Source organism: Ambystoma mexicanum, chromosome 13, assembly GCF_040938575.1.
Source record: "Ambystoma mexicanum isolate Mex_15411 chromosome 13, UKY_AmexF1_1, whole genome shotgun sequence".
In the NCBI taxonomy this organism is placed as follows: domain Eukaryota; kingdom Metazoa; phylum Chordata; class Amphibia; order Caudata; family Ambystomatidae; genus Ambystoma; species Ambystoma mexicanum.
In genome coordinates this window covers 788,389,565-788,533,743 of record NC_090938.1, presented here as the reverse complement: position 1 = coordinate 788,533,743, position 144,179 = coordinate 788,389,565, and the positions used below count along the sequence as shown (strand labels likewise).

Sequence of the window (144,179 nt, the reverse complement as noted above, 5' to 3'; positions counted from 1 at the left end):
ATCCCACCCACTACCTCACCTAGCTGTGGCAAATGCCCACAAAAGCAGTATCCCACCCACAACCTCACCTAGCCATAGCAAATGCCCACAAAAGCAGTATCCCACCCACTACCTCACCTAGACATGGTGAATGCCCATGAAAGCAGTATCCCACCCACTGCCTCCCCTAGCCATGGCAAATGCCCACGAAAGCTGTATCCCACCCACAACCTCATCTAGCCTTGGCAAATTCCCACAAAAGCAGTATCCCACCCACGACCTCACCTAGCCGTGGCAAATGCCCACAAAAGCAGTATCCCACCCACGACCTCATCTAACCATGGCAAATGCCCACAAAAGCAGTATCCCACCCACGACCTCACCGAGCCGTGTCAAATGCCCACAAAAGCAGTATCCCACCCACGACCTCACCTAGCCATAGCAAAGCCCACAAAAGCAGTATCCCACCCACTACCTCACCTAGACATGGTGAATGCCCATGAAAGCAGAATCTCACCCACTGCCTCACCTAGCCATGGCAAATGCCAACGAAAGCAGTATCCCACCCACGACCTCACATAGCCTTGGCAAATTTCCACAAAAGCAGTATCCCACCCACTACCTCACCTAGCTGTCGCAAATGCCCTTGAAAGCAGTATCCAACCCACAACCTCACCTAGCCATGGCATATGCCCAGGAAAGCAGTATCCAACCCACTACCTCACCTAGCCATGGCAAATGCCCAGGAAAGCAGTATCCCACCCACTACCTCACCTGGCCATGGCACATGCCCACGAAAGCAGTATCCCACCCACTACCTCACCTAGCCATGACAAATGCTCACGAAAGCAGTATCCCACCCACTACCTCACCTAGCCGTGGCAAATGCCCACAAACCCAGTATCCCACCCACTACCTCACCTAGCCATGACAAATGCTCACGAAAGCAGTATCCAACCCACTACCTCACCTAGCCATGACAAATGCTCACGAAAGCAGTATCCCACCCACTACCTCACCTAGCCATGACAAATGCTCACGAAAGCAGTATCCCACCCACTACCTCACCTAGCCATGACAAATGCTCACGAAAGCAGTATCCAACCCACTACCTCACCTAGCCATGGCAAATGCCCACAAATGCAGTATTCCACCCACTACCTCACATAGCCATGACAAATGCTCACAAAAGCAGTATCCCACCCACTACCTCACCTAGCCGTGGCAAATGCCCACAAACCCAGTATCCCACCCATTACCTCACCTAGCCTGGGCCAATGCCCACGAAAGCAGTATCCCACCCACTACCTCACCTAGCCTTGGCCAATGCCCACGAAAGCAGTATCCCACCCACTGACTACCTCACCTAGCTGTGGCAAAAGCCCATGAAATAAGTATCCCACCCACTACCTCACCTAGCCGTGGCAAATGCCCACAAACGCAGTATCCCACCCACTACCTCACCTAGCCGTGGCAAATGCCCATGAAAGCAGTATCCCACCCACTACCTCACCTAGCCATGGCAAAAGCCCACGAACGCAGTATCCCACCCACTACCTCACCTAGCCGTGCCAAATGCACATGAAAGTAGTATCCCACCCACTACCTCACCTAGCCGTGGCAAATGTCCACGAAAGCAGTATCCCACCCACTGCCTCACCTAGTCATGGCAAATGCCCACGAAAGCAGAATCCCACCCACTACCTCACCTAGCTTCAGCAAATGCCCACGAAAGCAGTATCCCACCCACTACCTCACCTAGCCGTGGCAAATGGCTACAAAATCAGTATCCCACCCACTACCTTGCAAAAGCCGTGACAAATGCCCACAAAAGCAGTATCTCACCCACTACCTCACCTAGCCGTGGCAAATACCCACAAAAGCAGTATCCCACCCACTACCTCATCTAGCTTCAGCAAATGCCCATGAAAGCAGTATCCCACCCACTGCCTCACCTAGCCGTGGCAAATGCCCACAAAAGCAGTATCCCACCCAATACCTCACATAGCCGTGGTGAATGCCCACAAAAGGATTATCCCACCCGCTACCTCACCTAGCTGTGGCAAATGCCCACGAAAACAGTATCCCACCCACTACCTCACCTAGCCATGGCAAATGCCCACAAAAGCAGTATCCCACCCACTACCTCACCTAGCCATGGCAAATGCCCACGAAAGAAGTATCCCACCCACTACCTCACCTAGCCATGGTAAATGCCCACGAAAGCAGTATCCCACCCAAAACCTCACCTAGTCATGGCAAATGCCCAGGAAAGCAGTGTCCCACCCAATACCTCACCCTGCCTTGGCAAATGCTGACGAAAGCAGTATCCCACCCAATACCTCACCTAACCGTGGCAAATGCCCACAAAAGCAGTATCCACCCACTACCTCACATAGACGTGGCGAATGCCCATGAAAACAGTATCCCACCCATTGCCTCACCTAGCCATGGCAAAGGCCCAGGAAAGCAGTATCCCACCCACTACCTCACCTAGCCATGGCACATGCCCACAAAAGCAGTATCCCACCCACTACCTCACCTAGCCATGGCAAATGCCCACGAAAGCAGTATCCCACCTACTACCTCACCTAGCCGTGGCAAATGCCCACAAACCCAGTATCCCACCCATTACCTCACCTAGCCTTGGCCAATGCCCACGAAAGCAGCATCCCACCCACTACCTCACCTAGCCTTGGCCAATGCCCACGAAAGCAGTATCCCACCCACTACCTCACCTAGCCGTGGCAAATGCCCACAAATGCAGTATCCCACACACTATCTCACCTAGCCTTGGCCAATGCCCACGAAAGCAGTATCCCACCGGATACCTCACCTAGCCGTGGCAAATGCCCACAAACGCAGTATCCCACCCACTACCCCACCTAGCCATGGCAAATGCCCACAAAAGCAGTATCCCACCCACTACTTCACCTAGCCGTGGCAAATGCCCACGAAAGCAGTATCCCACCCACTACTTCACTTAGCCGTGGCAAATGCCCATGAAAGCAGTATCCCACCCACTACCTCACCTAGCCGTGGCAAATGCCCACAAACGCAGTATCCCACCCACTACCTCACCTAGCCATGGCAAATGCCCACAAAAGCAGTATCCCACCCACTACCTCACCTAGCCATGGCAAATGCCCACAAAAGCAGTATCCCACCCACTACCTCACCTAGCCGTGGCAAATGCCCACAAACGCAGTATCCCACCCACTGACTACCTCACCTAGCTGTGGCAAAAGCCCATGAAATAAGTATCCCACCCACTACCTCACCTAGCCGTGGCAAATGCCCATGAAAACAGTATCCCACCCACTGCCTCACCTAGCCATGGCAAATGCCCAGGAAAGCAGTATCCCACCCACGACCTCACCTAACCATGGCAAATGCCCACAAAAGCAGTATCCAACCCACGACCTCACCTAGCCGTGGCAAATGCCCACAAAAGCAGTATCCCACCCACAACCTCACCTAGCCATGGAAAATGCCTGCAAAAGCAGTATCCCACCCACTACCTCACCTAACCGTGGTAAATGCCCACGAAAGCAGTATCTCACCCAATACCTCACCTAGCCATGGCAAATGCCCACGAAAGCAGTATCCCACCCACTGACTACCTCACCTATCTGTGGCAAAAGACCATGAAACAAGTATCGCACCAACTACCTCAACCAAGCCGTAGCAAATGCCCAAAAACGCAGTATCCCACCCACTACCTCACCTAGCCATGGCCAATGCCCATGAAAGCAGTATCCCACCCACTGCCTCACCTAGCCATGGCAAATGCCCAGGAAAGCAGTATCCCACCCACTACCTCACCTAGCCATGGCAAATGCCCACGAACGCAGTATCCCACCCACTACCTCACCTTGCCGTGCCAAATGCACATTAAAGTAGTATCCCACTGTCATGCCTGCGCCATGGGCGCATACATTGGCGATCAATATGGACAAATTGTTATTCATTTATCTACAGAAAACTCTTGGATCAACCGCTATTCACTTTTTGGACTTTATTTCCCATTTGCGAGACTTTGGTGCTTTTTTATTTTTCCCAAAAAACTACACTTACCACAATGCACTTGGCTATAACCATCTATTCGGGGCTATTCCTATTTTCCTTCATCAGAACTACAATCCCCAGAAGCCCTAGGGATTTGCTCTGCTTCCACCAGCTCATGAACAGAGATGGAGGTGGCTGATTGTCTGCAGGTGTGCTGAGCCAGGTGCAACCAATTAGCCTGCCTCTGTGCTGGGCTGGGTGGTATAAAAGCTGCTTCCTGCAGGAGCTCAGTCTCTTGCATTGAGAGTCCTTCCTGCACCTTTTTGCTTCGAGCTACAAACTTTGTATGCTGTTTCCTGCTTACTCCTGCTTTTGTTCCAGTGCCCTGGCGGGCTCCAGCCTTGCAGCCGATCATCGCTCTGCTGCCTTCTACCTGCCGCCCTGGGCCTTTTGGACTCCCCGCCTCAGCCCTGCTCCTCTTGGCGTCCTGCCTTGCAGTCTGCTACACCCTGCTGCCTAAAGCCCTAGCCTTTTGGGCTCCCTGCCTCAGCCCTGCTCCTCTGGGCGTCCTGCCTTGCAGTCTGCTACACCCTGCTGCCTACAGCCCTAGCCTTTTGGGCTCCCTGCCTCAGCCCTGCTCCTCTGGGCGTCCTGCCTTGCAGTCAGCTACACCCTGCTGCCTACAGCCCTAGCCTTTTGGGCTCCCTGCCTCAGCCCTGCTCTTCCAGGCTCCTGTCTTGCAGCCGATCACGCTCCGCTGCTACCTTCCGCCATTGCCTCCCAGGCTTCTGCCTTACAGCAGATCACGCTCCACTGCCTTCAACCTATAGTCTTCGTCCGCTGGGTTTCCAGTCTAGCAGCCTTCTACAGTCCTCCTGCACCCTTCTACAGTCAGCAGCCTTACTCCTCTGGGCTCACTCCTTGCTGCCCGGCCCTTCTGGGCTCTTTGCCGTGTAGCCTACTTCACTCCGCTGCCCTAAACCCTATCCCTCGGGGCTTCCTTCCTTACAGCCCTGCTCCTTTTGGGCTTGCCCATTGCTTCCCTGCTTTTCTGAGCTTTCTACCTTGTACCCTACCGTCCTCTGCTATCCACATCAGTTTACCTTCATTATTTACTTTCAGTTATTACCGTTCCTCTGTTTCCTGACTGCTGCTCCCTTGCTTTCTTCCTTGTTTTCAACCCTCAGTTCTTTCTCCCTATCAAATCTTGTTATACGGCTTTCCCTTCATTTCCTTCTGCTAGTTTGCTATTCAACTTCCTTTTCCCTGGATTTATCTGTTAGTGTCTTCTTTTGTACTGTTTGTAAAACCCATGTACAGAGCTTGTCTGTTGGTTTCCGTCAGGCAACCTCTGCCCCTTCCCTTGTCTCGTTTCTGCGTTACAGACACCCTTAGCTGTTGTTCCAAGCTATGAGCAAACAGCGTGGGCCTCTGTTATAGCAAACTGTGCAGAAGGCTAGAGTTTTCCTAAGGTTCGTGGAATACTCTTTTCCTATATCTGCATACACCCCAAGAGGGAATTCATTCTGTACCCTTTTCCTTGCTACTCTTGCCTACTCTTTGTTCTCTTTCCTTTCAGCTCTGTGTGTACTTATCTGTCCACTTTACTTTGGCACCACCACCCAAACCCTTCCTGGGTGTCCTGTGCCACTCTTAATATACTGCCATCCTTGGCACCCACCCACTACCTCACCTATCCGTGGCAAATGTCCACAAATGCAGTATCCCACCCACTACCTCACCTAGTCATGGCAAATGCCCACGAAAGCAGTATCCCACCCACTGCCTCACCTAGTCATGGCAAATGCCCACGAAAGCAGTATCCCACCCACTACCTCACCTAGCTTCAGCAAATGCCCACGAAAGCAGTATCCCACCCACTACCTCACCTAGCTGTGGCAAATGCCCACGAAAGCAGTATCCCACCCAATACCTCACCTAACCGTGACAAATGCCCATGAAAGCAGTATCCCACCCATTGCCTCACCTAGCCATGGCACATGCCTACGAAAGCAGTATCCCAATCACTACCTCACCTATCCTTGGCAAATGCCCACAAAAGTAGTATCCCACCCACTATCTCATCTAGCCGTGCAAATGCCCACGAAAGCAGTATCCCACCCACAACCTTACCTAGCCATGGCAGATGCCCAGGAAAGCAGTATCCCACCCACTACCTCACCTAGATGTGGCAAATGCCCACGAAAGCAGTATCCCACCCACAACCTCACTTAGCTATTGCAAATGCCCAGGAAAGCAGTATCCCACCCACGACCTCACCTAACCATGGCAAATGCCCACAAAAGCAGTATCCCACCCACGACCTCACCTAGCCGTGTCAAATGCCCACAAAAGCAGTATCCCACCCACAACCTCACCTAGCCGTGGCAAATGGCCACAAAAGCAATATCCCACCCACAACCTCACCTAACTGTGGCAAATGCCCGCAAAAGCAGTATCCCACCCACAACCTCACCTAGCCGTGGCAAATGACCACAAAAGCAGTATCCCACCCACTACCTCACCTAGCCTTGGCAAATGCCACACAAAAGCACTATCCCACCCACTACCTCACCTAGCCTTGGCAAATGCCCACGAAAGCAGTATCCCACCCACTACCTCACCTAGATGTGGCAAATGCCCATGAAAGCAGTATCCCACACACAACCTCACCTAGCTATTGCAAATGCCCAGGAAAGCAGTATCCCACCCACTACCTCAACTAGCCTTGGCAAATGCTCAAAAAAGCAGTATCCCACCCACTACCTCACCTCGCCTTGGCAAATGCCCACGAAAGCAGTATCCCACCCACTACCGCACCTAGCCATGGCAAATGCCCACGAAACCAGTATCCCACCCACAACCTCACCTAACCATGGCAAATGCCCACAAAAGCAGTATCCCACCCACGACCTCACCTAGCCGTGGCAAATGCCCACAAAAGCAGTATCCCACCCACAACCTCACCTAGCCGTGGCAAATGCCCACAAAAGCAATATCCAACCCACGACCTCACCTAACCGTGGCAAATGCCCACAAAAGCAGTATCCCACCCACGACCTCACCTAGCCGTGGCAAATGACCACAAAAGCAGTATCCCACCCACAACCTCACCTAGCTATTGCAAATGCCCAAGAAAGCAGTATCCCACCCACTACCTCAACTAGCCTTGGCAAATGCTCAAAAAAGCAGTATCCCACCCACTACCTCACCTCGCCTTGGCAAATGCCCACGAATGCAGTATCCCACCCACTACCTCACCTAATGCCCACGAAACCAGTATCCCACCCACGACCTCACCTAACCATGGCAAATGCCCACAAAAGCAGTATCCCACCCACGACCTAACCTAGCCGTGGCAAATGCCCACAAAAGCAGTATCCCACCCACGACCTCACCTAGCCGTGGCAAATGCCCACAAAAGCAATATCCCACCCACGACCTCACCTAACCGTGGCAAATGCCCACAAAAGCAGTATCCCACCCACGACCTCACCTAGCTGTGGCAAATGACCACAAAAGCAGTATCCCACCCACTACCTCACCTCGCCTTGGCAAATGCCCACGAAAGCAGTATCCCACCCACTACCGCACCTAGCCATGGCAAATGCCCACGAAACCAGTATCCCACCCACAACCTCACCTAACCATGGCAAATGCCCACAAAAGCAGTATCCCACCCACGACCTCACCTAGCCGTAGCAAATGCCCACAAAAGCAGTATCCCACCCACAACCTCACCTAGCCGTGGCAAATGCCCACAAAAGCAATATCCCACCCACGACCTCACCTAACCGTGGCAAATGCCCACAAAAGCAGTATCCCACCCACGACCTCACCTAGCCGTGGCAAATGACCACAAAAGCAGTATCCCACCCACAACCTCACCTAGCTATTGCAAATGCCCAAGAAAGCAGTATCCCACCCACTACCTCAACTAGCCTTGGCAAATGCTCAAAAAAGCAGTATCCCACCCACTACCTCACCTCGCCTTGGCAAATGCCCACGAATGCAGTATCCCACCCACTACCTCACCTAATGCCCACGAAACCAGTATCCCACCCACGACCTCACCTAGCCTTGGCAAATGCCCACGAAAGCAGTATCCCACCCACTACCTCACCTAGCCATGGCAAATTCCCACAAAAGCAGTATCCCATCCACGACCTCACCTAGCCGTGTCAAATGCCCACAAAAGCAGTATCCCACCCACGACCTCACCTAGCCATAGCAAATGCCCACAAAAGCAGTATCCCACCCACTACCTCACCTAGACATGGTGAATGCCCATGAAAGCAGTATCCCCCCACTGCCTCACCTAGCCTTGGCAAATTCCCACAAAAGCAGTATCCCACCCACTACCTCACCTAGCCGTCGCAAATGCCCATGAAAGCAGTATCCAACCCACGACCTCACCTAACCATGGCATATGCCCAGGAAAGCAGTATCCCACCCACTACCTCACCTAGATGTGGCGAATGCTCACGAAAGCAGTATCTCACCCACGACCTCACCTAGCCATGGCAAATGCCTAGGAAAGCAGTATCCCACCCACTACCTCACCTAGCCATGGCAAATGCCCACAAACGCAGTATCCCACCCACTACCTCACCTAGCCTTGGCAAATGCCCACAAAAGCAGTATCCCACCCAGTACCTCACCTAGCTGTGGCAAATGCCCAGGAAAGCAGTATCCCACCCACAAACTCACCTAACCATGGCGAATTCCCACAAAAGGAGTATCCCACCCACGACCTCACCTAGCCATGGCAAATGCCCACAAAAGCAGTATCCCACCCACTACCTCACCTAGCTTCAGCAAATGCTCACGAAAGCAGTATCCCACCCACTACCTCACCTAGCCGTGGCAAATGCCCACAAATGCAGTATTCCACCCACTACCTCACCTAGCCGTGGCAAATGCCCACAAACGCAGTATCCTACCCACTGCCTCACCTAGCCATGGCAAATGCCCAGGAAAGCAGTATCCCACCCACTACCTCACCTAGCCATGGCAAATGCACATGAAAGTAGTATCCCACACACTACCTCACCTAGCCGTGGCAAATGTCCACAAATGCAGTATCCCACCCACTACCTCACCTAGCCATGGCATATGCCCATGTAAGCAGTATCCCACCCACGACCTCACCTAGCCGTGTCAAATGCCCACAAATGCAGTATCCCACCCACGACCTCACCTAGCCATAGCAAATGCCCACAAAAGCAGTATCCCACCCACTACTTCACCTAGACATGGCAAATGCCCACGAAAGCAGTATCCCACCCACAACCTCACCTAGCCTTGGCAAATTCCCACAAAAGCAGTATCCCACCCACTACCTCATCTAGCCGTTGCAAATGCCCACGAAAGCAGTATCCAACCCACAACCTCACCTAGCCATGGCATATGCCCAGGAAAGCAGTATCCCACCCACTGCCTCACCTAGTCATGGCAAATGCCCACAAAAGCAGTATCCCACCCACTACCTCACCTAGCTTCAGCAAATGCTCACGAAAGCAGTATCCCACCCACTACCTCACCTAGCCGTGGCAAATGCCCACAAAAGCAGTATCCCACCCACTACCTTGCATAGCCGTGACAAATGCCCACAAAAGCAGTATCTCACCCACTACCTCACCTAGCCGTGGCAAATACCCACAAAAGCAGTATCCCACCCACTACCTCATCTAGCTTCAGCAAATGCCCATGAAAGCAGTATCCCACCCACGACCTCACCTAACCATGGCAAATGCCCACGAAAGCAGTATCCCACCCACAACCTCATCTAGCCTTGGCAAATTCCCACAAAAGCAGTATCCCACCCACGACCTCACCTAGCCGTGGCAAATGCCCACAAAAGCAGTATCCCACCCACGACCTCATCTAACCATGGCAAATGCCCACAAAAGCAGTATCCCACCCACGACCTCACCGAGCCGTGTCAAATGCCCACAAAAGCAGTATCCCACCCACAACCTCACCTAGCCATAGCAAAGCCCACAAAAGCAGTATCCCACCCACTACCTCACCTAGACATGGTGAATGCCCATGAAAGCAGAATCTCACCCACTGCCTCACCTAGCCATGGCAAATGCCAACGAAAGCAGTATCCCACCCACGACCTCACATAGCCTTGGCAAATTTCCACAAAAGCAGTATCCCACCCACTACCTCACCTAGCTGTCGCAAATGCCCTTGAAAGCAGTATCCAACCCACAACCTCACCTAGCCATGGCATATGCCCAGGAAAGCAGTATCCAACCCACTACCTCACCTAGCCATGGCAAATGCCCAGGAAAGCAGTATCCCACCCACTACCTCACCTGGCCATGGCACATGCCCACGAAAGCAGTATCCCACCCACTACCTCACCTAGCCATGACAAATGCTCACGAAAGCAGTATCCCACCCACTACCTCACCTAGCCGTGGCAAATGCCCACAAACCCAGTATCCCACCCACTACCTCACCTAGCCATGACAAATGCTCACGAAAGCAGTATCCAACCCACTACCTCACCTAGCCATGACAAATGCTCACGAAAGCAGTATCCCACCCACTACCTCACCTAGCCATGACAAATGCTCACGAAAGCAGTATCCCACCCACTACCTCACCTAGCCATGACAAATGCTCACGAAAGCAGTATCCAACCCACTACCTCACCTAGCCATGGCAAATGCCCACAAATGCAGTATTCCACCCACTACCTCACATAGCCATGACAAATGCTCACAAAAGCAGTATCCCACCCACTACCTCACCTAGCCGTGGCAAATGCCCACAAACCCAGTATCCCACCCATTACCTCACCTAGCCTGGGCCAATGCCCACGAAAGCAGTATCCCACCCACTACCTCACCTAGCCTTGGCCAATGCCCACGAAAGCAGTATCCCACCCACTGACTACCTCACCTAGCTGTGGCAAAAGCCCATGAAATAAGTATCCCACCCACTACCTCACCTAGCCGTGGCAAATGCCCACAAACGCAGTATCCCACCCACTACCTCACCTAGCCGTGGCAAATGCCCATGAAAGCAGTATCCCACCCACTACCTCACCTAGCCATGGCAAAAGCCCACGAACGCAGTATCCCACCCACTACCTCACCTAGCCGTGCCAAATGCACATGAAAGTAGTATCCCACCCACTACCTCACCTAGCCGTGGCAAATGTCCACGAAAGCAGTATCCCACCCACTGCCTCACCTAGTCATGGCAAATGCCCACGAAAGCAGAATCCCACCCACTACCTCACCTAGCTTCAGCAAATGCCCACGAAAGCAGTATCCCACCCACTACCTCACCTAGCCGTGGCAAATGGCTACAAAATCAGTATCCCACCCACTACCTTGCAAAAGCCGTGACAAATGCCCACAAAAGCAGTATCTCACCCACTACCTCACCTAGCCGTGGCAAATACCCACAAAAGCAGTATCCCACCCACTACCTCATCTAGCTTCAGCAAATGCCCATGAAAGCAGTATCCCACCCACTGCCTCACCTAGCCGTGGCAAATGCCCACAAAAGCAGTATCCCACCCAATACCTCACATAGCCGTGGTGAATGCCCACAAAAGGATTATCCCACCCGCTACCTCACCTAGCTGTGGCAAATGCCCACGAAAACAGTATCCCACCCACTACCTCACCTAGCCATGGCAAATGCCCACAAAAGCAGTATCCCACCCACTACCTCACCTAGCCATGGCAAATGCCCACGAAAGAAGTATCCCACCCACTACCTCACCTAGCCATGGTAAATGCCCACGAAAGCAGTATCCCACCCAAAACCTCACCTAGTCATGGCAAATGCCCAGGAAAGCAGTGTCCCACCCAATACCTCACCCTGCCTTGGCAAATGCTGACGAAAGCAGTATCCCACCCAATACCTCACCTAACCGTGGCAAATGCCCACAAAAGCAGTATCCACCCACTACCTCACATAGACGTGGCGAATGCCCATGAAAACAGTATCCCACCCATTGCCTCACCTAGCCATGGCAAAGGCCCAGGAAAGCAGTATCCCACCCACTACCTCACCTAGCCATGGCACATGCCCACAAAAGCAGTATCCCACCCACTACCTCACCTAGCCATGGCAAATGCCCACGAAAGCAGTATCCCACCTACTACCTCACCTAGCCATGGCAAATGCCCACAAACCCAGTATCCCACCCATTACCTCACCTAGCCTTGGCCAATGCCCACGAAAGCAGCATCCCACCCATTACCTCACCTAGCCTTGGCCAATGCCCACGAAAGCAGTATCCCACCCACTACCTCACCTAGCCGTGGCAAATGCCCACAAATGCAGAATCCCACACACTATCTCACCTAGCCTTGGCCAATGCCCACGAAAGCAGTATCCCACCGGATACCTCACCTAGCCGTGGCAAATGCCCACAAACGCAGTATCCCACCCACTACCCCACCTAGCCATGGCAAATGCCCACAAAAGCAGTATCCCACCCACTACTTCACCTAGCCGTGGCAAATGCCCACGAAAGCAGTATCCCACCCACTACTTCACTTAGCCGTGGCAAATGCCCATGAAAGCAGTATCCCACCCACTACCTCACCTAGCTGTGGCAAATGCCCACAAACGCAGTATCCCACCCACTACCTCACCTAGCCATGGCAAATGCCCACAAAAGCAGTATCCCACCCACTACCTCACCTAGCCATGGCAAATGCCCACAAAAGCAGTATCCCACCCACTACCTCACCTAGCCGTGGCAAATGCCCACAAACGCAGTATCCCACCCACTGACTACCTCACCTAGCTGTGGCAAAAGCCCATGAAATAAGTATCCCACCCACTACCTCACCTAGCCGTGGCAAATGCCCATGAAAACAGTATCCCACCCACTGCCTCACCTAGCCATGGCAAATGCCCAGGAAAGCAGTATCCCACCCACGACCTCACCTAACCATGGCAAATGCCCACAAAAGCAGTATCCAACCCACGACCTCACCTAGCCGTGGCAAATGCCCACAAAAGCAGTATCCCACCCACAACCTCACCTAGCCATGGCAAATGCCTGCAAAAGCAGTATCCCACCCACTACCTCACCTAACCGTGGTAAATGCCCACGAAAGCAGTATCTCACCCAATACCTCACCTAGCCATGGCAAATGCCCACGAAAGCAGTATCCCACCCACTGACTACCTCACCTATCTGTGGCAAAAGACCATGAAACAAGTATCGCACCAACTACCTCAACCAAGCCGTGGCAAATGCCCAAAAACGCAGTATCCCACCCACTACCTCACCTAGCCATGGCCAATGCCCATGAAAGCAGTATCCCACCCACTGCCTCACCTAGCCATGGCAAATGCCCAGGAAAGCAGTATCCCACCCACTACCTCACCTAGCCATGGCAAATGCCCACGAACGCAGTATCCCACCCACTACCTCACCTTGCCGTGCCAAATGCACATTAAAGTAGTATCCCACTGTCATGCCTGCGCCATGGGCGCATACATTGGCGATCAATATGGACAAATTGTTATTCATTTATCTACAGAAAACTCTTGGATCAACCGCTATTCACTTTTTGGACTTTATTTCCCATTTGCGAGACTTTGGTGCTTTTTTATTTTTCCCAAAAAACTACACTTACCACAATGCACTTGGCTATAACCATCTATTCGGGGCTATTCCTATTTTCCTTCATCAGAACTACAATCCCCAGAAGCCCTATGGATTTGCTCTGCTTCCACCAGCTCAGGAACAGAGATGGAGGTGGCTGATTGTCTGCAGGTGTGCTGAGCCAGGTGCAACCAATTAGCCTGCCTCTGTGCTGGGCTGGGTGGTATAAAAGCTGCTTCCTGCAGGAGCTCAGTCTCTTGCATTGAGAGTCCTTCCTGCACCTTTTTGCTTCGAGCTACAAACTTTGTATGCTGTTTCCTGCTTACTCCTGCTTTTGTTCCAGTGCCCTGGCGGGCTCCAGCCTTGCAGCCGATCATCGCTCTGCTGCCTTCTACCTGCCGCCCTGGGCCTTTTGGACTCCCCGCCTCAGCCCTGCTCCTCTTGGCGTCCTGCCTTGCAGTCTGCTACACCCTGCTGCCTAAAGCCCTAGCCTTTTGGGCTCCCTGCCTCAGCCCTGCTCCTCTGGGCGTCCTGCCTTGCAGTCTGCTACACCCTGCTGCCTACAGCCCTAGCCTTTTGGGCTCCCTGCCTCAGCCCTGCTCCTCTGGGCGTCCTGCCTTGCAGTCAGCTACACCCTGCTGCCTACAGCCCTAGCCTTTTGGGCTCCCTGCCTCAGCCCTGCTCTTCCAGGCTCCTGTCTTGCAGCCGATCACGCTCCGCTGCTACCTTCCGCCATTGCCTCCCAGGCTTCTGCCTTACAGCAGATCACGCTCCACTGCCTTCAACCTATAGTCTTCGTCCGCTGGGTTTCCAGTCTAGCAGCCTTCTACAGTCCTCCTGCACCCTTCTACAGTCAGCAGCCTTACTCCTCTGGGCTCACTCCTTGCTGCCCGGCCCTTCTGGGCTCTTTGCCGTGTAGCCTACTTCACTCCGCTGCCCTAAACCCTATCCCTCGGGGCTTCCTTCCTTACAGCCCTGCTCCTTTTGGGCTTGCCCATTGCTTCCCTGCTTTTCTGAGCTTTCTACCTTGTACCCTACCGTCCTCTGCTATCCACATCAGTTTACCTTCATTATTTACTTTCAGTTATTACCGTTCCTCTGTTTCCTGACTGCTGCTCCCTTGCTTTCTTCCTTGTTTTCAACCCTCAGTTCTTTCTCCCTATCAAATCTTGTTATACGGCTTTCCCTTCATTTCCTTCTGCTAGTTTGCTATTCAACTTCCTTTTCCCTGGATTTATCTGTTAGTGTCTTCTTTTGTACTGTTTGTAAAACCCATGTACAGAGCTTGTCTGTTGGTTTCCGTCAGGCAACCTCTGCCCCTTCCCTTGTCTCGTTTCTGCGTTACAGACACCCTTAGCTGTTGTTCCAAGCTATGAGCAAACAGCGTGGGCCTCTGTTATAGCAAACTGTGCAGAAGGCTAGAGTTTTCCTAAGGTTCGTGGAATACTCTTTTCCTATATCTGCATACACCCCAAGAGGGAATTCATTCTGTACCCTTTTCCTTGCTACTCTTGCCTACTCTTTGTTCTCTTTCCTTTCAGCTCTGTGTGTACTTATCTGTCCACTTTACTTTGGCACCACCACCCAAACCCTTCCTGGGTGTCCTGTGCCACTCTTAATATACTGCCATCCTTGGCACCCACCCACTACCTCACCTATCCGTGGCAAATGTCCACAAATGCAGTATCCCACCCACTACCTCACCTAGTCATGGCAAATGCCCACGAAAGCAGTATCCCACCCACTGCCTCACCTAGTCATGGCAAATGCCCACGAAAGCAGTATCCCACCCACTACCTCACCTAGCTTCAGCAAATGCCCACGAAAGCAGTATCCCACCCACTACCTCACCTAGCTGTGGCAAATGCCCACGAAAGCAGTATCCCACCCAATACCTCACCTAACCGTGACAAATGCCCATGAAAGCAGTATCCCACCCATTGCCTCACCTAGCCATGGCACATGCCTACGAAAGCAGTATCCCAATCACTACCTCACCTATCCTTGGCAAATGCCCACAAAAGTAGTATCCCACCCACTATCTCATCTAGCCGTGCAAATGCCCACGAAAGCAGTATCCCACCCACAACCTTACCTAGCCATGGCAGATGCCCAGGAAAGCAGTATCCCACCCACTACCTCACCTAGATGTGGCAAATGCCCACGAAAGCAGTATCCCACCCACAACCTCACTTAGCTATTGCAAATGCCCAGGAAAGCAGTATCCCACCCACGACCTCACCTAACCATGGCAAATGCCCACAAAAGCAGTATCCCACCCACGACCTCACCTAGCCGTGTCAAATGCCCACAAAAGCAGTATCCCACCCACAACCTCACCTAGCCGTGGCAAATGGCCACAAAAGCAATATCCCACCCACAACCTCACCTAACTGTGGCAAATGCCCGCAAAAGCAGTATCCCACCCACAACCTCACCTAGCCGTGGCAAATGACCACAAAAGCAGTATCCCACCCACTACCTCACCTAGCCTTGGCAAATGCCACACAAAAGCACTATCCCACCCACTACCTCACCTAGCCTTGGCAAATGCCCACGAAAGCAGTATCCCACCCACTACCTCACCTAGATGTGGCAAATGCCCATGAAAGCAGTATCCCACACACAACCTCACCTAGCTATTGCAAATGCCCAGGAAAGCAGTATCCCACCCACTACCTCAACTAGCCTTGGCAAATGCTCAAAAAAGCAGTATCCCACCCACTACCTCACCTCGCCTTGGCAAATGCCCACGAAAGCAGTATCCCACCCACTACCGCACCTAGCCATGGCAAATGCCCACGAAACCAGTATCCCACCCACAACCTCACCTAACCATGGCAAATGCCCACAAAAGCAGTATCCCACCCACGACCTCACCTAGCCGTGGCAAATGCCCACAAAAGCAGTATCCCACCCACAACCTCACCTAGCCGTGGCAAATGCCCACAAAAGCAATATCCAACCCACGACCTCACCTAACCGTGGCAAATGCCCACAAAAGCAGTATCCCACCCACGACCTCACCTAGCCGTGGCAAATGACCACAAAAGCAGTATCCCACCCACAACCTCACCTAGCTATTGCAAATGCCCAAGAAAGCAGTATCCCACCCACTACCTCAACTAGCCTTGGCAAATGCTCAAAAAAGCAGTATCCCACCCACTACCTCACCTCGCCTTGGCAAATGCCCACGAATGCAGTATCCCACCCACTACCTCACCTAATGCCCACGAAACCAGTATCCCACCCACGACCTCACCTAACCATGGCAAATGCCCACAAAAGCAGTATCCCACCCACGACCTAACCTAGCCGTGGCAAATGCCCACAAAAGCAGTATCCCACCCACGACCTCACCTAGCCGTGGCAAATGCCCACAAAAGCAATATCCCACCCACGACCTCACCTAACCGTGGCAAATGCCCACAAAAGCAGTATCCCACCCACGACCTCACCTAGCTGTGGCAAATGACCACAAAAGCAGTATCCCACCCACTACCTCACCTCGCCTTGGCAAATGCCCACGAAAGCAGTATCCCACCCACTACCGCACCTAGCCATGGCAAATGCCCACGAAACCAGTATCCCACCCACAACCTCACCTAACCATGGCAAATGCCCACAAAAGCAGTATCCCACCCACGACCTCACCTAGCCGTAGCAAATGCCCACAAAAGCAGTATCCCACCCACAACCTCACCTAGCCGTGGCAAATGCCCACAAAAGCAATATCCCACCCACGACCTCACCTAACCGTGGCAAATGCCCACAAAAGCAGTATCCCACCCACGACCTCACCTAGCCGTGGCAAATGACCACAAAAGCAGTATCCCACCCACAACCTCACCTAGCTATTGCAAATGCCCAAGAAAGCAGTATCCCACCCACTACCTCAACTAGCCTTGGCAAATGCTCAAAAAAGCAGTATCCCACCCACTACCTCACCTCGCCTTGGCAAATGCCCACGAATGCAGTATCCCACCCACTACCTCACCTAATGCCCACGAAACCAGTATCCCACCCACGACCTCACCTAGCCTTGGCAAATGCCCACGAAAGCAGTATCCCACCCACTACCTCACCTAGCCATGGCAAATTCCCACAAAAGCAGTATCCCATCCACGACCTCACCTAGCCGTGTCAAATGCCCACAAAAGCAGTATCCCACCCACGACCTCACCTAGCCATAGCAAATGCCCACAAAAGCAGTATCCCACCCACTACCTCACCTAGACATGGTGAATGCCCATGAAAGCAGTATCCCCCCACTGCCTCACCTAGCCTTGGCAAATTCCCACAAAAGCAGTATCCCACCCACTACCTCACCTAGCCGTCGCAAATGCCCATGAAAGCAGTATCCAACCCACGACCTCACCTAACCATGGCATATGCCCAGGAAAGCAGTATCCCACCCACTACCTCACCTAGATGTGGCGAATGCTCACGAAAGCAGTATCTCACCCACGACCTCACCTAGCCATGGCAAATGCCTAGGAAAGCAGTATCCCACCCACTACCTCACCTAGCCATGGCAAATGCCCACAAACGCAGTATCCCACCCACTACCTCACCTAGCCTTGGCAAATGCCCACAAAAGCAGTATCCCACCCAGTACCTCACCTAGCTGTGGCAAATGCCCAGGAAAGCAGTATCCCACCCACAAACTCACCTAACCATGGCGAATTCCCACAAAAGGAGTATCCCACCCACGACCTCACCTAGCCATGGCAAATGCCCACAAAAGCAGTATCCCACCCACTACCTCACCTAGCTTCAGCAAATGCTCACGAAAGCAGTATCCCACCCACTACCTCACCTAGCCGTGGCAAATGCCCACAAATGCAGTATTCCACCCACTACCTCACCTAGCCGTGGCAAATGCCCACAAACGCAGTATCCTACCCACTGCCTCACCTAGCCATGGCAAATGCCCAGGAAAGCAGTATCCCACCCACTACCTCACCTAGCCATGGCAAATGCACATGAAAGTAGTATCCCACACACTACCTCACCTAGCCGTGGCAAATGTCCACAAATGCAGTATCCCACCCACTACCTCACCTAGCCATGGCATATGCCCATGTAAGCAGTATCCCACCCACGACCTCACCTAGCCGTGTCAAATGCCCACAAATGCAGTATCCCACCCACGACCTCACCTAGCCATAGCAAATGCCCACAAAAGCAGTATCCCACCCACTACTTCACCTAGACATGGCAAATGCCCACGAAAGCAGTATCCCACCCACAACCTCACCTAGCCTTGGCAAATTCCCACAAAAGCAGTATCCCACCCACTACCTCATCTAGCCGTTGCAAATGCCCACGAAAGCAGTATCCAACCCACAACCTCACCTAGCCATGGCATATGCCCAGGAAAGCAGTATCCCACCCACTACCTCACCTAGACGTGGCGAATGCTCACGAAAGCAGTATCTCACCCACGACCTCACCTAGCCATGGCAAATGCCCAGGAAAGCAGTATCCAACCCACTACCTCACCTGGCCATGGCAAATGCCCACACATGCAGTATCCCACCCACTACCTCACCTAGCTGTGGCGAATGCCCATGAAAGCAGTATCCCACCCACTGCCTCACCTAGCCATAGCAAATGCCCAGGAAAGCAGTATCCCACCCACTACCTCACCTAGCCATGGCATATGCCCACGAAAGCAGTATCCCACCCACTGCCTCACCTAGTCATGGCAAATGCCCACAAAAGCAGTATCCCACCCACTACCTCACCTAGCTTCAGCAAATGCTCACGAAAGCAGTATCCCACCCACTACCTCACCTAGCCGTGGCAAATGCCCACAAAAGCAGTATCCCACCCACTACCTTGCATAGCCGTGACAAATGCCCACAAAAGCAGTATCTCACCCACTACCTCACCTAGCCGTGGCAAATACCCACAAAAGCAGTATCCCACCCACTACCTCATCTAGCTTCAGCAAATGCCCATGAAAGCAGTATCCCACCCACGACCTCACCTAACCATGGCAAATGCCCACAAAAGCAGTATCCCATCCACGAACTCACCTAGCCATGGCAAATGCCCACAAATGCAGTATCCCACCCACTACCTCACCTAGCCATAGCAAATGCCCACAAAAGCAGTATCCCACCCACTACTTCACCTAGACATGGCAAATGCCCACGAAAGCAGTATCCCACCCACAACCTCACCTAGCCTTGGCAAATTCCCACAAAAGCAGTATCCCACCCACTACCTCATCTAGCCGTTGCAAATGCCCACGAAAGCAGTATCCAACCCACAACCTCACCTAGCCATGGCATATGCCCAGGAAAGCAGTATCCCACCCACTACCTCACCTAGACGTGGCGAATGCTCACGAAAGCAGTATCTCACCCACGACCTCACCTAGCCATGGCAAATGCCCAGGAAAGCAGTATCCCACCCACTACCTCACCTAGCCATGGCAAATGCCCACAAATGCAGTATCCCACCCACTACCTCACCTAGCTGTGGCGAATGCCCATGAAAGCAGTATCCCACCCAATGCCTCACCTAGCCATAGCAAATGCCCAGGAAAGCAGTATCCCACCCACTACCTCACCTAGCCATGGCATATGCCCACGAAAGCAGTATCCCACCCACTGCCTCACCTAGTCATGGCAAATGCCCACAAAAGCAGTATCCCACCCACTACCTCACCTAGCTTCAGCAAATGCTCACGAAAGCAGTATCCCACCCACTACCTCACCTAGCCGTGGCAAATGCCCACAAAAGCAGTATCCCACCCACTACCTTGCATAGCCGTGACAAATGCCCACAAAAGCAGTATCTCACCCACTACCTCACCTAGCCATGGCAAATACCCACAAAAGCAGTATCCCACCCACTACCTCATCTAGCTTCAGCAAATGCCCATGAAAGCAGTATCCCACCCAGTGCCTCACCTAGCTGTGGCAAATGCCCATGAAAGCAGTATCCCACACACTACCTCACCTAACCGTGGCAAATGTCCACAAATGCAGTATCCCACCCACTACCTCACCTAGCCATGGCATGTGCCCACGAAAGCAGTATCCCACCCACGACCTCACCTAACCATGGCAAATGCCCACAAAAGCAGTATCCCATCCACGACCTCACCTAGCCGTGTCAAATGCCCACAAATGCAGTATCCCACCCACGACCTCACCTAGCCATAGCAAATGCCCACAAAAGCAGTACCCCTCCCACTACCTCACCTAGACATGGCAAATACCCACGAAAGCAGTATCCCACCCACGACCTCACCTAGCCTTGGCAAATTCCCACAAAAGAAGTATCCCACCCACTACCTCATCTAGCCGTCGCAAATGCCCACGAAAGCAGTATCCAACCCACAACCTCACCTAGCCATGGCATATGCCCAGGAAAGCAGTATCCCACCCACTACCTCACCTAGCCGTGGCAAATGCCCACTAACGCAGTATCCCACCCAATACCTCACCCAGCCATGGCGAATGCCCACAAAAGCAGTATCCGACCCACTACCTTACCTAGCTGTGGCAAATGCCCAGGAACGCAGTATCCCACCCACTACCTCACCTAGCCTTGGCAAATGCCCAAAAAAGCAGAATTCCACCCACTACCTCACCTAGCTGTGGCAAATGCCCAGGAAAGCAGTATCCCACCCACGATCTCACCTAACCATGGCAAATGCCCACAAAAGCAGTATCCCACCCACGACCTCACCTAGCTGTGGCAAATGCCCACAAAAGCAGTATCCCACTGTGAGGATGTGAGGGTAGCGGCCGGAGAGCGGGACGCCGGCCAGAGGAGCCCCCTGTACCGCGGGCATGTGCGGCGCTGAGGGCGGGCGCCGGGGAGGTGTCCTGCCTTACGCTGAAATCAAAAAGGCAGTATTGGACCGGTTGGGACTTGACGAAGAAGCCTACAGAATGAGGCTGCGCGACACTAGACTCAAACTGGGGGAGAACCCCCGACAACTCTTCTACCGTGTTAAAGTCCTCACCGAGAAGTGGTTGCAAACACCGGGAACAGGCCTCCAAGATGTGTTAGATAAGGTCACCCTGGAGAAGTTCATCGAGGCCCTACCCCCTCCGATGCAAAGATGGGTCCGACAACATCACAGGCCCACCTTATCTGAGGCTGTGGACATAGCGTCAGCCTACCAAAAGGCCGGGGGGGCGGGTAAACCCTTTGGAGTCGGATCTCCCAATCGCAACCCGATGCCACCGTTGGAACCCCTCACAACCAAGAGCCTGCGAGTAGGGCCTCCCAAATGGAGAGCAATGGAAGGACGCCCTTCTGGATCCGAGGAGAAGAGGAGCGGTCCCGACCCGCGGTCCACCCCGTTGTCCACGGGATACCGGCAACCGCAATATTATGACTGTGGCGAGTGGGGCCATATAGCCCGATTTTGTCCCCAGAAGAGAGGCACCGAGCCGATGGAGATCGGATTCATGAGGACCGAGCAAGGACCACGATGCCAAGGGCTCTACGAGATGGACGTCCGGGTAGACGGGAACCCGGCCAGGGCCCTACTCGACAGTGGAAGTCGGCAGACGGCGGTACTACCAACCGTAAGTGATTCTCCTTACCTCACCAATGTTAGTATCCCAATTCGATGTATACATGGGGATTTGAGGACCTACCCCATGAAAACCATAACAGTAGAGGTGGGCCCTAACATTGCAGAGATGAGAGCTGCCGTCCTCCCCTCCTTACCCGCCCCAGAGGTGATTGGGACCGATCTGCCCCACTTCCACCAGACTATCAAAGCCCTAGACCAGGGATGGTGGGAAGAAGCACCCTTTGCCAGGGAACCCATCCCCCCGAACACCCAGGGACGGGAGGGACCCGCTAGGAAAAGAAGGGAAGCTCGCCTTGCTAAGTGCGCATCCATGTATGCCACCCAACGGATAGCCTGGAACCCGGAGGACCATGAGGATTCCATCCGGGGAGAAACCTTGACGGACCCTACCTTAACACTTGCCCGCGAAAGAGCCATCACAGATGGGGACCCAGACCTGACCAAGGGAGCCGGTTTTACATCTAGACAGGGCCTGCTCTATCGGGTCTACCAAGTGGAGGGAGGAGCACGAAGGGAACAACTACTCCTGCCCAAAACACACAGGGGCATTGTCCTCCAGTTGGCACATAATCACCCGTGTGGGGGCCACATGGCCTCCCTAAAGACACAGCAAAATATTCTAAAACGTTTCTACTGGCCAGGGGTCTATGGGGAGGTGGCGAAATTCTGTAAGGAATGCAAAACCTGCCAGTTGACGAGTGGGGAAAAGCCAGCCAAGGCACCTCTTCAGCGGATGCCCTTGATCACCATACCCTTTCAAAGGATAGGTATAGATCTGGTAGGCCCGCTCGAGCCAGTCAGTCGTGGATATCGATACCTGCTGGTCATTGTGGATTATGCCACCCGGTACCCCGAGGCCTTCCCCCTAAAGGGGACGTCGGCTAACCAGATATGTGACCAACTCATCCCCTACTTCGCACGGGTAGGCCTACCCACCGAAATCCTCACCGATCAGGGTACAAACTTCATGTCGGCTGTCATGCGACAAGTCTGTGAAAGACTACAGATCAGACGGCTGCGTACCTCGGTCTACCATCCCCAAACGGATGGGTTGGTGGAGAGGTACAACCAAACGATAAAGAAAATGATGAAGAGGGTAACAGGCCCGGAGGGGAAAGATTGGGATAGAGTCATACCCCTGATCCTAATGGTATTGAGGGACACCCCCCAATCCTCGACAGGATTCTCCCAGTTCGAGCTGCTGTTTGGAAGGCAGCCCAGAACAATCCTAGATCTGGTCAAGGAGGACTGGGAAAACACTAAGGAAACGTCCCTTACCGAGTACGCCGAGGACCTTAGGGAACATCTGTCTACTTTGAGGGGACTAGCAGAATCCCATCTAGGTATAGCCCAAGACTGGCAGGAGAGGACATACAACAAGGGCTGTCGCCTAAGAAAGCTAGAAACAGGGGATAAGGTACTGATGTTGCTACCCACCAGTACGAACAAAATGTTGGCTCGGTGGAGAGGTCCTTATGTGGTGAAGGACGTGGTGGGACCAGTGAATTACCGGATATACCAACCTGACCGAAGCCCATCACATAAGGTCTACCATATAAACCTACTGAAGAAATGGACCGAGCCTGCCCCGGTCGACATTCTGGCCACCCAGGGTACGGGGGTGATCTACGCAACCGGCCAATTGGATGCGGTGCAGTGGGGTGAAACACTCACGGAACACATGAAGAACGAGATCCAGGAGACGCTCAAACCCCACCGCAACACCTTCTCCCATTTACCTGGAAGGACCAACCTAATGGAGCATCGTATCGAAACCCTAAACGGACACATAGTCCGGCTGAGACCCTACAGGATCCCAGAGGCCCGAAGGTTGATCATTAAGAAAGAGATCGAAGAAATGATTAGGTTGGACATTATTGCACCATCAACCAGTGCGTGGTGTTCTCCAATCGTACTCGTACCCAAGCCAGACGGGGCTGTACGATTTTGTATGGACTTTAGGCAGCTCAACATGATATCCCACTACAAGGCCTATCCCATGGCCAGGATGGATGAACTGCTGGAAAGGCTGGGTGCTGCCCGTTACCTCAGTACCTTGGACCTCACCAAGGGATACTGGCAGATCCCACTACGGGAATCTGACAAAGAAAAAACGGCATTTGCTACGCCCCAGGGGCTCTTTCAGTATAAAGTACTACCATTCGGGTTGCATGGGGCTCCGGCCACCTTTCAGAGGCTGATGGACGTCCTTCTACAGCCCCACAACCAGTACGCTGCAGCCTACCTGGACGACATTGTGATATACAGCGCTTCATGGAGTGACCACCTAACCCATCTACGCGAGGTGGTCAGCACCCTGACCCAGGCCGGACTCCATATCAACCCAGAGAAATCGGTCCTAGGGACCCAGGAAACCAAGTACCTCGGACATATAGTCGGTGGCGGCGTGATTCAACCACAGGTGTCTAAAATCGAGGCTATTCAGGAGATCCCAGTACCAACCAACAGAAAACAAATTAGGGCCTTCTTGGGGTTTATAGGGTACTATAGACGCTTTATTCCCGGTTTTTCTTCCCTGGCTGCGCCGCTGACCGAGGCGTTAAAAATCGGGGGTTCCCCGGACCTGTCGACCAATCACGCAGCCATACTGGCCGTCGAGGGGCTGAAGCGCAGTATATCATCCCACCCGGTGTTGGTATGCCCTGACTTCCGTAAGCATTTCTTCCTGCAGACGGATGCCTCTGGCATGGGGTTGGGGGCGGTCCTGACGCAGGAGGTGGACGGGTTCCTACGACCGATCTGTTTTGTGAGCCGGAAGCTCCTTCCGCATGAGTTAGCGTATTCCACTATCGAAAAAGAATGTCTCACCATTAAGTGGGCGGTGGACTCCTTGCGATATTACCTACTGGGGAGGAAGTTTACGTTGTATACCGACCATGCACCGCTGCAGTGGTTGGCGAGACACAAGGACACCAACCAACGAGTTCTGCGATGGTTCCTGTCCCTCCAGCCCTTCGACTTCGTTACCTTACATATACCTGCCAGCTTCCAGCTGGTGGCGGATTACTTGTCCAGGAGTTCGGTCTGGCCCAACCGGCCTGGATCTGTGCTAGGGGTATGTGAGGATGTGAGGGTAGCCGCCGGAGAGCGGGACGCCCGGCCAGAGGAGCCCGCTGTACCGTGGGCGTGTGCGGCGCTGAGGGCGGGCGCAGAGGTGTCCCTGTCAAAGGGAGAGCCTTGTCGGCATCCCGCGACGGTGCCGGCGTTGCAGCCGCAGCGTTGCGTGTGCCCACGAGGACCCGGGCCACTAGCGCTGCAGCTGAGCGACCCGCGAACACGGCATACATCGGCGGCCTCCGCCGGCGAGCGGCGGCGGGGCTTGGGAAATAAAGAGCCCGGCTCGTGCCGACCGCTCGGCGTCGGAGGAGTGCCAGACACATGGTCAGGAACCAGACAGGGGGGACAAACCAGAACCCCCTCCTTACCTCGAGCAGGGCAGACCCCTAGCAGCAGCATGGGGCCTCGAGCAGGACGGGCCTCCGGGGAGCATACCTCAAGGGAGACACCATGTTGGGGGGGTGGGGCCTATGGAGAGGGTGTGTGTCAAACACGACCCAGGTGGGATAGCAACCAGGGAGTGGCTGACAACAGGGAGGGGGAGCCGGAACCAGGCAGCCAAGGGAAAGGAGGAGGAGGGGAGGGGGCAGCTCTACTCATAGAGGGTGGGTGCCTAGAGCCCCCACCAATCGGAAAGGGGGGGAGGGAAGTTGTCCCTGATTGGCCCTTTTTCCCTTCAAGCACCGGGTATAAAGGGGACTGTCCTAATGGCAGTTTTGTTGCTTTCTGCAGGGAGAAGGAGAGGAGAGTGAGAGCAACTGGTGGGCCTATCCGGGTCCGTGAGAATAGGAGACACTTCAAGGGAAGAGGAACTCCTGGTGCCTTTTACTCACAGTGAAGTAACTGTGGGGACAACCTGGAGTCCAACTACCGTGGTTAAGACATTACATTTAACCAGTGTGTAATAAAGGTCTACAAAAAACTCCACATCGGCTCCTGTCCTGATTTCCACACCCACCCACGACCTCACCTAGCCATGGCAAATGCCCACAAAAGCAGTATCCCACCCACTACCTCACCTAGCCGTGGTAAATGCCCACGAAAGCAGTACCCCACCCAATACCTCACGTAGCCATGGCAAATGCCCACGAAAGCAGTATCCCACCCACTGACTACCTCACCTAGCTGTGGCAAAAGCCCATGAAACAAGTATCCCACCCACTAGCTCACCTAGCCCTGGCAAATGCCCACAAACGCAGTATCCCACCCACTACCTCACCCAGCCATGGCGAATCCCCATGAAAGCAGTATCCCACCCACTGCCTCACCTAGCCATGGCAAATGCCCAGGAAAGCAGTATCCCACCCACTACCTCACCTAGCCCTGGCAAATGCCCACGAACGCAGTATCCCACCCACGTCCTCACCTAGCTGTGGCAAATGCCCACAAAATCAGTATCCCACCCAATACCTCACCTAGCCGTGGCGAATGCCCACAAAAGCAGTATCCCACCCACTACCTCACCTAGCTGTGGTAAATGCCCAGGAAAGCAGTATCCCACCCACTACCTCACCTAGCCTTGGCAAATGCCCACAAAAGCAGTATCCCACCCACTACCTCACCTAGCCGTGGTAAATGCAGGGACAAAAAGCGAGTCGACAGTGTTTACTTACACATCCAGTCTGAAACCATTAAATCTGCCTTAACCAAAGAATAAAACAAACTGAGAGCCCTAGGATACGACCTCACAGACTACATAAGCACCAAAGGACATAATCCCCACAAAGAAGAACCATCTAATCGCTCGGAGAGATGCTCTCGAGAAAGAAGGACGAGAGCCCACGGCACAAGTGATCCCACACAACGGAACGATCGGGCGTCGCCAGAGCCTAATAGACGCCATCCAAGACCTCTCATACGGAAACAGAACGAGAACCATCGCCAAAGCTCTTTAGAACTGGAAAGAGTGCCGCCGGGCCCCCAAAAAAACTGGAACATCACCATTGAACAAGATATCTCAGCAAAAGGAAAGGAGAAGCTAAATCCAGACAAGAAGCAACAAAATTCAATGGAAGAGGTCAACCGCTGGGATTGGTTGCCCAAAGCCTTATCAACAAAACACAATTTTAGCAATTAAACAAAAGCCAGATAAACAAGGAGCACTCTGGCCAGTCACCGACTACGGAACCGACCACCAATTTAACTCTGGGCTCTTTCTAACACCCGAGGTGTCTCCCACCTGACGAATTCCTCGGATGTCAACTTGGGATCTTCTGATATCTGGTGCTTCCAAGAAACTTGGATCCAAAACAAACCATCAATAGAGGGCTACGCAATCACCTTCTCATCAGCCTCGAGAGGAGCATTTGGCAGACCAAGAGCGGGACTACTGACAGCGTTGAGAATTGGATCCGACCTTCATTTCCTCAAAGTTATAAAGGCGGACCCACACATACTGGCAACCCTGATCCAACGGGATAACAATCAACAAGGCGTAAGCAAACAAAAGAAAACGACCTACTTGCTGGTAAATCTGTATTGGAACCCGATAGAATGTGCAACAGAGCACTTTCTATCGAAAATCGAAAACATCCTGAAGGATGCCCTATCAAATGAACTAGTGGACAGCATAGTCATTTGTGGTTACTTAAATGTTAGGATCAAGAGGAACGGACAAGAAAACTGCCAAACAAAACCAAACACGCTATATCTCCCAGAAAACTCTCGAGAAAGAGGAATGAAATTGGCTAACCTTATGGATAATTACGACCGGCGGAGTGTTTGGGAGTGTTCTATGTGGCTGGCCCTCTGCTGGATTGTGGTGCAGTAACTCTACTACTTCTACTCGTGAAAGGAGGAGCATTGTAATAAAAACCTCACTTCCACGCGGAGCGTCGTGGAGTGTTTGGGAGTGTTCTATGTGGCTGACGCTCTGCTGGATTGTGGTGCAGTTACTCTACTACCTCTACTCGTGAAAGGAGGAGCATTGTGATAAAAACCTCACTTCCACGCGGAGCGTCGCAGAGTGTTTGGGAGTGTTCGGGAGAGTTCGGTGAGAGTCCGGTGCATTTTCGTATTTTGCAGCAATGGACCTGGCAAAGCAGAAAACACCCTGCATTAGCCTACGGACCCCTGTTTCTAGAGCAAGGTTACGGAGGCTCCACTCTGCTCCCGCTCAATCAGACTGCCACACACTCAGTCATACAATACTATCAACATCAGCAGCAGCGGATCAGTGCGCCGATGTAATGGATTCCAGAGACTCCTTTGACGAAACGGTACGTGAACGTGCTGAGGGAGGGGAGGGGACAGCTTCTATTTTTTATGTTGAAAACTTGACTAATATTCACACTGCGCGTGACTGTGATAGCGACAGTGCTCACGTCCCGGTATCCCAACGGCATGCTGGCTCTACGAAGAGTTAGGCTGACTCTCAGACCGGGTACGGCACAGGACGTCACTTGTCCGTTTCGGACTCTCCAAATACAGATAATAATGCACCAGTACCTACCCCCCCTGTCTCACCGTATCAGTGTCCCCTGTGGGTGACGCCGTTCACGGCTCGGCTGGTCCTCCGCTTGCTCCGCCTGCTGTTACGGCTTCAGTGTCGTCGGGGAGCTGTTGTGGGTGGATCTGGGGAAGCTCGGGCGATCCCTGCAGGTGTCGGTGCGCGTGCGCACCTGGAGCGCTCAGAGACGTCTGCAGCTCGGCATTGCCGTCTGTCGGGAAGGCTGAGGGTGCGGAGAGACAAATGCCAGACTCTGGTGGGGCCCTGAACTTCCTGCCCGACAACTTTGATGATACCCCTCTTGAGCATATATGGAAGATAAATACTGCAATCACTAGGCAAACGACATTGTGCACACATCTCGCCCCATCTGTCAAAATCGACCGGCCGATTGCCAGTAATGACATTAATGATTTAAATAAGCTGTTGTCCAAGCCACTCACAGCCCCCACTCCCTCACTTAGAGTTTTAGCCTGGAGAGTCATCCAGAAAGGCAACAAAGATAAGAACAAAACTAATTCAGAAAAAAATAAAAAGGTTAATCAATCTTTGCGGGAAAATTGTCTAAGTTTAGAGAATTCAAATCTAGTTCCTGGAGTCACTGATTCTTGTCCAAGAAATGATGACTCAATTGACTCACTGAGGACTTCTCAAACTGAAAACCTAACATACGATAGCTGGAATCCTGAGCCTGAACTTTTTATAGTGGAAATAGATCTCCCGTCTCAGGAGCTTGTGCTTCCAGATCATAATCCCCAAAGTGAAATACGGCAAGAAAGGTGAAATTCGCTATTCCTGGCAGATAAGTTACTTGAAGACCTTAAAACTCTCAATGCAAGGATGACTCCTTCGCCATCCACGAAGATTGAAAAACAAATAAATTGTCACGTTGAAAATATAAAACCCTCCTCATGTCATAAAGAAAGTGACAGTGTAAATTGTGATAATCTAGAGGACATAAGAGCAGAGCCTCGAAGCTCGCAACAAAATATTTATCGCCCTAACTAAAGGCGAAGAGTAACGTCAAGCGCAGCACCTATTCCCACTTCACAGAAGCGATCAAAATTTGGCGATTGCATTCAAAGGAAACAATGCTCCACACATAGTAGAGTCATTGAACAGAAAATACAAGGAAACTTGAAATCGATTTCTATACCATCTGACTCAATTGATTCAAGTGATGATTCCTCTTCTGACTCGGAGTATAAAAGATCGACAAAAGGCCCTTACAAACGGAGACATCCAACTCATAGGAAAAACAGACTAAGCAGCGCAAACGAAAGAAGCGGCCTACAAACTGAATGTTATGATTTGGTCGAACAAGTGATAAATCAGTTGAGACCTAATATCATCTCTGCACTAACAATTACAGTTGCTCCACTAAAACTTTATGAGCATCTGAGCGAAAGTCTGAAAGATCAAAACTCGCTCCTGGGATCTGTAAACATAAAATTAATAAAAATGGATTTGGAGCAGAAATTAATGAAAAATAAAATGGTAAATAATACCAGAAACAATGATGCCTTTGTTGAGCAAATAAAAGAGCAACTAAAAAATAGTGCTGATGATAAACGCCTCTTAGCTGAACTAGCAAGGAAGGCCATACTGATTTTAAAAAATCAACAAACGACAAATGAAGAAAATTGTGTGCTACGTGCCATGGATGGAGTCACTATGGGTAACGTGGAAAGAAGAAATATTATCCATCGACCACAAAACCATAAAACACAAATGAGTCCAAGAGTGGAAATAACAGCCCACGAAATTGATCCAATTCTTGCAGCTTCAGTTAACACTGAGCTGTCATGTGTCGAGGCTGTAAATAGCAAGGCAAATAATCTTGAAAAACCCATAGTGACGCTACCAGAGGTGAATGTTATTGATCTGAAGTGATTGAGGACACGACTGACCCGATTGTGTCTGGTGCTTTCATAAGTGTCGAGCTCCAAATGGGAACGGCAGAACCTGATGATACAGCGATCAGCAACAAACGTACGAACACACTGAGATAAACGAAACATTTGCCATTTTTGATAAAACTAGAAGAGAAAGTTCAATCAAAGAAGGAGCAACCAAAACAATTACCACAAAACAGACCAAGAAATCAAAACACATGCCAAATAAAAGGAAAGCAAACAATAAAAACGTGAATAATTTTCTAAGAAACATTAAATCCTTGAATGTGACGATCAAAACCGATTCAAATAAATCACCATCTACGGATAAGATCCCTGAGCAGGGAATTCAGACAACAAAATTAAGAGGAGTGGAGATGAATGAAGAAACCCAAGTTTCGGTACATGAATGTGACGATGAGGACGACAATCGAATGATAGAAGAACTTGCCAATTTATCAACTTACGAATCAACTGACGATAACTTGGTTCTGAATCAAGAAAGTGAAAGTGAACAAAATCTGTTGACAGGGTCGCCTACCAGTAACGAAGATCAAAGCAATTCACTTGATAAAATAAAATCATCAATAATCTGTACAATCGAAGAGACACCAGAAAAAGAAAAAAACGTTCAATTCAGTTTCAGACTCCTGATGACATAACACATACAATAAAAAGGTGTATGACCCTAGATGAAAGATGGGCGCCAAAAAATCTACATTTTAATGAGAAATCTGCCTGTGCCCAGATTAAACAACAAAGTGTAAAAACAAATGCGCAAGATTTATGTCCTGAAAAAGAAGTGAGTATAAAATCGATACTATCAACGAAAGAACGGGATCAAACACGTTATGAAGAGGCACAAGACTTCTGGAGAAACGATAAAAGAGTATCGTTCAATAAACAAAAAAAGTTGATGAAAAAAAAGCAGGATATAACATCTAATTTCTGCATTCTTTTGGAAAGAAAGTTCTCATCGAACGATGGCCTGATCCTAAACAGATATAACGTGCTCCAACTCCTGAATCATCTTCCTCGACTTCGCTCTGTAACAACTAATGACATCAAAACGGTCGAATTAATTCATGAAGACATTACCGACCGTGTGTTATTGCACATTTATTCTCGTGCAATTAGAGATGTAATCGTTGAGCACTCATTGGACCTTGATGACCTGGGTTTTGCGATATCAGAGCCGTGGGGGGAGTTTCCCCATTCTAAAGCTAAAATCATTAAATCCGAAATATCTAAAAGATCTGCAGAACCTAGGGATCAAAGATTTACTAAATCTCCTCAAACCTTGAAAAATAAATTAAACGCTAAGGAACTAGAAGAAAAATCAGATGTGTCCCGGGAAGACGGGGACACTAGTCAATTTAAAAAACAAATTAAAATCACATTTGATTGTACCGAGAATGAAAATTACTCAGAAAGTTCGACTGAGAACAAGTCTGAGAGTAAAGCGGATGAAACCTGCTGGAATTGGGTAGCAAAGTCCCTAAATTCTAAAGTGTATCAATAATGCCAGCAAGAAATTGCATCTACGTCCTTACAGGTTGGTGTATGGAACACAAGAGGTTTTGTGCACCTGTTTAACAACAGTTTGGGAGGCCTCGAACCTCTACATATTATCTGCCTGCAAGAAACATGGCTTCTGAACGAACCAGTTGTGGGAGGTTATGAAATCACCTGGAATCCAGCGATTAGACAGCCAAAAGGAAGACCAATGGCAGGGCTTTTAACACTCGTAAAACAGAATCTAGGTCTTCGAATATTGAAGAGCTCAAATGTGACCCCTTATATCCAATATGTGTACGTTGTCACAAATTGGAACTTTGCGACTAAGGAATCATTCCATATAATAAACCTATATTGGCAACATGAAGCCTCTGACGAATGGGAGTACCTTGATGCAATAGCGGACCTGTTAGATTCTATTCTGTCAAAGGAAGAGAATGCTAGAATTATACTGTGCGGTGAACTCAACATGGAATTCCTCAAAAGTCCTAAACCGCAAAGACAAACAGCTCCACTATGGTCGAGGCCTCAACAAAAAACGTCTGTTTAATCCAAGCATGGGAAGAGGAGATGGAAGTAAGAGGCATGATAATGCTAAACGGCTGTACAAATGGTGACATACCCCTGAAGGCGACATGGAGAAATACCAATTCGGAATCAATCCTCGACTACTTCTATGTCTCAGAAAATTTAATCGCTGACACCGAATCACTGAAGGTAATTAATATGCAAAACAGTGATCACGACTTGGTAAGAATTACGCTCCGATGCATAAAAAAGAATTCACAAGAAACTTGGAGTCATGAAGTCACTGGTACTCCAGGCAGAAATCGGCTAAGAGTAAAATAACATCAGATTACCTCAATGACAAAAGCATTAACAAGAGATCCAACAACAAACCTGGATTAAATCGAATATCCAACCTTACTTCAGGTCTTTACTGAAACCTCTGGTAACAACAGATTAAATAACTTTAAGAGGTTACATGTCCACGACCAAGAGGTAGTGGCCAAAAAACATGAATTGAAGCAAAAAATTAGAAGGCTGCAAATACATTGTCATGCAAACTATCTCCATGATAAAAAAGAGCTGCAGAAAATATATAAAAACTGGTTACGAACACATAAGAATATGATGTTACAGAATGATGCTGAAAAAATGCTCCAAATACTTGGTAGCAATAATGGACGGATGTTCTGGGATGCGATAAACAACTTGGCTACACCTCAACAAGCTATTCAGATTAATATGGTGAACGAAGTGACATGGTTTGAACACTTTACAAACCTATTCACCAAAAATACGGATAGCCGCTACGTTGATCCAAAGCCATCAGAAGCATGGGAGATTACTATTGAGAAGGAGGACATTCTCGATAACATTAAACGGCTAAGTTCATCCAGAGCCCCCAGCCCTGATGGCCTCACAAATTATTCTTTGAAGTTACATCCTGATGCATGGGCTGAGTTCTGTTTTATCTTATTTAAAAATATCATTGAAGAAAAAAGAATCCCTACATCGTGGAAAAGTGCCATTATCATTCCCATTTTCAAGAAAGGTTTGAGAACAGATCCTAAAAATTATAGACCCATCGCCCTTATGGACGTTGTCGGAAAGATCTTTGCAACCCAACTATTAGCAAAATTGACACAGTGGATAAAGGTTGCAGGTCTAGCCGACTATCGCCAAACTGGCTTCTCAAAAGGAGTTGGTTGCGGGCTGAATATCATGATCATCAACCTAATGAAAATGGAGGCGATTCGAACAAAATCAAAAGTTTATATGGCCTTTGTGGATCTGGCGCATGCCTTTGATGGAATTGATCGAGAGCTATTATGGTCCAAACTTAGCAAATGGGGTTGCCCCTGGAGCTTGCTTGTTGCAATTAAACAACTATATACCGATACCACCATCACAGTTAGACTAGACGCACAAGGATCGCTAACTGATCAAATTAAAACATCACGAGGAGTTAAGCAGGGCTGTCCCCTTGGTGCAACCTTATTCAATGCCTTTCTCTCAGATATCGGAAGGGCGTTCGAAACAGTCAGATCCTTTGCACCAAAATTGAATGGTACAAAAATCGATTACATATTATATGCTGATGACATTGTTCTCATGGACCTTACTCCGATTGGGTTACAGAGGAAATTACTAGCCCTTAAAGAGTATACTGATGCAATTGGTCTTGAGATAAATCCAACTAAATCTGAGGTATTGATATTGCAAAATCTAGTTGGAGCAAATAACAAAGGAAAATTCAACTGGAAATTGGAGAATCAATCTATATTCCTTGTAAAGGAAATCCAATATCTCGGAGTAACCATAAATTCCAGTATACAAGATGCAAATATGATCATGAAAATGCGGCAGAAATGTAACTCATTAACAGCACAAGGAGTTGTACTAAATAAAAAGTACGGGAAGTTCACTTTGAAACCGGTCATCGCATTTTACAACTTAAAGGTCATCCCGGCCTTGATTTTTGGTGTAGAAGCTATGTTTGGATGTCCAGCAGAGACTTGGTCTTGGTGTGAGAACTCTTTCTGGGGAAAAGTACTATCATTGCCGAGGGGGACACCAATAGCTTGTATTTGTTATGAACTTGGATTAACCTCAATCAATGCGAAGGTAATGTGGAACATGCTGTCAATCTACAGGAAGGTTTTGGGAGCAGATGACTTGCCACAATATAGAATCCTCCGAAGTGATGATGGATCATCTAAAGCATCTGTTCTGCAAATGTGGAAACAATCTTGCAGGAACATCCTTACCCAGCTCCAAACTGATCAAGTTACACTTCTACAGAACCCGGACGCTGTTAAAAAAAAACTGTGAGAGCAAGATTGGTGTGAAAATCAAGACCAAAGAGCAACACACAGATGCATGAACGAAAATGCGATGAAGAAAGGGCTTTTAACACCTTGCCAAAACACCTTCAATCATTTCCATGCTTCAAAAGAAGATTCTATTATCTTAAATTTCGGATGAACCTGTACAAAACTAAAACAATTCTAAAGATACAAAGTAAAGTTAAAGATGCTGCAGAGGATTGTAGATTTTGTAAAAAAAAAGAAATAAACGCTGAAACATCTAGTCCTCTTCTGTGAAAATCTAAGAGGTCTAAGAACGGCTTTCTTGGGTCTTGAAATTCACAAGAGGCGGACCCTAGACGGTGAAGATTGGTGGAATGTGTTCTCTGTAGGCTCAGACCGCAAACTTGTTACTGCTTTAACATTCTTTCTAGAGAAATTAGAACTGTTAATGTTACAGTCACCTGTCACGGAGCATATTTAGGTATCAGAACAACTGGAAGGAATACAGCCTATCCTTGTAGAGTTATTCGTACAATTGAGTCACTAACTTAATGACAGTATGGGTCGTACAGAATATAATCTGGTGTCAAATGATTTACCCCACATGCCTGCTGTTCTTAATATGTTGTTTCCGCTTATCTTGTATCACGGTTCTAATGTTGTTTTGCTTCTCCCTTGTTTTGTTTTTTTCTTTTTTCCCGCTTCTTTTCTTTTCCTTTTGATTGATGTTTAAGGTCTGAGTTTGAAATGTATTCCTAAATTAGTTTATTTTTAAAAAGTTCGTAATGAACTAAATAAAAAAAATAATAATAATAATTACGACCTACATAATGCCCACTTCTTGGGCAAAGCTTCTCAGCCGGTTCTCCCGACTTATGAACTAGCAGGAAGGTGTGCCACCTTAGATCACGTCTACCTGTCTAGAAACCTCCTGCCGTTGGTCACAGGCTTCGACATCATCAGAACACGCAACAGCGACCATAACCTTTTGAAAATGACATGGTCAACTCCATGCCTCAAAGCCCACGAAAGTGCAAGAGCCTTGAGAACGACCAACATGGAGACCTACGCTAACTCCACCCGCCTAAGGTTGAAAACCTCAACTGTTACGACACTAATCTCTAATTACTGTCAAGCAAAAGCATTGGACAACTCAAAAGACGCCGGCCACCTCACGGATTACTGCCCACTACTTCAACTATACCAGATTAGAAAAACTGGCAACGGAAAAAAAGTAAAGACCCACCACCACAACAACGTAATCCTCCGAGAAAAAAGGCTGGTGATGAGACGAGCGTCAAAAATGGCCAGAAGGTTCCCCACACCCACCAACATTGAAACAGCCGGGACAGTTACCAAGGCCTATAAGAACTGGCTAAAAGGTTTTAAAGTCCAGTTATATCAAGATGATTCCAAACAAATGCTGCGAGTGTTGGCCGGCAAGCAAACAAAGTCATTCTGGTCACTAGTCAATTCTAAAAGCTCGTCAAGTGAGGACGCTTTAACATCCAGTGTCCCAGAAGAAGCCTGGATCACGCACTTTTCTGCCCTCTTTGGTTCATTGGGCAATGAGTCGAAACATGGGAAACATCGAAGCACCCGGTGGGCCATAGAGCCCGACCCAATCGGCATCGAAGCCAAAATTAAGAAACTCAAATCATCGTGAGCACCCGGCCCAGATGGCCTGTCAAACATGGACTTAAAATCTAACTCAAAAAGCTGGTCAATTCTGATAGCTGAAATCTTCGAATCATGTACGGCAACCAGATCCGTCTTGGAAAACAGCAAATGTTGTGCCTATTTACAAGTCAGGAGACAGAAGCGATCCGAACAACTATCGCCCGATAGCACTCCTTGACTGTATGGGTAAACTTTTCGGATCCTACCTACTGGACAACTTTAAAACCTGGGTGGCCTCTTCAAAAGGGTGGGACAACTTTCAAACAGGTTTCCGAAAAAACCTGAACACCATGGCAAACATATTTACCATCCACATTCTGAAGGCCAGAGTCCAGGAAGGGGCGCCTCCCCTATGCATGGCCTTCATTGATTTATCCAAAGCATTCGACAAAGTAAACAGAGAGAAACTTTGGATAAAACTTGCAAACTGGAATTGTGCCCCATCTCTGCTAGATCCAATACAAGAACTTTACTCTGAAACATCGATGAGAGTGAGACTTAACGGCACAGGGTTACTCTCGTCTGCAATTGGAACATCTAGCGGAGTAAAGCAGGGATGCCCTCTGGCACCGGCACTTTACAACGCCTATATCGGCGACTACCAACAGGCCGAAATGAACGTAAAAGCCTTCCCGCCCTCCTTAGGATCCGAAAAAGTCAGTAGATTGCTCTATGCTGACGATATCATCCTAATCGACCAAACAAAGATAGGGCTACAACGAAAACTAGACAACCTGAACGAATACCTCCACACCAACGATCTGGAAAGCAATGCAATGTAAACCAAAGTGATGCGACTGACAAAAGCAGCCAAACGAAAAACCTCAGAGGCATGGTTTTTCAACAACACCCGCCTTGAAGAGGTAGATGCTTTTAGATACCTGGGCACCATGTTCAGTAACAAACAGAATGAGCAATCCATGCTAGACCTCCTGACCAGCAAAAACAAAACCCTGTCAAACCAACTGATCATCATGGACAAAAAATGTGGCCGCTTTTCAATAAAAGCGGCGACAAACTTTTACAGGATGAAAGTAGTCCCAGCGCTCACTTATGGTATAGCGGCCATGTTCGGCATCCCAGACTCAACTTGGCCTAAATTGGAGGGCTCACTCTGGAAAAAAGTGCTCCGACTGGCCACTTCGATCCCAATTGCCTTGGTAAGAAGAGAACTTGGTCTCATCTCGCTCCAAGGAACAGTATCCATCAACAGTCTGATGTTCTACAGAGAAGTTAGATCATCCGTCGAGAAAATGTATACATTGAAGAGGAAATTGAGAAAGGATCAAACAAAACGCTCAAACTCTGGCTGGAAAAAAATCAAACTCTCCTGAAATCAATAGGTAGCTCAGAGGAGGAGCTCTTGACAAACCCGAAAAGAATGGCAAAAAAACTGAAAGACTCAGATTGGTGTGAGACTCAACAGATAGCAGCAAATTACAAATCTGTGGGCCACCTTCCGGCATTTGCCCAAAAACTAAACGAGCCCATTAACTACCTATTGCAATTTCCGAGCAAGACACACCGCTCGACTTTTCTGAGAGCAAGATTGAATATTTTAAAGACCAATGAGGTCCTGAAAATCCGTGGTAAATCTGCATCGGACGTCTGTCGATTCTGTCTGAACCCAGACTCAAAGGAAAGCCTGAAACACTTGATTATTCATTGCCCAGGAACCATTGGTAACAGAGAAACCCACTTGGGCCACCTTTATTCAAACTTTTCAAGAATGGACGAGGACTAATGGGCTAAGTCGAAGTCCGGTAATCGCAGTGGTAAACTTTCTTCATAGTTTGAAGCTGGACGCCATCTGCGAGGGATTTGAAAGCCCCCCCACCCTAAACGGACTTAGCCCCTTTGACAAGCATCTGGAACAAATGCACTCGGAAAAAGGACTTCTTTTCTTCTTTTGTAAAAACTGTTAACAACAGTTAAACACAATAAAAAAAATGTAACAAAATAAAAATAAAAAAATGTCCACGAAAGCAGTATCCCACCCAATACCTCACCTAGCCATGGCAAATGCCCACGAAAGCAGTATCCCACCCACTACCTCACCTTGCTGTGGCAAATGCCCACCAAAGCAGTATCCCACCCACTACCTCACCTAGACGTGGCCAATGCCCACGAAAGCAGTATCCCACCCACAACCTCACCTAGCTGTGGCAAATGCCCACGAAAGCAGTATCCCACCCACTGCCTCACCTAGCCATGGCAAATGCCCACGAAAGCAGTATCCCACCCACTACCTCACCTTGCTGTGGCAAATGCCCACCAAAGCAGTATCCCACCCACTACCTCACCTAGACGTGGCCAATGCCCACGAAAGCAGTACCCCACCCACTACCTCACTTAGCCGTGGCAAATGCCCACAAAAGCAGTATCCCACCCACGACCTCACCTAACCATGGCAAATGCCCACACAAGCAGTATCCCACCCACTACCTCACCTAGCAGTGGCTGTGCTGCTACTTTCAACAGGTGGAATTGTTGGACTTCGAGAAGGGGGTTGATGGTTGTTCGAAGGAGGACAATACACAGACATATATTTATTTAGGAATCATTGGACATACAGTAGCAGTGAACACCTATTCTTCCACCATTCACCCTTCGCACAGGCACATTATTCCTGCTGTCATTACTTCACCCCATTCACCCCATGCGGGGATGGGGGGGGCGGGTGTGAAGAAAGATGTGTGGGAGTCCGGGGTGGGGGTTTCCTCGAATAGCCATGTCATTGGATAGTCTAAGCACAGACTTTGGATTTAATTTCCCAAACAAGTGCATTCTGGGGCTTGTAGTGCTGGGCCATGGCATTTGAATAGCATGAACGAAAGGTGAACTGAATTACCAGTAAAGCCTGGGAGTGGAATGGAGTCTTCTGGATACGGAGACATGGAGGGAGGCGGAGAGGGGGGGGTATGTCGCATACTACCAGCAGGGGCAGGATCACGTGCCAATCTTGGGAACCCAGCACGCCAGGACATTATGCAGGGGCTGGCCTTAGAGGTCAGCTGCGCATTGATGCAATGCTTCTGTTTATGCTTGCTGGCCGGAGGACCCACTTGTGCCAGGGAAGGTGGGCAATGGTACAGTGCCAGAGTGTATAGGGGAAGACAGCAACGACATATAAATTGTACTTGACTGATGTCCAACTGTGTTGTGGCGAAGGAGATGTGGTGATGAATGTTGGGCAGCAAAGCACCCAAAGCCTGGCTAAACACCACACAGAGGGCTGGCTCGGGCATACCATGGAGCAGTCTCGTGGTGGAATGCCCTGGTGGCGCAGAAATGCAGAACTCCTGTTGAGAGAGTATGGCAGCCCGTATGTGGATGCAGCTTTGCTCGTCATCCCGAATGACCCAGACGGTTGTGGTGATGGTCTGCTTGTGCAACCTGGGCCACCATGTGCTCACTGTTAAGCTGCCAGGCATATGGTCGTGGCCTCCTCCTATGGGCCAGTTGCTTCCCCTCATCCTCCGTGTTGTCTGCCAGGGCTCCCTCGCCTTCTGCACCTGCATGTTGACTAGACCAGCTCCTTGCATGTTGCCCTCTGGTGTGTCACTGGGCATGTTGAAATTGGTGGGTCACTGTTGCCATGGCCGTGCATGTTGCTCTCTGGTGTGTCACTGGGGCCATGGGCTTGCATGTTGCCCTTTGGTGTGTCACTGGGGCCATGGCCTTGCACAGTTTTCTTTTGGTGTATCACTGGGACCATGGCCTTGCATGTTGCAATTGGTGGGTCACTGTTGCCAATGCCGTGCATGTTGCTCTCTGGTGTGTCACTGGGGTCATGGCCTTGCATGTTGCCCTTTGGTGTGTCACTGGGGCCATGGCCTTGCATGTTGCAATTGGTGGGTCACTGTTGCCATGGCCATGCATGTTGCTCTCTGGTGTGTCACTGGGGCCATGGTCTTGCATGTTGCCCTTTGGTGGGTCACTGTTGCCATGGCCTTGCATGTTGCCCTTTGATGTGTGACTGGGGCCAAGGCCTTGCACGTTGCCCTCTGGTGTGTCACTGGGGCCATGGCCATGCATGTTACGATTGGTGGGTCACTGTTGCCATGGCCGTGCATGTTGCCCTCTGGTGTGTCACTGGGGCCATGGTCTTGCATGTTGCCCTTTGGTGTGTCACTGGGGCCATGGCCTTGCATGTTGCCCTTTGATGTGTGACTGGGGCCAAGGCCTTGCACGTTGCCCTCTGGTGTGTCACTGGGGCCATGGCCTTGCATGTTGCAATTGGTGAGTCACTGTTGCCATGGCCGTGCATGTTGCTCTCTGGTGTGTCACTGGGACCATGGCCTTGCATGTTGCAATTGGTGGGTCACTGTTGCCATGGCCGTGCATGTTGCCCTTTGGTGTGTCACTGGGGCCATGGCCGTGCATGTTGCTCTCTGGTGTGTCACTGGGGCCATGGTCTTGCATGTTGCCCTTTGGTGTGTCACTGTGACCATGGCCTTGCACACCCTTTTCCCTATGATTGCGGGCCCATGGGCCTTATTTGGGTCACATGCAAGTCCTCAGCTTTAGATGTTGATGTGTCTGCCTTGCGTTGCTGTCTTGTAGCTGTGTCATATGTGGGTGTATCAAGGTGTCCCCAATTTGTGAGAGGCCATTGTGGGTGTCTTGTGTGGATGGGTGCTACTGGTTTCCGAGTTGCATTTTAATGCATCATCTGTATATGCGCTCGTGTTAGCCATGGGAGAAGGCTGCATCATGCCAAGCAATTACCAGCACCCCTTACTTGAATACATTTGGAGGTATTTTTTTGAGGCAGTTTTGCAATATATAATTAGGTGCTAAACACTGCAGATGGATTTCTATGAATATCTGAAGTCTGTTGTTTTGTCCATCTAAATACTGCATGCAAGTTGTACTAACCTTGTTTTTGGTAGGCGGTAATAACATGTGGCATTACAAACACTGCACGTTTTTTACAATACCTCCTAACTCGGTTGTTAGTCCATTTTGTGCATTTAAGACATGCTGATCATATTGAGTCGTCTGTACATTTACGGCATAAAGCGCAGTCAGAGCAATAAAGCATTGCGCCGCCACCAATGTATTCACCGCATTTAGCAGAGTTGGTGCTTCTAGCATATTTACGGCATATAGTGCATCGACTGCATCAACACAGAGCATTAACTAACGTATATTAGAACATTTAGCGCATTGTGAGTATATAAAAGGTATTTTGTATAGCGCACAGCTGCCATTGGTATAAGTTTGAAGAGCTGTACCCTTTTCCAGAAGGGCATTGAATCATTTATAACATTTTGCAAATCCAGCACATATCGATCATTTGCTAAGTAGGTCTTGCATTCAGAATATTTGTTCCGTTCAGCACGTGTATAGATTTTAGCTCATCGTGAGAATTCAGCACATTTCGATCATTTGGTGAGTAGGTCTTGCATTCAGAATATTTGGTCCGTTCAGCACGTGTATAGATTTGAGCTCATCGTGAGAATTCAGCACATTGAGTAGGTCTTCCATTCAGATTATTTGGTCTATTCAGCGCATGTATTTAGCACATTGAGTAGGTCTTCTATTCAGATTATTTGGTCCATTCACTGCATGTATAGATTTTAGCTCATCGTGAGAATTCAGCACATTTCAATCATTTGGTGAGTAGGTCTTGTATTCAGAATATTTGGTCCATTCAGCACGAGTATAGATTTGAGCTCATCGTGAGAATTCAGCACATTGAGTAGGTCTTCTATTCAGATTATTTGGTCTATTCAGAGCATGCATAGATTTGAGCTTATCGTGAGAATTCAGCATTTTTCGATCATTTGGTGAGAATGTCTTGTATTCAGAATATTTGGTCCATTCAGCGCATGTATGGATTTAAGATCATCATGAGAATTCAGCACATTTCGATAATTTGCTGAGTAGGTCTTCTATTCAGAATATTTGGCCCATTCAGCACGTGTATAGATTTTAGCTCATTGTGAGAATTCAGCACATTTCGATCATTTGCTGAGTAGGTCTTGTAATCAGAATATTTGGTCCATTCAGCACGTGTATAGATTTTAGCTCATCGTGAGAAATCAGCACATTTTGATCATTTGGTGAGAATGTCTTGTATTGAGAATATTTGGTCCATTCAGCACGTGTATAGATTTTAGCTCATCATGAGAAATCAGCACATTTTGATCATTTGGTGAGAATGTCTTGTATTGAGAATATTTGGTCCATTCAGCGCATGTATGGATTTTAGCTCATTTTGAGAATTCAGCACATTCCGTGCATGAAGTGTATTCTGGGCATATCAAGCCTTTTGTGTATTAAGCATTATAAGGATTTTTATTTTAAAATGGTTTGCAGTTTGTTAGCGGTGCAGATGGCTATCTCTCAGTGCTTTCAACAAAATTGTTCTTAGAAGCTTGTGGCTTAAATTCCGCACGTCCAAGGTGGGAGCTTTAGACATCAAGTTCCAGCATGCAGCACTTCATAAAGTACTCTTTTTTTCACTGTCTCTAGTGACCTCACACATCAAGTGCAAGAATAAAGCACTTCCTATTATACTCAGTTTTTCATTAGCTCAGGGAACCTTGGACATCAAGTTCCAGCGTGCAGAACTTTCTTCTCGCGGAACCGCTTAATTCAGGTTTATCCGCAGGTTTGGGTATTGCCCCTTCCCTCTGCTTCAGGCAGCTATGCCAGCTCTGTGTTAGATTCGGTGTACACAGGCATCTACCATTCTGTGAGGGTTTGCACATATTGATCTTGCCGACTCACCAGTAGTTTTTTTTACCGCTCTCAGGCAGATAAACTAATGATCATCAAACATAGCTGCAAAAGCCCAAACTTTGCCCCTGTGACCCCAGCTCCACAGGAGCTCCCAACCCACCTCTGCCTTTGTGCATTATCTTGCAATCAATAACAGCACAATTTTTTGTGGGTAGGTAAGGCGCAGCTGCTTTATTAGGCAGGAGATAACTTACAAGTGATTCATTTCTACCATGCATACTCAAGAGTTCTACACTGAGCATGGGGTCCTTACAATTACTGTACCCCCAGCCTAGGTTCCCTGCACTTCTGCATGGCTTGTACCCTTCCTCAGTTTCCAGGTCACACAACCTCTTACGCCCTTGCTAGTTTCCCAGATCTCCAACCCTAACAATCTTACTCAGTTTTCCCCTGTCTTAGACCCATTACGCCATCGTTCAGTACTCCCAGGGCTCCTGACCTGTTACACCATTCCCAGTTTCCTAAGCCTCTGACACCATTCTAGGTTTCCGAGGTCACTGGCCCTCTTATCTAAGTCCTTGCTTGCTGATATCCTGCACCCTTATCTATGATTTACTTAGTTTCCCAGGTCTTCTGACCTCTCACACCCTCGCTTGGTTTTCCAAATCTCATTGGTGGTCTAGTTGTTTCCCCCAACCGCTTTAAGTTGACCAATTTCGATTTTCCAAGCCCATTTGACCTTCTCCATCCACAACTTCTCTCCCCATACCCTTTTCGTTTGCTAGATTTCCTGCCCTGTTCTGCAATTTGTTTTACCTGGTGTCCACCTCAGGCCCAACTCCCCATAATCCTTGTTTCTCCCGTCTTTACTTGCCCCCACCCCGCTAGTGCTACTATCTTTCCCACCCCCTCCTTTTCTCCTTTCTGTATGCCCCATGGCTTCCCAGAGGTGGCGTCCCCCTGAGCCTTTGCCTCAACGTCATGACTGCTCAGTGACGTGTGGCCCCTGGCAGCACTTTCAGCCTGGACACACCATGTACCTCCACTGCAATGGCTCTGTAATACAAATGACAAAACACATCAGCATTATTGCAAAACATTATTACATCACATCAACTTCGTTCCTGGTGTGGGCGGGTTTACTTCCCCTCAGCCTCACCCCCAAGAAAGAGGATCAGTTGCTCCAGTGAACCCTACATAAACCCTACCTAGCCCTGCCCTTTCCGTGTTACCCACGCAACCCTCCAAACATCCCCTCCTCCCCCACCCTTTTTCTTTCATCTGATTCCTCTCTCCCCTCGCCTACTCCTCTCTCTCTCCCTTCCATTTTCCCTCGCCCTATCCATTTCCTACTCCCCCCCACCTTTTCCCACTCCCCTTTCCACCCCCCCTCAGTTAATTGCTCTTTGCACTGTTTTGTTGAATGATTCAAGATGTAAATTTTGCTCTCATTATTAATTGTTGTTGTTATTCTGTATTTTGTTGTTCCATTGTACAGTGCCTTGGTGTAAAGCGCTCTATAAATAAATAAATCAATCAATGGAACATTTCAATCTTGTTGTTATGCTGGCTCTGCGTCTTGTCTTCACCACTGCACTGGGCTTCTGTGCCAGACATGCGGGGTTAGCTCAGATCTTAGGGCAAGATACAGAGGCTGGGATTTTGCATTAAACTTCTTTACTGGTGTGCCAGAAACAAAGAACACAAATGAATTTACTTGGAAGAAAAAGAGAGAAAAGCACTCTGTAAGATGGCTCAGGTGAACATGCCCACAATAAGTAGTCCATAAATATGGACTGCTAGGAAGGAATGTCCTCTCTCTGCTGCTTCCAGCCAAACTAAGTACAACTATTTCTATGTAGTAATGTTCATTTCTCATTGAGACTATGCAATAATTATGTAGTGATGCATTGCTAGAACATTGTTGGTTTTATATACTAGAGGCAGTTACAACCTGCTTCCATTACCTGTTGCGGCAGCTCTAAGACTGTGCCTTAGCGGTTGCCTTTCAGTGGTGCAGCTTCCAACGATTCAGCAAAGAGAATCTGCCCGCTGTGTGACAGCAGGCAGGTGCGCTTGTCTGTTAGGTCCCCTTCTGTCTGTTATACCAAATCTTTATTACAGCTCTGTGCCTTGCAGGTGGTATTCCATGCCGGCTCGCGCTCAGTTGCAGTGCTGGCGCTCTAGGCTCCTCATGTCTATGTCTGTCCTCTTTCTATTTCTACATTGCGGACAAGCTGATTCTAGGTCCCCAGCGTAGGTTGCCTTCTGATAGGAGTTTCTTGGGCTTCATTGTTTGCTTTTTTTTGTTCAGAAGGATACTATGTTACATCGTTTACTTAAAAGAATGGCAGATTCCTGGGAGAACTCCAGTCCAGCTGAGGGACCCTCGGCCATTTCAAAAGCCCAAATTGAAGATTTTACTTAATTGCATTCCTCTCTTCTGGGGGCTGTCCAGTCACTGTCTTCAACTATGCCTTCTAATTTGTCAAAAATATCTCATGTGGATAAAAGGAAGAAAAGGGCCCGAGTTCACCCTGCAATACTCTTGATGACGAGGAACAATGTTGGTCTCTGGAATCCTCTGGACCCGAGGCATCACATGAAAGAGAGGGCATTTCATACACACAAGTCCTCTGTTGGTGCTAAATATAAAAAGCTGGTGTGTGTGCCTAGACATAAGAAACGTGGTCCAGAGGAAGGGCAAAGCCCCTATGCCAAAACAGGAGCAGTATGATAGAATAAAAAAAGGAAGCACAATGTTGCTTTTCCCTCCTCTGGGAGTGGAGCAGATGGTGAATCAGGTTGCTCTGACCAGATTTTGATTTTGGAGGGTCAAAATCGGTATTCATACAGTTCTCCACCACTTATAGGTGAAGAATACACATCCCCTTCTAATGAAGAATCCGAGGCCACACAGGGTACATTCTTTTGATGTCTCAGTCCAAAATAACAGCCCATCACCTACAGATCATAATATGCCAGCTTCAGGGCTTGAGGTTTGTTATCAATTGAGAAAAATCTCAAACTCAGCCGTGCCATGTAATAGATTTCTCAGGCTTCCTAATCGACACATTGCAAGCATCACTTCAGTTACCCACTCTAAGATCAGTGCCATCAAGGAGATCGTCGGTAATCTCAGAACAGACAGTATCCTTGAGGACATTGGCTTGGATTGTGGAACTATGTTCTGCATCGATACAAGCACTGTTTCCAGGCCCTCTCCATTATTGAGCCTTTGAGGTTGAAGCCCTTCATTTCAGACAGGGTTCGGGGTATGCAGACCTGATTGCAGTCTTCCAGGAAGCAAGAGTGGAGTTGCAATGGTGGCTGAATCACATGCAATCTTGCAATGGCAAAGCCATCTACGCAATGACTGCAGAGAGTCATCGAATCCGATGCCAGTCTACTAGGCTGGGGGCCACGATGCGGTTTGTTAACCATCTGAGGGAAATGGACACCCCATATCAATTATCTGTAGTTAATGGCGGGTTCTTTCGTGCTAAAATGTCCAGAAAAAGACACAGTAAATTGTTGCATCCTGCTGATAACGGACATTTAGGCAATCCAGTATGTCAACAAGATGCAATGTCCCAGATCCCGCATGTTGACGGAAATAGCAAACGATCTTTGGCATTTTTACCTAGACTGGGAGATTGTGATGCAAGCAGAATATCTTCCAGGACGACACAACACTGTAGCAGATTTTCCAGCTCTGGGGTCTGTTGGGGGAAGACTCCGTCCTGAACTTTCTTCGACATTGGGGTCATTTCTTTTTTTCTCTATATGCAAGTGGATTTGTGGAATTTACTTTGTATTATTATGCTAAATGTGTGTTTTAGCTTGCCTGGAAATGTTCCTTTTTATTTTTTATGTGCTGTGAAAGGTTAATTTACCATATGCGCTTAAATAAAAAATTAATTAAAAAATGGTCTGTTAGCAATATTTTTCAGTTGAAGACCGGACCCAGAGGCAACCGCACTGGATGCCGTTCCACCAGGATTTGTAAAAGAATCAAAGGGTAAGCCTTGCCTCCATTCATAATGATTCTGAGACGGAGTCGGCAGGTGAGGGTTCAGAGGTCCTTGTAAGCCCACTTTGGTGGGCTCATGCACGGTGTCCAGCCTTTCTAGAGCTAGCTGTATACTTTGGTGGGCTCATGCACGGTGTCCAGCCTTTCTAGAGCTAGCTGTATACTTTGGTGGGCTCATGCACGGTGTCCAGCCTTTCTAGAGCTAGCTGTATACTTTGGTGGGCTCATGCACGGTGTCCAGCCTTTCTAGAGCTAGCTGTATACTTTCCTCATCTTCTAACCATGTTTCCAGAGATTCTTTTGATTCGGAGGGGAAGCCCCATGATCTGGTGCTCCAGGGGTACCTTCAGCTGGTTTTGTGGAAGATTTCCGGGGTCCTGGGATGTCCAGGGCCTTTCGTTGATGTCTTCTTCCATCGTCAGGGAGTCTTGGGCTCCTAGAAGCTAGAAGGGTTATCTAACAGCTTGGCGAACTTGGGTTTGCTGGTGTAAGTGGAGAAACCTGGCTCCCTTTGCGGCTCCTCCAATAAATGCAGTACATTTCCTTTTCATGTTATTTGAGCAAGGCAAAGCTTCCCGGAACATCAGCTTATGGAGATCGCCCATTACAGCTGGCCATTTGTTGATTGACGGTTGCTGATAAGTAATCATTCTCTTATATGTCAAGGTGTGAAGTTATTAAAACCTGCAGGACCCAAATACAGAACATTATGGGATATTAACTTAATATGTTATTATTCTGATCAGATAATGAACAGCGGTAGCTACAATTGTCTGCAAAATTGATTACAGTACTACTTCCGGTTCGCCATTTCCGGGATCTGCTGCGACTGCCCCGCTCGTGGAATGAAAGCAAGACTCAGCAGGGCAGGCCCTGGTGCTAAGACCCACCCTGGATACACCAGCGGTTGGAGACCCGCCTCCCCCCGGCAACTCCCACAGCTCTAGTACACCGACCCCCCTTCAAGTACCGGTTCCAGGTGAGCACTTGCTTGTGCGTGGACACACTGGACAAATAAACCTACCCTCCTTCTTTCAGGACGAACACAGAGCTACCAGGTTTGGGGAGTAATAAACCCCCCGCCAGTCTGCGTATTCACAAAAGGAAACAAAGGTCTATAAGCACACCCGAGTTATTCAGCTGGAGTGACTCATAGGTGACGAGCCAAAGCCACAGGAGGGAGGAAGAACAGAGGGCATCCGTATCAGGTGGGTGTGAGGGGACTGGCATTGAGTGTCCTCATCTATGGGAAGGAAAGTGGGATGAGGCATGGAGAGTGACCACATAAAGGTGAGAGGGAGGCAGCATTGAATGCGACCACATAAAGGTGAGTGGCCAGGGAGAAGGCATTGATTGTGGTGACATAAAGGGGAATGAGAGCAGGCATTGAGTATATCCACATAAAGGTGAATGTGATTGGAAGGAGGCATTGGGCCTCACAAGTTTGGTGTTTTTTGGTGGTAAATATGCCAAAATGCCACCAAATGGATTTACTGTTACCGCCACTTGGTCTGGCGGGATTACCGCCAGATTACAAGTGGTGGTAAGTGGCGTTGTTCCCCCTTTATTTGAGTTCATTGGATTTCGACAGAATTTCCACCAGCAGTAATTCCCACTGTTTCTAGGCACCAAGGCGGAGGAATTACCTCCAGCATCCTGCTGGAGGTTTTTTCTCCACCTTACTACAAACCCATAGTGGCAGTAATGCAATTTTAATTCCATACCAGTGCATTACCACCGTTTTTGTGCACACTGCCAAACTTATAACGAGGTTGAGTGAGACCACCTAAAGATGGGTGGGAGTGGGAGAAGGCATTGAGTGTGAACGTGTGAAGGTAGGCAAGAGTGGGAGGAGGTATTCGGTGTGGCTAGCTGAAGGTAGGAGGAGACATTGGGTGTGAACATGTGAAGGTAGGTTAGAGTGAGAGGAGGCATTTGGTGTGGCTAGCTGAAGGTGGGACGAGACATTGGGTGTGAACGTGTGAAGGTAGGTGAGTGAGTGGAGGCATTTGGTGTGGCTATCTGAAGGTGGGAGGAGACATTGGGTGTGAACGTGTGAAGGTAGGTGAGTGGGTGTAGGCATTTGGTGTGGCTAGCTGAAGGTGGGAGGAGACATTGGGTGTGAACATGTGAAGGTAGGTGAGTGGGGGGAGGCATTTGATGTGGCTAGCAAAAGGTGGGAAGAGACATTGGGTGTGAACATGTGAAGGTAGGTGAGAGTGGGTGGAGGCATTTGATGTGGCTAGCTGAAGGTGGGAGGAGACATTGGGTGTGAACATGTGAAGGTAGGTGAGTGGGTGGAGGCATTTGATGTGGCTAGCTGAAGGTGGGAGGAGACATTGGGTGTGAACATGTGAAGGTAGGTGAGAGTCGGGTGGAGGCATTTGATGTGGCTAGCTGAAGGTGGGAGGAGACATTGGGGGTGAACATGTGAAGGTAGGTGAGAGTGGGTGGAGGCATTTGGTGTGGCTAGCTGAAGGTGGGAGGAGACATTGGGTGTGAACATGTGAAGGTAGGTGAGTGGGGGGAGGCATTTGATGTGGCTAGCTGAAGGTGGGAGGAGACATTGAGTGTGAACATGTGAAGGTAGGTGAGAGTGGGTGGAGGCATTTGATGTGGCTAGCTGAAGGTGGGAGGAGACATTGGGTGTGAACATGTGAAGATAGGTGAGAGTGGGTGGAGGCATTTGATGTGGCTAGCTGAAGGTGGGAGGAGACATTGTGTGTGAACATGTGAAGGTAGGTGAGAGTGGGTGGAGGCATTTGGTGTGGCTAACTGAAGGTGGGAGGAGACATTGGGTGCAACCGTCTAAAGGTGGTTGAGTATGGGACGAGATGTTGGCTATGACTGTCTCGAGGTGGGTGTCAGTGGGATGAGACAGTGGGTGCGAGAGGGACAAGGCAGTGGGTGCGACTCTCCCAAGGTCAGTGGGACGAGACGGTGGGTGTGAGTGGGACAAGAGCAGAGGTGTAGCCAGGATTGTCTAACAAGTGGGGCCTGAAGCTAATGTATTTGGGCCCACAGCAGTGACATTAACATCTGTTAACACCCACACAGCGCTGCTGAGTGGGTATTTACAGATTTTGGGTGGGCCTTGCCTGCTCAGGCCCTACCCTGTCTACACCTTTACGAGAAGATGGGTGTGACTTTCTCAAAGTGAGTGCGACAAGGCATTGGGCATGACCACTTCAAGGTGCGGGCAATGAGACAAGGTACACCTAGATTGGTGTGAGTATTTCTACAAAGAGGCATTTAGTGTGCCTCTGTGAGAGCAGGAATGGTTGTCCGCTAGCATACCATGCATATAATAAGCAGATATACTGCAGCATATGTTCTCCTGACTGTGATTTTCACAGACATACATGTATCAGCAAGCTGTGTGACTTGTGCGCCAGGCTCACACAAAGCTGCTACACAGTGTTTTTCTAGTTTGAATGGTGGAAGTCAGGGTGATTCAACTTCTGACATTTTCTGAGTCAACCACATTGTTTAGGGACTCTGTAAACCGACCTTCTCCTATCCACTTCAAGCTTATTAGGTCAGTTAATGCCTCCTACGTGGGTCCAGTAGCTCCAAGAAGTAGGCTTCAATTCGCCATATAGTTCCATGCTGCTAAAACATGTACCATAATATGAAACGTGCTCCGTGACACCTGCACAAAACATTAAGCGCTATGCATTAACATATGGCCCCTGTTGTCGCAGGTCAACCAACACTACCTACTACCAAGAGTTCAAATAAGTGCTCTCTAATATCCACGAAAATATAAGGTTTATAAATGAATATTACAGAGGTACATGAGACTTCTACCACGTTATTTCTGAGCCCACCTAACTGTACCAGGCACGTCATACGCCAACTCAAGAGCCCAAGTCAAAAAGGAAGCTCTTCCTTGAATCATTCTGGAGTCATCCAGTCACCCACCCTAGAGTCATCAACGGCTCGTTCAGGGAGGCCACCCGAAACCATCCTGAAGTACATGTATAGGGCAAAATATTTAAATATTTTCACACTCTGAAACACTTGTGTACGAGCGCAATAGAAATAAAATATCAATATCAAAATATCAATAAATAACAGAAACTACTCCAGGAGGAGTTCTGATTACTTTCAGTGATGATCTGGTCTTACTCCGGATGACCCCATGACAACTTCAGGATCAGTGGGGATTACTCCAGGAGGACCAGATGACAACTTCAGGATCGGTGGGGATTACTCCAGGATGACCCTATGAAGGCTTCAGGATGGTGGGGAAGGGGGCATTTCTCCAGGATGACTTCAGGATTAGTGGGGATTACTCCAGGATGACCCCATGACAACTTCAGGATGAGTGGGGATTACTCCAGGGGGTCCCCATGACAACGTCAGGCTGGGTTGGGGGGATTACTCCAGGAGGACCCCATTGCAACTTCTGGAAGGGTGGAGACTACTTCAGGATGACTTCATGACAACTTCAGAAAGAGTGGGGGGATTATTCTAGGATGACCCCATGACATCTTCAGGATGGTTGGGGATTACTCTAGGATGACCCCATGACAACTTCGGGATGGGTGGGGAATACTCCAGGTTGACCCTATGCCAACTTCAGGAGGGGTTTGTAATTGTTAACGATTATTGCAGACAACTTCAGGAGGAGTTATTTCATGTTGCTTCCAAACGATTTAGGAAAAGGGTTTTGATTCCTTGTGTGTGAGATGGGTGGTATTACTATAGGGTGAGTCTAGTTAGACCTATGGCAATGCACTGGAAATCCTCAAGGGAATTTGCAGCTGTAACTTTCCATCGTTGCCTTCTTTGCTAGAACACTCAAATGTCATTAACTAAGTTTGCTGATTTAGTACAAAACTGCAAAGCCACCGCACACTGTCACAAACCAACCTGTAAACTCGATCCTTTCAGTTCTAACCTCTAGCTAACGTGGCATCCCATCCAATACACTCCCACAATTACTAATCACTGCACTAAATACACAATTTCAGTGACCTAAACAGAATCGGATAAAGGTCTGCCTGCATGAAAGACTGCTGATCACTTCACCCACTATCACTATGAGCAGCTAGCAATTAGTTCGACCATTCTCCACACCCAGGAAAACGCTAGCTGACCCGCAACAGAAAGCAATAGCACAAAAACATGTACCATTTACAAGTTGGCACCAACCTACAAAATCACCAGATACACTATATAGTTCTACACACAAGAGCACTTGCATCGTCAGTTTCACAGAGCAGCATGTGAGCTACAATTACTTTGTCAATTAGTAGCAGGGGTTGACATAGCAACCAAGCTTGGTTATGGGGATGTTACAATTCCATTGTTTTTAAAGAATGCAATCTCACTTCTCTGTGCAAACAGATATGACTGTTATACTGCAACAAGGACACACAGTTGAGAAGACATGGCAATAGAGTTGAGCTTGTCAAATTTGATCTGTCCAACAAAACATTTGTTGCAAACAATTGACTGTTAGTTTATAGTCCAATATTTTGTAGATGTTGCGCAGCTACATGTTTGGGAACTGCAACATTCACTGAGTCATCTGCTGATTTACCACTGTGTCTTTCAATTGTTCAGGCAAAGTAACAGAGGCGGGTTCTGAGGAAAGAATGTAGAACACTAGCCATCCCCTGCCAAAAGACTTTTTCCAGCTTTTGTGAACAGTCATTAATACGTTTAGCAATAGTTTCCACCCATCAGCTTTTACTATAGAATTTTCTTGTTTTTTTCACTTCAACTTCTTCTTGTAGTTCACGCAACAGGTTTTCCAGCACTTCCAGATTCCACCAGTAGCTGCTTTTTCTCCTCTGCCTTTCTCAATTAGTCCCTCTGCTTCACAATAGGTTTTCATTATTTCGTCAAATGTTTTCTGTGTCTTAATACACTGCTTCTTGGTTGCGTGTATGAAAAAGGCAAGTTCAAACCTCATAATGTCACTATCAATACAACAAACATTTTGCTTGAGCTATAACTGGGGTAAGTGACTCCCCTAACCACGATGCTACCAGTCCCATTGGATTTTTGCTTATTCTTGCACTCCTTGGCGCTTTCCCTCCCTCCCCGTGCAGCTTCCCACAACTCAGTCTAGCTACACACATACTCTGACCTTGACTACTGTCCCCGAGGGCTTTCAACCCATAGCGCTTTGCCAATAACATAAGAGAAATCATGTAGACCATCTAAACTTCAGAGAGTTACTCTAGAGGAAAGAGATGCTGTAAGAGTGGTGGGCATTGTGGAGCACTCATCTGTATACGTGGAAAAAGGGAATGCCTCTGCGTAGGGACGTCAGATGTACCCTCCTCCTCCCCCAAACATCAAATAGATGAACAAAAAAAATAAAAATACATTGCTTACCTGCTGACTAGAAAAGCACTATTGCCTTGAAATCCTTTTCTTCACCTATTCTCTTCTACTTTCATCAAGACCCTTTATCAGCCATTTACAATTAACTTCACCAGGAATTGTCAAAGGCTCAAATTCCCCATCCTTTCAAATACACAGACAATTGTCGGAATCAAAGAAAAGCCCATTAAAGAGTGCCACGATTTGAGCTATTGCCTAAAAGAAGAAACAAACAAAAAAAAATTACATTTAGTACGTTCCAGTATTTATGAACCGTGTCTGTACCCAAACCCATTAATTTATAGTGTGCTTGCTATGGGTGTTCCTGCCTGTATCCCGATTTGCGAGTGAAGTGTCTCTTGGTGCTTGGTAACTTCCTCCAAGGGTTTCATCCACTGTGGCTTCAACTAGTTCCATCTGCTCACTAATAATATTAGAGGTGGGTGTTCTGGAGAGGCAAAACGTTCTTAACTGCAGAGCTCTTGTACCTAAAATGCTGCAGAGTCATTTTGTGTTTGACCTTTAAAAGACAAGCACCCGTTTCCGTTTCTTAAATATCAACCATAAAGAGTCCCAGCTTGCAGACAGCAACATGTACAGGAAATAATAGGGACCGGAAATAGGAGGGTATGCAGGGACAGAACCCATGACCAAAGTGATCTTTACTGGGGGGAACAAAAAGTAAATATTACACATTAGCAGGCAGGCCTTTGCTAATATGAGCCAGGCACTATCCTCCAGAAGGGTAAAAAGTCTCCCTGCCGCCCTGATAAGCATTGCTACTGTGCTATGAATTATGCACTACAGCTGAACTAGTGCATCGCTCATGAGCGTGGAAAAATTATGAAAAAAAGTAAAAGCCATGAGTAAATGTTGCAAAGACATGGTTTCTCAAACATGCGCCACTGCCTGATACATGTGGGTGCACCTATCTGAGGTAGGCATGGACCTATATGTGTGGAACATTGTGGGGGCATTGGAGCAGCAAAAGCGTTAAAGCCAGAGAGGGGCAGCTATTAGGAGCATTTATCCCCCTACTTGAGGATGGGTGTAAAGCGATCAGCCTGATCAGTAGAACAGTCATTGTGTGGAACTAGAAAGGGGAGGGGAGGAAGGAATCACCACACCCAAGAAAAGGGGGCCTCTGTATGCTGAACAGGTAGGGTACCTTAAGGGTGTGGCCTTCAAACTGGGGGGCCCAAACCATGCCCAGCGGTGGGTGTGGCCTTCAAACTGGGGGGGCCCAAACCATGCCCAGCGGTGGGGGGCTTGAAGGATTAGGGTGACTGTTTTAATAGAAAATATAAACATTTCATAGAATATATAAACATTTAATAGGGCCCAAAACGATATTTGGACTCAAAGGGGGATGGGGGGGGACAAATAAAAAGGCTTGAAGACCACTGCCTTAAGGGAATAAGGTGACCTCCCACTTTCAAATAGCAAAGCAATTAACGGCCAGGTCAGAAAACTCCTGATCCGTGCCAGTGCTCCGATACACAAGGCTGCTGAAAAACCCGGAAAAGCAAGAAAATAGATCCAAGCTCCACAACATCTAAAGAGAATGAACTGGTCCCATCATTAGACACCAAAAAAAACACTTTCACCCCAGATCATCATCATGATAAAAAAAAGAAATAAATCTAAATTACTAACAGTGATCACTAGCCGTAGCAAGCATTCCGTTTACATGCAAACTATCTTCAATGAACTGTGGAGGTGAAATGATTGGGGAAAAAAAAAGAAGGGGCAATAAAAACCCTCCGGGACCCTCATCAACCTATATAGAGAATGTGACGTAAGTATAACTAGAATATGCAGTAATCCTGAAACTTACATTTGTATATATTAAATCATGTAGCGATTTCCCCAAACTTGAACATGAACTAATCGCAGATGGAGATGAGCACAAGCTCTGGAGGGAATTAGAATACTGTCCCACCGTGCCCAAAGGCTGGCACAACTAGCCCTACTGTGAACTGAAAAAGCAATGGAAAACAGGGGTAAACAAGCCCTCTGTATGTTCATCAAAATAAATGCCATAAAAGTAATGCAACAGCTCTGTCTCACAGGTATAGAATCCGTAACTTCCAGCAGTGAAAGAATAATATTCAAAAGCATTACAATACAAAATGACAGTGTTTGAATGCCAGACAGTTCGCTTTTATGGGGGGCAGCTTTTCTTTAGGGGTGCTTCGACCTTGAACGAGAATAGAGTACCTGTCATGTACACTTTTCTCATTACATGAATCTCAAACTGATGCACATACTGTAAACAATCCTCCCTAGCTTGAATGAGGTGGAATGGGGGGAGGGGGAGAACAAGACTCTCGCAAGTTCAGTTGCTGGACAATGAATGGATGCCACTTTTTTTTATTGGCTGGTGTTCAATGGCTTAAGCGAAAGCAATGATCAGGTCGCGAGCATTGTTAAGAGTAATAGATAGATGGGGGGCATCAGTCCACTGTAGGTTAGAGAAGCGTTCTTCTCTCCCTTCTTAATGATAGCTTGGATGGCCAACATCTGCAACCATTCTCTGTGCGCAGAATCACAAAGGCAAATCTAATTTGGAGCATTTGAAAAAGTAAAACGCAAAGCGCCCTGTGCCACCAGGAGCAGAAAGGCAGGAATCAAAGAGTGCATTCATCACGGCATTTCAACCATCTGTTAGGGAGAATTCTCATTCCATGGCTAATTTCCCTTACCTATAGAGTCCCTCAGCAGCTTTGCTGGATTTGAAGGGTTTGTTTTCTTCTCCTGCTGAGAGTGTGACTCTTTTCCCCACTCTTAGGCATATCTGCTATGTGTGTTCTAGGCTATTTTTTGTGTTTAATGTCTATGGGGTTTTTCTCACCCCCATAGGAACCATCTTTATCCACATGTGTTACACAGCACCCTCCGTGCAGTGACACAGGGGTGTCGTAGCGACCCCCAAACATAGACTCCATACCCTTGGACTGACTACTGTCTCCCAGGGCATGTAAAGTCCCCATTGACTTTACTAGTCAATCTTTATGAACAAAACCAGTACAACCCATCTTACTATGGAGGTACTGGCAAGGGTTAATAGTTTTTCCCTTATGTTCATTTTCGAGAGGGTACCGTACAGTCCCTCTCTCAAATGTTTCTGGCTGGTGGCAGTGGTTACTACCAAAAATATTTGACCGCAAATATTTCTCTATGGGATTTTCCCATTATTCGAGGCTACCACATTTGCTGACAGCCTCTAACATACCGCTGGTTTATTTTTATATTAACTTTACTCGGGTAGGTTTTATTTTCCAGAACTTTTATATAAATTCTTTCTCGTGTCTTTCTCTAAGATCCTAACCCAGGTCGGGGATCCTTTGTTCGTCCTTTTGGTGGGCTTCTGCCAAGAAGCCCTCCTTTCGGCGCCACCGAGTCTGGGGTGAACCCATTGTGTGGGAGGGGGAGTAGGACCCCTGGACAGGGTTGCCTCAGCAACCCATGTCACATTCTACCCTGATAGGCTGGAGGGTCTCCCGCCAGGATGACCACTCCACTGTGTGAGTGACAGCCAGGCTGTATGAATGGGGATCATTTTGCATAAAAGCAGGGTCCTGAGGACTGGAAGAGCAAGACGTTGCCACTGGAACTAAGAAGCCGAAGAGGAGAGAAGCCAAAGACATCTGCAACGACTGAACCACCGGTGGAGCCCTGCTGCAGCGTCTCACCACTTTTCTCCACACGACGAGAGAAGATCTTCATCTGCAATAGCCTTCTTCCCTTGGGCTGGTGGGGCCAACTAGTTTGCCAATCGCCTTCCAGGACCTACCTTGGTCGAATCGCCAGTGCCCTGCACTCGGAGGCCGGATAGCCAGGCACCCGTCGACCCGGACCGCAAATTAAAGGAGCATACCTTTTATTTCGTTTGGCAGCACTGCGGCTGGTTTCATCCCTGGTTAGTGCAGTAACTTGAACCTTCCTCCACGACGAGGGCCTCTCTTCTTCTGCTGGATCTCCCGAACTGCAGGAACTACCAGGAACAACCGCCACCGCAGGAGCCACTTCTTCATTTTAAGGTACTTTGTTCTGCCAGGCCGCCCTTTTCGTTTGGTAGCGCTAAAGGTGTTTTAAATCCTTTACCTATCTGTTGGGTCGGCCGCCCCTATCTTCTAACATTGTCTTTCACCTTCTGCAACCAACCTTTCGAATCGTTTAACAAAGAATTGACTGCAGCTACAAGAACATTTTGCTCCTTGGTGGTTTGCCCTGTACCACTGACTCTGGCACAGGCACAGGCCTCTTGACTCTGGGTGAATCTGTTATAACTGCCCTCTCTAGATTGCTTCTCAGCTAGAAATGTGTTGGTGCACCTAACTCTTATAACCACCTCTTCCTTCCCACTTTTAAAACTTGTGAAGTGCCATTTTGCTCGGTTTTCACCTAAGTATAATACATGCTAAAGTACTGCCTTGCCTAAACTTGTTCACAAAATTATTGGGAAGTGTTGCTAGAGTGCCTAAGAGTATATTCCTGTATAACTTGCCCTTTCCCTCCCTTGTGAGAAATTGCTAGAGTGCCATTTGTGTTTGGTTTTCACTGTGCCGTTTTGCTCAGTTTTCACTCTTGCTCAAACTTGTCTACAATTTAACTAGGGAGTTGTGTATACTTTTCTTGACTGATTTTAACTTGCTTTAAGAACTGTGATTGATGTGTCTAACTAGAAGTGTGTAAAATAAATATATATATTCTTTTTAATACAAAGCTTTGGTCAGTGTTTCCTTGTACCATAGTACTATGGCCCTATTGTGTAAACCCTGAAACCTGCTCATCTTCCACTTGAGATAGGTTTGACTGCTTAGCCACAGCTACCAACTAAATCTTTGTGGTACAGACTGATACCAAAGGGGATTTATTTCTCATACCTGTAGTCTTAATCTTCTGTAGTGCTCCCTAAGGGAACTGCACAGGATTCTGCTTTACATTCCCCAACCTGAGACTAAACCTGGCGGTGGGTGCAGCAAACCCTGTACCACACAGCAACTCAAATAGTCTTCCACACACTTCAAAACGTAGCCAGCCTTCAAACCCACCCATACCCACATAGAGTCCAAAACTCACCTCTGCCTCCTGCGACGGCTCCGCTGGGGCTCACAGCACCTGTCAGCCCCTGCGCGCACTCGTGCACAGCAGGGGTTTCATAAGTAAGATAGTTCGATTGAGAAAGACTGCTCTGTGCGGTCACGTAGCAAGTCTTTTTAATCCCCTCCACCACCATCGGTACAGTGAAAGATCTTTTCACTTAGTGCCAACTAACCATCTAAAAAACGAGCCTTTATCTGTGAAAACATTTAGTGTATGTCACGCTATTTTTTTAAAACCATTTCAAGTTTTCAAAAATTAAAAATGCCTCGAAAGATTTAAAATGGCAAACACCACATGCAAAGACTCAAAAGAAACCATGTGAACAGCTTGAGGGAAAAAACTCTGCAAAAATGGGTCCAAAATACTGGTTGGATTTAAAAAAATACCACATTGATACAAGTCTCAGAAGACTCCCTGTTCAGATTGTGAAGTTTTAGCTCAAATTTGTTTTTGAAGTGTGATCCTGGACTAGGCCACAGATTGGTGGCGAAAACCACACCTGGATGCACATTGCACAGGGCAGATATAAACCTTCAGCACTTCTACTCAACCAAATGGTACATGGGGGAAATAAATCTTTACCTACCTGGATGACTGGGTCAAGTGCTTCACTGGATTTTTCTTGCTGGGACACAAGTGGTTCGGTTGACACACCAACTCTTGGAGCGATGCTGCTGCAATGAAAACAGTCAAGGACACATAGGTCTATGTCAGACTTCAAAATTAAGATTAGATGAGCAGGGGCTAAAACCAGCTCTTGGGTGTTATCAGCTAGTAAGCAGGACCCAGCACTGGGAAACTAGGAGAAAGTACACAGTGCACTGTAAATTCAACTCCCATTTGAGACGTGAACTTTCTGTACCACCCCAAACTGGACACGAGAAAGGAACAGCCTCGAAAATAGGTTGGAAATCCCCGATTGTAACTCCTAACTATAGCTTCAAAATTGCCCCACCATCATCCACAGCAAAATACAGTTTTAAAAAAAGGCATTCTTACCGTCAGCAAGTCCTACTACAGAGTCAGGATTTTTTATGATGCCACTGCTGCTGGGGACTTTGCTGTCCTATGTGGGAGGGGTATAGCCAATTTGTGTTCCTGCAATAGAAGTACAATAAAAAAATATCATAAACATACCAGATTGACCGTAGCAATATTTGCGCACTACACTCTGCCAGTCAGCGCACATCCTCTGCCGCACACAAAAGGGACCTAGGGTACAGGGTCCTACCGGGAAATCTGCAAACTTCCCTATAGGCCAGTCCACCCGAGCTGACAGAGAGAACAGAGGGCAATCAGAGCACATACCTGAAAATGTGACTCGTACTCAGTCACAGAGACAAAAAAATGAAAGGGCGAGAGAAATAGCATCAGCCTGTTATGTTATACCCTTTATATTTCCTGCATAGAATAGTTGAGAAGTCCAGCCGTCTGGCATGCCAATCATTCATCTACATATCTTACATAGATTATGACACAGTAGTCCTTAACCCTCCGAGCTAACTTTTCGTAAACATTGAGTAATGGCCTTTTAGCTTTTACTGCAGTTTAGTGACAGCACTGAAGTAGCAGCAGACTCTGCTGCAGCTGCCATGCCTGGCACGAGGGCCCTTGGCTTCTATGCAAATATGGTGCCCCATGCAGGTGAAGGCCTGGCACCCACAGCAGGAAGAGATACATGAATTCCACTTTAAGTCAACTCTATAGCAGTGATGCACCCAAAGTAGTGTTGGTAATGGAGTGATTTTAATACATCAAGGGATGCATAGACTCGATCTATAGTAGATGGCTACCGTGGTAGCTCAGCAGGTTGACAGACCGTTGCTGAGATGTTATATATGCAAAAAATAATTATGTGTATTGATATATTGTTGTTTCTTTTAATTTTTTAAGGTTGAATTTAACCAAAACAATAAAAACTAAATAAATATGCAAAACTTAATCAAATTACTTTTTGCAATTACTTATCTCAACATCTCAAAGAAAACTAGTGAACACAAGTTTCAGCAGTGTTTCTGAGTTTGGAAATGAATTTATTTTTCTATGAACGTGTAAAATGCACATTTGAACAACAATAATGTGTCCAGCATGTAGAATGCTTGGTAAAGCCTGGTCATGGCTGAGGCAGGCCGGGTCCCGAGATCCAGCCAGACAACTGATACCGGATCTCGGACCCGGCCAGAGCCATCCCATGGTCCAGAGGGGTGACGAGGTATAGAGGGGCAACCAAAGCAGGGGGGCCGGGTTGTACGATATCCGGCTCCCCCATGCCAAATTGATGGAGCCTAGTAATCTGCCGTGGGGGAGCTGCATATCATACAACACCGGCAATGCATGCTTCATTCCCTGCTCGCCTCCTCTCCCTGTGACCCCCAAGGTGGGAGCACAGAGGGAGAGGGGGCAGGGGTACCAGCATTGAAGTAATCCTGCCCCCCCTGCTCGCCTTCTCTCCCCACGCATTCACTTTCGTGGGTGCACAGGGGTGGGGGGGAGCATAGGGACTGGGAAAGGCCTGAAAAGCTTGCTTCCCGGCAAGCAACTGTGCTGGCGGGGGCTGAGCCAAGAAGCGGCATTCCTTAGCAGGCAAGAAGACGCAGGTGGCACCAGCAGGAAGTAACAAGGCAGCCTGGACACGTGACCCAAATGCAAGCAAGCACACGTCCAGACAGCATTAATTTCCTGTTTCGTGGCCACGCCCCCATCACACTGCACTGACTGAGCATGGGCGTGCCAGTGGCTCGCCATGCACAGTTAAGTGGGACCAAAAAAGTATTTTCTCTTTTCTCGCCGTTCTGGATCATGCACATCACAGACTGAAGATCTCTGCCTACAGTATGGCCATGTTTAAGGCGAAATACTCAATTGTTGTTATCTTGCTGGCAAGACTGCATAGGAGTCTGCATTTACACTGCATACTAGCATAGTATACATGAACATGCAGGCACCTAATCAGTGAGACAAGAAATGAAGGAATTCTGTCCTATACAGACAGCGGAGTAAAGGGGGCTGGGGGAAATCAAGAAAGACATCTTGTGGTGATACCTGCCCAACCTCTGGAAAGACCCTGGAATCTAAGAAATTTTGGTGGGGGCAGCTTTCACTGATTGCTTTTTTTTTTGTTATGCTTGCAGGACTCGCCACTGCGGACTCCCTGCCTCAGTGTGGCTTTGTATCTGCAGCAATGACTGTAACGCTTCCAGCACATTGGCAAAAAGAATGCAGGTGAAGCAAAATAGCACGTGTTTATTTTGCTTCACCTTCCATTCTTTTTTGGCGACTTTCCATGCAAACGCGCGTTTCTTTTGCTTTCATTCTTTTTGCCCAGGTTAGGGTGGACTCAGCCCTACTGAACCAGAGCCATCAGGTTTGCAGGCTGGACAACTCACCACTGCACTACATAACCTGATGAAAAACAACTAAGGTGAAATGTCCAATTTCGGAACTGCAAAATTCAGGGAAAACCTTTGTATTGGTTCTTAGAGTTTACATGCGCACATTTTAACGTGTTGATTTTATTGAAGGCAAATGTAATTTGGTTCGCTGTGAAAAGGCAATTTAGTGAAATATGCATATTTCAATTTGAACTGCAAATGTCTGACGTCACATCACATTACAACAGTTAACCTTTTTGACATGTGGGCGGAGTCATGTGAAAATGGGTGGGGTTTGTGTGACTGTGGGCGGTGCATAAATCTCAGGAATTTTGATTTTCAAATGTAGGCAGGTATGCTTGTGGTACAAACAGACTCTGGCCAGTACAGCTCAATGCACTGCCCCGAGAGCACTGAACGGTAAAGTTAGCCACATCTCCCTGCAATGTTCAAATCAGAACCCCTCACCTCGTAAAGGAAGTAAAGTTAAAGAAATCATGGCAAAGGAGCTTCATGCTACCCCTCTTACCCCCGCTCTACATCCAGAGGCCCGGGCTGCCGCTGCACACATCCCCTGCTCCGGTGGCGGCGCATTTATCACCCTCAGCGCAGGAGGGCTCGGCAGCCCCAGAGGCATCCAAGCCCACGTGGGCCTGTGCAGCAGTGCAGCAAGAGTGCAGCTAGGGTGGCCAACTGTCCCAGATTTCGCGGTATTGTCGCGACTTTCATGGGGACAACCTGCCTCCAGCACAGCCACTCTGCAAACTGAAGTGGGCATGTACACAGCACGGCGCTGCCGTCTGCCGCTTTCTTTCCCCGGGCGGCTCTGCAGCCCTCGCTCCTTTTGAGCCTGCAGGTCGAGCTGTAACGCTCTGGCACTGGCTTAATTGAAATGCTAATGCTTTGTTCTTGGGGTCGTGATGGTCATGTTTGCAGTTAAAAAACGTGACCATCGCCTCCCAAGTACAAACCATTTGCATTTCAATTAAGCCAGGAATTAAGAGCCATTAAAAAAATGTACATTAAAAAAGGGGCGGGCCAAATGTGAATGATGTGACATCATCACCGCCTTGTGGGCAAGTGTCCCGTGAAAGACTATCAAAGAGTTGGCCACCCTACGTGCAGCTGGGGTAAAAATGGGACCGACATGGGGCTTGATTTCCAACTGGGTGAGCTCATTGCTGTTTTAACAGTGAATGCCGCGCTGCGCAGTAAGGGTGAAGGATGATGGTATACATGCCAACCCTCCCGATTTAGGTGGGAGACTCCCGATTTAGGTGGGAGACTCCCGACTTTTCAGTGAGAAATATTGCCTTTTCTCACGTTCTCCCCATACCTGCCTAACCTCCGGAATTTTTCCGGAGACTCCGGAATTTCAAGCATTTCTCTGGGTCTCCGGAAAAGTTCCTTGAATCTCGAGATTCTTTCCGGGTCCCGTCATTTTCTCCACCTGATTGGCTACTTGCGGCAGCCAATCATGTGGAGAATATGACAGGACCTGGAAACGGCCCAAAATGTTCGTGCCCACTGCCTGCACAACTGTAATAATAGTGTTTTCAATCCATATCGTTGGATTGAAAGCAGCATTATTACGGCTGCGGCGCCGCCTTCATTTTGCTCACTACAGCATTGAATGAATGATTTTCAGTGCTATTTTAAGCAAAATGAAGGCGGCGGTGGCACTGCCGAAATAATGCTGCTTTCAATGCAATGACATGGATTGAAAGCACTATTATTTCGGCGGCGACGCCTTCATTTTGCTTACTATAGCATTGAATGAATTATTTTCAATGCTATAGTAAGCAAACTGAAGGCTACAACAACCGAGTTTACCTTTTTGACAGGTGGGCGGGGCGTGTGGGCGGAGCCGTGTGCAAATGGGCGGAGTCTTGTGTGGCTGTGGGCGGGACATACATCTCAGGAATTTTGATTTTCAAATGTAGGCAGGTATGGTTCTGCCACCTAAGATAATTCCAGCGCCAATACATTCCTATGGGAAAAATAACGTCTCCCGATTCTCTCTCTCAAAACTCCCTCGTAGGTGCGTCTGAATGTTGGCATGTATGTGATGGCGCATAATCTGACTTGCTGCTGGCAGCCGAATTTGGGAAAAACATCTGCCATGAAATGCCCACTTCTCTTTGGAGGTTGGGCGTGGATGGATAACACTTACCAGCCAAGAAGACTCACAAAGATGCGCTGTTGCTGCAAGCAAAATCAAAATAAGAAAAACCAAGCCACCGGCACCTAAATGTACCTGGCGCCTCGAAGCTCCCACGAGAGGTAGAAGCGCCTCATAAACAAACACCTGCACGTGCACGGCGTGCAGCCCTCCTTCCGCCACGCTTCCCGTCCTGAGCACGTAGACGTCCCACGTGACAACGTCACCACGACTTGACAGAAATACGTGGATACGTCATGACGCCCGAAAGGCATTTTAGAAAATGTCGGCAAACTTTCAAACAAACACACAATGCTATCGGGTCTGTAAGAGACTTTACGCGTGTGCGCTTGATAAGGAAAGCAGCAGAAGGCTGCCTCTATGAGCAGGCGCTCATGCCCTGATCCCAGGCAGCAGCAGGAGCAGCAGGAGGTGCAGGTGAGTGAGTGCGTGCGTGCGAGCGATCCGCTCATGCGGTCCTTTTTGTTATACCGGGAAGAGGAGCTCTTTAGCAACCCCTGGGAATGCACTTTCAAGCTTTAATTCGTTGTATTGTACTATTGGAAATACATGGCTTTCTGAGCATCTGGTTTTGATACACAGGACCATACCTGCCTACATTTGAAAATCAAAATTCCTGAGATGTGTGCCCCGCCCACAGTCACACCACACTCCGCCCACTTGCACATGGCTCCGCCCACATGTCAAAAAGGTAAACTCTGTTGCAATGTGATGTGACATCAGAAATTTGCAGTTCAATGTGAAATGTGCATATTTCATTAAATTGGCTTTTCACAACCACCCACATTGCATAGGACAAATTGCATTCGCCTTCCATAAAATCAACACGTTAGAATGGGCGCATGTAAACTCCAAGAACCAATACAAAGGTTTTCCATGAACTTTGCAGTATGGAAATTGGACATTTCACCTTAGTTGTTTTTCATCAGGTTATGTAGTGCAGTGGCGAGTTGTCCAGCCTGCAAACCTGATGGCTGTGGTTCAATGGGGCTGAGTCCACCCTAACCTGGGCAAAAAGAACGAAAGCAAAATAAACGCGCGCTCGCATTGAAAGTCGGCAAAAAAGAATGAAAGGTGAAGCAAAATAAACGCGCTTCACCTGCGCGTTTTATTTTGGAAGCGTTCCAGTCATTGCTGCTGAGATAAAGCCACACTCGGGCAGGGAGTCCGCGGTGTCAAAGTCCTGCAAGCATTAAACATTTTTTTTAAAAAAAGCATCGGTGAAAGCTTTCGTCCATAAAAATTCCTGAGATTCCAGGGTCTTACCCGGAGAAATGACTAAAATTCTCCGGGAAAAATCTAGAAGTTAGGCAGGTATGCACAGGGCAGCCAGTTGCTGTTGGTATTGTAGACACAGCAGCAGCTGCTGCACAGACCCTGCTCTAGCGCAAGTGACTACATGTATAATAACTGCAGGCAACCCCAATAAATATTGGCAGACACTACCTTCGCTAGGGCTAATGGTAAAGACCCATCATGTCCTCCGGCTGGAGCGAATGAGTGCAGACACAATACCTGCTCTGGAGCTAATGACTTCCGATATAGTACATCTCACCTGCTCATCAGCTACATCAATAACTGCCCTGGGGTAAATCATTACAGACAAAGTTCAGGATCTTGGATACCGATTCCAGACACTGTACCTGCTAATCTGTTACATATAACAGAATACCTACATTGACATGATATATGATATTATATTTTATTTATATCGCGCCCATACACAAGTGTTTCAGGGCGCGAACAAGGCACGGGAGGGGTACAAAAGAAAACAAAACAACAAACTTACTAGGCCCAGTGACATTGAGACTACACAAGTGCACAGGGGAGGGTAGGGGCAGGGGAGGAGTTGAACGTGCAAAACACATTATAACACAACAAAAGGTAGTGCAGCCATCGGGTGGCAGGTGCATGACTTAAGCGCAGACAACGGGTCTCAAATAAGCGCAGGTGAGGGGACTGTTAGGGTTGCAGATACAGATCCAAGTACAAGGATAGCCTAAGGCAGTGCAGGTAAGTTGCAGGGTGGGCAAGGGATCTGGGCCCGAAGTCGGAGGGTAGCCAGATGCCCAATGCAGGAACAGACGGAGATCACCAGGGTAGAGGAAGAGAGAAGGCAGAAGCCAAGAGGAACGTTTTAAGGTGCTTCCGGGACCACAGATGGTTCTCCTCAAGTTTCAGAGAGGTGGGGAGGCCCCAGCCCAAGAAAGAGATCTACTGCCAACTTGTTGCTTAGAGAAGCGCCTGATCCTGAGGGATTTGGAGGTGGAGCCCTGGGGCTTACACTACAGACACAGTACCTGCTATACACAGTACTTACTCTGGGGCTAACGATTCCAGTCACAGTATCTGCTCTGGAGCTAATGGTATTTAACATAATACCTGCTCATCAGCAAATATGGGGTTAATGACTGCAGAAACAGTAAAAAGCCCAAGCACCCTTTACTTCTCGTGTGTCCTTTCCCATTCCTAATTCACCTCTGACACCTCAAACCACACTTTCTGGAGTGAACGAATAGCGTGAAGAAGTGATCAGTTCGGTATAAACCATCTTGCCACAATTTTCAAAACCTGGTGGGATGCTCATTCACTTCACGTGCGCAAAAAAAAGTGGTGAACCATGCACCAAGGACATTTAAATGTGTGCATCATAGTAGTGCACATTGAGGTGCTCTTTTACCATCAAATGCACAACTGCTCAAGGCACAGGGGGGAAGTTTTTTTTTTTTTTTGGGACATTTTCAAGTAAATCCCGATTTTCAAAAGCAGAGCACTTTTCAAAGCACAGGGGAAAATGGTACATATTTGCAGGTCTATCGCCCTTGGGTCGCCACAACACCGCGGCAAGCCCACCACCGATTTGTCCATTCAACACCAGACCTTCCAGCAACACCAGACCTTCCAGCAATTGCCACTGAACCAATCCCGGCTCACTCTGATTTGAGCTGCAAGGAAATGGAGGCGGAAGTTTGGCGCTCACAGTCCTCCCTTGCTTCTGGGAGACATTAGCATCTGCATAGGTACCCTGGTTCTCTTGTGGTTCCAAATAAATGACCCCACATGTTTTTGAATGGCCCTGAAGAAACCTTGGGGAACCCCACTGGCAGGGCTGTGAAATAGTACAGGATTCTTGGCACAATCGCCATTTAAAGGGCATTTATCCTCCCCATCCAGGATATTGTTAAGGGCTCCCATTCTGCCAGCAGTTTGTGCAGCTTCTCCGATAAAGGCGGGTAGTTGGCACGGTTATGAGCACCCAGAGAACCAGTTATCTGGGCCCCCAAATTTCTAATGCCTGGTTCTGTCCATCTATACCCCGCAACTCCTGTACCTTTTCTGAGGGGGAGGTCACGTTTAATAACTCTGATTTGTGGGCATTTTTTTAGTCAACCCTGCCACCTCCCCAAAGAGAAGAAATTCCAGAAATTAGGTTTCTGGTTCTGTGATCAAGAGGAGCATGTCATCAGAAAATGCTGCAACTCTATGCTCCTCACCCCTAATATCCACAAAGGCCCTAATGCTGGCCAAGAGCGGCTCCAATTGTGTGGCGCATAAGAGCGGGAGAGCGAGTAACCCTGCTTAGTGCCTCGTGAGACCTTGATGCTCTGGGAAAGTTGCCTGTTGATTGCCAGGCGCAAGGAGGGAGTTCGGTAGTTGGCTCTTACCATTGAAAGGAATTTAGAACCAAATCCCATAACCTCCATGGTATGGAAGAGGAATGGCCATTCGACCGAGTGCATGCCTTCTCAGCATCCAACGCTAGTATAAGTGCAGGGGTTCTAGATTTATTTACTTTTTCACTCAGATGACGGACCCGCCGAATGTTATCCGAGGTCTGCCTCAGTTTGGGGAGGAGCTTATCCAGGCGTGATGCCAGAACATTGGTGTAGATCTTTGTGTCTAGATTAATAAGGGCAATTAGCCAGTACAAACCGCATAGTGACATCCTTACCCAGCTTTGGGAGCAGCACAACTTTGGCTTCTTCCATTGTTGAGGTGATGCCCCCCCTTGCCTCCCAAAAAGAGTTGAAGAGCTGGACTAAGCGCAGTATCAGTGCCTCTCTAAAGGTTTTGTAGAAGCACGCTGGAAAACCGCCCAGGCCCAGAGCCTTTGCTGATGGTACGGCAGCTATAGCCACCCTTACTTCTTCGGGAGTAATGTCTCCCTCCAGTTCTTGAGGAGTAATCTTAAGGAGAGGCACAGGGACAGGTATTCCCTTTGGGCTCCCTCCTCGGGGGAATCTGATGTGTACAGGGATGAATAATGAAAACCGAAATTATGTCAGGTAGAGCAGTGCTTTCTTGCCCCCCCACCTTTTATTTTAAGTATTGTCCTTGACACTTCTTTTTTCCTAATCAACCTCGCTGACAGGCGATCTGCCTTATTGGCTTTGACATAATCCCTCTTTTGGAGGTAGAACAATGAACGCTCTGCAGCTCTAGTCTGCAAAACATCTAATTGGCCCTTAATCAGCCGATATTCCCTTTGCAGCGTTATTTGCCATTTGAGCCATTATTTGTTTATGTTTTTAGCTTCCAATTCCTTCTGTAAGAGACCTAGTTGTTTGTCCCTCTGGCACTTCATCACGATGAGCTCCCCCCCTCAATGTAGCCTTAAACGTGTCCCACACCACCCAGTCCCGTACAACCTCTGTTGCGTTAAGCGCAAAGTAATCCAAGATTGTATTCTTTGTCCTCACGTAGGACTCCATCCTTAAGGATGTCGCTAGGGAACTTCCACCACCATAGGCCTGGTTCGTTCTGTCTCATATTTAAGGTATTCGTTATGGGCACATGGTCCGACAGGGCGATCACTCCAAGCTCTATCACTGTGACTCTGCCCAATAGTGACCTTGAAATCTAGGAGTAATCTATCCTTGAGCAGGATGTATGAATGTGTGAATAAAATGTGTAGACTCCCCCCCCCCCCCCCCCCCCCCCCACCGCCCCAGGTCCATGCAGCCATCTACCAATGCCAATTGGCCCATGTGTTCGTACAAGCAGGTAGATGGCGCCACCTGGTTGTGAAACACTGTTGCGCTCCTGTTGTCTCTTGGATCCCAGGCCAGATTAAAGTAGTCTACCAATATTATCTGCCCTTCGACAAGTCTCCAATTTGGTCAGTGTTGCCCTTAAGAACCCATCTTGCCCCGTATTGGGGCGTAGATTGCTGCCACTGTAGATGGGCCCCCCCCCCCCCCATTGGAAAGAGGCCGCCAGATACCTACCCTCTGTGTCCCCCTCTGTGACTATGACCAGGAAGCCTGGGATGTCCAGACTAGCGATTTAAGCCCCCCCCCCCATCTCCCCAGGGGCATTGGATTGGAACAGATGGTGATACCCATTGATTTTGCCTGTCTCGCCATCCGAACGTGTGTCTCTTGGAGGGTTACAATTCCTGCGACTTCCCCCGCCCCAAGAACTGTTCCACCTTCCTTCTCTTAACCAGGGAATTCAGCCCCCTGACGTTTAGGGCGGTCACCTGAAGCACTTCACTCTTTCCTGTGGTCTTCTTAACCCTTCACCCTCCCACCCCCTCTCGATGGGCTCAACCAGCCTCTAGCTTCCCCCGACCCATCACTGGAATTGAGCCCTTGTAACAACCTAGAGTAAACCTGTGCAAGTCCCCCTAGACCAGCAGTATTAAAACTGTGGAGGGTGCCCCTCTGGTGGGCTACATCCTCATGCCCAGGGGGCTGCGCACCCACAGCCAGAACGAAAAAAAAAAAGCAGAATACATTACAAAAGGATCGGGCTGTTGCTTACATCAACAAGCAGCAGCCCGATCCACTGCCCCTGACACACATGCTTAGTGCGACAGGGGCCAGGACTTTGTGGGCCCTCAGGTACCATTAAGAGCCTATTTATGAAGACAAAAGAAGGTGTGTGCTTTTTCTTTTGTCTCCATGAATAGGCTCTTAATGAAGCCTGAGACCCCACAAAGGCCCGTCCCCGTCGCACTAAGTACAGATGCCAGACCTTTTTGGGGCCTCAGGCTCCGTTAGGAGCCTATTCATGAAGAATATGCACGAATGGCACACATCACTCCCAAACTACACCTCTGTCGTGTGACAAACCCCCCTCAATATGAATAAAGAATTGCTATGTAAATTAAGCTGGTTTCATAACATTGTAATTCCAGTAATTTACAGAAGAATTCTAATGTGAAAACACAGCTGTTGCTGCCCAAGTAAATGGTTTTTCTGTCACCTGCTCTTAGGGCAGGCCTTGCCTGAGTGCAGTTTCAAACTGTCCGTACTGGCACGCTGCGGTGTGACCAGCCTCCCGGGGCCTGAGGGCCCACTGACCTGGCCCTGTGTTGCAGGTGTTCTGTTTGTACCACCTCACTTGTATTTCACAAGGTGCAATTCCAGACTAACCATATGAATTATTTTCTGATAGGTTATCATTCCAAGATGGACAGTGTGGTACACTCTTATTGTACTCTTTCTAAATACCTCTCTGAGAGTGGGAAAGGGGACAAATAGCACCAACAAGGATTCCTGTATGCTTTGCATTAAATCAGAGTATTTCAGGACTATACCCGATCAGAGATCACTACATTTGATAAACAAGTCTGTGATAAAAGGATTGCATGTGTGAATCTCTAAATTCATAACTGATGCATGGCTTGGTGCTCGCACCACGGTTCACAATACTCACCCTAACATTAAATTAAAATGATAGTAATGCGCATTATACTAACACGGACGATAGAGATGCAGTGGCATCTTACGTGGCGTCGCGAGGAGTAGTAGCGATCGAATTTTCTGAGAATACGGGGCTGGATCGCCCGTGGGTAACGTCTACACTTTGGTCTCTTTGAGAGGCACACGTGTTATGCGATGACTCCAGCCCTAATTTGAACTTGTGATTTTCCAACATCGCTTCCGAGATATGTCATACTATTGACTGTCCAGTTCTGTCATGGCGACCACATCACTTCTTATGTGGCATTGTTAACTTTTGCCCTATTTGGCCAACATATTTCAAGGTTTCGGAGTACGTGTGAAGCCGTCACCTCGCTTTTCAGCCTTTAGTGTATCTGTTTTTTCTGATGGAAGACATTACCAAGAGATGCTTTTTACATCGAAACCGGTTGAGAAATTGGGGATGTGATCGTGTTGTACATCTAATTGATCCACTCCAGTAGTTGACCACACTTGTTACAATTATTAGTGGTCTTGTACATTGAATGCACTTTATAACTGTGACCATTAGCAGGTTTGACCACGTATGTACTGTACTTGGGTAGAATGTGTATGAATTGTTGAATGCATGTCGTCTGAATGTGGATGAATGGGCAAATGATGTATTGTCAATTGTATGAATTGGTATGTTCTTAATGGTCTTCTTGTGATGTAAAATAATACTTTAAGTGCTGATTAGGTCACGATTGATTCGTTTTTTAAAAATTAAATGTATCAGGTTTAATACAATTCCTTTAATTCCTTTTGATGCTTTGTTCATAAATGAAGCTTCTCTGGACCATTCTTTCTGTGTTTATCTGTTATACTAATACCATAGTCCAGAGTTTGGGGTCTCCTGCGTCTTTCACTGATATAGGAACTATGAACCATACATGCTCATTTGGACAGCTTACGTTTTTGGAAGCAAGTATAAAATGGCTGGAAGGGCTGGGTCTCGTGTGGGCATGCCCAACCCCAATACAGAAACCTCTTTAGGGAATTATATCTACAGATAGGGCAGGATACTGCACAAGAGAGACCCAATAAACAATGCACAGAAAGGCTACACAGAAAGGATTGTACCACTTTCAAACTTTAGCCTGACCAGTAATAAGCGTTTTAAAGAAAACTGTCTTCTAATGCACGGTCGAGGGTCCACAGATCCTCAGCCACTACCTCCGCAGGCCTCCAGGCTTATTTCGACAAAAAAGAGCAGGCCCATGCTTTATCTAACAGAGCTGGTATTAGCATCTCTTATTAGTGCTAGCCTGCAGCTTGTGAAAATCCTGGTGTGGCTGTGTAGAAAGGGGGTTTGGCCTCGTGTATTAACAATGTGAGGCAACTTCTTTGATTGCTTTTTCTTTAAGTGTGGGCACGGTATGGCATGCTCCTCAGTCACGTATACAAAACATTCCAGTGTGCTCTTGTATGGACACCATGCATTCCGCAGCCATCTCTATTAAAAGAAATAACACCAACACGGCGGGCGGGGCAGGGGGGTCCGGAACCATTTATTTTTTGCTCAGGGGGCCTTGGCATAAAAAGTTTGAAGACCACTGCCCTAGACCCATGTAGATAAACCAAGAGATCCTGTACCACCCACCTCCCCCTGGTACCTTTCCCCTAACTACCCCCCTTTTTTTCCTCACCGTGGCGCTCTAGTGTCGATGGGTGGGAGGGCACCTTCCAAACCGGGCCCCTTATACCCTGTTTATTTTAGCCCCTTGTCGAAAAACTTTGTCCACTCTCACATTTACCTCTTGAGCAGTTCTCTCGCCGGTCTTTGTTCTTGCCTTGGTGACGCTTCGTCCTCAATCTTCAGTACCCTTGTACCTTCCTTGCAGGTGCTGTTTCCCTTCCCATTCGAACAGTAGTCCAAAGGGAAAGGTCCAATTCTAGCCTATGTCCGCTTGCATTAAGGCACACACCACCGGGCACATCATCCTACGCTTCACCAGGGTGGTCTGGGCTAGGTCCTGGAATAGCTGAAGTTCAGAGCCATTGTAGCTTATTGATCTGGCAGCCGCCAGCACCTTCTCCTTCTGCCCATACTCCTGTAAGGCCACCACTATATCTCTCGGTCTGGCCCCTGGCCCCCCCCCTCTCCTTGGACCCCACTGTGTATGCAGTCCAGCTCTATCCCCGCCCAGTCTTTCACCTTCCACCTCTTGCAGGTCCGCGAACCTTCCTGCGCCATTGTGCATAGATCCTTGTCTGCCACCGCCTCAGCAAGGCACTTTATTTTGAAGTTAGATCTTCTCGAGCGGTTTTCAAGGTCTTCGCTCTGGGTCTTGAGGTTCTGCGTGACCCTTGCTAATTGCTCTACCATCATGCTCAACTGCGATTAAATGGTGTTCGCCATCTTGTCCCCAAAATCCTAAAAGCATTGGCGAAGGACATCCTGGGGGACCACTTAATCTTTTGTAGTGCTACCAGCGCCCCCCAAATCCTCTCCTGCCCCGGGCCCATGATCTCCCCAAGCCGGTACCTCGCTGTCTCTGCACCAGAGTCTCTGCAGATTGCCCTCCTGTGGTTTCTTGAGACTTTGGGGCAGATTGCATGTCCTTCCCCTTGTTTTTGGACATAGTGCGTAGGCAGGTATGATGGGGGAGCCCTGCCCCCTCCTCTTCTCCCTGATACTGTGCAGAGGGTTGGAACTCCCCTCTAACTGTGCACAGGTGAACTACTGTTTGTTCTTCTCCTTGGGTTTCAAATGACCCTCCTCCTGCCCTTGGTGCCAGGATCACTCTGCCCTGAGCCTGACCAAATGGCCTCTCCCTTATTCTTCCTTGCCCACTGAGGATGTAGATGCTCCCCACCGGTCACTGTCTCCTATGCGTGGTGCTTCTGGATGGATGTGCGCTGGCAAAGGCACTATATGCAGCTCCAAAATCGAAAATGTACCTCAAATGGGCCTCCAGCTGCCCTGGCTATAACACCAGAGGGCCTGTCCTGGTCTTCTCTGCAAAGTGCTGGCTTCAAAGCAGGGGCCTTCCCGCCGTGCTCCCTCACGCCTCACCGTCACTCTGTTCAAAGTTGCTGATCACTGCCTGCACTGGCCAACCTCTGCCTGCTTGCACTCTTTCCTTGGGCCAGGGCACTCACTGACCTGTGATGGTTCTCCCCCGAGGGGGGAGAGGGGAAGTTGAGCCCCTCAGGGTTGCCACCTTCCTCCCTCTTGACTTTTTCTGTGTGGCTGCTCCTGGGCTTCTTGGCCGCTCTGGATGCTCTTCTCCGATGCACAGCTCTCAGTAGTGGGCTACGGGTATGGCCCCTGCAGATCCTCCTATCTCTCTGATGAGACGCTGCTTCTCCGGTGCGGTGGCGGCTTGGTCCCGCCTCGATCTTCCCGCTGGTGCTCGTCAGCAGGGGAGCCCTAGCTCCACAAATCCAGCCCCGCTGGGCTTCCAATATCGCAGGCAGCTCCTCCACCAGCCGGCAGCAGCTGCTTTCCGCCACCCCGCCTCGCAGCCACACTGGATCCTCTCCCCGAGTGGTTCTTCTTGTTCAGCTTGGCCTGCTTGCACCGGCCGTGGGCGTAGTTCCCCTACACCTCAGACGCGGAAAGACAAAGGCCACACACACTCCTCTGCCAAAGTCCCCCAGCGATCCGGGCTGTTTCACTTCACCACCGCAGCCTACATTGATAAATCCCTACCTGCAGAAGGCTCTTTTAATCTATCTTTGTCTTTGGCCCCAGTGGGTGAGAGCTTCACGCTCACACTGCTCTCCCTTCGGCAGCCATCTTGGAATCCCAATCACAACGCACTTTTTAATGGGTATCCATCATAGATGCCAGATGCTGATTAAAAAAAAAAAAATAGAATTTTAAGAAAGGTGTTTATGTGGCTGCACTGGCATTTTGGGGTAACCCGCCTAGCCATTCTTTGCTGTGGCATAACATTTTTTTTTTATTTTTTTTTACTGGAATTCTATGACAAAGCAAGCATGATGATGTTCTATTTCTAGACTGGCATTTAGGGCAGCCAGTCAAGCCATTTCTTATAGTGGTGTGGCTTTTATCACTGGGTATTACACATCTAGACTTGGCTGCATTGTGCTGCCAGTTTGGACATGTTTTCTTGTTGTGACAAGACATTTTTACAGGCAAAGCCAACAGGAGTGTGTGGCCGAGCCATGGTTCATGTTCTCTTAAATTATCATTACTGGTATTATGTTATGTTAAATTGATTTGTACCACACCGCTACCACCCATAGGTAGTCACCAGGCGCTTGCGTGGCTCTGCAAAAAAGTGGGGTGGGAGTTAGGCGGGGGAAAGGGTGAGTGGATAGGTTCAGAACCAGGAGGAACTGGCATCTGAGTGTTTTGCATGTGGTCACTTATGAGCGGCCTTGCGCATTATAACCACATGGGTAAGATTCCATGCCTCGGGTGTGTGGTAGTATTTTGTGTTGGTGTTAGTGTTGTGTGGTTATGATGGGTTGATTGTGTGCACTGTTTAGATAGTGTCCATAAGGGATTCAGAGTGACAGGTGGACACGACTATGATATGAGATGATATGGCATTTATAACGCGCCTATACACAAGTGTTTCAAGGCGCGACATGGCAAGGGAGGGGGAACAGAGGGAAGACAGACCGCGATCCTACTAGGCCAGGTGTCATTCAGATCGCGCCCGTGCGTGGGGAGGGGACCGTGCAGTACATGGGGGGGGGGGGGGGGTGGGGGAGGGGGAGCGGAGGGGGAAGAATAATAAATAACAATAAGTAACAGTAAGGCCAGCAGGTGGCAAGTGCAGGGGTATGTGCAGGCATCAGGTGTCAAGTGCTGGTAGTGGGACTGTAGGGATACAGAAAAAAATCCCCAAGTGCAGGTGTGCGACTGGCGGGGTAGGGGACCTGGGCACCGAGTTCAGAGGGTGGCCAGGTAACCAGTGCAGTTTCAGCCAGGAAGTCAGCAGGGGAGAGGAGGAGAAAATGCAGAAGCAAAGAGAAAGGTTTTGAGGTGCTTCCGAAACTGTAGGTGATTCTCCTCAAGTTTCAGGGAGGTTGTTCCAGAGGGAGGCCACAGCTGAGGAAAGATCTCCCACCAACTCGTTGCTTAGAGAAGCGACTGACCCTGAGGGAGTTGGAGGCGGATGAGCGAAGAGCTCGAGAAGGGAGATATTTCGGAAGAGAGAGTTGAAGGTATTGAGGCCACAAACCGCAGAAGGCTTTGTGGACAATGCAGAGGGTTTTGTATTTGATCCTCGCAGCCACTGGGAGCCAGTGCAGAGATTTCAGTCCTGGAGAGATACGATCCCTGGGCTTGAGGCCAAGGACAAGTCTTGCAGTCTTGTTTTGGATGAGTTGCAGAGGGGGGAGAATAGAAGCAGGCAGATTTAGAAAGAGGCTGTTGCAATAGTTCAGCCTAGAGAGAACCAGAGCTCTGGAGACAGTGAGCTTATGTGGCAAGGAGAGGAAATGAAGAATACCTCTAAGGAGGTGCAGCTGGTAGTGTGACTTCTTAGAGATGTTGGAGATGTGAGGAGAGAAGGAGAGTGTGGAGTTGAAGATGAGCCCCCCTCTCCCCCCAAGGTTTTTTGCCTCACAGGTGGGAGCAGGAAGAGTGCCAAGAGAGGCCGACCAGAGAGTGACAGTAACAGAGAGAGCGGGTGTGCCAATAAGAAGAATGTCGGTCTTACTGGCATTAAGGCAGAGATCATTGGCGGCACACCACTCCTGGTTGGTGGACAGACGGTCAGAGATGAGAGAGGGAGAAGAGGTGGCTGAGGGTAGCCTGAAAATGAGCTGAGTGTCAGCCGCATAGCACTGGAAGTTGGGGCAGAGTGCGGCAATGCAGTGGGCAAGAAGTGCCAGGTATTGGTTGAACAGCGAGGGCGAGAGGTTAGACCCCCAGGGAACACCACAGGTAGAGATAGAGGAGAGGAAGGACCCGAGTTGAACTGGAGAGGGTTTATCAGAGAGGAAAGAAGTCTGCCATGCTAGGGCCTGACCGGTGATCCCCAGGTTATCACAGAGATGTTTGAGCAGGGTGGCATGGTTGACTGTGTCAAAGGCAGAAGAGAGATCAAGTAAGATGAGGACACAGGGGGTGTTGGAATCAAGGTTGGAGAGCAGGTCTTCACGGAGGTTCAGGAGAGCAGTTTCCGTGCTTCTGGCAGCTCTGAAGCCAGACTGATGATCATGGAGAGCTGTAAGGTAGTCCGGCATCTTGCTGTGTTGTTGCATTTTAGATGGTATTGGGCTATGTGGGTGGTTTACTTTGGATGTCGGAATAGTAATGGTTCTCTGTATGTTTGAGTGTGGCTAGTCCAAGATCTGGTGTAGAGGCTTCAGTTATGTAGGAAGAGCAGGAAGGCAAGAGAGTTAGTAAAGTCGGTCAGTTTGTTGTGATCTCTCTGGGACGGCCCTTTGGATGCCGCTTGACGGGATCTAGCCAGGTTCTTGTTTTGCTGTTCTTTGGCCCCTCGCGTCACCTCTCTTGTTGTTTGTCTGCTGTGTTGTTGTTGCGGGTGTCCCTTCTAGGTTGTCATTGTCTGCTGAATAGCCAGGTTTTTAGCAGTTTCTTGAAGGTGGTGTGGTCGTCTTTGGTTTCTTATTACTTTGGGTGTGTTGTTCCGGGTGTTAGCAATTAGACATGAGAGCGCTGTTCAGTTGAATTTCCTTTTTTTGTGGTGTTTTGACTCTATTTGTAGTTTGTTGCTGGATCTTAGTTTCCTTCCTGCGCGATAACGGATAATCTGTCTTGGGGGTATTCCGTACCTTGTCTGTCCAAGGCTTTGTGGGCGATGCAGAGTGCTTTGAATTTGATGCGCTTTTTACTGGTAACCAGTGTAGAGTTTTCAGTGCTGGAGTGATGTGGTCTCTTCTGTTTAGTCTTAATAGGATCGTGGCTGCTGTATTTTACACAGTTTGGGGTTTCTTGGTGAGTATTTCTTGCATTTCTAGTTAGAGGCTGTTTGCGTAGGTAATTCTTATCAGGGATATGATTGTGAGGGTTCTGTGGGAGAAGGAGCGGTAGGGGAGTAATCCTCCGAGCAGTTGTAGGAGGAAGAAGAATTTTTTGGCGATTGCGTTCACTTGTGGTTCCTGTGCTAGTCCATTGTCTGTGAGTATTCCTAGGTTGTTTACTACATTGGTAGTCTCTGATTTCGTTCCCATGCTGATTGGCCAGTCCAATTATGGGTTCCCTCCATCGAACCCTGCGGGTGAGAGCATTATTTGTTTTTGCCGGGTTCAGTTTGAAGTTGTTTGTTGTCATCCAGTTGTATGTCTGTGAGGCAGTTGTTGGGGGATATTATTTTGTTCCTGTTTTCTGTTTGTTTTCACAATAAGTTGTGTCATCTACGTAGTGTACGCGGAAAATCCGTGGGATTGAATGATTTTCATCAGTGGGCACATGTAGAGGGGGGAGGCTAGAACCCTGTGGGACTCGGCAAGATATATTTTTTTGTGTTTGAGGTGAACGGTGGTAGGTAGATTCTTTTGGTTTGTTAGGAATAAGGTAAGTCACTTTAGGGTGGATTCCTGTATGCCACATTCCATCAATCTTTTTATTAGTGTTGCTTGGCTGATTTTTCAAAAGCCGCTGAAATGTCCAACAGAAGGAGGGCTGTCTGTGTTTATTTTCAGGTCGTCCCATTGGTCGAGTATTACGTTTGTTTCGACTTGTTTAAGATGGATTTTGTAGACTTGGTTCTCCAGGATCTTCGCTGGGTAGGGCAGGTTGGATATCGGCCTGTAGTTACTTGGGTTTAGTGCGTTTTTTCACCTTTTTTGTATCGGTGGTTTGATATATGTTGATTTGAAGGAGGTCGGTACTATTCCTCTTTTGAGTGATAGATTCATTAGGTTTCCGGAAGCGTGTTGCTGGGGTTCTGTGGTTAAGGATTCCTTTGAAGACGTCCAGAATGCATGGGTCCCTTGGAGATCCTGCAAGGTTGGTGTCCTTGATCAGTGTGGCGAAAGTTTCCTCTGTGATTGTTTCTAGGCAGATGAGTTTTGCTGTAATATGTGTTTCATCTGGTGTCATGGTCCAGTGCTGTATTTGCCCCGGCTGGGTTGATGGTCTCCTGTATTGTCTCTTTTTGCTCTCAAGTGGTTGGCGATTTTGTCACAAAGTGTTTGTGTAGGGGTGTTGGAATTCTTGCAGGAAGAATTTTTTTTTTTTTTTCTCTTAATGATTTTGAAGAGTTCTTTCTGTGGATTGTTGGCTGATTGTATTCTTGTGGCGTAGTAAGAGTTTTTGGGTTTTTTTGTTGCTTTGAGGACTGTTGCTTTGTACAGTTTGAGTATTTTGTCTTGTCAGGTGGATCTCCATTTTGTTTTCTATTTTGCATTTTTTTGTGTGGACTTTTGTCAGTTCTTCTGTGAACCATTTTGCTGCCAGTTTTTTGGGTGTTGCTTTGAATGTTTTAGCTGGTGCTAATTGGTCGAGGGCCTTGGTGATCCAATTGTTGAGTGTGTCTTCTGTTGTATCTATGTTTATATCAGTGGGATCTCTATTGCTTGCGACGGTTGCGTCTAAAAGGTTTATTAGGCCCTCTACGTCCAAGTTCTTACAGTTTCTTTTCTTGCTGGTATGGAGTATTTCCTTCCAGGGCAGGAGGCAGGTTTGGGGTGTGATGTAGAATGGTATCCAGTGGTGATCGCTCTGCACCATTGGTGTAGGTGGCGCCGATGTGCATAGTTCTTCCCTGAGTAAATTACATCCAGCGTGTGTCGGTGTCGTTGGTGGATCGACTTACTATTTGTTTGAACTGCAAGGTTTTCAGCAGTACGCAGGGTGAGTTTGCTGTGAACACATTTTCTTTTTCGAACCATATGTTGAAATATCCCAGTATGACTAGGTTGTTGTGGTGGGTTGATAGCATGGCGGCCTTGGGGTTGTAGGAAGGTGGTCTGACAATGTTGGATTGGTCATTGAGTTCTATCTTAATTAGGAGGGATTCATAGTCTTCCACGTTGGTTATGATGTTTCGAGATGCTCAAGCGTGTTTTTTGTGTATAATTGCGATTCCGCCTCCTCTTTGGTTTTCTCTGTCGGCGTGTATTAATTTATAATTGTGGGTATTGCTTCATTTGCGATGGCTTTATAGTTGTCAGATAGCCAGGTTTCTGTAAGGGAGTGCATGTCTGTGCCTCCTTCGCTTAGGAGGTCATTGATTTCATTTAGTGTTTTGCCATGGATCTAACGTTGAGGAGGCTGCAGTGTAGTTTGCTTGATTTCCCTTTCGTGTTATTATTAGTATTGTGTGTTCTGACCGGTGTGATGTTGGTTGGGTTTCCGTTCCAGGTGGGTCTTCCCCGGTTGAGTCTTTTGGGTGGGATGGTTCTTTGTTGGTCAGTCTCTTTGTTGAGTAGACGATAAGGTTTATGGTGGAGTTGGTTTGTTCTGGTTCGTTCGGGTGGTAAATGGCTAGCTACCCCTCTGTTGTTCCAGTCTTGGTGATATAGGGTGTGTAGAGTGTGATGGATTCCAATTTGTCCCTTGTTCTGGTTGGGATATTGTCCATGGTGGAGACCGGGTTGGGATGGTTTATTATTTGTCGCGTTCCGTTTGTGGTTGGGTCTGTATTCGTGACGCTTGTTGGCTGTCGGTTGGTTGTTGCTGTGCCGTTTCTGTTAACCACATTGTCGTATGTGGACAGGTAGCGAACAATGTAATCTGTCTTTGGTTGTGGGATCATGCTGGTCGGTGCCTTCCCAAGTGGTTTGGGTTTTCTTATTATTTCTGTTGTTGATTCTGGCTTCTTTGTCTTTCTTGTGGTGAGGCATGATGTGTGGGTTGTATTCCTTTTGAGTGGGCGTCTTGTTTCGATTGGTGTTTTTCCTTGTCTTTTCAGTTTAGTCTTTGCTGTTGGTGGTTTGTTGTTGCTTGTATTTGGCAGGTTGTGGGTAGTTGAGACCTCTGTTGATATTGCTTCTTTCTTTTCTGGATCCTATGCGTTTTTCTTTGTTTTTTTAAATCCTGGAGGTCCTTTTTGTTATGGTTGTTGATTATTGGGTTATGCGCAAAGTACACATGACTACTGTGTGAAGGAGTACATGTGAATGCTGGCATATGTTGGTGCAGTCACATGGAAATGTATTGATTGTGAGGCTGCTGGGTTCCTGCTTTTGACTGGGATGGCGAAGGATTCTCACCCAGGGGGCGCCTGCTATGTTTAGCCCTCTGGTTTCCACTTTGGCCCAACATAGTCCAAACTTTACCCTTGCCACAGTAGGGGGTCATTCAGCAGAAGGGCAACTATGCGAAAGCGGAATGACAATCTGTATTGGGCCGCTTATCAGCCTACAAACTCTGATGTTCTGAAGTAATCAGTAAGTTATCTCCAAATTGTCAAGAACAAACATGTTTCATGTCTCAGGAGGATAGCTCAGCGGAAACGTGCTCGCCTTGGAAGCAAGACGACACGGAGCAACACAGGTTTGATCCTCGGGTCCGCGCTTAGAAACCTCTGGGTATTACCTATCAATCAATCATGGCAATGCTGTTGAAGTAATCAGCAGGTCATCCCAGAATCCTCCTCAAATCATTTCTTAAGTGATCAGCAAGCCATCCTAAAAGCATCAGGAACAAAGCGTTTTCTAAAATAGGGATGATGTTAGCATATTCATTAACTCGTCCCCAAATCATCATCCACCATTCTGAGACATTTGCTGATGACTTTAACAGCGTGATGACGTCTGATGATGTGGGAATGACTTCTAGTGTAATTCAATGATCGTCCGATGACTCCATGATGGTCTCTAAAGTCATCCTTTTAGACCAGGGAGGCTCTCTATGATCAAGAGTTGTTTTCTGCATGCGTTTGCTATAATTTCCCCAGCCATTGCTGGCCCTGCAACCAGAGAGGAAATACAGATTTCTTAATGAGCGCAGGCCTGTGCTTTTTTAATGGTCAAAGTAAAATCCGAGCAGGAGTCACGGAGGCTTCAAAATTTCTCTTACCGTTAACCTTTGGTAGGTGATAATACCCTCCCAAGGGGTTAGAAATGGAGGGCTGTGTGCATATGGGGAAATGGCATTCATGCCATGGGGCGAGTGTCTTGTATGCCAGTCTATTAGCTTGCCATTTGAAATGTTTCCCCCGGTTTGGAGACTAGCATGGTCATTGTGTGTGTCTGCAGGAATGTTTTCATCAAATTGAGAACACTTTATTCATACAAGGGGGTTTGAGGGAGGCACAGAAAGGCTTTGCGTAGGGTGCAGGTCTCCTGCCACACCTTTTAAGAGATGAGAGGACCGGGATACATGCTCTACAACTGTTGCATATTTTCTAGTTTGTGTTTGTGCATACTGTAACAAAAGTACAGGTTAAACACCACTACCAGCCACTCGGTGGCCAACATTCAAACGTAAGCATTGCCTTTGTGTACACAGAAGAAACAGATGATTGGTTTTAATCTGAAGGTGACATTTCCAAGAAGCAATTTTCTGAGAAACAGTATCGACTTCTCCACAAAAGAAATTATTAAAAGGAGGACATTATTGAATTCTTCTAACATTGTACACATGCTCCTTTTTTATGCAACGTTCGTTTGTAATGGTCACTTTGAGTATTTATTGGATTCATCATAAAGTCTATAACAACATACATTATTTTCTGATCGTTTATCATTCCAAAATCGACAGTCTCGTACACTCCTACAGGGAAGAGGACAGATAGCACCAATAAGGGTTCTTGGCTGCTCTGCATAAAATCTCATAGCGATTTGACATAAAAATAACGACATATGTCTCTATTTGACAAATCAGTCTGTGATAAAATCACTAAGTGCATCATGCACACTGGACTTAATCATAATTTTTCTCAACACTCGTCCTGTGTGGTGAAGCTTGGTCGCAAGGTGAGGATGGCTGTGCTCATGCTCCGTCTCCAATAATCAAACGTCTTTAGAAAATGATATGTAGGATTTTATGTGCACTTATCACTCTGCTTTGCAACCTAAATTCTTTGGCCTGCATAAAGTTTGTCACTTCCAGTGACGTATCATCCACATGCCAATGGAGACAACTGGGAATCATACCAGTGTCGTGCTTTTACTGTCTTTGTTACTATGAATAGATGGTAATTTGGGGACTTTTCAACAGAAAAGATGGTTGCCAAAGACATATATTTTAATCCAGGCATATGTGCTTTACTTATTTTAAATTTGAACTGTAATAATAAGTGGTCTTGTGTAGTGTCCTGCTATTCTCGTTGGTCTTGCTTTGTTTGGTCTATAAGCAAAGGAGGAAGAGTTTTGCTGGGATAGCAGTAGCTGCATCTGCGCAACCTTTAGTGTTGATGGGTGCAGGTTGGAAGTACCCAGTTTCTGTGTGTCATTAGGTTTTATGGGATTGGAATAGTCATTGGTGAGTATGTTATTCCAAGCGGAAGCCAAAGGACTGAAAAGAGTTGATGTCCAGGGCAGTGTTGTCTGCCACTGTGGGAGCGTGTGAACGGGCAGAGGAGAATTGCTTTATACATCGCTTGGTAGTGTTCCTTTGGCGGTAGCTAGACCTGTGATGGCTGTCGGGGTGGGCGTGGGAGTGTTGTGAAAGGTGGACAAATGGGTTTTTTAAGGGTGATTGATTAGTTGTGGGGGTAGACCTATGGGAGGAGCGTAGTAGCTGGTGAGGGGTAACGTAGAGGTCCTTCCTCAACGTGATGATAGCTGCTTGCTGGCTGAGGGCTTTTGGGGAGTTTTGTCTGATGGTTAAGTTCCTTTTGGTTGTGCAGCGTCCAGTATTCGTTATTAATATGATGGGCTAGATGGTGGAGTGCAAGTGGCTTACTGGTGGCTTATGTAGTTTGGAAGATTCTTTCAGTGGGCGGCAGATGAGGCAGCAGGTCCATGGATTGCAGGGGTCTGAGCATTGATCTTGTGGGGGTTACCTGAAGAGCCATGCTTTTAGCTGTTTTCTGAGAGTTCGGTACTGTATAGGGTTTCTGCCAAAAATTTGCAATCCTCCTACCTACCTCTGAACAGTTTTTCAAGAAGAGTTGGAAACGCATCTAGCAAAAGGTGTCATAAAGAAGGTTCCTTCAAATACGGTAAACCTGGGAATTTACTCTACTTTCTGCCCCCCCCAAAGGAAACCGAACAAAGAGACCTCCCCTAGACTTAAGACAGTCAAACAAATGTCAAACCACAAGACTTAAGAATGACCACACTACAGGGGGTCATTCCCCTCCTTAAAAGGGAGATTACATAGCAGGTTGCCTCATGAAGGAGCATGGGTAACTGTACACATAGGTCTGAGGTAGTGTTACAGGAATACCACTTTCAACGCCCTTTTTGAGCTGGGGAACAAAAGATGTAATACTCTGCACAAATCACTGAATGTCTAGCATGTGATTCTAAACTGCTACAAGCCACAGAAAGACGATTACTGTGAAGTAATTTGTTTTATTAGAAAATGCAGTAGGTTGTGTGCTCCTGGTCCTAATGGGCTTTATTAATATGGTTTATAAGTCTGATCCAATTTTGTGGACTTCTGTGATACATGACTTAATTAAGTCGGTTATACTGAGCAAAAAATGCCCGACAGCTTGTCATCAGCCCACATAGTACCAATTTTTGAAAAGGTAATACATGTGACCTGTTGTGTTACTGGACGCAGACTCTAATGTATTTGCCTCATTACTTTTAAAAGTATTAAAACAATGCGTGGGAACTCAAGCGATTATTAAGCCCAACCAGACAGGCTTTGTGGGAATGGGTGGGAACTTCTATGGCAGGTATGGTGATGGATTATGTTCAACACTTAACTTGATGGTTTGACAAACCTTAAGTAATGGCACTGGTAGGTGGTTCTTGACCATTGGTTGTAGCCGTGAGTTACTTGGTTCTTAGATATTGAAATAATGGAGCCAACTCCTGACTTGTTTTCATCAGTGAAGGTTTTAATGTTGTTACACACTTAGACCAAAGGCCTAGCAGAACATGCTAGGTACAGGTGAGCAAACACGTGTTTCCATCGTAGTCTTTATCAATGCAGGGCAATGGTGATGATCCTGTTCGAAACACTGAACCACGGAGTGCAATTCGTCCTTATACAGATTGGCTATTCAGCCCACCCCCCAGAAGAATTGGGAAGTACACACAAGGCGCTACAATCCTATACAGGATCACCACCATTGTCCTGCCTTGATAAAGACTACAGTCGAGTGTTGGCTCCCCTCTGACCTGTACCTAGCATGTTCTGCTAGGCCTTTGGTCTAAGTGTGTAACAACATTGAAACCTTAACTGATAACAAGTCAGGAGTTTGCTCCATTATTTCAATATCTAAGAACTAAGTAATTCACAGCTACAACAAATGGTCAAGAACCACCCACCAGCGCCATTACTTAACAAGGTTTGTCAAAGCATCCAGAAACTCATTCATTGGGAACTTTGGAGTTTTGATTCCCAGACAAACCATGTGCCAGGACGCAGGTCGCATTACAGCAACTAATTATTACCAGTTAGCGCAGGGATCCGCTATCCTTTCGACTCCAAGTTAACTTGGCCAAAAGTGGTAGCAGTTATGTATGCAGTAAATATTGACCCATCCCTCGCATTTGATAAGGTGAATTGGAATCTTTTATGGATGAAGTTAAGGAAGTGGGGAATTCCGCATCCTCTTTTAAACATACTTCTACATTTGCACTCTAATACAGTTTAAGAGTAAGGCTGAGCCTTTTTGGAAACGTTACACAGGACATTGATACACAAAAGGAATTGCATTGGGGGTGCATTTTAGTGCCCTTTGTTTTTAACTTCACTTCTATTTAGCTGATTTGTACTAGGCATTGTTGAAAGCCGAAGTTGTACCTGCAGTAATATATGGTCAAAAGGCATCCTGGAATACGTATGCAAACTACATTTTGTTGTTCGATTACACACAGGTGGGCCTGAAACACTTAACTACTTTAGACCATTACTCTAAGGCGAATGACCTTACTGTAAGATCTACTAAAACTAAGCTATTCATATTTAAAATGGGTAGGAGGCTTGGGAATCAAGCATGGTGGTTATCGGGACAGCAAATTCAGATTGTGAATGATTTCAAATATTTGGGCTTTCATATATATTATATTGATATGGAAGCAACACTTCTGTCTCCACACAGGGGACGGCACACACGCTCAAAACTCCAGAAAAATGCCTCATGTAAGGATACCAAGCAATACAAGTCCTTTAGCGTTATGATGTGCTTATTGCCAGTGCATGCCTGCAGGAATGTTGATGTGTCCTATCTTGGAATGCTAAGTGAGCCTGCGGAATGTTTGGCAATGAATCATGCCCCAGGGCTCCAGCCTGGTCAGTTGAGCCTGGGTGATGGGACCCGGTGGTCTCTCCTAGATAACAGCTTATGTAACTTATAATAAAGTACATACAAATAAACTTAAAAAAGACTACAGAAGCTGCTTTATAATATTGGCGACAAGGATTTTCAAGAACTCATGCAGAGAGGAAGAAAAATGAGCTGTGGTGGGGGAGCAGCAGAAGAAGCAGAGAGACAACTGCCCCCAGTCATTCAGAAGTAAGTCCCATCACCCAGGGGTGCAGTGTGCAGGGGATTGAGAAAGTGAGAAGGCCCCAACGCAGGTCCAGGGCACAAGTAAAGAAGAGAGGTCAGCCGGGTGCAGTGCCAAAGGGGTTGAAAAGTAAAGCAAGCCCAGCACTGTTACGGTGAAGAGAAGAGAAGTCCCATAGGGAAGCTGGGAAGCCCATAAAAGTGAAGGAGGCCAGGAGTGAAGAAGGCCCCAAAAAGGTGAAGAAGTAGCGTCAAAGTGCAGTGGATTTAAAGGCCCAAAAAGTGAAGCAGACCCCAAAAAGGAGAGGTTTTCTAGCAGGGGCAAAGCACAGCGGAAAGGAAACCCCAGCACTGCCAAAGGAAAAAGGTGGAAGAAGCGAAGGAAACCCCAGAACTGCCAAAGGAAGAAGGTGAAAGAAGCACCCACAGGGTGGTAAGCAAAGATCCCAGCGCAGCGCCCAGGGCAGTGAGGAAGAAGCCCATTAGTCGAAATGGGAAAAGAGATCCAATACGGTTCCCAGAGAGATTACTGCTGTCCCGAGGGAGATTACTGCCTGTGTTGTTGACATTTGTGTGGGATCAGGAACCCAGCGCTGCTGGGGCAGCTAGAAGCCGTTACACAGGAGTAACTCCACAGCTTACCACAGCGGCTGTGTGACTGGTGACGTCACAACAGGTGCAAAGGGTGATGGCGAGTAGTAGAACGCCATCCACGATGCGTGTTTAACGGAAGTGCTGTTGGCGATGTGAGCAGGGCGCTGTGGGATCCGTATTTCAACAGTATAGAGGAAAGGACCTCTGAGCGTGGAGGTGACGTGATGACGTCCGTAACTTCAAAGAAAGGAAAGTAGTGTCTTTGTGTCTCCAGCAGTGTCAGTTTACCTCTCTGCTTATCAAACTAGCACAGCAGGGCGCCTGGTTTTGGCGAGGAAAACAAACAATGGCTTCATGAGCGACAGTGGAGCTTCGTTCTGCGCAATGTCGGAACGTTTTTTTTTTATTTACCTCAAAGAGTGCCTCGCGTGGTGAAGCGGTCCCGCAAGGTGATGTTGAGTTGAGCCTGCAACCACTAGGTGAACATATGCGGCGCTGATACAGGGAGAAGCCGCACCAAGCATGAGCGCGTGGGGCCACAAGGTGGAGCAGAGAATTATTACTGGATGTCGAAGAGTGTGGAAGTGGAGGATCGGCACAAGGCCCTCCATGGGAGGAAGTTTACATACTGAACAAAGGTTTCGTGTTGTATGGAAGTTAAGTGCAGCTTTATGATGCACACTGTTATACTGGAATCTGCATTCTTTGAAGTTGAAAGTTAGATGACTCTTACGTTGGGCGTTCAGGAGCAGCTCTGTGTATCCTTTTACTGTTTCATCATAGTGTTTGAAATGTCAAGGGAGGAATGTAACAAATTAAGGATTAGTATGCATGTGAGGTGCATGAGAAGTTTTTGTGTGGATAGAAGTGTGCAGCAAGTGAATTTAAGGAGTTAAAATGTATTCGATCTAACACATTTGAGGCTTTTTAGGCTAAAAAGGACTAATTTTGACTTTCTATATATAAACTCAGTGTGCGTAAGTGTGCCAGTCAGTGGCAAGGTGTGAGTGTGGTTAGAGTAATATTTTGAGGCATTTCAGGTTACGTTGCAAATAACAACATGGACTCTTAGAATGATAAAATGCTGTTTTCTGTTTAATTGTTTAAAGGTTGCATTGTACTTAAGCAATGGACTTTTATGGACTCTTAGAGATGTATAGGTTTACATATTGTGTTTATTTGTAACAAGATATACTAATGTCAAAAGTAAGGTGCATGTGTGGAAGAATGGTATGTCAGTGTATCCCGTATGAAGTTTAGAGGTTTTAAAGTTTGAAGTGACATTCCCTCCAGAGTTGTCAAATCTGAAGTCTGAAGCAAATATAAGGAGTACATCCCGGAGCATTTGAGCATGAAGTCTGAACTTTGAGGGATTACGTCCCCTAGGGGTAGGTAAGAAGTCTGAAGTATGTGTAGGGTTTTCCTCCCTTATTATTTTTAAAGTTGCGAAGATGAAGATGTTGTGGGGATTACGTCCCATATTAGTAAAGTATTGGGTCTGGAGTATGGGTAGGGATTACGCCCGAGGTAGCTTTCCATGAGAGCTAGAGCTAGAGCTATAGCAATACTGGTGAAGCTGTAAGCGTCTTGTATGAGAAGAAGTAGGGGTTTAGAGCATTTACAAAGTGTGATCGTTGCAGAGGCAGTACCAGGAAGAATTTGCACTAAAGGTGGAGGAAAAACGTACAGGACTAAAAATGCCTAAGGTCTGTATTTAAGTGATGCTTTTCAGTAAAAGAGACCGTGTATGTGTAGTGAAGGTGGTCCCGACATCAAGAATGCAGATGTCCATAATGTGTATGCGCTAAAGGTAGTGGCGTTATCGGTGGCAAGAAGCATTGAGGAAGAATGATGGTTGGCGATCAGGAGATGCAACATGTTCCCAAGTAAGATAGAAAATGATGATGTCACTGTGTTGAGCTGCGTGTTAGTGACAGAACAGAACGTTGTGAAAGCTTTCATGCCGGCCGTTACGTTAGTCCGGTGCAGGCAAGATGACGCTGAGCAGGGTCAGAGCGAAGTATTACTCTGAGGACAGTGAGAGCAAAGTACCCTACATCATAGATATTATGTGGGCAAGAAGTAGTGAGTACACCAGTGTATAAGCGAAGAAAAGGGAAGCTACGCCGATTTATAGATGTCGAGCAGAAAAAAAATAGTTCTGTAAAAGCAGTAGGGAGCCTAAAGAAAATATAGCGTTGAAAAAATTATAATAATGGTCATCCAGTGCTGCAGTGCGAAGTACGTTCTGTAGGAGCAAATAAGATCGTAATGAGAAAAATAATATACTGATTGAGCGGGAAGAGCACCGCTCATTTGGGACTGATACTTGCGGGTACAAGGGAAATTGTCAGTTGACAGAGGAAGTAACGTAATTTTGCCTCCGTTGATGTAAGAAGTAAAAATGCCCAGATGTAAAAATCTCGTTGGCAGGGGGTACAGGTTTCTTTTGTCCAAGCCATGGAAAATGAACGTAGCCTTTTTCAGATGTACTGCTTTCCGTGTAGAAGGGGAAAGCACTGTTGGTATTAATTAAAGCCAATGTAGAGGAACCCAGAAATATGCAAGTGTTATGATGCTACAAGAGATGTGTGAGGTTAACATAACATGTAGTGTGTGTATTGAGTATGAATGCACCAAGTGACATTTGAGCATGAAAGCCAGTTATGGATGGTGTATATATATTGAAGTTCAAAGATGTAATCTATTGAGGATGTTCAGGAAAATATGGACTTATATGGACGTTTTAAGTTTTTGATGATTTTAAGAATGGTGTTTGCGTCCATGAGAGTGTGAGTTAGGACTAATGATCTTGAAGAATGTCAGGAGTACGTTGCCCAGTGGCAACAAGGACTTTTAGGAAGCTGAAAGGAATGAGCAAGGTGTAAAATTAGGCTGCCAGAGGGCAGCATGGACTTTTAGGGCTCCATATGTTGGCAGTTTTACAGTTATAAGAATATGTAAATGCAAAATGTCCTATGGATGTGGTAAGAAGTTGTTGAAGTTCTAAAGGGGAGATGGCGTCTTCCCAGTGTCCTCGGTGTGCTCAAAGAGTTGAGTTGAGTAGAGCTAGCCACCTAATGAGGTAGTCGGAGGGCGAGGCAAGTAGTGGAGGGTAGCGCCTTCCCATAGTTCGCTTAATATGAACTTGTGCAGGTATATCTTCCAGTGTATGGGGGGGATGGCGTTGAGATTCCATCCCAGTATACCATCCCAGTATAGTGGGAGGGTAGCGCCTTCTCATATCCAATAAGTGTGAAGAAAGTGTAGGGATTCCGTCCCGGCATAGTGGGAGTGTAGCGCCTTCCTATATCTATATATCGAATAATTGGCATGATGTAGGAGTGGATCTCCATTGTTGAGTGGTGCGGACAGGTATGGATAGCGTCCCATTGAATTAGGGATAGCGTCCCGCTGGAGAAGGGATAGCGTCCCGCTGGAGAAGGGATAGCGTCCCACTGTAACAATAGGGATAGCGTCCCAGTGCGTGTAGGGATAGCGTCCCGTTGGAGAAGGGATAGCGTCCCGTTGGAGAAGGGATAGTGTCCCACTGTAACAATAGGGATAGCGTCCCGTTGGAGAAGGGATAGCGTCCCGTTGGAGAAGGGATAGCGTCCCACTGTGAATAGGGATAGCGTCCCACTGTGAATAGGGATAGCGTCCCTTTGTAAGTAGGGATAGCGTCCCTTTGTAAGTAGGGATAGCGTCCCATTATGAGTAGGGATAGCGTCCCACTGTCTGAAGGGATATCGCCCCGTTGGAGAAGGGATAGCGTCCCATTGTAACCAGCAGCATGGTTTGACTTCGTCCCAAATTAATAAAGAGTGAAGTTTGAAGATAGAGTAGTGGTGAAGGGATTGGGATTACATCCCACCTTAGTGAGCATGAAGTCTGAAGCTGTCAAATGGTAGCGAAGCATCTCAAGTTTCTGATGTTGTGAAAACTGAAGTTTAATGTAGATGCAGTGACACCCGTTCTTTTGTGTAACATCTCTCCAAAAGGTGTTTGGGATTATAATTTAAAGCGTGTGTATGTGGCTTCCCTTTGTTTGGATTGTTATTCGAAAGAGAGGCGATGTGTTATGATGTGCTTATTGCCAGTGCATGCCTGCAGGAATGTTGCCGTGTCCTATCTTGGAATGCTAAGTGAGCCTGCGGAATGTTTGGCAATGAATCATGCCCCAGGGCTCCAGCCTGGTCAGTTGAGCCTGGGTGATGGGACCCGGTGGTCTCTCCTAGATAACAGCTTATGTAACTTATAATAAAGTACATACAAATAAACTTAAAAAAGACTACAGAAGCTGCTTTATAATATTTAGTTATTCCAGTTTTATTTCTGACACGCAGTCATTAAAAAGAAAAACACGGTACACCGCTTTTCATAGCACACCAGCTACTTGTTCACGTAAAAAAAATAGAGTCAGTGCGTGCTTGTGCTTTATAGAACTTTCCCATAGACTCTATGATCTCCCCTTCCCATGTCCTTTCACTATTTTGTTTGTTTACCATTGTGTAGAATGTACACATTCCATTGTGAAATGTGACGCCCATTTTTGAGTAGGTATCTATTGCAAGGTATAAGTACAGTATATTCCAATAATGAATTTGTCTACACAATCTTTTCATTTACTAAAGTGCTCGAATAATTGGCAAACCAACACAATGGGATGTGCAATGCCTAATTCTTGCAATGATTTAGATCGCTTTTACCAAATGTGTAATACTGTTAGCAACGTTTAATCGAGGAAAGTGCATATCAAAATATTGCCATCTAGAAGTATCGTGAACAATATGTACTACACTTTTTAAATGTTTTTAAATAAAAGGTACATGATGCTTTGAGCACCATCATAAAGCGCGTAGTGCTTTTCACGATATTCTTATCCATCCAGATGAATTCATGTCTCATGGGGTAAAGTAGATATTACAGCCCTGTCATAATGCTTGAGTGTTTTAGCAGCAGTATTTCAAAATACAATACCATAAAGTGCTTTAAGCAGCATTATTTCGATAGTGCATAGTCCTTAATACCTTATTCTTATCAAATTGAAAATTGCGCACTGATTAAATTAAGTGCAAAATGCTTCAATGTTTAGCAGCAACATTTCAAAAATGCAATACCATAAATCCATTCTGCTATTTAGCAACGTTATTTCAATTAAGTGCATTGTGCTTTAAGCAGTATTATTTCAATAAGGTGCATAGTGCTTGATGTCTATCTGAGGTATACAATTTTATTAGATTATTCAATACTTTACAATGTAATTGGGTAAAAGAAAGATGCAAGAAGGCATAAACAAAGAAATGAGAGGGGAATGGAACAAAGAGGGTAAATCCCAAGCACTGGCTATTATCAGAAGGTGAACATCACTCAATATATGCTGCTCGTGTTTTCCAAACTTTTAGAGGGAATGAGAAAAGAAACAAAGAGACTAATAGAGAAGAAGAGTAACTAGAAAATGATTGAAATAATAATAATAATAATAATAATGAAAATGAGGAGATAACCAGGGGGGAAGAAGAACTATATATGAAGTGAAATATAAACTGCAACATTCTTTAAATATGATAAGAGAATCTAATCTTTACAATTCATTATATCACAGACATATTTATTGTATTGTTCTATTTTTCCACAATTTAGGTGCATAAAAACATGTAAAGCTCCTCGTCCAGATTATGTCCTCTTGGTTTCTTGATCTAATATACATTTAGTCTCCACTTGTCGCAGATCAAGCTCGCGATCTCCACCCCGAGAAATTTCCTTGATGTGATGTAATCCAAAGAATGTCAAACCACCTAATTTGCCCTCATGTTTGTCTCTGAAATGTATGGCGATTGGGTGGGAGGGGTCAAAGTTCTTAATTGCTCCCATGTGCTGCAAGATTCTTAGTTTTCATTTTCCAATGGTGCCTCCATTGTACCATAGGTCACATGGACACACTAGAACGTACACCACAAACTCTGTGTTGCATGAAATAGTCGTCTTTAGCTCAACCATGTGGTCTAGTACAGGATGTTTGTTGCTTGTTTTAGTCATGGCATGTTTACAGGCCTTACATTTTGTGCATTGATGAAAACCAGCCGATCTTGCGTTTTAGCCAGAGATCTGCACTGGAGATCTTTATTATGGGAGGCATATAGCAGCAAACCAATGAGTCTTTAGTGACTTTGATTTCCTGAAATGTATGTTCACTCGTTCTCTAAGGACTGGAGATAGTATTTAATCTAGTTGTAACACATGACAGTGGCGATGAAAAATTATGCATATAATTTTCGAGTGGGCTCCTTAGGTGAAAATTGGTCTGGTTTGATTGTTTTCCTCTAATTCGATTTGTGTTTTATTTATGGATAATAATGAATCCTGGTCCAGGTTTCGCGCTTTCATGTATGCTCTTTCTAAGATAGCTTTAGAGTATTTGTTTTTGAAAGTTCTGTTCAGTTATTCGACATTGTTTGTCAAAACATTCCAACTTAGAGCAGTTGCGATGTATTATAAATTCACCATATGGTAATCTCCACTTTGGTGATGTTAGGTGATTACTGCTTGCATATAATGGCAGGTTGGAACTTGTCGGTTTACAATGGAGTTCTGTTACAATTTCCCCCAGACTTTATTTAACCAGGACATCAAGGAAAATTATCGAGACTCTGCTGTGTCACTCTGTGAATTTCAGATTAAGCCTGTTTACATTCAATATTTTGACAGTCTTGCCATAGGATGATCTTATTGGTATATTGGCTATTTTCAATCCATACTACAACCTTCTTCCACCAACCCATTGTAATGTTGACGTATGATGGGGCAAAACATGTGCCCATAGCTGTTCCTCGTAATTGATTGTAGTAATTGTTGTTAAATAGGAACACATTGTTCGTTAAACACATATCGATCATTTCTATGATCATTTGTCTGTGTGATCCGTAGTTTAAAGATCTGCTCTCCAGAAAGTGTTTGCATGCTCTCTTGCCATCGCTATGCTGTATGGAGGTATAAAGCGAGACCACGTGCAGTGTGGCAAACATAAACTTGCTTTCCCATGCTACTCTATTTATTTTGCTTAAATCTTTTTATCTTGGAGATATGATGGCAGAGTAAATACTAGAAGCAAAAGAGTCTCATCTAGGTACTTGGATACATTTTGAAGGGATACTCCTTTCAAGATCACAATAGGTCTGCCTAGTCGTCTTCTCAGGCTTTTATCTAATTTTGGAAGAAAATAGATGGTAGGCATGGTGGGAAATTTTTGATAAATATAACTGCAATCATCTTCATCCAAAATGCCTAGATCTGACCACTTGGACAGTAAACTTGTCAATTTTGCATGAATTTCTTTGGCTGGATTTGCTTCTAGCTTTTCATAGCCATTGCTATCCGTAAATTGTCTGTCTCTCCAAGATGTTTATGACATCCGTAAGATTTTGTAATTCCTTGAGAACATCTCTTTCCTATGTGAAAAATTGCTTTTAACATCACTCTTTTGGACTCAAGCTTTTTAAGATCATGTATAACAAATCCTGGAAGGCCTCAATGTGTCCAACCGGTTGGACTAATGGCTTGAACCTATACTTGATCTTCAACTTGCTCTTTGCAGGCCAATCTGCATTAATGCATATACACTCAGCGGAATAAAAACACACTGATTAATTGTTTGAAGTATAGAGCCAAACGGCTCCTTTCCCAAATTAAACACTTTCAGGGGCGATTTGGGAAATTTTCCCTGAAGCCTGTTCTAATATTCTATGAGGGGAAACGTATCGCCACTATTGGCTATGGTTTGGAAATCTATCATCAATTGCCCAATTTATCTTATTGAAGGCTTGCTTTGGAGAGAAACACTTGCTCTACCCCAATCCATTCCTATGTCAGTTATTTGATTTGGGCTTAGTTTGGTTGAATGTAAAAGTATTGTGAAAACATGTGATGTGTGGAAAGTTTTTAAAACTACTCCGCGTTCTTGATATGGATTTTCACAAGTTATGTGGTAAAGATGTATAGTTCTCTAGTTCCGTTTTGTGCATGTCAGCTAAACCAAAGGGGTTTCAATTTGGATGATTTTAGTACGGACCCAGCTGCTAATAAAAAAACATCTTTGTTGGAAAGACTGGTGAAGCACGTGTGATACATTGGGAGAATACAAGCAGTATAAAGACTTAGCCAAATGTCCATAGGTTGCCCGAATTCAATTTTCTATCTGGATAAGCATCCATCGTGGTGGTTTGCAAGGTCGGTTTTGCCTCAATGTATTACCTACTTGTGCAAACCATAATTTGTGGATAGGAACTGAGACTGTGAGTCCTCTCTGCCGGTATTGTTCGGTAGGGGCTGAAACTCTTGAAATCTTTTAGTAGAATCTTTGGTTCAATCGGATTAGTTTTAGATTTGAGAATGGGTAATTGTGCGGAAGGATGTTCGCTAGCACCTCTATTGTTTTAGATTTCAGAATAGAACCATGGGAGTCACTGTGGGGAAGGCTGGTCACTAGCACCTCTATTGTTTTTAGATTTGAGAATAGCACATTGCAGTCATTGTGGGGAAGGCTGGTCACTTGCACCTCTATTGTTTTTAGATTTGAGAATAGCACATTGCAGTCATTGTGGGGAAGGCTGGTCAGTAGCACCTCTGTTTTAGCTTTGAGAATAGCACTGTGGGAGTCATTGTGGGGAATGCTGGTCACTAGCACCTCTGTTTTAGATTTCAGAATAGCACCATGGGAGTCATTGTAGGGAAGGCTGGTCACTAGCACCTCTATTGGTTTAGATGTCGGAGTAGCACCTTGGGAGTCATTGTGGGGAAGGCTGGTCACTAACACCTCTATTGTTTTAGCTTTGAGAATAGCACTGTGGAAGTCATTGTAGGGAAGGCTGGTCACTTGCACCTCTGTTTTAGCTTTGAGAATAGCTGAATGCCTTCTGTAAATTTCTTTTAGGATTAATATTGGACATTTTTAAAAGTAAATGTGTACCATGTTTTGTAAATTGTATGCAAATGCCTTTTAAGATTTGAAATGATTTGGTTTAATTTCTTCTTTCGTTGAACTTTGTAAATATGTATGTTATTGTTTTAATGATATACCAAATGACACAAATAATTATAAAAAGTGTTATATACAGAAGCAGGTGAAACATTAATCAAAGTGGGCAAGTTCTTCAAACTAAGAAGGAGTAATGTGTAAATATACTAAATTACGTTCCAGGCTACCACTGAAGGGAGTAGCAGGGACAGGTAGGGTGCTGGGGAGAAGACAGGTGTAACTCCCTCTTAAGCGAGGAAGTGAACTTTAAACAGCAGTAATTGATGTCAACAGTACTTGTACCTGTGTTTGTATCTTGGGCACCAAGATGCTTCCTTCGCCTGTTGTATCACTCTGTCTGATTTCTATGTTTAATTACCTATTAAACGTGTTTTGATGCTGCGTTCGTTGACCCTCTACAAAACTGCCAAATAAAATCAGTCCGTGTATGCAGGCAGAGGCGGCATCCTATGCCTGTGCAGGTGCTTTACCCGCTGAGCTTTCTCCCTTAAGTATATCCTCGGGCTCCAGCCCTCTTTGGCAGGTACTCTCTAGATGTGCACAGTCACAGTGAATGCCCTACATGTTCCTCTCATTAGGGGCGCTTAGTCCCACCTCCCCACTTGTAATAAGTCAGAGATGCCAGAGCCCGGGCATATGCAATTAGCGTAGAACGGAAACAGCGTGATGATGAAAAGTAAAATAAATGCATGTTTAAGGAATAGTCCAGCAAACAAAATCAATACCTGTAGCAGCATATCGTTAGTTAGGAAAGCGCCCGCTACACTGGTGAAATCCCTGGAGAAACTATAGAAAATATCTGGTTCAATTCGGACACCACATGAGGGACACAGCCCCATGAAGCCCGACCGCTGCTATATACATTACATGCAGCCCGGACCCGCTCAGGGAACACATTAGGAAATTGTAGCCCTGTAAAGGGAACAACCAGTGACTACCACTTATAAACTCTGGGAAGACAACACAAAGCAGGACCCTTGATATTACAGAGTCCTTAAAACGAGAGTACAGCTATTGACATTAAAGTAAACTGAGCTTTTGCGGTAAAAAACGTACCGCAGGACTACTAAGCCCCAGCAAAGGATCCTAGGTTCCTACGCAGCGTGTACTCTCCCCAGTAACACACAAACGGGGGCCATGCCTTTTCCCTGCATTCAACGCAGGACAACTTGAGCCTATTGAACAAAGACTCATATACGCTGAAGGAAAACGACTTTTAAACAGCACTTGTCCTTTTTGTCGATGTAATTAGTATTGGCAGAAGTGACCAAACTTTTTGTCTTTAGCCCCTGAAGAATTGCCAAGCAGCAAGTATATTGCTAAAGAGTTGGAAAGAAACATGTTGGGCACATTGTAGATTGTTTCATTTTATATTGAAGGTTTATTTGACACAACAGAAACAGGATGAATGGCATGAGAGAATGAGTAGTGTGTGAATTGAGGTATGCCCAGTGTGTATTTTTGCACAGCTGTGTTTGTAGAAAGGTTTGTGTCTGTTTTTGGGCGGTTATGATGTTTTACCCGTAGATGATTTACTCACGGCCGGACATGATGTATGATGAACTTTTAAGAATTGTATTGATTGAATATTAAAATATGTACATTTTTACTAAACGTTTGTGTTAGAATCACCTTCTGTTGTCTAAACTGAAATGGACAGAAGGTGGTGAAGTCTCTCCCAAGTAGAGAGAACAGCCAAAAAACCACAAGCTTTGTTAAATGTATTTGTTACGCACCGTCACCAACGGAATTTGTCCTCAGGTAGATCTGTAAATGACAAAGGTGGGATGGGTTAGTAAGGTGAAGAAGGGAGTAGGATAGTGAGAGGAGTGGTGTTCTGTTGGCAGCTTCAGCTCAGTATACACCGGGTGCTGAGCTTTGGTGCGAGTATTGGATCGGAGTCAGTCCGCGTGTGCTGTTGTTCCGGCTTATGTGTTGTTGCAGTGTTGTGAAGTGCATGCAGCTTGTTGTGCGAGAGATGGTTGTGTGAGTTTTTTGAGTGAGATAAGTATGCAGAGTTTGAGCTTATATTGGTTAGTGGGTTACCTGACCTTTATCATGCTAACATTCACAGTGCTGTCTGTCTGAGTGTTTGAATTTTAGGGTTGTTTCCCCTTGTAGCCAGAGGGTACGCTTGATGGTTTGTTTTCCCTCTACCTCTCTCTTGTTATCGTTAGTACAACACCTGAGGCGGCCGTAAGAGGAGGAAGGAGTGGGAGAGGTGGTCACACAAGTAATGTAATCATGTGCTGGTGTCATTGACTAGTGGAGCCCCATTCCATACATGGCCTCTGTCCTTTGTCATTGCTAGGATTTGCAAGCACAGTCATGTATGCACCGGACGTGCAGTGGTGGCCACCCCACCCTGGGACACGGCCACAGTTATCTTTACCCACGGCGCAGCAGCTCTACGACATCCCCTTCCACTTCGCCAGCTACAGGCCAGAGGAGATTGGCTGCGTGTCCCGCATCGCCAGCCGCAGCTACCCCAACGATGATCGGAACAAGCGCTTCCTGCGCACAGATGTGCGCTGGCTGAGTGACGTCAACTTCGACCTTCTGTGGGGATACCCTGAAAGGTACATCCGGGCCAGCACCAAGCGCAGTGAGCGGGCCATCCATCACATCCTAACATGGTGGCTGGAGTTTGGATGGCGGCAGCAGGCTGACCCCAGATACGGGACGCTGCCCCCCATGAGGTGAGAGAGAGGTGTGTGTATGTGTGTTTGTTAACCACAAACTTGCTTTTTCATTAGCCTTATTTCCCGTTACACCTTTAGAGCTCCGAGGCTAGATAGCTTTTGGCTGTAGGCCGTTCAAGGATTCAAGCCCGCTGTTTGCCCCCACCCAAAAGAGTGCATTGTTTATCATGCAGGCTTTAAAAAGAATGGGGTAAAGTACACACTTGAGTTTCTCGGTTGAGGGGGGAATTAAGCAGGTTCTTCTGGAATGTTTCCTTTTAACTATAATAATAATTCTTTATTGTGACCTAGTTCAATCTAGAACTTTACACAAAATTAGAGCATCAAAATCAAATACAAAGTACGTATAAATAAAGCAAAACAATCCAGAGATCAAAAGATTGTACATACAATATGCACGTAAAACAATTTCCTTCGAATTCATCGTGCTTTAGAAGAAGTGTGAATCAGATAATCGCATTAGACTACTAAGTTCATAAAAGTTCATAAAATCTATGAAACCTATGGAATCCTAGAAGATGAGACAACTTCCATGTCAGTCGTAAGAAGAGAATACAAAGGTGCTCTACACTGGGTTTACGGCGCTCTTGCTCTGCCTTTAATTGGGCCTAAACCTCCTTCAGTGGTATGGGACTCGGGCCAGGGGGTGCTTTTACCTGAAATCCTGATCTGGCACTGTTTGTAAACTACTACCAACATTGGGGCAGAGTTATGGCGCGGAAAAGGTACACTGGGGATCTAACTTTAACCCTAAATGAGATATGTTTTACGGAGATAAGTTGGACTCCTGACTTCAGCAAAAATACGCCCTATATTCACTCGAAAAAATCTTTTGAGAGAAAGTTTAACAAGTGCGGTTGGTGCAGGAACCACAACCATCTCTCTAAATGAAAGGGGCATGAAGCTGTGTCCCATGTGGTCCATCCCTACAGAAAAACTCAACCATACCTGCTCTTATGCCCTGATCCGGCTATAAAACGATGCCTGTTGAAGCTACGCACAAACCAATTGCCGGTTCGGTCTGTTACGGGATCTCGGTTGGGTTTGGCTGCTGAGAACAGGTACTGTTGTATGTGCGGATTAAAAGACAAATCTGAATCCGCTAGGCATGGGCTCACGCAGTGTGTCAAACTGGGGCCTCTGTACATGTACAATCTGGGTGGCTTGGGGCATAGTTACGAGGGAATTTGAGCAGATTCCTTCTGGGGTTAATGTTTAAATGCAGATACTACTTCTGCACAAGTTGCCTTACATCGCGTATAGTTGCATGTCAAACCTTTGTTGGCTGAAGGAGGGGGCTTACTCCTAAGTACTCTTGTCAACATGGGTTTGGGGACAATGGAGAATTGTCTGTATGGCGGCATGTACTTCTGCAGAATAGGACTGGAATTGGTGATAGCCTTTTGGCACTGGGGCACTTTTCCTGCTTCTTATGTTTACTTTTTGCTGCCTGTTGTATGAGAAGGGTGACAGAATTATGAAAGGCGAAACTGGGGGGGGGGGCGCTAGGGGGATTGTATTGTCTTAATTCTTGCTTGTGAAACTGTTACCAAGAACAAATGTGTGGCAGGTGTGTATACCTGGTGCTATGAACACACTGATGGCAGATATGGCTGTCCGTGTCCGGGCCCGCTCAGTGTGTACATGTCCATGGCTGTTGCTTGACCAAAGACTATGGGCCTCATGTACAAAGCGTTTTCAGTGCGATTGCGCCATTGGAAAAAGCTTTTGTAAATTGGGCCCAAAGTCTCCATGTTTGCTCTTGCATCAGAAGTGCCCCGACTATATCTGAAAAGCAGTATCCTTGTTCGGTCATTCTAAAATGTCCCCAGGTGCAAGACGTGCATCCTTGTTCCTTCTGTGCGACATGCCCTTTCAGGCTGATTGCACAGATGTCTCCGGACCAAAACACCTACAGCTTTCGGAAACCGTTCTCTTTCTCTGTACCAAGTATTTTGACGTACTGTAGTATGTAGTACCGGGAGTTTACCTTCTTCAAACTCTTCACACGCAATAGTTCCCTCCTTAGCCCCTTCCGCCCACTGCTTCTCCTAATACATAACCTTTTTGGCATGACAAGTTAGACCAATGTTTTCAAGTTAACACATAGGATTCCTAAGGTCGAACCTCCACACTTGAGCACAGTCTCCGACCACCTTCCCATCATCAGTGGGAAATGCTTGTTACCATGAGATGTTGTATTTTCCTTCCTTCAGACCACGGCCTCCTTTGGTGACACGTATCCCACTTCGTTTGCTGTGCCCTCTGCTAATGCTGGTAGTTTCCTTGATCTGAGTGGCTTTGTAGGCAGGACAGTCGGGGAAAGTGTCTCCACCTCTACCTCTCCTAAAATAGAGTTTCCTTGCTGTTGCCCAGTATATCTTTCCACTTTGTAATCACCCTGGCTATACGCCACTCCTCCTGCACTCCCACTCATAGCCACTCCTCCTGCACTCCCACGCATGCCACCTTCGCTTTCTCTCCCTCGTCCGGTGTCTCCTCCCGATTGCCTTATTTTTCTCCCACTGTCTCGCATTCCCTGTCCTGCATGATCTGTTTCTCCCTCCCCTCCTTGAATTCTCCCCACACTGACCCACTCCTGCTGAATCCCACCCACCAAACATCTCTTCCACATCCTCCCGTTCAAAAGCCACCTGCCCAGATCGCTGTAGTGTCCCTTATCCTAGCATCCGTTTGCTATTTAATGCCTCTTTCCTCTCCCGCCCCTTCCACTTGACTGTTCCATAACAGGGGGTTTCCCCAACCCACTGGGGCTCCTGTGCTTCTAACTCCTCACCTCCAGCGCCATTCAGATGCGAGTACCTTAATGCGGGCTCTAACTCCATGCCACGCCCCCTCCTTGCCCCATACTTTACATCTCTTCCTCCCCTTACCGCCTCTTGGTGTGCTCCCTCCTGGTTCGCTGCCTCCTTGGCAACCTGATCCACTTGTGTGCTAGGCGAAAACAACTGTACACAAAGTGGGCATTTCTACATGCTGTGTTGGCCCTGCAGTGGATGCCACCCTCTGTGCCTCGCCTTTTCTTTACCTTCACCTCGCCTTACCTTTCTACGTGCTGTGTTGGCCCTGCAGTGGTTTGCCACCCTCTGTGCCTCACCTTACCTTTCTACGCGCTGTGTTGGCCCTGCAGTGGATTGCCACCCTCCGTGCCTCACCTTACCTTGACCTTGCCCCTCACCTTACCCCTCACCTTACTATCCTACGCGCTATGTTTGCCCTGCAGTGGTTTGCCACCCTCTGTGCCTCACCTTACCTTTCTACGCGCTGTGTTGGCCTTGCAGTGGATTGCCACCCTCCGTGCCTCACCTTACCTTGACCTTGCCCCTCACCTTACCTTGACCTTGCCCCTCACCTTACCATCCCACGCGCTATGTTTGCCCTGCAGTGGATTGCCACCCTCCTTGCCTCACCTTACCTTGACCTTGCCCCTCACCTTACCTTGACCTTGCCCCTCACCTTACCATCCTACGCGCTATGTTGGCCCTGCAGTGGATTGCCACCCTCCGTGCCTCACCTTACCTTGACCTTGCCCCTCACCTTACCTTGACCTTGCCCCTCACCTTACCATCCCACGCGCTATGTTTGCCCTGCAGTGGATTGCCACCCTCCTTGCCTCACCTTACCTTGACCTTGCCCCTCACCTTACCTTGACCTTGCCCCTCACCTTACCATCCTACGCGCTATGTTGGCCCTGCAGTGGATTGCCACCCTCTGTGCCTCACCTTTTCTTTACCTTGCCCCTCGCCTTACCTTTCTTTTGCACTCTATCTCACTCATTATCTCGCTCCCTCCCTCCCTATATATCTTTATCTCTGTGGCTCTCTCATGATCAATGACTCTGTGTTGCCTTGTATCCTCTTCCCCCTCCAGGCCTCTAAACTTTGACTTCGTGGTCCGCCGCGGACACCTGGCCAAGGTGCTCGTCACGCCTCACATCCGGTATGGCTGGAAGCTTGCGGTAACCCTGTTTCGTGGGACCTACTTCCTCTTGGAGGTGACAGACGACGAAGACTTCACTGAAGCCGGAGATCGCATCAACTACATGGGGCATAAATTCGAGCAATACATGACTTCCGGTACAGAGTGGGACCAGGAAGAGGCTGGCCTAGAGCATTATGGGTCTTTAGCATTTCACACTGCAAGCTTTCAAACAAAAGTTGGAAAATTAAAGTTGGAAAATGCAACTTTTAATATATTTTTGCCATAGTGTTACACTTCAAAATGTAGGTTTGGAAATACTAGTGTTCTTGGGGCATTTAATTTCTTAATGACCTTTTTAAAGTTGAAGTGATTTCTGCCCTCTTAACCTCCCCCTGTACGTCACTGTTCCTTCCCGCCAATACATGTTCGCAGTCCTGTAGTTCTGCATTTCTTTAACAACATTATAACGAGAAGCCCCCCCCCCCATCACCCCCTTTTTACTCTGCTAGCCCTTCCTGCCCTTTTTATCTGAAACCATGTGCCCGTCTGACCTAAGCACAGGGCTGAATTCATCCTTAGTGACTCTTGGGGACCCCTGGAGGCCCGTATGACAGCCCATGAGGCCTAACAGGGACTCTGGGATGGAACTAGCACGGGAGCCTGCCCGGTGTGTGAGTCGGAGGATGCCTTTGGAGTACAAAGTGTCTTAAGCCTGGAATGGAAGTTCTTTTCACTCTGGGCAATGGTGGAGACAGGAGAGGGGAAATCCAATGCAATATTCGAGACTTGGCCTGCATGCAAACATCCCTCCAACCCCCTTCCCCTGTAATATAACAACATTAGGTTCCACTTCATGTCGGATTTCTCCCTCTTCTAAGTCCTGTAATAATACCTGTTATTCCCGAATTTTTATGCTACTCTATTAATCGACCAATTAAAGCTGAGGGGCTGAGTCGTTCCTGCCAGGAATGGAACTTCCCATGTGCAGGCAGGTGTCGGAAGTAGAGCTTAACACATGGACTACCAATCTGGATGTATTGCAAATCTTCCTTAAGCACACAGTGAGGTTGAGTCGCTGGGAAACGACCATGCCCCAACTCGCCCCCCCCCCCCGCACAACCTACGATTCTACTGCCACTCGCCTAGCTTCCCAAACTAAACTCGGTACAACAGAGAGAGAAGCCTATTACCCCCCACCCCCTGACCACCCACAAAGACTCTGAGATGTACTTGTGCCCTATAATGAGGATTCAATGCTTTGGTATTGATGATGTAAAATATAGGTGATGAGCAGAGCTGCCCTGACACTCCTGTCTTGTCTCTTTGGGTCTCAGCAACACCGGGTCAAGCCCCGAACCCCTCGGACGTGCTGGACATGAATGAGGCCTTTTATTCCCTGGTGACGGCATCTTTAAAGAGTCACTCCCTACTCCTCTGCGCAGAGGTGGACTCCGAGGACCCTACAGCCCGCCACCTGGCGGCTCCTACCCGCTACGTGGAACTGAAGACGACCCCTATGCAAGGAGAAGCGGGGAAAGTTTCCAGGTCAGTCTTCTGTTGCGTGGATGTGGTTGGATATGTGCAGCCTGTCCTTTACAGGGACCCCCCACCCCCCGCAAGGTTGCTGTTCGCGGGCATGTATGCCCTTATGAGTCGAAGGGGCAGCAAACATTACCTGGACCCATAGCTGTCCATGGGGAGAGGGGGGATTCCCCTTCCCTGGTGAGCCATTAGGCGTGGCGGCATCAGGGTTTCTTTGGTGGGGGGGGGGCTAACCGTGGAGCACTCTTCGTGGGTTTGTGGTTGGCGTTCTGCTCTTTTCTGGTTTAATTATGGGTGGTACTCGGTGATGCTAGGCTCTCTCTTTGGTGCTGTCTCAGGTAGAGATCTCATTACGCAAGTCGCTGGGTGATGTTCTAGTCTTTCATTGGGTACTTATCTGGGTTATGTTAGGGTTTATCTTGCTGCTCTTACATGTAGTCTCTCATTGTGGGGGGGACTCTGTGGTCTTGGGGTCTCCCTACCTTGATACCTCCCTGTGAAGAGGGTGTCTGTAAATGGGCCCATGTGTTTTTTGAGATGTCTTTCCTTTAGAGCTTGCCCAGGACATCTCATTGAGGGTATCTATGGTGGTGCTTGCGGTCTCCTTCCTTGGCTGCTTTTCAGGTGCTTGTTTCTCATTGAATCCCGGGGTGGTGATTGGCCTTCTCTCCTTTAATGCTTTGTAGGGCACTGTCTGTCACTGAGAGGTTTTGTGGGTGGTGATCGGCGTGCTCACATTGGGGATCTCTGGTGGCATTTGTGCCCCTCTCCAGTCATTGGTGCCTTTCAGGGAAATGGTTCTCACTTTCTGGGTGGTGCTTAAGCCCCTGACTCTTCGGTGCTTTCCCACAGAGCCCCTGTTTTCATACAGCAGCCATATGTTCCACTTCTATTGGCTGTGTACAAAAAAGGGTAGACCCTGTTTTTTAAAGGTGGAAAACCTTTGGGGGGTCAGAGACTTATAACACAAGAGAACATGCAAGGTAATTACCCCGTTTCTCAAACTCAGATTCTTAGGACAGTGTCACAGCATAGACTTGCCTAAAAAACACCCAATCTGAATGGATGGGGAAGGAAACATTATTAAATAACTTGCCCAACAGACTAAAGGAATAACAAAATATTCAATTTATTACAAACATAATACAAAAACAGCCTAACAAGAACCAAAGTGGTTACTGAATTGGACAGAATAATTTTGAGTTTATAAAAAACGTATCACATACAATACATCGACATAGGTGGGGTTAGTACGTGTTTAGGTGCAACAAATGTTGCACCTAATCACATTCAGGGCAAAAGCAGAGAACTATGTTACAACACAACTCTGTCAAACAGGCTTTTAGGTGTCTGAAGACAATGTGATAGTCGACATATGTTTCGGCATGTGGCAAATGATCGGACAGTATCACTGGTGTCTGTCTTTGCTGGTATAGCCGTCTTCAGAACAAAGAGCAATATGATGATGATATTATGTTAATGAATACCCTTTACTTTCGTGAATATTTTAATTTTCAAACCCACTCTGGAAGAAACAAATAAAATAAAAAGTTAATCATAAATTATAGGCTAATTTAAAACTACAAATTTAGAAGGGCAGCAACCCAAAAGCAATAGCCCATGGAGGACACTAAACTTATTAATGTGCAGAAAACAAGTCGGAGACAAAATGAGGCTTCACTTGTGTCAATCACAGAAGCGTGAGACAAAAGTATTAATATCTTCAGTCACCAATTATCAAGTTATTTGACTGACGGTATGTTTAGACCAGAAAATTTGACATGTTTGTCAATAGTTTCTAACGAATATTATATTCAGTAATAAAATAATTTTGCAAAATATTTTTCAAGGTATGTACTCCAACACAGGGTATATATGTTCACCTTCAAGGTACTAGAGACGAAAAGAAATATCTTTTGTTGATTACAAAAAATCTGATGACAATGGATATTTTCTCCTGGCTCTTGGGGTGATCTTTCTCTATTGGGAATAACAAGAGAAAATGAAAAAAAGAAAAAAAACTCAGTAGGGGATATAATCATTCGTGGAAATTAAAGCACAGTTCTAATTGTGTTAGTCAGTGTATAATTTAAAAACACCTACTTGTGATACCGCGGATCGTTGTGTCTACACTGGCTGATTTAGTATTCCTGTGTGATTTGGCATATTTCAGGGGAAAGGCGGTTGCTGTATGACGATGTTAATCGCAACGTTCAAGCTCATTGTACCGAAGGCATGATGGATAATTTCATAATCTATGGCATAAACAAACATATGGAGGAACAGTTTGTGTTTGACTATAGATTGTAATGGTGACAGCATTTTCGCGAATAATTTGAAAAAGTCACAGAAGGATTTTCAAATACCTGGTTCCGTCTTGTGACGAGGTTTGTTTTGCCTTTCTCGTAGGTCGGTCAGAACTCGGTTCCTTTCTGAGCCACTGTCTACTAAACGTGAGATGAATGTTCCACGTAGTAGCGTAATTCAACGGAAAGAACTACAAGGTGTGTGTCAAAACTAAAGGAGTACACAGACCGCCATCTTGGGTGTATTGTGACTCCTAGATGTATGGAGTATGGAGGGAAGGCACAGCAGCCTCATCCATCAGGGGGCTCCATGTTATAGGTAATGGACACCGGTTAGCATTCTTTAGATTATAAGAAACGTCAATTCATGGAGCTATTGTTATATATTAGGCCCCGTGTTGGGTGGCAACAGTTATTCCAATATTTTAATGGAAATACATTGAGGAAATCATTTGAAAGAAGCAACAATTTTGCTGGGACCATGGTATATCAGGTGTCATATAAGAGACAAATACCGCTAAATGAGAGGGTGGCTAGAGGGACAGATTTTTCTAAATTATTGACCCAGATGTTAGCGGGGAATAAAGTCTCATAATTTTACTTACGAAACTAGTACCTCGGAGGTGAGCATAAAACACTGTGTTGGGATACATACCTTGAAAAATATTTAGCAAAAATGATATTACTGAATATAATATTTGTTAGAAACTATTGATAAACTTTTGTCAAATTTTCAGGTCTACTAAATCGAAAAAGAGGGCACTGTTGTACATAAGGTTGGTACAGCTGGGTTTAAATAATTTTCAAAACTCTTTAGGCCAACCCTCAGATTACCTCAAAGGCGTTGAATAATTTATTAATGCATTTGGCAAAAAGAAACACCAGAGAGCCAAAAATTCCAAATAGTGTTTGTATTTAGTAAAACAATTGAATGTCAGGGTGTGCAGATATTCAGTATCAACAAATCAATATGTGCTAAAACAATTACAGAAATTAAAAAAATTATAATGAAATCATCTGCATACACACACACACACACACACACACACACAATTAGAGCAAGAGCTGAAGCAAAAAGAGGAAGAGAGGAAAAATGAAAGGAAAAGAAGTTAAAGGCCAGAAGAAAAACACAATTACAATGTTCAAATTCAGTGAAAAAGCAACCTATGCAAAGGAACTGGAAAAAGAATTAGAAAAAGCAGCCTGTATTTCTGCTTGACAAAGGTATAACCTTAAGGCACATCTGGGTTATAGCCTTGAATCCTTCTGTTAATGTTAACACTGTTATGTACACAAAAGACAAAATCCTTCTATTCAAAAAAGCATTAAATCTCACAAGGACCCAATTTATCCATGTGCCCCGGTATAGAAAATATTTTCCGGGGTAGGGTCTGCCAACGCGGTGGGGGGAGCGAACAGGCAGAAGGTTAATGGTTTAAAGCTCAGAAGCTGTATTCCAAAGTCCCGGATATACAGCCTCCATCTGTGAAAGCCTTCAAGCCCCTCGTCTATAATGTGTTTCGGCGGAGTAGACAATTGAAAAATATAAAAAATATTCCGCTTTCATCAGGGCGTTGATTAAAGGACCCTGTGAAAAAAACAGAAAAAAAGAATATCCTAAACATAAACCAAACATTCTCTTGGCAAGTGTTTTAATATATCCAAAGCATAGAATGCTGAAATAATGAAATAAAAAATCAATTGGAGAAAGTCATTATGCGCAACTCAACTTCATATTCCCAGCCCCGTGTCCGTCGTGCCATCGGGAGGGAGTAATTAAGTGAAAGTCTCTTCTTGCTATCCTCACACAGAATGCCACCACACACTCTGCCCTCCAAACTCCACCCGCCCGATATTCCTTTGTAGAAGCAAGGCTGGTACTCTCAATGGGATTCGAAATTAGAAAAAAGGAAAAACTAAAGTTCTGACACCTTCACCACCTGCCAGGTGTGAAGAGGCTGTATACTGTGGGGAAAGATACTGCACCACGTTACAGATTGTATATGGGAAAATCCCGATCATAAGGCATGTAACTAATTTTACCTGGTCATGAAAAAACCAATGGCTGACACGAGAAGACCCAGTCTCCTCCAAACATGAAGCTGCTATGTTGCTGAAAACAGGCGGCCCGGTGCAATCGTCTGAGTTGAAACGTGGCGGCAAAAGGAACTGCCGTGTGATCGTTTGGATCCCAAGATTGCTAAGCCACCTGTGGGCAAAAAAGATCCATATAGTGAGTTCAGGATGTAGATCGTAAAACACACAGATGGTGTCCTTTCAAAATGTACCTGTATGAATACAAGTTCAAGCCCACGTCTGTATTCCTATTAATTATGACGTGGGGCAACTGTGGTTCGTTGGGGCCCTGACGGGCGCCATAAGCGTGTCAGGAAACACCATGTAATATCAGCAGATGGAGCCGTGGCTTTTGCGAGCCAGTGGTAAGGTGCAGCTGAGATGGTCCCAATTGTAAATGTGGCAAGTCAAACGCTGTAAAAGAGAAGAAAACCCACAACAGATGAAGAATGCAAGCATGTCCCTAAACCGTAGGGGCAGAAAATAGTGGATGGTAGCAAGTTACCTGTGTCTGAGAGCGTGAAAAAGTGTCTCTAGGGCCGTCCAAACTGGTGTTCGGTCTATGCGATCCGGTCTGCTGCGGAAGCAGGAACAACCAGTTGCCATAGTAATATAGCCGAAAATGGGTATGGACGACATGCAGCTATTGGTCCACATCAAAGGTGGATTGATTTTCGCTGTGTTCATTGGCCGTGCAAGGCACAGGGGTGTGTCTGTGCCGGGAAACTAGATGTTATCGTCCCGCAATGCAAACTGGTTGTTGAAGTGGAGCTCATTTGTGTGCTGGGATAAACGAAGTGCAGCATTTGTCAAACTGACAACCACACACATCAGCGTGTGGAGATGAGAAAGAGAAGAAAAACCTCCTCCCCCAATCGAGATCGATCTCCCCACTCAAACGCATCTCGGCGGGTCATCTAAAGATGTGGTAAGAGAGTGAATGGAGGCAAAATGCGACCATTATTGCACGTCCCTTATGGGGTGGCTGAGCCCCAACATGGTTGTCGCACCTCACAAGAAGGTATGTGCAGCAACACGGGTGGGCCAGATTAGCCTTACCAGAAAAGATTCCTGCTGGAATCTGTAAAGTACAGCATTGTTGTTCCAAAGACTGGAAAGGACCCAATACCCAACGCTTACGTGTGTTCCAATAAGCATCAAGAAACTTGATATGTGGGCAAGTTGGATTACAGATTTGCGTCCCTATCCTCCCAGTTGATATTAAAAGTTGTTAGTTTACACAGTATCTCATGATCACGTCTGGGGAAAGTATTCTTCATTAAGTCAATTTTCATGCGTGTCCATTCTGTGGATCCACCTTTTTTCAAGATCCAACAGTCTGGTCTGTATATTAGGACCAAACTGAATTTTCTCTAGCACCCGCCACAGCAAATCATCAGGAGTGTGGTGGTTGGCCAGATAGTGGGTCACCAGCAGAGCTGATGCTTTCTTACAACAGATTCTTGAGCGGTGTTCCGAGATCCTAGTCCCTATACTCCGCATGGTTTGCCCCACGTAGCGGAGGCCACAGGGGCATTCAATGCAGTATACCACCTGACTACTTTTGCAGTTCGACTGAAGTTTCAAAGTCCAATGTCTCGCTTGAATTGGAAACATTTGGATCTTTGTGAATCTGCAAACTGAACATGTGCCACAGGGATAATGTCCTGTGACTTTCCGTAAGTTCCAGAGCCCTGGTCTGGGGGTGTCTTGGACAAATAGTGAATGCACTAGATGTTCTTTGATTTTCCTTGTTCTCTTAAAAGCGAACCGTGGTGTCGGTTCCTCGGGCTGTTGTAACCGGACTATGGGCCAATGTTTTCGGATCACTTTCTTAATGTCAAAAGAGTTCGGACCATATGTAGTCACACAAGTGACCCTGTCCAATTCCTCCCGATCTTGGGTGCGAGGTTCAAGAAGTGAGTCACGGTTTGTAAACCTGGCTCTTTTTCTTGAGAATGAGACCGATTTCCTCGGGTACCCACGTAGCAACAATCTGTCACCCAGCGAGGTGGCATTCAGATAGTAGTCCTCCAGGGAGGAACAATTCCTTCGGACCCTCAAAAATTGGCCATATGGAAGGTTTTGTTTGATATGTCTAGGGTGGTCGCTATTGTAGTGCTATAAAGTATTGCGATCAGTTGGTTTTCTAAACAAATTGCACATAAGTTTGCCTTCTTGGTACATAATCTGAAAGTCCAAAAAGTGTACCGAGATCTTATTATACTCTATCGTAAATCGGATGTTGTTGTCACACGTGTTGATCCAGCCCAGAAGGATTTAAGGGACGGTTCATCACCTGTCCACAGAAAGACGACGTCAGTATATTTACGCCATTGTTGGATGTTGGACCGCCACGGGGTGAGCCGGCTATATACGTATTTCTCTTCAAATGATGCCCTAAAAAGAATAGCCAAGCTAGGGGCAAACGTAGCACCCATTGCGTTCTCTTTCGTCTGCAAATAGAACTGATTGTTGAAAATGAAAACGTTTTTGCAGAGAGCAAAGGTCGGGAGTTCTACAATGAATTCCGGTGGGACTCGAGATTAGACATTATCATTGATCAGATGTTCATATATGCAATCTATTGCCGCCCCTTGTGGGATTGATGTATATAATGATTTTATGTCCATAGTTACCAAAAATTGGTCACTGTGGTCAAACGGAAGCTCCTGAAAGGTTTGGATAATATGCATCGTATCCCTGAGATACAATTTGGTCTTAATGCTCATAGGTTTCAAGAAGAAATCCACAAACCTACAAATTGGTTCCAATATAAACCCACAACCCAACACTATGGGCCTCCAAGGTGGGGCCTGGGCATCTTTGTGAATCTTAGGAGGGCATATGGACATGCAGTGTGCCCCTGAGACGTCCGAAAAAGGGCCTCCTTCTCCGTAATCCAGTCCCTCTCGGCCGCAAAAGCTACCATGTCTGAAATTTCTAGTTTAATTTCTTTGGTGGGATCTTTCTTGAGTAGACGATGGCTATCGCGGTCGTCTAAAAGGTGCATAACCATCTAGGTGTATTGTTCATTCGTCATAAGGACAATACCACCGCCCTTATCCGCCGACTTGATCACTAAGTCCCGATTATCGGACAGCTGTTTCAAGGCCTTTGTCTCATCTGCAGTGAGGTTCTGGTGTATTTTATTCTTCCTCCTGCTCATCTGTTTAATATCCTACAGGACACATTTTTCAAAAATAAGTAACTCTTGCGGGGGTCTGACTATCAGTTGTAGTAAAGGACGATTGTGGGTGTAGACCTGTATCCAGTTCATTTTCCTGTTCATCATGTTCTTTAAAGAACGCGCGGAGCCTTGAGGTGTGAAAAAAATGTTGCATTTCAGCTTCCATTTTCCAATTTTCTGGTCTAAACATACCGTCAGTCAAATAACTTTAATTGGTGACTGAAGACATTAATACTTTTGTCTCAAGCTTCTGTGATTGACACAAGTGAAGCCTCCTTTTGTCTCCGACTCGTTTTCTGAAAATTAATAAGTTTAGTGTCCTCCATGGACCATTGCTTTTGAGTTGCTGCCCTTCTAAAGTTGACGTTTTAAATGAAACTAAATTTCTGATTAGGTTGTGTTTCTTCCAGAGTGGGTTCAAAAATTAAAATATTCATGAAAGTAAAGGGTATTCATTAAAATTACATCATCATCATATTGCTCTTTGTCCTGAAGACGGCTATACCAGCAAAGACAGACACCAGTGATACTGGCCGATCATTTGCCACATGCCGAAACATATGTCGACTACCACATTGTCTTCAGACACCTAAAAGCCTTTTTGACAGAGATGTGTTGTAACATAGTTCTCTGCTTTTGCCTTGAATGTGATTGTGCAACAAATGTTGCACCTAAACATGTACTAACCCCACCTATGTCGATGTATTGTATGTGATACGTTTTTTATAAACTCAAAATTGTTCTGTCCAATTCAGTAACCACTTTGGTTCTTTTTAGACTGTTTTTGTATTAAGTTTGTAATAAATTGAATATTTTGTTATTCCTTTAGTCTGTTGGGCAAGTTATTTAATAATGTTTCCTTCCCCATCCATTCAGATTGGGTGTTTTTTAGGCAGGTCTATGCTGTGACACTGTCCTTAAGAATCTGAGCTTGAGAAATGGGGTAATTCCCTTCCATGTTCTCTTGTGTTAGAAAACTTCTATTGGCAGCCAGTGTTTGGACATCTTTCAGTATTGTCTTGCGTAATGCAGGCCCCCCACAGGACCAGGCATGTTCCCCCACCCCAAATGTGTACATCCCTAAATGGGGTGCAACTCCAAGCACTGCATACACTCTGTGGTGCTGCAAGGGGGCCGTGTGAGAGGAAACCAAAGATAGATGGTCCGGGTGTGGGGTGGCGAAAGAGGGGTCTTCTAACCGGCCTGCCACTGGCAGAAGTCGCAGAACACTAATGTATTCTTCTGAAGTGGCCTTATTATTTGCGCAACTGGAAATACTGGAATATATTAGTGTGATATTGGGGTCTAGGGGGTGCCCCTCTGATTGGGCAGCATCAGCACTTAGTATTACAGTGTAAAACCAGGAGACACCAGGTCAGCCCGGTTAGTGCCCTCCTCTCTTTCCTGCTCTTAGATGCCACTCTCTAGCAGAAAAGCTGTGGTCGCAGCCACCCTCCCTGGCGGTATAGTGTACACCTTTGGCACAGTTGGAATTGTTCAGCCACATACTTTCTCCACCCTGTTATCGCTATTTCGCTATCTTTCTGCCACTCCCTGGGAATACATTCATTCCAGGCTCAGTGGTTAAAGGTGCCAAGCAAGTTGCCCAGAACACTTTATTTTCTTGTGAAGCGCATGCAGGTTTTTTGTTTGTTTTTGAGGTTTTGGCCTACAACTCCTATTATCCCTCAACTTAACTGTACTGGGTGGGGCCAATGGGAAATGTAGGCCACACATCTAGATGGCGACAGGTTAGTTGCCAAGATCCAGATGCTAGCAGGTTTTTCACTTTGCTTTTTCTTATTGAAGTTTCTGTAAATTAAAGAGTTGTTTTGTTACAAATACCTGCATTTAAAAAAACGTTCAATTTCGCTGTCTACAGTGACGTCTAGAAAAGGCAATGGTAGTGCCTTGACTCTGACACAGTGACTCGACATATTCAAAAGAAGTCTTGCGGGCCGAGTTAATATTTGTTCCCATCTGTAAATTGCCAGTGGTGTCAAAGGGGATAGAAGTGACGCTGTAATGACCCAGTGCCAGGCACTCCCTGGTAGTAAGCAGGTCCACGTCTGGGAGGAGTTATTGAGTCCTCTTTGACCCATCACCACCCTACGACCATGTGGATCTGCCTGCCCTTTGTGTACTGACTTGGTGGGTGTATGAGGTTGAGGGAGTCATGGACCATGTGCTTATTTACCTGTTCCCAGGATCTTCCAACTGGAGGATCTCCATGGCTGAAGGTGGGAGTTGTCGCCACTGCCCCCAAGCTTAGCAAGTATCCAGCAACTCTGCTTAGGCTTTTTGGTGTAGCTCTGGTAGAAGATGCATTGATAGACAAATGACCTCCAACTCTTGTTGAGCAGACCTATAGAGCGGAGTATTGGCCCAAGTGCTGGAAAGCATAAGAAGCTTCATCACTTGCCGTCCTCTCCAACATAACATTTCAAACTCCAATGATGAATTTGGGAGGAAGAGCAAAACTATCCCTGCTATTTATCAGGTGCCCCTTATAGCCCACGAGACGTTCCCACTCGTGCAAAGCGAAACATCGTGGAGTGCCTGTAGTTGCCGACATAAAGCTGGAAGTTCCACTGTGAGGATGCTCTTCCAGTGGAGGACCCGCGGCTTCCAGTGGGGGACACGGCTCTCGATGAAGCTGGAGGCTCCACTGCGAGGATGCTCTTCCAGTGGGGGACATAGCTCTCGATGAAGCTGGAGGCTCCACTGCGAGGATGCTCTTCCAGTGGAGGACGCAGCTCTCGATGAAGCTGGAGGCTCCGCTGCGAGGATGCTCTTCCAGTGGGGGACATAGCTCTCGATGAAGCTGGAGGCTCTGCTGCAAGGATGCTCTTCCAGTGGGGGACACGGCTCTCGATGAAGCTGGAGGCTCCACTGTGAGGATGCTCTTCCAGTGGAGGATACAACTCTCGATGAAGCTGGAGGCTCAGCTGCAAAGATGCTCTTCCAGTGGAGGACACGGCTCTCGATGAAGCTGGAGGCTCCACTGTGAGGATGTTCTTCTAGTGGAGGACGCGGCTCTCGATGAAGCTGGAGGCTCCGCTGCAAGGATGCTCTTCCAGTGGAGGACACTGCTCTCGATGAAGCTGGAGGCTCCGCTGTGAGGATGCTCTTCCAGTGGGGGATACAACTCTCGATGAAGCTGGAGGCTCAGCTGCAAAGATGCTCTTCCAGTGGAGGACACGGCTCTCTATGAAGCTGGAGGCTCCACTGTGAGGATGTTCTTCTAGTGGAGGACGCGGCTCTCGATGAAGCTGGAGGCTCCGCTGCAAGGATGCTCTTCCAGTGGAGGACGCGGCTCTCAATGAAACTGGAGGCTCCGCTGTGAGGATGCGCTTCCAGTGAGGGACACTGCTCTCGATGAAGCTGGAGGCTCCTCTGTGAGGATGCTCTTCCAGTGAGGGACACTGCTCTCGATGAAGCTGGAGGCTCCGCTGTGAGGATGCTCTTCCAGTGGGGGATACAACTCTCGATGAAGCTGGAGGCTCAGCTGCAAAGATGCTCTTCCAGTGGAGGACACGGTTCTCGATGAAGCTGGAGGCTCCACTGTGAGGATGTTCTAGTGGAGGACACGGCTCTCGATGAAGCTGGAGGCTCCGCTGTGAGGATACGCTTCCAGTGAGGGACACTGCTCTCGATGAAGCTGGAGGCTCCGCTGTGAGGATGCTCTTCCAGTGGGGGACACGGCTCTCGATGAAGCTGAAGGCTCCGCTGCGAGGATGCTCTTGCAGTGGGGGATATAGCTCTCGATGAAGCTGGAGGCTCCACTGTGAGGATACTCTTCCAGTGGGGGACACGGCTCTCGATGAAGCTGGAGTCTCCGCTGCAAGGATGCTCTTCCAGTGGAGGACGCGGCTTTTGAAGCAAATTAAATTAAAATTGCCTAACCAGTTTGCCACTTGAACAAATTCACATATGTCCATAAAACATTAGTGTTGTTGATAAACAAAAGGAACTCCATTGCCTCGGCTGTGGTTCTAACACTATAATTAATAAAAATGGCCCCTAAACCACAGTCTTCTATTGGGCAACTGTAGATCAACATAAAAAGTGGCACATTTGCAATGGCCCCTGACCCACATGCACAGAGCTTAGTATTGCCCACCCAGCCCATACACCCCCTTCTCTGGGGTAACTCATTCTGTCTCGCCGTTGAAATAATTCTTCTGTGTTTCTGGAGACCTCCCTTTTACAATAATGTTGCAAGCCTGGGTCACAGTACTGGCGGTCCACAAATGTTTTAGAGAGCGTAGGTTCATGCTATGCCTTATTCTAGTGTCATAGTCCAGATACCTAGATCTTAGTCTAACACCTAGTCGGCTCCGTAAAGTCTGAGTCCCAGCTAATACACAGGGCTGGGCGCTTTTCGAGCTACAGATATTCTACTTGTGGTAACTGAGACCTTGTTTCCCCCCATTGCTTTTCTTAATATTCGGATTCTCTAGACTGCGAGTAAATGGCTTTACAGCAAAGGTGCACAGCGCTAGGGTCCTAATGCTGGAAACTCTCAGTTCCCACCGCAGTGCTTCCCCCGGAGTGCTGGGCCCAAGCGCCAGTATCCTCCTTAAGAAGCCATTTTGAATGCAATCTAATACCGCTAGGTCTGATGCTTCGCAGCCATAGAGGACCGCAGTTTTTACTTTGGCCTGCGAAACTTCAAGACATTTGTCTAACCAACGGCCTCCAAACCTATAGTAAACCTGGCCAGGCCCTCCAGCCCCACCCTTAGCCTATTTTCTAGCATTACCAAGTGGGTTCACAGAGTCCCCAAGTAATTGTAGGAGTCTGTGACCTCCATATTCTCCTTGTTTATCATCCATAACATGATTGGAAGTTTTTTTTGCCAAAAATAATAATTTTAGATTTTGACAGGTTCGGCTTTAGGCTGCGAGACTCTATAAGTCACTGCATAGCCCAAGCTGCAAACAAGGCACTTTGGTGTAAGATCCGACAGCGTCGTACCAACAGCATAAAGAAGAGCAGGGTTACTGCCTTGTTGGCTACAAGGCTAAACCTCAGACTAAAACATCATAAAAAAGAAGGGGAGCAAACGGGCACCCCTGCCTAACACCCATATTGGTTCCAAACTCCACAGGCATCCTGCTGCAACCGTGGCTTGGACAGTAGCTGAGATTTTGGAGTGAGGGCAGATAATCAGCTGTATTGAACCCCATGGGACCAAGAGAGGCGTATACAGGGTAGGGCATTTACAGGTGTTTATGTCCCTGCGGTGGGCCCAACTGCATTGGCTTCAGGCCCCACTTGTTCGACAATCCTGGCTAATTTATTTATTACATTTGTTCCTCGCCCAGACCCTTGGGTATCACAGCAAGGTTACAGACAGATTGAAAAATACATACATTGAATGGGCCGGTGTGGCGCAATGGTGTTGGCAAAAAGGTACATGATCTAACAGCAGAGGAACACAATAGTAGATAACAACATCATAGAAATATGTACATCGGGGTAGGCAAAGATACAATTTACAATGTGTTGAGTTGGCTTGGTTATTGGTATTGGTTAAATAACCACGTTTTCAGCAACTTCTTAAAACCCGTAAGGGTTTCCTGATTTTTGATGGTGTGTGGAAGAGAATTCCTATGTTTTGGGGCTGGATACTGGAAGTTAATGCCCTCTGCTCTAGTCTTCTTGAATCGCTGTAACGGCAGTACTGACTGGTTATTAGATTTTAAAGGTCTGGTATTGGTTTTTCTGGAAATTGCCTGATTTAGGTAGATGGGAGCTTTGTCATGGAGGCATTTGAAGGTAATGCATAATGTTTTAAAGATAATTCTGGCTTTGATAGGTAACCAATGGTACTCTCTTCTGGTTTTGGATATATGATCCGATTTTTCTTATTCCAAAGGCAGCCCTCAAGGCTTTGTTTTGTATCGGCTGCAATTTGTTGAGGTTTGTGGTAGCGGTGCCTAGGAGTAATACATTCCAGTAATCGAGTCTTGATAGGATCAGGGCCCTGGCCAGCGTTATGCACTTCGTAGGTGTCAAAAATTGGCAGCTGAGGGAGATATGTTTTGATGTGGAGGATGAGAGTGCGCTGATCTGTTTAGTTAGGGAGAGGTTGGAATCCAAATTGACTCCTAGGGATTTAACATGTTTGAGTACAGGCATGATAGTGCCGTCTATATTGATGGTAGCGTAATCGGAATGAAGAGCGTTTATTTTAGGTTGGGGGCCCACATTGAGTATCTCTGGCTTGTCACCGTTAAGACAAACACTTTGGATTATGGAGTAGATTTTGTTCATGGTCAGTGTGTATTGGATGTAATTCCCTGATTGGGGGATAAGGATTTGGGTGTCGTCTGCAAAGTTAGTGTAGGTGATGCCCATATCGTCCAAGGCTGAGAACAGAAGCTTGGTGTAGGCGTTGTAGAGTGTGGATGATGGGCAGGATCCCTGTGGTACACCTATGGGGACTGTAATGGGATCAGCAGCGTCATTGCCTATGGACACTCTCGAGGTGCGTTCAGCCAGGAAAGATTTGATCCACATAGTGGCATTCTTGGAAAAATTGAAATCTTTGGCTAGGGTTGCACAGAGTTTATTGTGGTCCACCAATCGAACGCTGCCAGTAGGTCTAATAGGAGCAGTATGCAGAGTTTTCCTGTGTCTCTGATGGTGTCCATTTGTATTTTGAGATCCAGGAGGGCTGTTTCCGTGCTGTGGTTGGGACGAAAACCAGATTGCCTGGTGTCAAGGAGTTGGTTCTGTTCCAGGTGTGCTTGAACTTGGTTGTACGCTATTTTGCCAAGGATTTTCAAAAGGAAGGGGACCGTAGTTATATGCCTGTAATTGGTGGGCACAGTGGGGTCAAGGTTGTTTTTTTTTTTATTTATTTTTTTATTTTTTTATTTTTAGCAACGGGGTAACCCAAGCTTCCGTAATACTGGCTGGCACCACATTTTTGTCAAAGGAAGCATTTCTAAATTTAGTTGTAATGGGCGTCAGCGCATTGGTGCTTGGGGCACCCCTAAAGCTCAGTGCTTTCTTGGCTGCATTCTACAAGTTTATTTTCACCCCTCTAGTGACGGAAAACCTCTGACTCTTGCTAATTTTGGGCCCATCATGTTTTGATTGTGTCTTGGCAAAGATGCACCCCCTTGTGTGTTCCAAGTAGCCCTCAGAAAGTAGCTGCAACAGGAATTGAAAGATCGGTGAACCACACATGGTGGATAATCCCAACCCGTAGACGCTTGTTTGCCGGCCCATCATGAGCTGGCCATTGCGCAATAGAGAGTGGAGACCAAGGGTGGGGTATGCCACTACGTACACAACTGGTGCCCGGTGGGTACTCCCATCTGTCGTTTAGACCACAGCTGGGGACATGGTGGCCTGGAGGTTAAAGCAACAGAGGAATCTATCCACATATAGAGTATAGACCCGAATCTCTCACCATTCCTGCTTGGAATGTCAGTCTATTTCTCGGTTAGAATGCGGATTTGCTGGTTAGTCGCTGGGCCGGTACTTGACGCAATTGCATGCATTGTGAGTTCACGCTGCAAAGGCACCCTCAGTTACATGGGTACTCACACCTGCACCCCTCTTGCTATAGTGTTAAAAAGCTGCGTTGGTGGGCGCAGTCCTTCCTCGGAGGAGTGCCGCGGATCCTGGTGGGCTTCAAGAACGACGAGCAGACGGTGGTGAAATGCAAGATGTTTGATGTCACACCACATGGGCTCCTGCAGGTTTGTAGAGAGCGCGGCTTCCGGGGCAAGGGAAAGTAGGGGTTCATTGTGCAGGGGGCTTTATGGGAGGCGGGTGAAGTAGGCCCCCTCTAGGCAAATGGGTTCTGTTGCAGTTAACATATTCTGGCCAGTATCTTGTCTAGGCATGTGGTGAATAATCTACTGGTGATGAATGTATCACACACCACACACCGCATGTTGTGCTTGGTGCTCCAGTAATAGCAGTCATTGATAACTATTTAAATGGTGCTGGTTTGGTTGACATCTCCCTCCCAGGGGAGGAAAATCGGAGTTGTCCCTACCCCCCTGTGAGCTTCAGGTGTACAGCAGGCAGTTCTCTGCAGCATGAGCTACTTAACTGGTCATGGCCGCCCATACTCATTAAGTCTTCTGATTTGTTAGCTCTCTCATTATAAATGGGGACAGGGAGAGTGCTGCTTGGTCTTAATCGGCGCACTAGCCGCCATTTTGAAGCACCAATATAATGTACAATGTGGAGTTTCCAGCCATAGTAGAACGTGTTTCAGGAACAGAAATGAGGGTGGGATGGACAGTGCACAAAGACCATGGTATAGTGAGGCCGCGCCATATGGAGTGAATGCACATGTGATGGGGGCTCCTGGGTAGAATCTGTAGGGGCACTCTCTGAGGGGGTGTTTTGCGTGTAATGGGTGATGCATTATAGCTTTAACCCCTTCCAGCCAGAGCGGGCTGCTACAATGAGTAACGCTTCCCTTTTTTCTTCTCTTTCAGGCTGCCCCCCCAGCTCGGGTAAGCTGCTCTTTGATGTTCACCAGCGGGAGTTTTGTGTTGACTGGAAACGTGCCCGTCTCCCCCTAACCACAGGCCCCCATGTTGAATGAGGACCTTTAGTAACGAGGATCAGGGGATGGATCGCATTGCCGGGTGTTCACTGCCCTGATTCTAGCCTTTACACCCTGCGCCTGCACACGTGTGGGTTGACTACACCCCCGCCATCCCTCCTTTACTTGTGGATTTTTTGCACGTGGGTGGGAGTTATATTTGCACACATTTTAAAATTCCTACCAAGTGGCAGTTCACCCAAGTCCTAGGGGCAGCAGAAGTGATTGGATGCAGACCAAGGCAGGCAGTGCCTATAATTAAGTCACCCCCCCCTTACGCCCTGACTTGCTTGCTCTCCTTTGCTTTTCCTTAGCGCCTCTCTCACCTTGCTGTCTGACTTGTGGCAGAAGCAGAGCTTTTGGTCTCGGTGAGCTGTGGCTTCTCTCCAACTTCCTCCCTCCGTTCACCACCTTCCTTTACCACCATCCCAACTTCCTCAGGAGCTCATGTTCTAATGAGCCGTAACGTAAATGGAAGGTGTAAACGCCTTGAGTATGTCTTTAACGCTTCCATTCGCGCTACTGCTCAGTTTCAATCATTGGTATGGCGAAGAGAAGGGGCGGAACGCAACTTGGATTCCCGCCATCTCCCTTCCTCTCCACCATACAAGTGCTCCGGCATTTGCGCCGGCATGCATTTTCATGCTGAAGATTCCCATGGGCTCGGCAAAGTTTATGCACCAGCCTAAAGCAGGCGGATCCCATAGGCGAGCATGTCGGGCAGGATTCAATTTCAATTGTGAACGCTGCTTACCATGCGAGCATGTCAGGGAGGGTTTAATTGTAATGGTGAGTGCTGTTTGCCCACTCATGATAAAAGTAAACGCTGCCTGCCCAGAGAGCATACCAGGCAGTATTTACTCACTTTGCACGGCGGGGTGCAAATGTTATGGGCAAAAGGTGGCATAGACGTGTGTATGCCGCCTTTTGCACCCTGCCGTGCAAATGAAGACAATTTCCCGGCGGGGTGCAGTTTACATTGCAGTGCAAACGTAACGGCTCCCTGTCCCCAAATTCCACTTCTTGATAAAATCACCCCTCCTGTCTGTTTCTGCCTACCTCTTTCTCCCTGTTAATCCCTTACGGGGGCTTGGTTTGGCAAGCTGTCTTTTCTTACAGGGACATTATTACATGGAACCAGTGGGGTATCCAGGAATATTATCCCCTTATATATGGTCACCATACATAATGTCGCCGGGAAAAGTTTGTGGCGACATTATATATGGTGACCATATATATGGGGTCATGGAGAGCGGGGACGTCTCCCACTCCCCTTGGGGGGGGGGGGGGAGGGAGGAATGTGCAGGGGTGTCTCCTGCATGTTCAATGTAATAATGTCCCAGCAAAAAACAACCGTTTTTGGTGCCATTTTTTGCCAGGCGACATTTTTGCAGGGACATTATTACATGGAACCCTAAATGGGTGGTAGTGATTCACTCCCTCTCACCCTCTACCCATTGCCTTTTTTTAATTTTCTTTTTTTTTCCTGGTAAGGGTTCACATGGTTTTCTCCCCTTTGGATTTCCCCAATTATGGAATTGCCGCTTACAACAGGGTTTAAAAGCCCTGCCTGCCATTTTGAAGTCAGGTCGAAGCTTATGTGGCGGTTTGCCACTCTGGGCTGGGGACTGCTCTGTAGCGGTTTACGCAGTGAATGGGGTTTCATGGCTGACGGTGCGCCTGCTCACAGATGACTTGCACTTGGACCCCCTTTATTCTCCCAGATTGTAGTGCAGCAGTTTGAGTCACCAGTGCATGCAATACTGTGTGTGTCTGCCCCTGTTTACTGCTGTGGTCCTCGTGCTGCCCTTATGGCTGATGCTGACCTTGGCCCGGCTTCAGCAGCCGGGAATGGGGACTGGCATGGAAACGTTGGCTCACTTGAATAAAGCTTGCAGTGATATCTTAATGGATGAGGTCCGGCAAGGCAGGAGTGCTGCAGGCCTGTGCTATGCCTACCTTGAGCAAGGTTGTGGAGGAGGGGACTTACTCCCGTGTACCACCTCCATGGGATGCATCACGTGGCAGCGGTTTTCCCATGGCCCGCAGAATCTCTCAATCTTCCCTAACGGGTCTACACCCTCTGACTTTGCCAACAATAACCAGTGCACAGGGCAATGCAAGTGGTGCTGTAGCAGTGTAGCAAGACATTTTGTTTTATATCGCTTACACAAAACTATAACTTGTGCTAATATGCAAAATAATGTAGTGGTATTGGCAGTGGCGAATAGCAGTTCTACTTGCCACAGAGGTGTGCCCGCTCTGATTTGTTTTTGTGCACTTGCAGGAGATGCCTGACTTTTGGAAGCCGGCGGTGTGCATGAACTTTCTTGCTGCCTTCCTGTCCTTCGTGAAAGAGGTGGTGGTCGAAGATAACTACGCGTAAGTGTCCATTCCGAGGGGGAAGGTCAGGCCTACTTCCTGGCGTAAGTTGTGCTTTTCCCTGTTCTTACCTGATTTCCATTGCTGGCATTTTCCTGTGGATCAGTTGCCCCATCTCCATGTACGGTAGGTCCCGGTGGATAGGCCAGACCCCTGCATATAAAAGCTGTTGGGTTTCTGGATTGAAGGCTCAATCGTGGACGCTATGGTAGAAGGAGAGATCAGGACAGTTTACATGTAAAGCTAGGCTTACTCGTGCCTAGAAAGGGGCTACATTAGCGTGGTGGAAATGCTGCAAGATTTGAGAGGCTCTGTGCTCCCATGCCGACTCTTATGCATACAGTATTTCCATATGCTCGCTACACTAGCATGCTTTGGGTGGAAAGCGAGGCTGGAAAAGCATTTGGCGCAAAAGGGAAGCTCAGTTCTCACAAAAAGGATTCTGTTGGCTGTGCTAAAACACCTAATGTTTCACTCTCTGGCAAGGCTTCTTCAGGGTATGCAGGTGTCTCGTGACTGATGGGTTCCTGAGCCAGAAGCATCAATTCTTCTTTTTTTTCCCGCCATATTTTATTAATGTTTTCAGGAAAAGAATAGCAAGAAAACCTAGCTCACAAACGCATTTTTTTTTTGCATATGCACCGTATGCAGTACAGTACAGAGTTCTCTGTAGGAGAGTACATTATTCTACAGCCCTAAATGACCAGCAGCTATATGTGAGTCGACGCAATGCTGTCCTGTTTAGTGAGCGGCACACAGTTGTGTAATTGAGCGAGAGAGGAGGCAGTAAAAACCCTCACTGACCCAAAGCACATCACATATACATATTATTAAATGAACTCCAGACTGGATAGTTGTCCTCCACTCTTCATATCTTGGCCTGGTACTGCTCTTCTAAGCTACAAATTCTCTGCAAACTCATTTTAGTTTCTACTGTTAGTGGTGTTAAGGCGCCACCTATAAGTTAAAACGATTGCATTGGAGTAAATCTAGAAGGGAAATAGCATGAGCGGAGGGGCACACAGCGTGTTTTTTTTTTTTTTTATTATTATTTATTTTATTTTTTTTTACCTCCCAGGGGCTATGCTAATCCTTATGGCCGTTCCCACGCACTCTCCGCTCCTCCCCGCCCTAAACACATCCTAATGGGATCTCTTTGAACTTGCTTTATCAAACGGGAACATCAAACATTGTTCGGCAAATGCCTTCCACTGTTTAGATGCGGAATTTCTTATGTGTACCTATAAATGAGCTGCTGGCGAACGAAAATGGTCTTACCAAGTGTTCCATCTGCCACTTTTATAATTAATATGCATGTCCTTTTACTGAAGTCCTGTTAAAAACAAACATTGGCAAAGCGAACAGTTTTGGCTTGTGTTGAGGTATATTAGATGGGCGTTCGCGAGGCACTACTATCATATTTGCAGGTACTCGCTCTAATTTGCCGCTGTACGGTAGTGCCATTACGGCAGTGCCTGGCAAATGCCTTTTCCATGCCTGGAGAAAAGCCAAAACGGTTGGCTTTGCCAATGCTTGTTTTCATTGCGAGGGACATGTATGTATCCGCGGGGGCAGGCTCAAGGCTCAGTGGATAGGCAATCTTATATAAGTTAGACCAAAGAGATGGTCAATGCACTGGAAAGCATCCCTCCACATAGTTTTCTTTTTTGCAGTCAAATAAATGTTCTCCTTACCTTTTGAACAGGCCCAATAATTGCCAGATGTAAAATTTTTCTTGTTTTTTTTTTTTGTATGAATTAAAGAAACTTGACCCCTGTCTCCGAAACCCCCCCTCCCCCGCACCCCTTTTCTCCCCCTCCAAAATAAAAACCCCAAAAATGGTAGGCTATCTGCAATATTGCTCGTGGCAACTCATTCAGGGGGGAAGAGATCTGACTTTGAATGACTTGAATCAGTGGCAACATGCTATGCTAAGTTTAGGGGCTGGGGGTTATACGTCTGAAATGTGTGTAGTGGCGACCACAGTAACGGCTCTTTTCCATTTCCAGGCTCGTGCACGTCTTCTCCTGGAATCCGCACGAAGACGTGCACTATTCTGTCAAGAGAGGCCCGGAGCACTGCTTCCTGTTGCCGCAGTACGTGCAGTGCGTGATGACGCAATACCGCTGAGTGGCGGGCGCCGCCCGCGCATGCGCCAAAAGGAGTCCGACACGAGGGCACACGAGGACAGTGAAACGCATTGACGCTGATTTTAGAAGCGTTTCAACGCTGGCGCCGGGTCAGAAGGAACATGCAGGTTATGTTTAGCGAGCTGGCGCCATCTTGCCTGCATTTCCCTCTATCCCTTGAGTTCCCTGAGGGCGACCAATCCTGGGGCAGCTCTGAATGCCTGACTCCAGGTACCAGGATGCGCTGGAAGAGGCTGCCAGACTCCTATCTCCAGGCACCAGGGCTTTTCTAAGGAAAGGGTGCAGTTGGTCATTTTCGCTGTTTAAATGTTTGCCTACATCTCTTTTAACAACACTCCACTATCTCTAGCTTTTTAAAGAATATTTTTGACTGTGGCTGTCTTTTTGAAAGAGTACTTTGGGGGTTACTGTTTTTTACATTTTTTTTTTTTAAATGTTTGTATCAAATTGATGAGTAAGGCTGTGTAAATCCGTGCAAGAGGGATTTCCAGTTGCTCGCGGTTACTTAAAAGCAGATGGCCAATGACCTCCTTCCCTGTCCTTTGTAGACTCATTAGGCCAGATTCATGAGATATTTGCCCGGTTCAAAGTGACTTTGCACTGCTGACACAAACCCCGATTCATGGAACCGTGCAAAATGTATTTTTGCAGGGCAAAGTAAGTGCCCAGTCATTTTTGCAGTTCAAAATGACATTGCCCGGACTTTGCATGGAAAAAATGCCCTTTGCACGGTTCCTTGAATCAGGGTTTGTGTCGGAAGTACAAAGTCACTTTTCAGCAGGGCAAATTCACTTTGAACCGGGAAATATTCCAGGAATCCAGCCCATTGCCTCCTTAAGATGCGGGAGGCATGCTGGTTTGCAGTTCCACCTCCTTGCTCGCTCCTTCAATTTCCCTTTCTTTCCCCTTATCAAATGCATTCATTGGTCCAGAACGCTGATGTCAGCTGGAGCCCAAAATCAGACTTGCCATTTGCAGTTTCCCATCTGCATCGGAGCTCCTGTACACCATGTTGGAGAGGAAGCGAGCTGGCCCCACGCCTCCTTCTGAAAAGCCATTTGTGATGGCCGGCGAGAACCGAGACTTGCGTGACAGTGACCCCCACCTTGACTGAGCGGTACGTGGCCGGCCCACCTCAGGACTGGAGCCAACTGGATACTGACTGGCCGCTCTGTGTCACTGGCCCAGTATGCCTGAGACGGAGGAAACGCTCTCATCAACAGACTGGGTTTCAACTATCGCCCTGGAGAGCCAGCCACAGCACGCAAGGGTCGTAATATACATAGCGATTTTAGGCAATTCCACAATGGATGGCCACACACACCGTGAGGCTGCACCTGAAGGCATTTCCTCTGCATTCTAAATGAACTAGTATGAGGTTTACATTATGCTGTTTTTTATAATATAAATTGGTGTTTTTATTGTTTTGTAATGAATAAAAACAATATTTTTTTCTAAAATGCTTGCAAAGCGTGGTTAATGAGGGCCTTTTCCGTGAGGTAAGAGAGCTGGCAGCTGTCTCTAAAGCCAGGGTCTCTGGTTTTGTTTGTGATGCTTGCGGGACAGATTTCCAACGGTGAACCTCTAACTAAGTGGTCTGGTTTAGAAGGAAACAAAGGCCCCAATTCTGCCTGAAAGGGAAGCAAGCGTTGAAACTGAAGAGGATTCTGGGGTAAGAGCTTTGTTGCGTGACTAATGAACGTGCTGCGTGTAGTCCTACCATGTAGTGAGCGAGTCTGCACATGTGGCTGTCAAAGATGGGTGTCTGTTATGGAAGCTACTCTGCCATTGGCCGGTCCTCTGCAATAGCCAGTGCGTCTGCGTCAGCTTTCTGCTATTGTGTAATATTCGGGTTGCACTGGCCTGCAGGGAACTCTGGAGATTTCCCAGTAGTCCTCTGCATTCTGGGCCTCTTTGGTGTGGTAAAGTGTTTGATTTCCAAATGTTCTCATAACAAATGGTTGGGCTTGTTGAAAAGGTGTAATATGGGGCCACTTTGAACATTATTTCCTGTTGGTTCTGGGTGCACCCCAGGTAATATTACACTGACTGTTGCTAGGGTCGTAGCTCCCCACTCCCCCGCGCCCCCATTAAAATCGAATCTGGTTTTCTTGCATTGAGCAAGCAGTGGTTGCCAAGGGGTCACAACAATACCATGAGCAAGTGGGAGTTTCAAGCACAACACCAGAACCACTATGCAGTGATCGAGCGAGGAAAGACTTTATTTTCTTATGTATGTTGATAGCACTCAACTGCTACTAGGCCTTGACGGACTCTCATGACGTCCGTCACTGGGCAACGGAAGCTAGGATGTCTTAAACGCAAGTAAGTCGGAGCTGCTCCTTGCTATGATGCAGTTCTCTGAGCTCCCCCTTTCAACTGGCATGTACTTCTCGATGAAATCCTAAGCCTGTCCTTGAGGGTTTGATGCTGTTCAAACTGCACATCAACACTGTTGGTTACAGTGGAGCTTCAGCTCTACCCCATTGCCATAGTCTGACCTGTCTCTGGTCCAACCCACTGAACTGTCACCCTTAAGCATGTTTATCAAAAAGGGCACCTGGTTGATGCCTTGCTCTACCCATGTGGGTAGTCACGTATTAAAGAGCAAAAATGAGCAAGGTCATTGGATACCTGGCTGATGAACGAAGGGTGAACACACTCCTATGGGGGTTACACCTTGGCAAGTGTGTACACGTTACTGTAAATGAATCCTGACAAAAATGTATCAGGACAATTCTGAGTACTGCAGTCAGATTTTTAATAAAACTGCAGTTTACGTGTTTGTAGATGCACTTAACTAGGAGTTACACAAGATACAACAGTAGTTACACATTTTTTAGGTATAGTGACCAATTTGTAAGTGACAAATGTCAAATATTTGTAGCGTCTTTCCAATGCTTACGCATCCACTGAGGGGTCCTTGGGAAGGAGACCAGTGGATTTAGTGAGGTGATAGCATGTAATAATCAGCACATATACATCAAAGCAATGTGGGGTTGAACAAGGACAACACAGACAATATAACAGTCAACACAACAGTGTTTCGGCCAGAAGGTGAGCTAGGATGAGCTCTGATGGTGTGGCCTTCATCAGGACGAGATATTCCAAAGCAGGAAGTATCTTGTGAGGTCTGTTGAGATAAACCGACGAGATGTTATAGGAGTGGGCACATTTGTGGGTATCTTGCACAGGTAGAGGTTTAAATACATGAAGGACCGGTGCTTACCGGAACTTGGGAGCGCAATGGCTCAGGGAGTAGCAGTGTCTGGAGTACACTGGAGGATTTTCGAGGTCCTAGAAGTGGCCATTTCTGTGGAAGTAGGAAGGACATGGGGGCTGTGTTAAGCCATAAAGAGTGGGGGAGCAACTGTGGGTTAAAAAAGGGGGTAAGAGCAAAGCTTACCATAAGGAGGCCTGTTACTGTGCAAATTTTGGGTGGAACAGGCTGGTGTGATAAATACGCAAAGTCAACCGCAAGCGTGAGGGGCTGCGGGAAAAATGGACACAAGGGGCTGAGATTGCGGGCCTCGGAGTATAAGTGTCATGGTGCACGTGAGGGCTGGTGTGGCTTGCAAGTCACCAATGGCCACGGATGAGCTGTGGCGGATATAATCACGGGTGGGTAACATAACATGTGTGTCCCACGTGGATGTAGGTCTGAGCATGACTTAAAATTGGACAGAAGTGCGAATATGTGTGTTAGCGGTGTCAAAAACGTCCGTGATGCTTAAAGGGAGTCATTACAACCTTAAAAACCCAGGCGGCGGATTAGCGTGATCGCCAGTGTAGGATGTCATGCTGTGGTGAAAAAGTAGAAAGTCTAAAATGGAGGCTGGGCTTCCGTTCTTAAGTGAGACATGCAGCCGAGAAATAGGTGCAAGGGATCACGTAGCTACAGTGGTTGCATGCGCGTGTACTCACCTAGGGTAAAAGGAAGGATAAGCGCTGCAGAGCAAGGTGTCAGCGGTCGCGGTCCCTGGCTGCGCACGGAGTGAGCTGGGGAGCTGACTGCGATTTAAATGGGGCGAGCGGCCATGATGAGGTGCGCGAGGCCGGTGTGCCCGTGAGGGTGCCTGACTGGAATTGGCACCTGGTTCCAAAGTCAAAGTGAAGAACACACTCGGCCATGGGAGAGCATACTGGTGAGTACGCATACGCATGAAATGATGCCTGACTCAGATTGGTTGTCCATATACAGGCAGGCGGGCGAAGGACGCCTCACTGCCAGGCTAGGATGCTGATTGGTCGGAGTCAGGGTATGGTGGTAATGGTGCCCAGAGCTGCTGAAGATGGGTAAAGAAATGGAATGGATGGTGTAAGCATAACAACATGTTTAAGTGACACATATCATGATAACATATTTACACAAAGTGAGCAGTAGGTACTGCAGTAGGCAACTGTTGGGCATATCTGCACGGTCAATGTTCCAGGAATAGTCCAAAGTGCAGTGGTGCCAAACATGAAGTAAATGGCCTCGTGGTCAGGAAATGCCCCATTATTGATGGTGGTTATGTTAGCAGTGACACAGGAAAAGGCACATATTTGTAAAATAAGGTGGCGTTACAAGGTCCAGCAGTACCACATGAGGTCAATTAGGAGTGGATACATTGTCTCAATTACAGGAAGTGTTTCCACTCAACGCAAATGTTTAGACCGGATCGGACTGAATTTAATTTGTGCACCCATTTCTGTTCTAAACGAGTTAAGATTCTGTCGACGTCTCCCCCTCTGATGGTGGCAGTAACTTTCTGTATTCCCAGCCATTTGAGGTCCATATTGGTGTGATTTTTCTTGACAAAATGATCTACAAGAGGTTTGTCAGGTACTTTGTTTTTTATGCACTAGCGGTGCTCGCAGATCCTGGTCTTGACTGGTCTCATGGTTTTGCCCACATAAATGAGTCCATAAGGACAGGTTATAACATATATGACCTTTTTCGTATTGCAATTGGTGTGGTCCTGCAGAGTCCAATTAATGTCATTATGTCGGAATATTTTGGTAGTTTCCGTGAATTGGCAGACCGTACATTTGCCACACCGGTAGTGGCCTTGTATGGGTGGGAGATTCTATAGAGTGATGGTAGACTTGGTGGGTTCGATGAAGGTGTGTACCAAGTATTCTCTGATGATCCGGTTTTTCTTGAAGGCAAACAGTGGCACTTTTTGTAGTGATCCCACGTTTTTGATGATGGGCCAGTGTAGTTTAATGGTCTTTTTAATGAGGTCACTGAGTGGGCTAAAGGTAGTGACACATACCAGTCTGTCAAGTTCCTTTTTGGTTGTTTTGGTGAGACATATAGTGCGGTCGGTTTTGGCGGCCCGCTTCTGGGCGTTTTTGATGGCTTTTCTGTCCCCCTGTCGGCAAGCCTTGTTTGGAGGTTAGTGGCATGTTTGTCAAAAGTGGTGCGTTCGGTGCAGTTTCTTCTGATGCGAAGGAATTGTCTGTACAGTAAATTGTACTTCATGCCTTCCGGGTGGTAACTGTGCAAGGTGTTCCTATTGGTTGCTTTGCGAAACAGTTCTGTGTTGAGGTGGTCACCAGTGTGTAGATCTAGAAAATCGATCCCATGGAAATCCCAATGTTTGGTGAATCTGATGTGCTGGTTGAGCCATCCATGGAAAGCCATCAGATCTTCAAAGTTGCCTTTCCAGATGAGAAGAACGTTGTCAATATATCTCTTCCATAAGATGACATTCTGTTGGTAGGGATTGTGCGCTGACAAGATGTGTTCTGTTTCATAATGGGCCATATATAGGTACGCTATGTCAGGAGTGAACGTGGCGCCCATGCTGACCCCTTTGATCTGTATATACAATTGGTCTCTGAACAGGAAGAAGTTTTTAGTCATGGCCAATCTGACACATTCCAAGATGAACTCAGTAGGGACTGCCGTGATGTTGTTTCTGGTGTCGAGAAAAAGTTTCAGTACTTCCAAGCTTTCTAGCTGGGGTATCGATGTATATAAAGCTTACACATCCAAGGTGGCCAGGATGTATTCAGGTTTCTTGTCAATCTCCTTCAACATAAGAATGGTATCTGTGCTGTCCTTGAGATAGGAGTCCATTCTGTTGACGAAGGGTTTGAGAAAAAAGTCGGTATAGACCGATAGGGGTTCGAGTATAGAATCACAAGCGGAGACAATCGGTCTACTGGGTGGATTGGTGAGGTTCTTGTGAACCTTTGGTAGTATATAAAATGCTGGGATGTGCGGGTGGTTTTTGTTTAAAAATCGTCGCATATCCAGGATTCTTGTAGAGCGTGGTTGGTCAGGCTCAAAAGGTCTTCCTGTAGTTCTTTGGTGGGATCTCTTTGTAGAGGTGAGTATGCATTGACGTCACTCCATAGACGTAAGCATTCCGTGTTGTAGTCTGTGGTGTTGGAGATGACAATACCCCCACCTTTGTCGGCAGGTTTGATTGTGATGGCGTGATTGGCTTTAAGGGAGGTGAGGGCCTTTCTTTCTTCTGTGGAGAGATTATCCAGATAGAAATTCCTTTGAGAGAGTCCTTTCCGGATCGCATTGGTTACCATTTTCACATAGGTATCAAATTCACAGGGTGCGGTGGTGGCATGAATGTGGATTTAATTTTTAATCCTGTGGTGTTTTCATTATCCTTTTCCGGGGGTTGGATCCGGATGGTGAATGTTCAGGTAAATATACCTCAAAGAAATATTTGAGACGAATGTTGCGGAAAAAGCGTTTAAGTTCGACCTCTGTGTTGAATGCTTGGGCCTTGGCCGCCAGAACAAATGATGCTCCTTTTTCCAGGAGGTTTATTTCTGCGGTCGTCATTGTGTGGTTGGATAAGTTGAAGATTGGAATCCTTTCTGTTGTCCTTGATTGTTGTACCACTGTCGGGTGTGCATTTGTTGTCCCTGTTGGGCCGGTCTCCTCTTCGGGCGTCCTCGTTGCATGCCTCTGGGGGAAAAAAAGGTTGCTGTGGGTGCTATTGATTACCTTAGCCTCCACTGGCACTTCCGCTGCTGTTGGAAGAACTACCTGGTCTCCTTCCCAAGGACCCCTCAGTGGATGTGTAAGCATTGGAAAGACGCTACAAATATTTGACATTTGTCAGTTACACATTGGTCACTATACCTAAAAAATGTGTAAATACTGTTGTATCTTGTGTAACTCCTAACACTTATCTACAAACATGTAAACTGCAGTTTTATTAAAAATCTGACTGCTAACTCAGAATTGTCCTGATACATTTTTGTCCGGATTCATTTACAGTAACGTGTACACACTTACCAAGGTGTAAGCCCCATAGGAGTGTGTTCACCCTTCGTTCATCAGCCAGGTATCCCATGACCTTGCTCATTTTTGCTCTTTCATACTCCTTAAGCATGTGCCAAGCTTCGCCACTGCACTGGTGCGTACATGCAACTCCCGGATAAACGGATGGGAAAAAGTGGATGGACAAAAATAAAGTCTTTGGTTGAATTTGGGCCTTGGACGCAAGGCTCGCCCCACACCCTCGAGGAGCAAGTTAGGTTGGCTGGCTATTATCCAGCTGGCCAAATTACACTTTCAGTCCACCCTATCGGAAGCCTGCCACCTCCCTGTGCCTCACTCATGAACCCCGATTGCCCGCCACAAGCTCTTCAATCGCAGAACCCTGGAAAGCTAATGTGGCGTCCTTGCTGGTAAGATATGTAAAATGCCTCCATTCTTGAGACGGTAATGTGGCGTGCTCTACCAGTTGGCATCATACTGCTGCTAAAATTTCCACAGCGGCGGCCACAGTTTATTGATTAGCTTTAAGACTATTTGACCAATATTTTTGGGGGAAATCCTATAATTTTTGACTTCTGGAAGATATTTCTCCATTTGTGTGAGCTATAAAACCTGTTTTGTCTTCTGTTGGGTGCCGGTTACATGAGAACCGGACTGCAAGGGATGGGGTCCTTTTAACCAGCTTTATTTTCTCCTTTTGTGCAATGTGAACATGTACAGTGACGTGCAGGAATGACGTGCCTGATTTACTTTGTGTGTGATTGGCATACTGTGAACACGCTATGTCCCATGAGCAGGAGCTGTGCGTCCTGTGCGACACGTTACCATCGCTAGACATGTGAATAGCACCACTGGATTCTCCAGTAGCAGATGTGGGCTGTACGAATGACGCTGCCATATTCTCCCTGTGAACCGCCAATAGGCACTCTGGGCCCGTAATATTCAAACATTTCTATGCTGAGCCCACGCCCCTTGAGTCCAAATATTTTTGCTGAGCCCCCCCCCCCTTTGTGTAAAGAAATGTATGCCATATCTGCTTATTTTCTATTCAAAGCAGTCACTATACTTTTTTTTTTAAATGTTTTTTTTTTATAATGCCTCGTGCCCTGCCCCCATCCCACTCATCCTTTGAGCCCCCTAGGGGGCCAGACCACTGCTCTAGGCACAGCTTATCTTGTGAGTGCGCACAGATCCAGCTTTGGCTCTACAGGAAATTGCTTATTGTGACCCCACTCCCCCCTCCTACCCTTCTCTTGCGTAGAGGACACCCCTGTATGCCCCTCAACCTTCTCATGTATGGGGACACCCATTGACTCCTGAAAGGGCGTGATCCTTGCCGTCCACGAGCCACCAGCTGACTCTGGTCCTTCCCGCCCACCACATGGTCATTGATCCTTTCCTGGACCCTCCCCTCTGCTCCTTCTCTTGTCTAACCTCCACTACCTCCATGTCCGGAAGCCCGCGCAACTTTGGGGCATGTGCAATTCCCGACAGGCCACCGTTCCGCAAAGGCGCATGTCAGGAGTTTGTTTTCTTTCGATGAAAGTAGGCAGTATGGCAGGCTCTGCCCTAGAAACAGACAGTGTCTACTTTGGCACTTCACAAGCTCTTTCAGGGATAACCCGGACCAACTTGCATGGGGTGTGCTTTTTAAGGGGTGTGTGTGTGGAGGGGGGGGGGTGTGAGAGAGGGGTGACGGCTCTGAGCTGGGAGAAAAGCAGACATTGGGTATTTTAACTCCTTTGGAAGGCCTGCCCTATCCCCCATGGGTATACTTTGTATCCCTGAACCCCCAAATTGGGTTCAGTGACTGTTTAATGAAATGTGAGTACCTACAGTTTGCGTTAAAACAAGGCAGGTGGGTTTTAAATGTACAATGCTGGGGCAAACAAATGGTGGGCACGAAATGCAAAGACTCTTGCAGGCTGCAAACTGTGTGTTGGGGTGGCTTTGACCTTTAACAGTAACATTTGGCTTAATGTATCAGTGAATGTATGTTTTGGTTATTAGTACAGCTCTCGATTGCATGGAAACTGCTCTCAACCATGCCATCCTGCTCAATCGCCTCCGTGACAACCTGGGTATTACTGATCAGGCCCTGGCCTGATTTGACCTCTTTTCTCACGGACTGACCCTCTGAGGTTAACCTGGGGCCGTTCCTCGCTTCTATCTCTCTCTGCTTGTCAGACCCTCCAGCTTATAGTGATTTTGCGATCCCGCAAAATGCCGCGAAAATGGCCGTTTTGTGCAAAACAGCATCTTTAAAAAGAAATAATCCTCAGGGTACCAGGTTCTCAACCTTTTTTTAAACAAGAAATGAAATCACTTGCGCCCCATAAAAGTGCAGCCCAATCCACAAGGGACACATGAATGAGCACATTTTATATGCGCGGCCATTCAGATGGCCTTTTTCACCTCCTTGATCAAATAAAGTGGCGTTTCTGTCAATTTAAAAGCGCATCCCTCATTTCCAAGCAAGATGCACTTTTAAATGTGCAGAAATTGTAGGCAACCATACGCGCACAGGATATGGGGCTGCCACTGCATGACAGGGTCTTTCCTGACCCTGTCATGCATTTCCTTTACGGTATGAACCGCTGCTGAGTCGCTTGCGTTTCTGTTCCTCAAACAGGATAAAAATGCATTTTCTGGGTCGCATTTTACAGCACCAGGCACTTGGAGTGCCTGTCCCTGTGAAAGGCGCTGGGAGCTTGCAGAACACTGTCGGGAGAGCGATTCTATTCAAAGTACTGCCCATTTTGATGACAAAAATCTATCGAATGTTACAATTTGACCAATTTCGTCGAGTACTATTCGATCGATTTTTATAAATACTGAACATGTGTTGCAGGGGTGTCACCCGCTCCCCATGTTCAGTATTTCTGGTCTAGGGTGGTTGCAGAAGTGTTTCCCCCTTTTTCCTGAAAATTGGAGGCGGGGTCAGAAAAAAAAGTAAATAATGAAAAAGGGACCCTGCGGAGTCGGATCTGACCCGCTTTAGAGGGACGGATCTGGCACCGCAGGGTTGCAGGGGAAGCGGCAGCGTCCAAGCAGTTAAGTAGGGGAGGGGGTGGGGCGGTAGTGAAAGGTACATTTTGGGTTTTTTGGCTGAAGTGCAAATCAATTTGCAGCAAAATTGACTACGGTCACTTCCGCCGCAAATAATTACACTTCGGTCAAACAACCCAGAACACCATTCAAGACAGCTTGCCAGCGCACAATTTGCGCTACAGCTCAAGCCTGTGGAAATGCGCCGGTCACCTTTTGAGAATAAGGTGACCTGCTCATTTCCAAAAATGGGTTGTCTAAAAATAGCATATCCTCCGTTCTTTTTTTTAAATGCCCCATTATTTGAGGAACTGGGTCAAAATCTACATTTAAAAAAAAAAAAAAAATGGTTACACTATGAGAGCGAGGGAGAGGGAGAGTGATGGGTGAGATGTGAAGTGATAGGCAAGAAAGCGGAGAGAGAGCAGTGGGTCAGAGGAGGAAGCACTGCACAAGAGAGCAGAGGAAGCAGTGATGCGGTGGGCCAAAAATCTGATAGCGAGCAGAGGTACAGAAAGTAGAGGGAGCGTGTGGTCAGTGAGCCAGAAAGCAGAGAGGAAGCGATTGGCTAGAAAGAGGCAGTGAGCTGCAGATTGGGAAAAAGGATGAGGGAAGAGTGCGATAGAATGGGAGAAAAGATGCAAGATGCAGCACAAAAGAATGAAGGACTGTATATTGCGGGAGGAATTCTAGAGTGTAAGGTGTGAGTTGGGAGTATGATTTGGAGTGTGGCAGGGGCTGGGCAGTGCAAATTGTGACTTGACAGTGTCACATAGCACGTGAGTATTTGTATGACAGTGAGAGGTTTAGGAATGTAAGTTGTGATGTAGAGTTGGTGAGATGTGTGTTGGTGAGAGAGGTGTTTGGGGGATTGGAGAACATAGAACGGGAATATTTTCAGCATTACAATTGATAATGATCAATTTAGTTAATACTATTAAATAGGCATGAACATTAAACCAGAAATGTAGCCAAATCAAACACTGTTCTGCCAAGCCAGAGACATCTGGGACTCTTCTTATTAAATTCATACAAAAGATACACAATAATGATACCCTGGCTCTCTTACAGCCTTGCACTCTGCCTATTTCCTGCAATGTGGCAATCTTACACCTTCCAGTTAATACAAAATGTCCCGCAAAAATGCCGCAAAATTTGCCATTTCATGCCGCAAAATCCTGGAAGGTCTGGTTTGTGGTGTTGCCCAGGGGTCTAACCTCTCTCCCTGGCTTTTAAACAAATACTGGCACCTCTTGCCCACCTCATCGCTACTTTCTGTTCCAGTCCAATTTTCAGTGTTATGCCGATGACACCCAGCTCTCTTTCAGGCTCCCCTCAGCCACCTCTGCTCCTTCTCTCATACCAGATTGCTGCAATTCAGGAATGGTGTGCCACCAACGATCTCTGATTTAATGCCAGTAAGACTGAGATTCCTCATTGGGACACCTTCTCTCGCTCTCTTGTCCTCTCTCTCTCTCTCTCTCTCTCTCCCTCTCTTGTCCTCTCTCCCTCTCTCTTGCCCTCTCTCTCTCTCTCTGCCCTCTCTCCGCCCTCTCTCTCTCTCTCTCTCCGCCCTCTCTCTCTCTCTCTCTCTCTCTCTCTCCGCCCTCTCTCTCTCTCTCCGCCCTCTCTCTCTATCTCTCCGCCCTCTCTCTCTCTGCCCTCTCTCTCTCTCTCTCTCTCTCTGCCCTCTCTCTCTCTCTCTCTCCCTCTCCCTCTCCCTCTCCCTCTCCCTCTCCCTCTCCCTCTCCCTCTCCCTCTCCCTCTCTCTCTCCCTCTCCCTCTCTCTCTCCCCTCTCTCTCTCTCTCTCTCTCTCTCTCTCTCTCAGCCCTCTCTGCCTGCTACTTCCTGTAAGGCTAAGAATGTTGGTGTAATCTTCGACTTCACCCTCTCCTTCTCTCCTCACATCTGACGTCTCTAACAAGTCAAACTATCAGCTGCACTTCCTCAGAGGTATTCTTCCTTTTCTTACTTTTCCCCCAGAAGGTCACGGTCTCTGGAGCTCCTCTGTAGACTGGACTACTGCAACAGTCTCTTTCTAAATCTGCCTGCCTCTCCTCTTCGACCTTTACAACTTATCCAGAACAGGACTGGAAGACTTGTCCTTGGCCTCAAGCCCATGGATCGTATCTCTCCAGCTCTGAAATCTCTCCAGTGGCTCCCTGTTGCTGCAAGGATCAACTTCAAGACCCTCTGCATTGTCCCCAAAGCTTTCTGGGGACTGGGACCTCTCTACCTCCAACATTCTCTTCCAAAATATCTTCCACCTCAAGCTCTCCACTCATCCACCTCCAACTCTCTGAGGGTCAGATGCTTCTCCAAGCAGAGAGTTGGGGGCAGATCTCTCTCCTGGGCTGTGCCCTCCCTCTGGAACAGCCTCCCTGCCTCTCTCAAACTCGAGCAGAATCACCTCCGGTTCCGGAAGCTACTCAAGACCTTCCTTTTCGCTTCCACTTTCTCTCCCCTGCTGACGTACCCGACTGCTCTGCGCACTGGTCACCTGGATGCCCTCTGAGCTCGGGCCCAGGCTCCTGCATGTTCAGTTGCCATTGCACTACCTCCAGGCTCCCCAGCACTCAAGGGTCTGTATCTGCAACCCTACAGTCCCTTCTCTCTGCGCTTATGAGCCACCCGCTGGCTGCACTGATTGAGTTACCTGCATTTCGCCCTTCACCCCTGGCACTTCTCCCCTTCCCTGCACTTGCGCAATCTGAATGACACAAGGCCTAGTAAGATCGTTGTTTTATCCTCTCTTCCCCCTGGTCTTGTCGTGCCTAGAAGCACTAGTGTACAGGCGCATTATAAATGCCATATCATATCAATGGTGTCTATCACAAGAGTTGGCATGGAGACCATCGAGGAGGAAGATATACTTGAGAAGGGAGGAGGCAAAACAACATTAAAAGTGTAACCGCTAAGAGTGACATGTCAGGTAAGAAGGTCTTAGGGTACAGAGCAACAAATCCCACTGTGGAAAGGAGGCGAAACGCTGCTGTGGATTCCTTCTGGGGGCGATTCACTTGTTTATCAAAGGTGTGATTGATAATTTCAGATTTAAGGTGCCTCTTCATATTGTAGTTCCTTTCTGTCTGTGAGGACTGTGGGAGAGTGTCCAAAAGCTTGGACTTTGGGAACAAGTAGTGGCTGGTGGGAGAGCTGTTTCCTATGGAGCCATCATATATACCTGCTTTCCTATCTCTGCCATGAAGCCTAAAATATGTTCCATGAAAGGATGCGTTTCTCCTGCTCTGACCGATGCCTGTGATTTGCTTTCTCAATAGGACTTTTTATTGATGCATCTATTGTGTATTGTGTAGTGGAAATACCCGAGGACGGGTGGTGTTCTATTGGTTGGACAGTGGCAGCTGCGAATGTGCTTTATCTGGAAGGAAATGCCCAGCATCGGATAAATCAGGGCTGAGGAGGGAGGGAGGGAGAGAGAGGGAGAGAGAGGGGGAGAGAGAGGGGGGGAGAGAGAGGGGGAGGCTCCACAGTGAAGAGCACACATGCAGTAGGGCACAGCCTGGCAGTAAAACACATATGAATGTACCACACATCTTTGAAATATTCTGTAAGCAAGGAAGGGGTGCCTAGTTGGCATCCCCTGTGCTAGGCCTGTATTGGGAACAATGGCCACTACTTTGGGCCGTTATAAACTGGAACATGTGTGTGTGTGGGGGGGGGGGTGTTCCTTGCTAGTAGTTGGTTTACTCTCCTCTTGGATATTAGTGGTGGTGTCACCCTGAGTCAGTACTTCTAGCTCCCTCCACCTCGAAGACCGAGAAAAGGGGTGCAGCACTTGCCTTGGCACTTGAACACCCAAGGCACTTCCTTTATGGCTGCCCGCATCACTCTCTGTAACTGTGCACCACCCCAATGCCTCACCCACATAGGTGTCTGCAGAAAAACTAGGACATTGTGGTTGTGCCAACCTCCCTCAGCCTGTTCTAGGAAATACTGGCCACCAGCCTTGCACTTTCTCCTCCGAGCTTGCATAGACAAACTCCCCCCTGCAGCTCACTTCTTGGCATTATGCCTGGACGTCTCTAGAACAGACTAAAGCCCTCTTGATCCTTTCCAGAAAGGAGCTTTGTGGCATCCTCCTTAACGTGCACCCACTTGCAGTCGCTGATGGGTGCAGGGCACCTTTGCACCCACCAGTCGTAGGTATCTGCATTGCCCGGGTAAAGAAGATCCTGGGTCCAATCCTCAAAAGCATCCAAGCGCTATCTGAGGTTTCTCTAGAATACCCAGGACCTCTTGGGTGGAGGGGTAGCAAGAGCCTGTCTCTAGGGGACACTAAGTGAGATTGCATGTCCATACTGGCTGCAAAGAGAGAGGTTATTGTCTGCCAATAGGATAGGTCTTACTATTAACCAATGTAATGGCCTCGGACCATTAACTGCTGAGAAGTTGGTTCTGTTTGCGGTGGGGCGTGTTTCCTGTGTGCTGGGCACATAGGTCTGGGACAAGCTGTAACCTTCTGAGCTATCTTGCTAGCAGCCTGTCTGAGCACCAAGATCTGCAATTTACCGATTTCCCAATAGCCTTTACTTCCTCAAACTAGTGAAAATCGGGTGTTTTTCTTCCTCCTTTGCCCCCAAGATCCTACTGCAAATAAGGTTTAACTTTTCAGATGGTTTTTGTTAGGGCTTTTTCATAGGATACGGGCGACCTAGAAAAGCTGACCCCACCTCTTTGGACGTGACCTTTCCATAGGCCCATCTCCCTGGAGACGGGGCTTCCCATAGGCCCATCTCCCTGGAGACGCCTGGTCACGGGGCTTGCCATAGTCCCACCTCCCTGGAGACGCCTGGTCACGGGGCTTGCCATAGTCCCATCTCCCTGGAGACGCCTGGTCACGGGGCTTGCCATAGGCCCATCTCCCTGGAGACGCCTGGTCACGGGGCTTTCCATAGGCCCATCTCCCTGGAGACGCCTGGTCACGGGGCTTTCCATAGGCCCATCTCCCTGGAGGCGCCTGGTCACGGGGCTTTCCATAGGCCCATCTCCCTGGAGGCGCCTGGTCATGGGGCTTTCCATAGGCCCATCTCCCTGGAGACGCCAGGTCACGGGGCTTTCCATAGGCCCATCTCCCTGGAGGCGCCAGATCTCCCTGGAGGCGCCTGGTCACGGGGCTTTCCATAGGCCCATCTCCCTGGAGGCGCCTGGTCACGGGGCTTTCCATAGGCCCATCTCCCTGGAGGCGCCTGGTCACGGGGCTTTTCATAGGCCCATCTCCCTGGAGGCGCCTGGTCACGGGGCTTTCCATAGGCACATCTCCCTGGAGGCACCTGGTCACGGGGCTTTCCATAGGCCCATCTCCCTGGAGACGCCAGGTCACGGGGCTTTCCATAGGCCCATCTCCCTGGAGGCGCCAGATCTCCCTGGAGGCGCCTGGTCACGGGGCTTTCCATAGGCCCATCTCCCTGGAGGCGCCTGGTCACGGGGCTTTCCATAGGCCCATCTCCCTGGAGGCACCTGGTCACGGGGCTTTTCATAGGCCCATCTACCTGGAGGCGCCTGGTCACCTGGTCACGGGGCTTTCCATAGGCACATCTCCCTGGAGGCACCTGGTCACGGGGCTTTCCATAGGCCCATCTCCCTGGAGACGCCTGGTCACGGGGCTTTCCATAGTCCCATCTCCCTGGAGACGCCTGATCACAGGGCTTGCCATAGTCCCATCTCCCTGGAGACGCCTGGTCACGGGGCTTTCCATGGGCCCATCTCCCTGGAGACGCCTGGTCACCTGGTCACGGGGCTTTCCATAGGCCCATCTCCCTGGAGACGCCAGGTCACGGGGCTTTCCATAGGCCCATCTCCCTGGAGGCGCCAGATCTCCCTGGAGGCGCCTGGTCACGGGGCTTTCCATAGGCCCATCTCCCTGGAGGCGCCTGGTCACGGGGCTTTTCATAGGCCCATCTCCCTGGAGGCGCCTCGTCACCTGGTCACAGGGCTTTCCATAGGCCCATCTCCCTGGAGGCGCCTGGTCACGGGGCTTTCCATAGGCCCATCTCCCTGGAGGCGCCTGGTCACGGGGCGCCTGGTCACGGGGCTTTCCATAGGCCCATCTCCCTGGAGACGCCTGGTCACGGGGCTTTCCATAGGCCCATCTCCCTGGAGGCGCCTGGTCATGGGGCTTTCCATAGGCCCATCTCCCTGGAGGCGCCAGGTCACGGGGCTTTCCATAGGCCCATCTCCCTGGAGGCGCCTGGTCACGGGGTTTCCATAGGCCCATCTCCCTGGAGATGCCTGGTCACGGGGCTTTCCCTGGAGGCGCCTGGTCACGGGGCTTTCCCTGGAGGCGCCTGGTCACGGGGCTTTCCCTGTCACGGGGCTTTCCCTGGAGGCGCCTGGTCACGGGGCTTTCCATAGGCCCATCTCCCTGGAGGCGCCTGGTCACGGGGCTTTCCATAGGCCCATCTCCCTGGAGGCGCCAGGTCACGGGGCTTTCCATAGGCCCATCTCCCTGGAGGCGCCTGGTCACGGGGTTTCCATAGGCCCATCTCCCTGGAGGCGCCTGGTCACGGGGCTTTCCCTGGAGGCGCCTGGTCACGGGGCTTTCCCTGGAGGCGCCTGGCCACGGGGCTTTCCCTGGAGGCGCCTGGCCACGGGGCTTTCCCTGGAGGCGCCTGGCCACGGGGCTTTCCCTGGAGGCGCCTGGCCACGGGGCTTTCCCTGGAGGCGCCTGGCCACGGGGCTTTCCCTGGAGACGCCTGGCCACGGGGCTTTCCATAGGCCCATCTCCCTGGAGGCGCCTGGTCACGGAGTTTTCCATAGGCCCATCTCCCTGGAGGCGCCTGGTCACGGGGCTTTCCCTGGAGGCGCCTGGTCACGGGGCTTTCCCTGTCACGGGGCTTTCCCTGGAGGCGCCTGGTCACGGGGCTTTCGATGTCACGGGGCTTTCCCTGGAGGCGCCTGGTCACGGGGCTTTCCCTGGAGGCGCCTGGTCACGGTGCTTTCCATAGGCCCATCTCCCTGGAGGCGCCTGGTCACGGGGCTTTCCCTGGAGGCGCCTGGCCACGGGGCTTTCCCTGGAGGCGCCTGGCCACGGGGCTTTCCCTGGAGGCGCCTGGCCACGGGGCTTTCCCTGGAGGCGCCTGGCCACGGGGCTTTCCCTGGAGGCGCCTGGCCACGGGGCTTTCCCTGGAGACGCCTGGCCACGGGGCTTTCCATAGGCCCATCTCCCTGGAGGCGCCTGGTCACGGGGTTTTCCATAGGCCCATCTCCCTGGAGGCGCCTGGTCACGGGGCTTTCCCTGGAGGCGCCTGGTCACGGGGCTTTCCCTGTCACGGGGCTTTCCCTGGAGGCGCCTGGTCACGGGGCTTTCCCTGGAGGCGCCTGGTCACGGTGCTTTCCATAGGCCCATCTCCCTGGAGGCGCCTGGTCACGGGGCTTTCCCTGGAGGCGCCTGGTCACGGGGCTTTCCCTGGAGGCGCCTGGCCACGGGGCTTTCCCTGGAGGCGCCTGGTGCTTTCCATAGGCCCATCTCCCTGGAGGCGCCTGGTCACGGGGCTTTCCCTGGAGGCGCCTGGCCACGGGGCTTTCCCTGGAGGCGCCTGGCCACGGGGCTTTCCCTGGAGGCGCCTGGCCACGGGGCTTTCCCTGGAGGCGCCTGGCCACGGGGCTTTCCCTGGAGGCGCCTGGCCACGGGGCTTTCCCTGGAGGCGCCTGGCCACGGGGCTTTCCCTGGAGACGCCTGGCCACGGGGCTTTCCATAGGCCCATCTCCCTGGAGGCGCCTGGTCACGGGGTTTTCCATAGGCCCATCTCCCTGGAGGCGCCTGGTCACGGGGCTTTCCCTGGAGGCGCCTGGTCACGGGGCTTTCCCTGTCACGGGGCTTTCCCTGGAGGCGCCTGGTCACGGGGCTTTCCCTGTCACGGGGCTTTCCCTGGAGGCGCCTGGTCACGGGGCTTTCCCTGGAGGCGCCTGGTCACGGTGCTTTCCATAGGCCCATCTCCCTGGAGGCGCCTGGTCACGGGGCTTTCCCTGGAGGCGCCTGGTCACGGGGCTTTCCCTGGAGGCGCCTGGCCACGGGGCTTTCCCTGGAGGCGCCTGGTCACGGTGCTTTCCATAGGCCCATCTCCCTGGAGGCGCCTGGTCACGGGGCTTTCCCTGGAGGCGCCTGGTCACGGGGCTTTCCCTGGAGGCGCCTGGTCACGGCGCAGGCCGGTGATGTCCGATGCTGGCGTGTGCGCACTCTTCTAACACTACACTTGTGATGTGTATTGTCACAGTGATTGCTGCGTTGCTCTCGGCACTGGTCAGAGCATCTCTCTGGATCTTGTGCGTGATCTAGTTTTGCTTTGACCGTCAAAACCTACTTCCCGTCACAGGTGACGGCGATTATAATGACCTCTGTACCCACTGTAAATGTTGAAGTCTTTCTTGTGCTGTCCTAGTGATGGAATGAGCGCTGTTCGGCAGGGCTACAGGGATGAGTAGTGACTACAGCTCCTACTCAGCCCCCACACTAATGCTAAACGAGCAGTAAGTCCATTCATGGAGTAGGGACGGGCCCACCGCGTTTGCCTCTTGGGGGTTGTGTAGGGCCAGGGCAGGCTGTACGCTTCAGGAGAGATGTGGGCTAGGGCACAAGCAGACCAAACCGCAATAGTGCTGTAGTACCAACATTAAAGAATGCCCAACCGAGATTCTATAAAGGCAGAGTGCTTTAATTAAATTAACAATACAAACTAATGGAACACGCTGTAACCCATCCCTGTAAAGGACAATCTATAGAATGCAGTTATTCGAGATGTCTTTAAAAAGGCAGAGGGCAGGGTCTGGCAAGTCCCTGGATCCCTTTAAGTGGGCCAGGACCACTTCAAATACCTTTTTATAAGCTTGTCTTTGGGCTTCTACGTGCTTTACATGGACTGAGTCGGCCTCAAGATATTT

The 144,179-nt window shown here is 47.7% G+C and overlaps 1 protein-coding gene and 1 long non-coding RNA gene across 4 annotated transcripts; one reads left to right on the top strand and one right to left on the bottom strand.

The window, feature by feature from the left end:
• Positions 1-44,681: 44,681 nt before the first annotated feature.
• On the bottom strand, positions 44,682-64,492 carry LOC138521972 (uncharacterized). Of its 3 annotated transcripts, none has more exons than XR_011283196.1 (5): positions 64,398-64,492; positions 59,769-59,867; positions 59,356-59,443; positions 53,673-53,876; positions 44,682-53,205 (listed from the first exon to the last, which is right to left on the bottom strand). It is a non-coding gene; the product is annotated as an uncharacterized lncRNA (long non-coding RNA). The 3 variants fall into 3 exon arrangements; XR_011283195.1 differs by having other exon boundaries at positions 64,314-64,486; XR_011283197.1 differs by having other exon boundaries at positions 44,682-53,202; positions 64,314-64,486.
• Positions 64,493-64,585: 93 nt separating this feature from the next.
• On the top strand, positions 64,586-126,449 carry LOC138521970 (decapping and exoribonuclease protein-like). The gene is made up of 8 exons (XM_069635163.1): positions 64,586-64,739; positions 98,427-98,814; positions 102,709-102,914; positions 104,094-104,304; positions 119,462-119,594; positions 120,348-120,365; positions 122,745-122,839; positions 124,849-126,449. Exons 2-8 carry the CDS (start codon positions 98,444-98,446, stop codon positions 124,967-124,969), a joined length of 1,155 nt encoding a protein of 384 aa, XP_069491264.1. The 5' UTR covers positions 64,586-64,739; positions 98,427-98,443; the 3' UTR covers positions 124,970-126,449.
• Positions 126,450-144,179: the final 17,730 nt, after the last annotated feature.

What these genes read in the sequence shown, in the direction of transcription:
- LOC138521970 (XM_069635163.1), top strand. Translation starts at nt 98,444, where the DNA reads ATGTATGCACCGGACGTGCAGTGGTGGCCACCCCACCCTGGGACACGG. An exon ending in GGGACGCTGCCCCCCATGAG is followed by an intron (nt 98,815 to 102,708) that starts GTGAGAGAGAGG and finishes TTCCCCCTCCAG; the next exon opens with GCCTCTAAACTTTGACTTCG. An exon ending in CGAGCAATACATGACTTCCG is followed by an intron (nt 102,915 to 104,093) that starts GTACAGAGTGGG and finishes TTTGGGTCTCAG; the next exon opens with CAACACCGGGTCAAGCCCCG.